Source organism: Somniosus microcephalus, chromosome 34 (assembly GCF_052327205.1).
Source record: "Somniosus microcephalus isolate GS21.2 chromosome 34, FLI_Smic_1.0, whole genome shotgun sequence".
Lineage (NCBI taxonomy): Eukaryota > Metazoa > Chordata > Chondrichthyes > Squaliformes > Somniosidae > Somniosus > Somniosus microcephalus.
Window position 1 is genome coordinate 488,126 of NC_141020.1, and position 144,179 is coordinate 632,304.

At 50.0% G+C, this 144,179-nt stretch overlaps 1 protein-coding gene across 1 annotated transcript; it reads right to left on the minus strand.

The window, feature by feature from the left end:
• Positions 1-2,594: 2,594 nt before the first annotated feature.
• Positions 2,595-105,699, minus strand: LOC147096632 (latent-transforming growth factor beta-binding protein 4-like). The gene is given in 30 exon segments (XM_085973178.1): positions 2,595-4,658; positions 4,661-4,708; positions 4,893-5,042; positions 5,625-6,110; positions 6,739-6,811; positions 6,813-6,892; positions 8,253-8,396; positions 10,103-10,231; positions 10,926-11,003; positions 14,551-14,733; positions 15,590-15,733; positions 17,709-17,834; positions 31,329-31,457; positions 32,286-32,408; positions 36,532-36,657; positions 38,469-38,594; positions 39,682-39,804; positions 43,424-43,523; positions 43,526-43,551; positions 44,335-44,419; positions 44,421-44,461; positions 47,283-47,360; positions 48,048-48,209; positions 49,221-49,385; positions 56,977-57,099; positions 58,913-58,963; positions 74,265-74,367; positions 75,551-75,807; positions 80,709-80,930; positions 105,183-105,699. Coding segments are annotated over 30 exon segments (4,011 nt in total). The 5' UTR covers positions 105,409-105,699; the 3' UTR covers positions 2,595-4,554.
• Positions 105,700-144,179: the final 38,480 nt, after the last annotated feature.

Consider the following 144,179-nt stretch of genomic DNA (forward strand, 5'->3'; position numbering starts at 1 on the left):
AACTCTGTTGGTCGGAGTATAAATCAGGAAATAGTTGGGGCTTGTAATAAGGGAACAGCTATAATCATGGGGGATTTTAACTTTCATATTGACTGGACTAATCAAATTGGGCATGGCAGCATTGAGGAAGAGTTCATAGAGTGTATTAGGGACGGGTTCCTTGAGCAGTATGTAACTGAACCAACCAGGGGGCAGGCAATCTTCGATCTGGTCCTGTGTAATGAGACAGGATTAATAAAAAATGTCCTAGTAAAGGATCGCCTTGGAATGAGTGACCATAATATGGTTGAATTCCAAATTCAGTTTGAGGGTGAGAGAGTTGGATCTCAAACCAGCGTACTGAGCTTACATAAAGGAAACTATGAAGGTATGAGAGTAGAATTGACTAAAGTGGACTGGGAAAACAGATTAAAGTGTAAGACGGTACAAGAGCAGTGGTTTACATTCAAGGAGATATTTCACATCTTTCAAGATAAATATATTCCACTGAGGAAAAAGGGGAGTAAAAGAAAAGACAGCCATCCGTGGCTTAGTAAAGTAATAAAGGATAGTATTCGACTGAAAACAAGGGCATATAAATTAGCCAAATCTAGTGGGAGGATAGAAGATTGGGAAGCATTTAAAAGCCAGCAAACAATAACTAAAAGATTAATTAAGAAAGGGAAGATAGATTATGAAAGTAAACTAGCAAAAAATATAAAAACAGATAGCAAGAGTTTCTACAGCTATATAAAAAGAAAAAGGGTGGCTAAAGTGAACGTTGGTCCCTTAGAGGATGGGACTGGGAAACTAGTGGTGGGGAACATGGAGATGGCAAAGACGCTGAACAAATATTTTGTATCAGTCTTTACAGTAGAGGACACTAAAAATATCCCAACACTGGACAAACAGGGGGCGGGGGGGGAGGAGCTAAACACGATTAAAATCACTAAGGAGATGGAATTCAGTAAAATAATGGGACTTAAGGCGGATAAATCCCCCGGACCTGATGGCCTACATCCTAGGGTCTTGAGAGAAGTGGCGGTAGGGATTGTGGATGCATTGGTGATCATTTTCCAGAACTCCCTGGACTCAGGACAGGTCCCGGCAGATTGGAAAACTGCTAATGTAACACCCTTATTTAAGAAGGGAAGTAGACAAAAAGCTGGAAACTATAGACCAGTTAGCCTAACATCTGTGGTTGCCAAAATGTTGGAGTCCATTATTAAGGATACAGTAACAGAGCATTTGGATAAACATAATTTAATAGGACAGAGTCAGCATGGTTTTATGAAGGGGAAGTCATGTTTGACAAATTTGCTCGAATTCTTTGAGGATGTAACATACAGGGTGGATAAAGGGGAACCAGTGGATGTAGTGTATTTGGACTTCCAAAAGGCATTTGACAAGGTTCCACACAAAAGATTACTGATCAAGATAAGAAATCACGGGATTGGGGGTAATATACTGGCATGGGTGGAAGATTGGCTATCTAACAGAAAACAAAGAGTTGGGATAAATGGTTCGTTCTCGGGCTGGCAATCAGTAACTAGTGGCGTTCCGCAGGGGTCAGTGCTGGGACCCCAACTCTTTACAATCTATATTAACGATTTGGAGGAAGCGACCGAGTGCAACATATCCAAGTTTGCCGACGATACAAAGATGGGAGGGAAAGCAGTGAGTGAGTGAGGAGGACATAAAAAACCTGCAAAAGGACATAGACAGGCTAAGTGAGTGGGCAGAGATTTGGCAGATGCAATATAATGTTGGAAAGTGTGAGGTTATGCACTTTGGCAGAAAAAAATCAAAGAGCAAGTTATTATCTAAATGGAGAGAAACTGCAAAGTGCTACAGTACAAAGGGATCTGGGGGTCCTGGTGCATGAAACACAGAAGGTTAGTATGCAGGTACACCAGGTGATCAGGAAGGCCAATGGAATCTTGGCTTTTATTGCAAGGGGGATGGAGTATAAAAACAGGGAAGTCTTGCTGCAGTTATACAAGGTATTGGTGAGGCCACACCTGGAATACTGCGTGCAGTTTTGGTTTCCATATTTAAGAAAAGATATACTTGCTCTCGAGGCGGTTCAGAGAAGGTTCACTCGGTTGATTCCAGAGATGAGGGGGTTGACGTATGAGGAAAGGTTGAGTAGGTTGGGCCTCTACTCATTGGAGTTAAGAAGAATGAGAGGCGATCTTATCGAAACATACAAGATTGTGAGGGGGCTTGATCGGGTGGATGCGGTGAGGATGTTTCCACTGATGGGTGAGATTAGAACTAGGGGGCATAATCTTAGAATAAGGGGCTGCCCTTTCAAAACTGAGATGAGGAGAAACTTCTTCACTCAGAGGGTGGTAAATCTATGGAATTTGCTACCCCAGAGAGCTGTGGAAGCTGCAACATTAAATACATTTAAAATGGAGATAGACATTTTCCTAGCAGATAAGGGAATTAGGGGTTACAGGGAGAGGGCAGGGAAGTGGACGTGAGTCTAGATTCGGATCAGCCATGATCCTATTGAATGGCAGAGCAGGCCCGAGGGGCCGTATGGCCTACTCCTGCTCCTACTTCTTATGTTCTTGTGTCCTTCTGGTGCCAACACCTCAAAATCAGCCTCATGTAATAATTATTTTATTTCGGTTTTTAATGTGAGTTGATTAACAAAGTAGAGGAACAGTACATCAAACCAAAAGTCTAAAACAGAAAGATGTCCTCATTATCCATAAACAAACATATACAAAATATGTAGCTTTATAGTGAAAGTACAAGGATATACACAGCCCAACTCAAGGAGCAAAGTTTGAGGGATATTTGGCGAGCTCCCCAATACACCTCAGCTCCAGCACTATTCTAAAACTGGGATATTGTGGCAAAACGCGGGAAAGGTACAGTGTGAGACCAAATTCATGGACCTGATTGCGGGCTTGTTTAGCACAGATTGTGTGGAGTGCAAAAGTGGAGAAATAACCCCCTTAATGTTTAAAATTATTGTCTCAATTTTACTCCTGGATTTTGTTGGGAATGTTCCTCCCCGGAAACATTTCTGTTCAGAATCTGGTTGGTTCCCAATGTTTTGATCTCAGCACAAAGACATGGCACAAAAGAATTGTTAATGATCCTTCCTACGGGTGTGACCCTAACACCAAAGGACAGGAACAGCATCCTCAGGGATAGAGCTAGGATTAGGGAATTGGGGGATGGCGAGTGAGAAAGAGAGGAAGGGGTTAGACTCAGCACAGCGTCGCTGATTTGTTTAATGTAGGGATTAGGGATGAGACTGTCTTTCTGGATCCACCCAGCATTCATTGCAGACGGGGAAAAATGGACCACAAATTCTTGGTGGCCACTTAACTGTAGGATTGGTCATGGTGGTGTCACTACATGGTCATCTGAACTCTGAGCCAAAGAAGGAAGGATTAGAAGTGGTGACGGAGGTGGGATTTAAAGGAGCAGAGGGAGGTTTACGCTTTTGAATCAAGTCGCAGAATCCGCACTCACTGTGATTAGGAGCTGGGGTAAGTTCCAGATCAAAGGGTCCTCGGAGATTTTACCAGGATTTGCCTCAAACACCAGTCAGATTACGGCAAACCTTACCATATCTGTGACACATTATCATCTCCAATCCCTCAGTGATTCCTCTGAGAGACTGAAGGACCGATGACAAAGCAGTGGGCAGGTTGTTGCCTGATGTTTAGTGAGTGCCAGTGTGGCTCTGAGTTATACAGCCCAGGTTTGATCCCCTGTCTTTGCTGTGTTAGCTGATTCACTTGTGTCACTGAATACTCCTTGGGCAAGGAGGGGGAAATCGGCCTGGTCTCCCACACCTCATCGCTATCCAGTGTATGCCGGTGGGCATTGGAGCACCAGGCTTGGATTGGCTGCTTCTCTAATCGAATAGCCTGTCAACTTCGCTGTCCAGGATCAGACATGAGGAATGGACACGTTTGGGAGCTTTCTGGTGCTAGAACACAGCAGGAGTTAGTTCGACAGAGAGGAGGGAGCTGTTTTTACAATATATAACCCTGCTAAATAACAGTGACTCTGTATGGTTGCACAGTGAGAAATCCTTACCCTGCTGAACCAGAGTTAAACCAACACCGTGCCCGCGGCCTAGTGGAGCAAAATGTTCATTCAAACCCATCGAGCAATGACATTTTGCAAAATCAATTCACGGCTTGCAAACTAAGTATTTGTAATGACACTGGGTCTTTAGAAACATGTTTCGGTTACTGGGAAAGGGTCTAGTAAGACCGGACCTCCCACTCCAAATAAAAGGAAAGCCCCCTCTACACGTGGGGACACGGAGAGGGTTTGGGAATTAATCCACGGCTATTGGGATAAAGCCCAAGAGAAACCTGGTTAAAGACTGGGTTCGGGAGCCTACAGAGCTCAAGTGCTAGGATCTCTTTATGGAGCTGGGCATTTATTACATTCCTTCCCTGGTGTCGTCCAGTATCAATTAAATAGCAGTAAAATAAATAGCTCCCGCCCTGATTATTCTACAACACTCCCCTTGTCTGATAAACATGGAATTGATTGCTAGTCTGAATCTTTGGTTTCACAGGCCCCCTCTCCTCACGCTCGCCGCTGCACTGGTACGCAGTAGTTGGGTTGCCGTGACAACACAAAACCCCGTAAGCAGATACATCGGTAGGAACCGTCCGTGTTAACGCACTTCCGTTTCTGCAGAGGGTCGAGGGGTCATCAATTTCGTCACACTCGTTAATATCTGCAACCAAAGGAGAGTGTTTAGTACCTGTGTTTAGTGGAAGCAGAGTGATCGCACCCAGCCCCCCGCACACTCTTTCTTCCCCCCCCCCCCCATTCCCCCCCACCCCCTCCCCCCGCACTCTTCCCCACCCCCACCTCCCCTCTTCCCCACCCCCACCTCCCCTCTTCCCCCCCGCCCGTACCGACACACGCCATTCTGGTCATGTCGAGCTGGTAGCCGCTGTAACAGTCGCAGGTGAAGCCCTCGGGGACACGGATACACTTCCCGTTCTCGCAGCCATTCAAGATTCCACATTCTTCTGCCTGGAGGCCCTCGTAACGTTGGAACCGGCCTGAGAGCAAAGCCAGAGAATGTTAGTATGTACATTCCAAGCTAGTCGCCATGGTTTCCTGCTTACTCCGAGCTAATGGAAGCTGGGCCGTATTACAAGCCAAGCCGAGTTTCTCCGTTTAGAGCAGGTGACTGGCCCTGGAGACTGACCGGCCTCCTCCTGGTGCCCAGTGCCAACCGAAGCCTGGCAGCAGCAGCTCTGAAAAGGGTCGGTCTTTTACATAAAACAAGCAACAAATGTTTGAAATGAAAGGAGCCGAGAGCCAGAAATAGAGCAAGAGTCCCAAATGGGCAAGAGACAGACACGAGATACTGCTCTGTGGCGTAGCACGTTTCGACTCCCAGCTCGGGGGAGCAGGAGGTGAAGAGGAGGAGGAGGACGGCAGAAGAGGAGGGCGGAGGAGGAGGAACGGTGTGTCGGCTGCAGGAGAAAGGAAAGCGAGAATATCTAAAGGACGGAGATGAGATGATAGAAGCAATAGCGAGATACTGTGACAGAAAGGTAACTGGAGGTGAGCAGTGAGAGGAGACGGTCCAGAGGAGACGGTCCAGTGGAGACGGTCCCCAGCATCTCTTTACTTACCCTCGTTGCTGCTGATGAGCAGAGGAAGGTTGGCAGGATGGAACTCTGGGACCTCTGGTGCCGGATCCCGGTGCCGATATCGAGGCCAGGGCTGTGCTGACTCTGGCTCTGCAAGACCAGCCTGGGTGCTCCTCGTGCTGTAGCCCTGTCCAGCGTGCCGGGCTCGTGGCTGGTAGCGGGAGCGAGCGGGCGGGCTCTCCCCCCTGTACGCTGGCCCGGAGCGCAGGTCCCGCGGGTCGTACACTGAGCTCCTGGGCAGAGGGTCTCGTGGCCGGAATGGCTCACGGTCTGGCGGTCTGTAGCCTCGGCCATCACCAAGCTGAGGTGGGACTGGATCGTACTCCCGCGAATCGTAGCTGCCGAGAGAATCTGGCGAGAACTCGGCGCCGAATTGCAGCCCATAATTTTCGTATTCCAGCCCATATGGATAGCCGTCCTCTTCACCCACTGACGCACTCAGGTAATTACACAATTCGTTGTGATAATCTGTGGAGACAGGGAGAGAGTTTAGTGCCTTTTATACTCACAAATTTTTCCCATTCTCATAACCACTCGGCCTAAATCATCTCCCCTGTCCTCCCCTGGGCACTGGCCCCTCGCCGGGGGGAAAGGGCCCCACGGGCACTGACCCCTCGCTGGGGGGCAGGTCTCCACGGGCACTGGCCCCTCGCCGGGGGAAAGGGCCCCACGGGCACTGGCCTCTCGCCGGGGGAAAGGGGCCCCACGGGCACTGACCCCTCGCCGGGGGGAAAGGGCCCCACGGGCACTGACCCCTCGCTGGGGGAAAGGGCCCCACGGGCACTGGCCCCTCGCCGGGGGAAAGGGCCCCACGGGCACTGGCCCCTCGCCGGGGGAAAGGGCCCCACGGGCACTGGCCCCTCGCCGGGGGGAAAGGGCCCCACGGGCACTGACCCCTCGCCGGGGGAAAGGGCCCCACGGGCACTGGCCCCTCGCCGGGGGAAAGGGCCCCACGGGCACTGGCCCCTCGCCGGGGGGAAAGGGCCCCACGGGCACTGGCCCCTCGCCGGGGGAAAGGGCCCCACGGGCACTGGCCCCTCGCTGGGGGCTGTGGCAGTGAGTGGGGTCAGAGGCAGGGCGTCAGGGGCGGCGTTACCTGTATTTCTGGTAGGACAAAGGGCACAATCCATTCCCCAGGCCTCGCCGTACTGGCAGCAACATTCCGTGTAGGGTCGTCTGTCTCTCCAGGAAAGGCCGTTTACACAACAGGTTCAGGCCCACTTCCTGCCAGCAGAGAGCCATGTGGACATCTGTGAGAGAGGGGGGGGGGGGGGGGGTGGGGAGGGGAGAGAGCAGGGGGGGGGGGGGGGGAGAGAGCGGGGGGGGGGGGGGAGGAGAGAGCAGAAAATGTCAAATTATAAAAACATGAATCCTCGTCCACTGAATCCAGTTCCGTGACCTTGTTAGTGGATCAGTGACCCCGAGGTCCGTGAGTTTCAAATCCCACCCTTTGGTAATTTGTGTCAGAAAGTCACTGGTCACTAATGTCCTTCAGTCTGGTCTACACGTGACTCCTGTCCACCCTACCCGGTTGACGCCGTCCCCCTGAAGTGATTCCACGAATCCCTCAGTATCTGTCCGGATCGGGGGGGCTCGGTATCTGTCCGGATCGGGGGGCTCGGTATCTGTCCGGATCGAGGGGCTCGGTATCTGTCCGGATCGGGGGGCTCGGTATCTGTCCGGATCGAGGGGCTCGGTATCTGTCCGGATCGGGGGGGCTCGGTATCTGTCCGGATCGAGGGGCTCGGTATCTGTCGCGATCGAGGGGCTCGGTATCTGTCCGGATCGGGGGGCTCGGTATCTGTCCGGATCGAGGGGCTCGGTATCTGTCCGGATCGAGGGGCTCGGTATCTGTCCGGATCGAGGGGCTCGGTATCTGTCCGGATCGGGGGGCTCGGTATCTGTCCGGATCGGGGGGCTCGGTATCTGTCCGGATCGGGGGGCTCGGTATCTGTCCGGATCGGGGGGCTCGGTATCTGTCCGGATCGGGGGGCTCAGGTATCTGTCCGGATCGAGGGGCTCGGTATCTGTCCGGATCGAGGGGGCTCGGTATCTGTCCGGATCGGGGGGCTCGGTATCTGTCCGGATCGGGGGGCTCGGTATCTGTCGGATCGGGGGGCTCGGTATCTGTCCGGATCGGGGGGCTCGTATCTGTCCGGATCGGGGGGCTCGGTATCTGTCCGGATCGGGGGGCTCGGTATCTGTCCGGATCGGGGGGCTCGGTATCTGTCCGGATCGAGGGGCTCGGTATCTGTCCGGATCGGGGGGGCTCGGTATCTGTCCGGATCGGGGGGGCTCGGTATCTGTCCGGATCGAGGGGCTCGGTATCTGTCCGGATCGGGGGGCTCGGTATCTGTCCGGATCGGGGGGGCTCGGTATCTGTCCGGATCGAGGGGCTCGGTATCTGTCCGGATCGGGGGGGGCTCGGTATCTGTCCGGATCGGGGGGCTCGGTATCTGTCCGGATCGGGGGGCTCGGTATCTGTCCGGATCGGGGGGCTCGGTATCTGTCCGGATCGGGGGGCTCGGTATCTGTCCGGATCGGGGGGCTCGGTATCTGTCCGGATCGGGGGGCTCGGTATCTGTCCGGATCGAGGGGGTCAGCACTTACCGAACCGCTCGCTGGTGTTGGAGATGCAGCGGCGAAGTGTCACATCGAGGATCAGGGGAGGGCGACACGAGCAGTAATAAGACCCAACCGTGTTGACACATTCGCCGTTATCACACGCAATCTCATCCTCGCACTCGTCATTATCTGCCAGGGAGAGATGAACTTTGAACCTTGGGCCCACACACTCACCGCTCGCATCCTCACCCTCCCCGCTCGCACCCTCACCGCCCGCACACTCGCCGCTCGCACCCTCACTGCCTGCACACTCACCGCTCGCACCCTCACCCCCCCGCTCGCATCCTCACCGCCTGCACACTCACCGCTCGCACCCTCACCGCCCACACACTCACCGCTCGCATCCTCACCCTCCCCGCTCCCTCGCCCCCCTGCTCGCACCCTCACTGCCCACACACTCACCGCTCGCATCCTCACCCTCCCCGCCCCCCCTGCTCGCACCCTCACTGCCCGCACACTCCCCACTCGCATCCTCACCCTCCCCGCTCCCTCGCCCCCCCGCTCGCACACTCACCCTCCCCGCTCGCAACCTCACCGCCCGCACCCCCACCTGCTGGTCAATTGGCGGCACCCTCTGGCTTCCCGTGGATTCCAGCCGAGGCCACAACACCTCGGCAGCAAAATTACTGCCTCCCGCCATTGCCACTGGCTGCTCGAGTGGCTCCACAGTGCGAATGGGGAAATGTGCAGCGTACGGGGAGCGGGTATTACTGTGGCCCGCACCCACTGGGAGCTACTCCGCACCATCGACAGGGCATCGGGGCAAATGCAAGATGCGGGAGTTGGTATTTAGCAGTGCTGTGCTTGCCTGAGGGACGATTCTGTGTGGTCAGGTCAATTCCCGCACTCCTTGGGCAGTGATCTCGAGGAGAGATTTCATAGATTGGGCCGATACTCTCTGGAGTTTAGAAGAATGAGAGGTGATCTCATTGAAACATAGAATATTCTGAGGGGGATTGACAGGGTAGATGCTGAGAGGTTGTTTCCCCCTGGCTGGAGTGTCTAGAACTAGGGGTCAGTCTCAGGATAAGGGGTCGGCCATTTAAGACTGAGATGAGGAGGAATTTCTTCACTCAGAGGGTTGTGAATCTTTGGAATTCTCTACCCCAGGGCTGTGGATGCTGAGTCTTTGAGTATATTCAAGGCTGAGATCGATAGATTTTTGGACTCGAGGGGAATCAAGGGATATGGAGATCGGGCGGGAAAGTGGAGTTGAGGTCGATGATCAGCCGTGATCTTATTGAATGGTGGAGCAGGCTCGAGGGGCCGAATGGCCGACCCCTGCTCTTATTTCTTATGTTCTTATGACAGAAACGGATTGGTGGGAACTGGGAACTTTGAACAGAGCGGGAAAACGTGATTAGAATGATTTGCTCGTGTGGAGGGTAAACACGGACTGGTGGGGCCGAGACTCACTCCAAGTTATCAGGGACCAAGCTCACTCACCTGTCTCTGACACCCATCTCTCTTCCAACGTCAATCTCTCCCCCCCCACCCCGTGTCCCCCAACCCCTCTCTCCCCCGACCCCTCTCTCCACCTCTCTTCCCCCCCGACACCGCTCTCTCCCCCGACCCCTCTCTCTCCCCCTCCCGACCCCTCTCTCCCCCTCCCGACCCCTCTCTCTCCCTCCCGACCCCTCTCTCCCCCTCCCGACCCCTCTCTCTCCCCCGACCCCTCTCTCCCCCTCCCGACCCCTCTCTCCCCCTCCCGACACCGCTCTCTCTCCCCCGACCCCCCTCTCCCCCTCCCGACACCGCTCTCCCCGTCCCTCACAACCTTCATGCAAACAACATTGTGTTTTCAGCACATGCCCCCCACCCGGCCCCTAACTCACCGATGCACTCGAGTCGGGCGGAGTGATAGTAATAGCCAGTCGGACAGTAACAGGAATACCCGGGAACATTGTTCACGCAGACGCCATTTTTGCAGAGCTCAGACCCGAAGAGCGAACATTCGTCAGCATCTGTGACCAAGAGAACAAAATGTAGACACAGTCCCAGTGATTACTGGAAATCCAGCGTCATTGGATAGTCAGCAGGTTAAGGGTCACTCACTGTAACTGTACAGACTCACTGTTTATTCAGGGTAAGGGTCACTCACTGTGTTACTGTACCCAGCATACATTACCACCATCAGGAGATGGAATAGTGAAGTATCTCTATTCGGGTAAATAATTGCAGCAGTCGAGGTGACCTGTTTGCTGCTGTGTTGCTGCCATCCTGTGGCAACAACCAGGTATTGCAAGAGTGAAGCATTACTGTGTGAGAGATGTTGCTGGGTGCCCCTCTGTTGGAGTGATAGGAACAGGCACCAAGAAGGCTGGGGAACCGAGAAACATTGCCACTGCACTTGAAACTACACAGCAGCCCTGACACCGGCCACCACGGGAAAATAAAGGGGAGGGGAAGTCAGATTACGGCTGAAGCAATTGGCTTTTAAGAGGCCTTGAGGACGAGAGAACATCAATGTAGAGTAGGTCAAGGAGTGGATGATCCAGACAGACCATCGCATGAAGGTCGAGATAGTGATAGTGGGGACAGGACCAGAGTCGCAGCATTTCCATCAGACAGTTTCTGAAAACCTCCCAGAGAAGCAAGGGAAAGATTATGATTTTATCGAGCCCAGGGTTCAAGGGCTGCTAACAACGGCTAACTCACCTTTGTAGTTTCTTCCAAAAGATGGTTGTGGGATGGAGAGGAATCCTCGCCCCTGAGGGCACAGAGTCTGATATTCATCTGTAACAGAGGCAAGGCACAGATGAGGAAAAATATTCAAGTACTATGAACACCAGATACTGCATTTTGTTAATAATTGATTCTGCGGGATCTGGGCGTCGCTGGCAAGGCCGGCATTTATTGCCCATCCCAAGTTGCCCTCGAGAAGGCAATGGTGAGCCTCCTTCTTGAACCGCTGCAGTCCGTGTGGTGAAGGTGCTCCCACAGCGCTGTTAGGGAGGGAGTTCCAGGATTTTGACCCAGCGACGATGAAGGAACGGTCGATATATTTCCAAGTCAGGATGGTGTGTGACTTCAAGGGGAACTTGGAGGTGGTGGTGTTCCCATGCACCTGCTGCCCTTGTCCTTCTAGATGGTGGAGGTTGCGGGCTTGGGAGGTGCTGCTGAAGAAGCCTTGGCATACCGAGGCTGGGTGTAATACGCGTAGTGGGCAGGATGTACTGCGCGTATCAGGCAGGGTGTACTGTGTGAATCGGGCCAGGTGTACACTGGTCTTCTCATCCCTCTGCGCGGATGGGCTGGTCTCCTGAGAGCAGGACAAGCAATAATGATGATAGAGGAGTTGGCACTAAACCGCTAATAAAATGGAGCTCAGCTCCTCTGGAAGCTGCTATCTGTCTGAACAGATTCTGGGCAGAAAGAAAATCACAGAATCTTACAGCACAGAAAGAGGCCTTTCAGTCCACCACGCCTGTTCCCACTCTTTGAAAGAGTGGTCCAATTTAGTCCCACATCCCAGCACCTTCCCCATATTCCTGCAAATTAGTCCTCTTCAAATACATGTCCTATTGCCTTTCGAAATCTGATTCCTCCATTCTTTCAGGTAGTCCATGTAGTAATGCAGTAGATGTATATATGGACTTGCAAAAGACATTTGATAAAGTACCACTTAGAATCATAGAATAATAAACAGAAGGAGATCATTCGGCCCATCTTACCTGTGCCGGCTCCTTGGTAGAATATCCAACTCGTCCCACTCCCCACTCTTTCCCCATAAGCCTGCAAATTTTTCCCTAAAGTATTTAGCCAATTCCCTTTTGAATTTTGTTTTTGAATTATTTGTTTCCTACATTACAACAGTGACTGCACTGCAAAATTACTTAATTGGTTCTAGTCACAGAAGCGTCAGAGACTGGGGCAGTGGGGAGTGCGAACCAGCAGTGGCTTCCCCTGCCTGATGGTGGCGCTGCTGAGAGCAGACTCTGCTGCGCCACCCACAGGCGAACAGAATTACTGCAAGTCCATGGGCCACAGCTCCACTCACAGGCGAACAGAGTTACTGCAGGTCCATGGGCCACAGCGCCACCCACAGGCGAACAGAGTTACTGCAGGTCCATGGACCACAGCTCCACCCACAGGCGAACAGAGTTACTGCAGGTCCATGGACCACAGCTCCACCCACAGGCGAACAGAGTTACTGCAAGTCCATTGGCCACAGCGCCACCCACAGGCGAACAGAGTTACTGCAGGTCCATGGACCACAGCTCCACCCAATTCACAATTCACAATTCAAATCGCTTTATTGGCATGATAAGTTACATCTTATGTTGCCAAAGCATCAAAATACATTTATGGTTTAGCACATAAACGCAGTTCTATTCATACAGTGTATAAACAGGTATATCCCTGAGTGTATAAATATACATTCGCATTGTTTATATATATTCTTTTCTTAGTTTACTGGTTGTCCCTCTGTTCATGGCAAGCTGTAACATAGTGTGTCGCCAGTGTTATACAGCTTCTCTCCTCTCCCAGTAGGAATGGGAGTTTTTGGTTGTCATTCAGATTTCTGAAATCAGGGCATATTTGTGAGAATTTTTGGTAGAAATTCTCCCTGATGCCCTGATATTTTCCACAAGCTGTGAGGAAGTGCATCTCTGTCTCCACCACTCCCTGACTGCAGTGAGAGCATATCCTGTCCTCTCTTGGCAGCCTGGTCTGCCTGTGTCTGCCTTTTTCGATCGCTAGGCTATGTTCGCTAAGTCTGTACCTTGTCAAGGTTCTTCTCAGTTTGTTATCCTTTACCATGGTCAGGTAATCAGCTATGTTGTATTGTCTGTTTAGGGCCAAGTAGCAATTGAGTTTGCTTTGGGTTTTTGTTGTTTCTGCCCAATATGTCAGATATTTTTCCTTTTGCTTAGCGACGATTGTGTTGGGTCGAATTCTTTGTGTTACGCTGTCACTGTCCTGGGGCTGGTTATTGTTAGTATTGTTAGTAGTTACTTCACTGAGTCCCAGGACTAGTTGACTGAGGGTATTCTTCTTTATGGTCAGCTCTTGGCATTTCAGGGCGTCGTAGTGATAGCATTGGGGATTGCTCATTTGTAGGTGATTCCAAAATTTGGTGGCTCTTTTTTGGATAGTGATTATTAATGGATATTGGCCTAGTTCCGCCCTGCATGCATTGTTTACTGTTTTCCTTTGAGTCCGGAGGATACTTTTACAGAATTCTGCATGTAGGATCTCAATTGGGTGTTTGTCCCATTTTGCAAATTCTGGTTGAGTTAGCGGTCCCCATACCTCACTGCCATAGAGTGCAATTGGTTCAATTACTGATTTGAAAATTTTGAGCCAAATGCTAATTGGGATTTCTATTTGGATTGATTTTTTGATGGCCCACAGGCGAACAGAGTTACTGCAGGTCCATGGACCACAGCGCCACCCACAGGCGAACAAAGTTACTGCAGGTCCATGGGCCACAGCGCCACCCACAGGCGAACAGAGTTACTGCAGGTTCATGGACCACAGCGCCACCCACAGGCGAACAGAGTTACTGCAGGTCCATGGACCACAGCTCCACCCACAGGCGAACAGAGTTACTGCAAGTCCATGGGCCGCAGCTCCACCCACAGGCGAACAGAGTTACTGCAGGTCCATGGGCCACAGCGCCACCCACAGGCGAACAGCGTTACTGCAGGTTCATGGACCACAGCTCCACCCAAAGGCGAAGAGTTACTGCAGACAAAAATAAAATCCTGCAGATGCTGAAAATCTGAGATAAAAACAGAATGCTGGAAATACTCAGCAGGTCAGGCAGCTTCTGTGGAGAGAGAAAGAGAGTTAACGTTTCAGACTGACCACCTTTCGTCAGAGGATAATTAGGGATCTTTGTTCATCCATCGAGATAGACCCTCACCTGTTGTGCTCTGATTGTTTCTTAAATGAATCTGTGATTTTCGCCTTCACGAATTCACCTGGGAATCCAGTGTTGATTACCATGTGAAGAACATTTTGATATCAGTCCGAAATTTACCCTTTACTTGTTTGAACCTGTGTTCCCTCGTTCTACTCTTGCAATTTAATTTAAAGTAACATAAAGGATTACCTCTAGCTATCTAACATCTCTCCGTAAGAGCCCCTCACAACCTATTTCTAGGCCAAAAAGCCTAACTTGCTCTGGCCTTTTCTGATACTCTTTACTACTGTTAGGCTTCCTCCCCTGGACATCCTTTAGGACTTATTGCAGATGCTTTGAACTGGGAAACGGAAGTGGCTGCCCTGATCCTGACTGCAAGAGTTAACTCCGGATTCATGTATCTGGTCTTACCCGAGCCAGATACGGGGCACTGGTAGATTTTGCACTCTCTGCCCCAGCCCTCGCCGACCGTACAGCAGCACTCCTGCCTTGTGACGTTCCGTGCCAGAATGTTCTCGCACAGCTGGACATCATTCAGGTTGTAGTAACACTCGTTCTCCTCCCTCGCAGGCTCTCCCAGAAACGTCGGCGGTGCTGAAAGAGACAAGAGTGTCAGAAGGTAAAGAACAGCAACTCACCCATCAAGCTCATGGACATGAAATCAGGCCATTCGGCCCAACCAGTCCATGTTGGTCCTTACCCTCCACACGAGCAAATAACCCTAATCATATTTACCCACTCTGTTCCCTTATCCCCTCATCCATTTTCCCTTCATCCACCTCTCTAATCTAATCCTCAATGTTGACATTCTTTCTGTCTCAACCACTAACCCTGGAAGTGAATTTGACATACGCAAACTGTCAGGAAGTTTCTTTTGCCCCCTGTTCTAAAGCTTACATTAATCTTGTATCTATACATCGAGGGAATGTTCTGTACTGACACTCCCTGATGCCCACAGATCATCCAGCAACACATCAGACTATTGATCCATTCTCAGGTCTCCACAATTTATCCCTGGTGAACTCTCGCCCTCTCCATCAGTTCCATGGAGTATTTGCTTATCTCGTTCTGTACCTCTGCGTAGACACATTGCACCAGGATTCTCTCGCCAATTCTCCCTCTCCCTCCATATGGATCCACCAGGAGCTGCCTGACTGGATGGTGATCTGGAGCAGGAAATCCAGGCGATATCCATTAGCCCAGTGCAGACTGGGGCTTTCCTTGGGGGAGGGAGCATTTATTGTAACAATGTTCCCAATCATTTGTGGACACGCTTTGCACAAAAAACAAGTGGCCTTGAGCGAATCTGACAGAACTTGACACTAATGTATGGGTACGCGTTGGGGCACACAACTCAGTACGGTGTCCCAAAGAGGCCAAACATTGTCCTGGTCTTTAAAAGATAGAGAGTGAAGAGTAAAGCACAGAATCGAGCAGCCAGTAACGATACCATGGATAGCTCGCTGATTGCACCGTCCTGTCCTTGGGTCGAACTCTTCCTTTTCATCTGGGCAGAGACAGAAGAATGAACCTCCCACATTCTCGCAGACGGCGGAGCCACAGACACCCTCCATGGTCTCACACTCATTCACATCTGCAAAGAGAGTGAAAGTTTTACGGTGAAGAGTTGTGTGAATTTGGACTATCTGCATTGACCCACTGTCTCCTGTTCTTCGTTCTCTGGGTCTTTGCACAGGAGACATCTCGGACTCGCTTTAGCTCAAGTTTAACAATCTTCAGACCTTAAATTACAGTGAGGTTCAATGGATAAAAACATTTTAAGTTGCACTAAGGCCTGTGGGCACCTTACCCAGCTGGTCAATCTTCATGTGTGTGTCGGGCACCTCAGCCAATGTCCATACAGGCACCTCCCAGCAGGAGGCGCTGGTCAGTGGCTCGGACTTTGGCTCCTTTACCGTTACTAAATGAAAGTCAGCACAGATTTGTTAAAGGCAAATCGTGTTTGACTAACTTGATTGAGTTCTTCGATGAAGTAACCGAGAGGTTTGATGAGGGTAGTGCAGTTGATTTGTGTAGCTCGACTTTCAAAAGTCGTTTGACAAAGTACCACATAATAAGCTTGTTAGCAAAATTAAAGCCCATGGGATTAGAGGGACAGTGGCAGCGTGAGATACGAAACTGGCTAAGGGACAGAAAGCAGAGAGTAGTGGTGAACGGTTGTTTTCCAGAGAGAAGTATACAGTGGTGTTCCCCAAGGGTCGGTATTAGGACCACGCTCTTTTTGATATATATTAATGACCTGGACTTGGGTATACAGGGCATCATTTCAAAGTTTGCAGATGACATGAAACTCGTCAATGTAGTAAACAGTGAGGCGGACTTCAGGAGGATAGAGACAGACTGGTGAAATGGGCAGAAACATGGCAGATGAATTTTAATGCAGAGAAGTGTGAAATGATTCATTTTGGAAGGAAGAATGAGGAGAGGGAATATAAACTAAATGGTGCAAATTTAAAGGGGGTGCAGGAACAGAGAGACCTGGGGGGGTGCGTACACAAGTCTTTCAAGGTGGCGGGACAAGTTGAGAAGGCTCTTGAAAAGTAAACGGGGTCCTTGGCTTTATAAATAGAGGCAGAGGACAAAAGCAAGGAAGTGATGCTAAACCTTTATAAAACACTGGTTAGACCTCAGCTGGAGGATTGTGGCCAATTCTGGGCACCACACTTTAGGAAGGATGTCAAGGCCTTGGAGAGGGTGCGGAGGAGATTTACTGGAATGGTTCCAGGGATGAGGGACTTCAGTTGTGTGGAGAGACTGGGGAAGCTGGGATTGTTTCCCTTAGAGCAGAGAAGGTTAAGAAGAGATTTAATGGAGGTGTTCAAAATCATGAGGGGTGTAGCCAAATTAGGAACCAGAGGGGAGATGAGGGGAATTTTTTTTATGCAGCGAGTTGTTGTGATCTGGAATGTGCTGCCTGAAAGGGCGGTGGAAGCAGATTCAATAGTAACTTTCAAAAGAGAATTGTATAAATACTTGAAGGGAAAAAAATTACAGGACTATGGGGAAAGAGTGGGGGGGGGTGGGACTAACTGGAGAGCTCTTTCATAGAGCCGGCACAGGCACGATGGGCTGAATGGCCTCCTTCTATGCTCTATGATTCTAACCCGTGGTTGCTTGGGCCCAATTTCTGATCAGCTAAATTAGCACCCGCGTTTCCCATCAGCCCACTACACTCCACAGAACACAACAGAGGGAGCAGCAGGTCTATCAGTCTCACACTGACGGTCACCGTTGGTCACTCTCGCATGCTGTCGGTCACTCTTGGAAGTGTTGGAGACTGTCAGACCCTGACGGTCACTGTCAGATCCTGTCGGTCACTGTCAGATCCTGTCGGTCACTGTCAGATCCTGTCGGTCACTCTTGGAAGTGTTGGAGACTGTCAGATCCTGTCGGTCACTGTCAGACCCTGACGGTCACTGTCAGATCCTGTCGGTCACTGTCAGATCCTGTCGGTCACTGTCAGATCCTGTCGGTCACTGTCACGCACCGTCAGTCACTCGTGGATACTGTCGTTCGCTCTCGGTGTGGCCGCAGACCATGTGACTTACCCACACACCGCGAGCCATCAGACGCCATCTGGTAACCCTGGTCGCAGTGACACTGGAAGGACGATGCCACATTCTGACAGTAGGCGTATGGCCCACAAACTGTGGCATTGACGCACTCATCGATATCTGCGAGGGAGACAGATGGGAAAGAAAAAGCGGATCAGTCTTGCATGCAGGTGTCACTCTCGCGCTGCTGCTCTCGCTCGGTCGCTCTCTCGCTGTCACGCGCTCTCTCCCGCTGTCATCCATTGATCTCGAGCAGTTACATCTGTAGTGTATGTGCCTTTAAGAGCCCCAGGTGTGCTGTAATGCCGGTAATGGCCACTCGGGCTATATAAGCCTGTATATTGTGTTATATCCGTTAGTACCCCTCCAGACTTTGCTTAGTAAACACCTATGAACCAACTCCTGTCTTCAGTGTCTCTATCAACACACAGACACAACAGTGGCGACGAAGTGGAAACGGACTTACCTGCAATTCGGCAGCACCTCAAGGACATCGATTCCTCTGGCGTCCAGAAGAATCAAGAAAGTGAAAAAAGCTTTGGTTTCACCAGCTGGCCAAGCTGGTGGCAGGTACTGCGCTAATCCTTCCTGGGCGTCAGGCTGGGGCTCCAGCGGCTGGTTTTACAGCTGGGCCAAACAGCGAAAGCGGAGGCAAGCAGTAACAGACGGGGAGGGAGCACTCGGGAGACGGCCGGCGCTGCAAAAAGGTCGGCGTTCAGACCTAGAGAGAGAGTCCGGCGGGAATGAGTCTCCAACTGTAAATAAATAAATAAAAAAAGAACGGAAACCGCGGGAAACAGCGTTGTCATCGGCAGCAGCGGCGGGAAAGCGCAGGAAGCGCCATATCTTTTCTAAAATGCCTAAATCTGGCAATATTGATGCTTTTGATAGCGAGATAGAGGATTGGACCACATATGTGGAAAGAGTGGAGGTATATTGCACTGCAAATGGAATAGAATATGAAAAAAAAGCTTCAGTACTGCTGAATCTAATGGGCGCAAAGACATACGGGCTGTTACGAAATTTAATCACTCCAGCCAAACCAAAGGACAAGGATTTTAAAGAAATTGTTGATACCCTATGAAGTGCCTCAATGAATCCGAGACTCGACGTTAACGGAGCAAAGCAAGGCTTTTATTAACTAAGAAAGTAATACACAGTGGAGAAGTGTCTCCCATCCAAAGATCTGCTGCACTGTCTGTGAGACAGTGCAGCCTGCTTAAGTAGTGGCCAGGTATGGGCGGAGCCCTACACACAATACAGTACCGGAGGGGAAATGAAACTGAAACTAAACTAAACTAAACACAGAGAATACAGTGCCTGATGAACGGCATATTTCATCACATTCACCCCTTCTATAGATTTAGTCTGTTCGGGGGTTTGATAGTCCTCTGTGACCGACGTGGTGCCGCGGGTGTCCCCGGTGGCCTCCTGGGTCTCTGCCGGGGGCGCCGCCAGGGTTGTTGAAGGGGTAGTTGGTGGGGGCACCGTTGGTCGATGTTCTTCCGGGGGTGATGAAAGAGTAGTGGGTGGGTAAGAGTTGCTGTGATCGCTGTTGCTGTTGTTGTCGTGGTTGTTGTCGTTACCGGCTGGGGCGACGTCTTTTATGGACATGGTGTCCTCCCTTCCGTCGGCATGCCGGACATACGCGTATTGGGGGTTGGCGTGGAGTAGGTGCACTGACTCCACGAGAGGGTCCGTCTTGTGGCCCCTCACATGCCTTCGTACAAATACCGGACCTGGGGTGGAGAGCCATGACGGCATGGATACGCCTGAGGTGGATTTCCGGGGAAAGACAAACATTCGTTCATGAGGCGTGGCATTAGTGGCAGTACACAATAGCGACCGTATCGAATGGAGCACATCTGGGAGGACTTCCTGCCAGTGGGAGATAGGGAGGCCCTTGGTCCTCAGAGCTAGAGTGACTGCTTTCCATACTGTCCCGTTCTCTCGCTCCACCTGGCCGTTACCCCGGGGGTTGTAGCTGGTGGTACGGCTCGTGGCGATCCCTCTGGACAGCATGTACTGGCGTAGCTCTTCACTCATGAAGGCCGCCCCCCTATCCGTGTGGATGTAGCTCGGCATACCGAACAGGCAGAACAGGCTGTTGAGGCATTTAATGACCGTGGCGCTGGTCATGTCTGGGCAGGGGAAGGCGAATGGGAAACGGGAGTATTCGTCCACAATGTTCAGGAAGTAAACATTGCGGTCGACTGACGGGAGGGGGCCCTTGAAATCTAAGCTGAGCCGCTCAAAGGGCCGTGTAGCTTTGATTAAGTGGGCTCTATCTGGGCGGTAGAACCGAGGCTTGCACTCGGCGCAAGTGCGGCAGTTCCTGGTCAGAGACCAAACTTCCTCAATCGAGTAGAGTAAGTTGCGAGACTTTATGAAGTGGAACAGCCGCGTGACCCCTGGGTGGCAGAGGTCGTTGTGGAGGGTCTGTAGCCGATCCCCGGTGGCGCTGGCACACATCCCTCGTGAGAGGGCGTCGGGGGATTCGTTAAGGGCCCCTGGCCGGTAAATGATGTCATACTCGAAGGTGGAGAGCTCGATCCGCCACCTGAGAATCTTATCATTTTTAATCTTCCCCTTCTGTTTATTATTAAACATAAACGCTACCGACCGCTGGTCGGTAAGTAGGGTGAAGCGTTTGCCGGCTAGGTAGTGGCGCCAGTGGCGCACTGCCTCCACGATGGCTTGGGCCTCCTTTTCCACGGAGGAGTGTCTGATCTCGGGCCCTTGGAGGGTCCTCGAGAAGAAAGCTACGGGCCGCCCCGCCTGGTTGAGGGTGGCCGCCAAGGCAAAGTCAGACGCATCACTTTCCACTTGAAATGGAGTGTTCTCGTCCACTGCCTGTAGCGTGGCCCGCTCAATATCCTGTTTAATGCTTTTGAAGGCGGCGTGGGCCTCAGCAGAGAGCGGAAAAGAGGATGCTTTCAAGAGGGGGCGGGCTTTGTCGGAGTAGTTGGGGACCCATTGGGAATAATAAGAAAATAACCCCAGGCACCTTTTTCAGGGCTTTGGGAGTGTTGGGCAGGGGCAGCTCCCGTAGGGGGCGCAATCGGTCGGGGTCTGGTCCGACTTCCCCATTCTCCACCACGCTGCCTAGTATGCAGAGGCGCGTGGTGTTGAAAACGCACTTGTCCTCGTTGTAAGTGAGGTTGAGTTTTTGTGCGGTTTTCAGGAACCTCTCGAGGTTCGAGTCGTGATCCTGCTGGTTGTGACCGCAGATGGTGACGTTGTCGAGGTAGGGGAAGGTTGCCTGCAAGTGGTGGTCATCGACCATGCGGTCCATCTCCCTCTGGAAGACCGAGACCCCATTCGTCACCCCAAAGGGGACTCTGAGGAATTGGTAGAGGCGTCCGTTCGCCTCGAAGGCGGTGTACGGGCGGTCCTCTGGTCTGATAGGGAGCTGGTGGTACGCTGACTTGAGGTCGATGGTGGAGAACACCCGGTATTGGGCAATTTGGTTCACCATCTCGGATATGCGGGGTAGCGGGTAGGCGTCTAGCTGGGTGTATCGATTAACAGTCTGGCTATAATCTATCACCATCCGCTTCTTCTCGCTACCCCTCACCACCACCACTTGGGCGCGCCACGGGCTGTTGCTGCGTTCGATAATGCGTTCCTTCAGGAGCCTGTCTACCTCGGTCGCGATAAACCGCCTGTCCTCCCAGCTGTACCTCCTGTTTTTGGTCGCTATTGGCCGGCAGTTGGGAGTAAGGTTCGCGAATAGCGAAGGCGGCTTTACCTTCAGGGTAGCCAGACCGCACACTGTGAGGGGCGGCTGGGACCCACCGTAATTGAGCGTGATGCTTTGGTGGTGGCACTGGAAATCCAGGCCCAAGATCACGCTCGCACATAGATTCTTCATGATTAACAATTTAAAATTATCGTATACAGTTCCGTTAACGGACAATTGTACCGCGCAGTAACCCATAACGGTCGATGTCTGGGTTTTATCAGCCATAGAGATGGTGCCCCGAGCAGGGACCACCGTTAGAGAGAGTTGTTGTGCTAGTTCAGGGTGGATAAAACTCTCCGTGCTTCCACTGTCAATTAAACATTTAACCCCGCACCCGTTTACCTCGATGTCCACCATTGATTTGGATAGCGGGTGCGGTCTGGTCTGGTCCACTGTGACCGATGCCACTGTAGGGCCCTGATCGAGACAAGATGGCGTCCACGCTGTCTGCTCACAAGATGGCAGACCCCACGAGGTCGGGCAAGATGGCGTCCAAGATGGCCGCTCCCACGGCGCACACGCGGCGGTGGTGGGTTTTCCAGCGGGGTTCCCTCTGCACACCTTCCCAAAGTGCCCCTTCTTACTGCACTTAAAGCAGGTGGTGCCTTTCGCCGGGCACAGGTTTCTGGTGTGCTTCGGCTGCCCGCAGAAGTAGCAGTTGGGGCCCCGACGCGTCGCGGCTGTCGTAGGGCTTCTGGGGGGAGAGCGGGGCCCCGACGGTGTCGGGCTGCCGGGCGGGGAAGATGCCTTCCAAGATGGCGGCACCCTTGGTGCACACGTGGCGGCGTGGGCTGAAGAGTAGGCGTCCGAGTTTCTCTGGGCCACATTCAGGGATCGCGCTGTGTCCACAGCCTGTTTCAGGTCCAATCCTGTTTTTTCCAGTAGTCTCTGCTGGATGTAAGTGGAGCTGAGGCCTGTGATAAAGGCATTACGAACAAGCTCATCAGTGTACACTGCGGCTTTTACATCTTGGCACTTGCAGTCTTTGCCAAGCGTTTTCAGGGTGACTAGGAACTCATCCAGCGATTCCCCAGGTCGCTGTGCGCGAGTAGCGAGCAGATGCCTAGCGTACACCTCATTCGTAGGCTGCTGGTAATGCGCCTTTAGGATGTCGCAGGCGGCCGGGTACGTGTCGGCATCTTGGATGAGGGGGTAAACTCGGTGGCTTACCCAATTCCGCAGGATTCCGAGTTTCATACTTTTGGCGTCCGTAGCGCCTGTGACGGCTACGGAATTGTCCAGGGAGAATTCCATACACTTAAACCAGTGTCCGAAGCGTGCCGATGCGTCCGAAGCATGCTGGTCCAAATCCAAACGTTCGGGTTTCAAGAGTTGATCCATTGCGTTGAAAATTTAGTTAATAAAATTGAAGTGCCTCAATGAATCCGAGACTCGATGTTAACGGAGCAAAGCAAGGCTTTTATTAACTAAGAAAGTAATACACAGTGGAGAAGTGTCTCCCATCCAAAGATCTGCTGCACTGTCTGTGAGACAGTGCAGCCTGCTTAAGTAGTGGCCAGGTATGGGCGGAGCCCTACACACAATACAGTACCGGAGGGGAAATGAAACTGAAACTAAACTAAACAGAGAATACAGTGCCTGAGAACACAGAGAATACAGTGCCTGATGAACGGCATATTTCATCACACCCTACAGGAGCACTTAAACCCAACACCGCTGCTGATAGCGGAACGATTCAAATTCTTCAAGAGAAATCAACACAAGAATGAAAGTAACGCTGATTACCTCACTGAATTAAGAAAGCTATCAAAACACTGCCAATTCGGGGCAGGACTAGCAGATTATCTTCGAGACAAATTCGTCTGCGGTCTCTTAAGTGAAGGAACACAGAAAAGGCTGCTTTCTGAAAAAGATTTAACACTGGACAAGGCTTTCAGTATGGCTGTATCATACGAAGCAGCCGCAAGAGGAGCTGCAGAAATACAACAAAAAACACAGGACTTCGGCACCCATGAAATGACACAGGGTTTCGAGAGATGTTATCGCTGCGGCAGATCCACCCATGACCAGAGGGACTGCTGGTTCAAGGACAAAGCATGCAGGCAATGCGGAAAGATTGGACACATTGCATGGGTATGCCGATCTGGACAAAATAAATCCACAGACAGGAAAAAAAAATCAATAAAGAAAAGTACAGAAAGGTACAAATGATGACGGACAGTAGCTCCGAAGACCAGAAGAGCGATAGCGACTCCGAAAACAAGAGACTAAGCTGTCTCAAATTACATAATGTAGTTGCCAAAGATGATTACCAGACCATTTGGGTTACCCTCATGATAGCAGGGTCCCCAGTTAAAATGGAGCTAGATACAGGATCAGCTCTGACCGTAATAAATCGACGGGATTACGAGAGGCTATTTCCACATATCCATTATCTTAAAAACATATACGGGGCAGAAAGTATACCCCAAAGGAAAAATAAGGGTGCCTGTTGTATACAACGGCAAGGAAATACAAAATTTGTATTTATACATTCTACAAGATGGTGGCCCACCGCTGTTAGGACGTGAATGGATCAGGAAAATACGTTTAGACTGGCACTCCATTCAGGCACTGACGGTGACCAGTAAGAAAAAAAACGATGATGACGTCATACCTGAACGATTAAAAGACATCTTGGCCAACGCCAAAGAAGTGTTTCAAGAGAAACTAGGAACCTTGAAAGGCATCACCGCCTCAATAAAAGTGGAAGATGCAGCAATTCCCAAGTTTTTTAAAGTAAGACGCAATTCGTCCAGCAGTCGAGGCAGAGCTGGAGAATTTGGAAAATGCAGGCGTATTATCCAAAATAGATTGGAGCGAGTGGGCAACACCCATCGTTCCAGTCATGAAGAAAGCATTGAATAATAATAAATCTGAAGAACAGAGAAAAATTCGCATCTGTGGAGACTTCAAGGTGACGGTAAACCCGGTCCTTCACACGGTACAGTATCCTCTTCCGAGGATAGAAGATATTTTCGCCTCACTATCCGGAGGGAAACGTTTCACCAAAATTGACTTGGCACAGGCATATCTACAGATGGAGGTTGAAGAGGCCTCTAAAAAATCTCACGATAAATACACACAAAGGTCTGTACCAGTACAATCGACTGGTTTTCGGAGTAGCATCCGCTCCAGCTAGCTGGCAAAGAGCTATGGAGCAAGTCCTCCAAGGGATTCCGGGTACTCAATGCTACCTAGACGACATCCTTGTAACAGGAGAAAACGACAACGAGCACCTTGCCAATTTGGAGCAGGTGCTCACTAGGCTGAGAGAACGGGGCCTACGAGCAAATCGCCCCAAGTGCGAATTTTTCCGAAATCAAATATCATATTGTGGCCACATAATAAATAAGGAAGGGTTGCATAAGTCACCTGAAAAAATTGAAGCGGTCATAAAAGCCCCAGCACCTGAAAATGTTTCACAATTAAGGTCGTTCCTGGGATTAATAAGTTACTATCATAAATTTTTACCGAACTTATCAACTCTTCTACACCCTCTTAATGAACTGCTACAAACAGGAGTAATTTGGAAATGGAGCGAAGACTGTAAACGTGCCTTCCATAAATGCAAAGACTTAATCACATCCAAAGTAGTTTTGGCTCATTACAACCCATCACTGCCAATCAGACTGGCGTGCGATGCATCCCCTTACGGCATAGGAGCAGTATTATCGCATAAATTCCCTGATGGCTCGGAACGGCCGATAGCTTTTGCGTCACGCTCACTGAACTCAGCTGAGCGTAACTATGCCCAAATCGACAGGGAAGCACTCAGCCTGGTATGGGGAGTGAAGAAATTCAACCATTACCTACACGGACAAAAATTTACCTTGTTGACTGACCATCAACCCCTCATCTCCATATTCAACCCTAAAAAGGGTGTTCCCATTATGACAGCGCAAAGGCTACAGAGGTGGTCCCTTTTTCTAGGGGCACACCAATACAACATAGAATACAAAGGATCAAAACAGCATGGGAATGCTGACGGTTTATCGCGCCTACCGTTGCCAACGGTAGAAGAGGCACCTACAGTAGACCCAGTGGAGATGTTCCACTCAACCATAGTGGAATGTCTACCAGTAACAAATTCTGCCATTGAAAAGGAAACGAGAAATGACCCGACTCTCTCACGAGTCTACGACTTGAAGGGATGGCCAGCACATGGCGAACCACTGTTGCCAACATTCTCACAAAGAAGAGAACAGCTGTCAGTATGCCGAGGAACCTTGATGTGTGGATCCAGAGTGGTGATTCCACCCAAACTCCAGGATAAAGTGCTAAACGAGCTTCACGAGGAGCATCTGGGTGGAGTGAAAATGAAGAACCTAGCCAGAGCGTTTGTATGGTGGCCAGGTATCGATGGAGACATAGAAGAAATGACCAAGAGCTGCCTAGGATGCCAGAAGGTCCAATACGCTCCACCCCAAGCCCCTCTACACCCATGGGAGTGGCCCTCATCTCCCTGTCAAAGGGTACACATCGACTTTGCTGGTCCATTTACGGACTCAATGTTCTTAATCGCGGTTGATGCACACTCCAAGTGGCCGGAGGTAATAAAGATGTCCTCCACCACCACGGAAAAAACCATCACAGTATTGAGGACCATATTTGCCAGGAATGGGCTGCCAGAACAGATCTGTTCTGATAATGGACCGCAATTTGTGTCCGAAGAATTCAGGAAGTTCTTAAAAAACAATGGGGTTAAGCACTACACGTCTGCCCCATACCATCCCGCCACCAATGGATTGGCTGAAAGGTTTGTCCAGACCTTCAAGAAGGCCATAAAGGCCATGGGTAATGAAGACATAAAACTTCAGCACAAGGTGGATAACTTCTTGTTCGCATACAGGAATGCAACACATATGGTTACCAACCAAACTCCCGCCATGATGTTCTTCAATAGAAGCCTAAGATGCCGGCTGGATTTGATCAAGCCCAACATCAGAAGGGACGTGGAGAACCGGCAATTTCAAGGCATGAATGAAAGGCCAACTAGAACCTTCCAGATAGGTCAACAAGTTTTGGCCTGGGACTACCGTACCGAGAAATGGCAGCCTGGAACTATCTGCACACGACTAGGACCACTGATGTATACCGTGGACATCGGAGAAAGCATAATAAGGCGCCATGCTGACCAAATCATAGAGTCATCCGAAAAGGGACAACCTACACCACAACTCTATACGCCTAACAATGAAGTAGAGATACCCATATCTACCTCCGATCCGGTGATACTGGAACCCGATGAACCCGACACTGGCATTCAAGCCGAATCAGCCTTGCCAAAAGAACCTACTACACCACCGGAAACTACTACACCACCGAGGCGTTATCTGGACCGAGTCAGGAAGCCTCCAGAGAGACTGACTTATAATTAATTAACTGCAGCAATGTGTATATTATTTTTCTTATAACATGTAATTAATAATTACTTAAAATATTATGTACTGGTTAGCTAAAAGGAGAGGAATTGTAGTGTATGTGCCTTTAAGAGCCCCATGTGTGCTGTAATGCCGGTAATGGCCACTCGGGCTATATAAGCCTGTATATTGTGTTATATCCGTTAGTACCCCTCCAGACTTTGCTTAGTAAACACCTATGAACCAACTCCTGTCTTCAGTGTCTCTATCAACACACAGACACAACAACATCTGCCATTTGACTTTCTTGATGGGGCATTGCTCGATTATTGGCCATCTTTAGGTGCCCAAGAGGCTGGTGTTGGGCCCCCACCTTGGCCCGATGCAGTCTGTGCACTGACAGCAGGTTATCAGTGGCTGTAGCTCACTGTATTTGACACTTCAGAGCAGTGGCCTTAAAGGCACACTCCAAATCAGCAGCTAAACATTGAACCGTGCTCCAATGATCAATGCCACAGTTGGGTTGCTATTAAACATTAAGCCATATAGAGATGGTTTAGCTCAAGGATAACGAGTCCGGAGGTGAAGGGTTCGAGCCCCATGCTGAGGCAGGAGACCAGTGACATCCAGTGGGGGGCGTGGTGGCCAGCGGGGGAGGGGGGAATTTGCGTCCACTGGGGGCGGTGGCCCCTTCCCTGCTGTAAAGGGTAGTTGGGGGTTTTTAACCTCGGTGCAGCCCCTCCACGAGAAGGTCGACCACTGAGAGAAACCATGAGGAGGGTAAACAGGAAGCCCAGTCAGTGGCTGGAGAAGTTGGTGCAAGAGACTTGGGTTTGGGACAGCACAGAGCTGGAGTCGCTGCACCCTGATCATGAGCGAGAACTATGGCTGATTTATTTTACCCTCCCTAGTCCAGGGGCTAGGTTTCCCTCCCCTCTCCACCTTCCCCTCCCCTCCCCCCTCAATATCTTTTCAAAACTTCCTATTTAAAATGTTTGCAAACCATGAATGGAATGTTCCTGAAGTGAGACGGAGCCTTTAATCCGCACTCTTGCTGTCGGGATTCAGTTTCTGAAGCTGTGATTTCCCGACAACGGTCTCTCACAGCCAGCCTCCCTTTGAAGTCTTTTCCTCAATCAAATCTCTTGTTTCCTTTTCAAACAGTCCGTCAAATACAGGTCACGTCTGCTGCAGGGTCTGTCCATCGCTTGATGTCCCAGCCTCGCCACCAGTGCTCCTGAGCAGCATTGGAGATCATTCCAGCTCGGATTGACCCCCTCACACCCACACCCATTAAACAGTCAGCAATGTGGACCTCTGACCTGTAAATGTGTTGGGGAGAGAGGAGTGGAGCTGTAGTTAGGGTCTAAAGTTATTAATGTCAATGTTACGGATCGAGCAGTGCGAACTGCAATGATCAGTAACCTGTCATTCTAGACTGGTACACTAGGTGGAGCTGTAGAGCTGTATGTATATAAGAGTAGGCTACCCACAAGGCAGTAATCAAGATGGATACTGTACCAAGTCCACATGTACTGAATAAAGTGACTAGCTAGAAGCTAGCTGTTCATAATGAAAACGACTAGTTATTAATGAACATAACACAAACTGCAGGTCAAACAGGAGGAATCGTTCCTCGAGCTTGTGTTGAGCTTCACTGGAACGTGTAGAAAGTGGAGTTGAGAGAGAGGAGAGTGGGACAGAGAATTGAAGTGACAGGGAGCTGGGATTCGCGCCAGTCTCGAGGACGGAGATGCTCGCTGACGTGCGCGTCTAATCTGTGTTTAGTCTCCCCCATCTACACCATGCTGGGGAGTGCACATCATCCACCGTCTCACCATGAAGGGGTGTTTGGGGTCAGGACAGTGGTGTGGGTAGAGGTAAAAGGGCAGATGTTACATCTCCTGTACTTGTTTGGGAATGTGGTTATTTCTGCAAACTCCACCATGATCCTTTCTTCATTTAAGTCGCTCCTTAAAACCTGCCTCTTTGAGCAAGCTTTTGGTCACCTATCCTAATATAAGAACATAAGAAATAGGAGCAGGAGTCAGCCATTTGGCCCTTTGAGCCTGCTCCACCCTTCAATAAGATCATGGCTGATCTTCTACCTCATCTCCACTTTCCTGCACGATCCCCATATCCCTTGATTCACTTAATATTCAAAAATCTAACGATCTCTGTCTTGAATATACTCAACGACTGAGCCCCCACAGCCCTCTGGGGCAGAGAATTCCAAAAATTCACCACCCTCTGAGTGAAGAAATTTCTCCTCATCTCAGTCCTAAATGGCCAACCTCTTATTCTGAGACTGTGACCCCTGGTTCTAGACTCCCCAGCCAGGGGAAACATCCTCCCTGCATCTACCCTGTCAAGCCCTGTAAGTATGTTTCAATGAGATCACCTCGCATTCTTCTAAACTCTAGAGAATATAGGCCTAGTCTACTCAATCTCTCCTCATTGGACAATCCCCCCCATCCCAGGAACCAGTCTGGTGAACCTTTGTTGCACTCCCTCTATGGCAAGTATACCCTTCCTTAGGTAAGGAGACCAAAACTGTACACAATACTCCAGGTGTGGTCTCACCAGGGCCCTATATAATCGCAGTAAGACGTCTTTACTCTTATACTCAAATCCTCTTGTAATAAAGGCCAACATACCATTTGCTTTCCTAATCACTTGCTGTACCTGCATGTTAACTTTCAGTGATTCGTGTACAAGGACACCCAGGTCCCTCTGAACACCAACATTTCCCAATCTCTCACCATTTAAAAAATACTCTGCTTTTCTATTTTTCCTACCAAAGTGGATAACTTCACATTTCTCCACATTATATTCCATTTGCCATGTTCTTGCCCACTCACTTAGCCTGTCTATATCCCTTTGAAGCCTCCTTGCATCCTCCTCACAACTTACATTCCCACCCAGCTTTGTCTCCTTATGTGGCTCGGCATCAAATTTTGTTTGATAATGCTCCTGTGAAGCATCATGGGAGGTTTTACTGCGGTAAAGACACTATATAACTGCAAGTTGTTGTTGATCCCATCGCCACCCCCTCCCCTTTCTAAAACCGTTCTCTCCATCACCCGCACCATGTGATGATCCTCACTGAGGTCAGAGGCCTCTCTCAGCCTGTAACACATGCCACGGACTGCAAGCAATGCCAAGGGGTGTTCACTAGTTGCTTCAAATTAAGCCTCAGGCACGACAAGCAGCAGAAATTCAAAATGAGTGAAACTGAAATTCAGAAGAGCGATCATCCTTCACAGTGTCAGCTGTGGCTCAGTGGGCAGCACCCTTGCCTCTGAGTCAGAAGGTTGATGGTTCGAGTCCCACTCCAGGGATTTCAGCACATAAAGCTAGGCTGACACTCCAGTGCAGTGCTGAGGGAGTGCTGCACTGTCGGAGGTGTCGTCTTTCGGATGAGACGTTAAACTGAGGCCCCGTCTGCGCTCTCAGGTGGACGTCAAAGATCCCAAGGCACTATTTGGAAGAGATGGGGAGTTCTCCCCGGTGTCCTGGCCTTCGCTACAAGGACAGGTTGGAGAAGCTGGATTTGTTTTCATTAGAGCAAAGGAGGTTGAGGGGTGATTTGATCGAGGTGTACAAGATTATGACGGGTTTGGATAGGCTAGACGGGGAAAGGCTGTTCCCACTAGTTGATGGTACAAGGACTAGGGGACACAGATTTAAGGTTTTGGGCAAGAGATACAGGGGGGATGTGAGGAAAAACCTTTTTACGCAGCAAGTGGTGATGACCTGGAACTCGCTGCCGACGGAAGTGGTGGAGGCGGAGACACTCAGTGTTTCCAAGGGGAGACTGGATAGGCACTTGAGGGAAATAAACTTGCAGGGCTACGGGGGTAGAGCGAGGGGACTGGATTGCTCTACAGAGAGCTGGCACAGACTCGATGGGCCGAATGGCCTCCTTCTGTGCTGTTATGACTCCATGGCAATATTTATCCCTCAATCAACATAACAAAAAAATGATCTGGTCATTATTGCTGTTTGTGGGAGCTTGCTGTGTGCATATTGGCTGCCGTGTTTCCCACATTACAACAGTGACTACACTCCAAAAGTACTTCATTGGCTGTAAAGAGCTTTGAGACGTCCGATGGTTGTGAAAGGCGCTATAGAAATGCAAGTTTTTCTTTCTAGTGTGGAAAATGTTTGGATTAAGCTGCAGTCGTACAAATCCATTGGGCTTCACAAGGCAGCGAGATACCGAGACGGGGTGACTCTGGCACGAGGGGGGTGGGGAGGGATGTCGATGGGCCGTGGTCATCTCGTGCTTCATGATATCCTCGTGTCCTAACCCTCAGCCCTTTTCAGTCCCGAAAATTTGCTTAACATAGTGTTTCATCTTCGCATTAGTGCAATATACAAACTGCAGAGACACAAATCAGGACATTCCCATCCCAGTGGATGGGGAATTGTTCAACAGGCGGAGCCTGGTGACCCGGAGAGGGAGCTGTGTTTAAATGTCCAGATGGATCTGAGGCAACTCACCGATGCAGTCCTGCGCAGGACTCAGCAGATATCCCGCACCGCACTCGGTGATACACTGGAAGGAGCCTGCGTTATTCTCACATCGTTTGGCACCACAGATGGTTGGATATTCCACGCACTCGTCGAGATCTGTTTAACGAGAAAAGGGACAGACACCCACTGAGACACAGAATAAAGGCTGGGCGGAGTCAGTCGCAGCCTTTCACTGCGGCGACTTCTCAATCCAGCCGAGGTGGAATGGAGGAAGGTCCCTCTATCGGGCCTGACTATGTCGGGTTTGGATAGGCTCGATGGGGAAAGGCTGTTCAGACAAAATCCAGCTTCTACTGAGCGCGGGGTCCCCGTGAGCGAGGGGTCCCCGTGGGCGAGCGGTCCCCGTGGGCGAGGGGTCCCCGTCCCCGTGAACGAGGGGTCCCCGTGGGCGAGGGGTCCCCGTGGGCGAGGGGTCCCCGTGGGCGAGGGGTCCCCGTGGGCGAGGGGTCCCCGTGGGCGAGGGGTCCCCGTGGGCGAGGGGTCCCAGTGAGCGCGGGGTCCCCGTGGGCGAGGGGTCCCAGTGGGCGAGGGGTCCCCGTGGGCGAGGGGTCCCCGTGGGCCAGGGGTCCCCGTGGGCCAGGGGTCCCCGGGAGCGAGGGGTCCCCGGGAGCGAGGGGTCCCCGTGAGCGAGGGGTCCCCGTGAGCGAGGGGTCCCCGTGAGCGAGGGGTCCCCGTGAGCGAGGGGACCCCGTGAGCGAGGGGTCCCCGTGAGCGAGGGGTCCCCGTGAGCGAGGGGTCCCCGTGAGCGAGGGGTCCCAGTGAGCGAGGGGTCCCCCTGAGCGAGGGGTCCCAGTGAGCACGGGGTCCCAGTGAGCACGGGGTCCCAGTGAGCACGGGGTCCCAGTGAGCGCGGGTAACAATCACCGTTACAGGGCAGCGAGTAACAGCCGCTGGTAGAACTCGGGGTGAAGATTTCCCTCTTACCGAAACATTGGGATCGATCTTCATCGACTCGGAATCCAGGCTCACACAAGCACTCGAATGACCCAACTGTGTTGGTGCAGCGCCCTCGGTCACAGGTACCTGCCTTGGTGCACTCATCGACATCTGAGAGCGGTGAGAGGGACAGAGAGAGAGATGGGGAGAGAGGAGAGGGGGGGGAAATGGAGTGAGAGAGACGGAGTGAGAAGGAGATGGAGAGAGGGGGAGAGAGACAGGAGATTAGAGAGAGCAGAGAGAGAGAGAGAGAGAGAGAGAGAGACGGAGTGAGAGAGGGGATAGAGAGGGAGGGAGAGAGATAGAAAGTAAGAGAAATAGAGAGGAGAGATAGAGGGCATGAGGGAGAGATAGACAGATTGTTGGAGGGACAGAGAGAGAGAGACAAAGAGAGTGAGAGAGAGAAAGAAAGAACGAGATGGGAAGAGAGAGGAAGGGAGACAAAGAGAATGAGAGAGACAGAGAGAAGGAGAGGGTTAAACGATGATTTCATACGATGAATTTGCTCCACAACCATTCCTTTTTTTAAATTGAGAAATCTAGATGAAGGGCCAAAGGGTCAGAGTGCAGGAACCCGCCAAAGATCAGGTAACCCAGGAAGAGTTTTGAAGTCCTGGGAAAGAATGAGTTAGTGCAGGAGGAGAGAGGGATGGAGGAGAGCACTGGAAGGAGAGAGGGAGGGAGGAGAGCATTGGATGGAGAGAGGGAGGGAGGAGAGCGTTGGATGGAGAGAGGGAGGGAGGAGAGCGTTGGATGGAGAGAGGGAGTGAGGGGAGCGTTGGATGGAGAGAGGGAGTGAGGGGAGCGTTGGATGGAGAGAGGGAGGGAGGGGAGCGTTGGATGGAGAGAGGGAGTGAGGAGAGTGTTGGATGGAGAGAGGGAGTAAGGGGAGCGTTGGATGGAGAGAGGGAGTGAGGGGAGCGAGGAGAGCGTTGGATGGAGAGAGGGAGTGAGGGGAGCGTTGGATGGAGAGAGGGAGTGAGGAGAGCGTTGGATGGAGAGAGGGAGTGAGGGGAGCGTTGGATGGAGAGAGGGAGGGAGGGGAGCGTTGGATGGAGAGAGGGAGGGAGGAGCGCGTTGGATGGAGAGAGGGAGGGCGGAGAGCGTTGGATGGAGAGAGGGAGGGAGGAGAGCGTTGGATGGAGAGAGGGAGTGAGGGGAGCGTTGGATGGAGAGAGGGAGTGAGGGGAGCGTTGGATGGAGAGAGGGAGTGAGTGGAGCGTTGGATGGAGAGAGGGAGTGAGGGGAGCGTTGGATGGAGAGAGGGAGTGAGGGGAGCGTTGGATGGAGAGAGGGAGTGAGGGGAGCGTTGGATGGAGAGAGGGAGGGAGGGGAGCGTTGGATGGAGAGAGGGGAGCGTTGGATGGAGAGAGGGAGTGAGGGGAGCATTGGATGGAGAGAGGGAGGGAGGAGAGCGTTGGGTGGAGAGAGGGAGTGAGGGGAGCGTTGGATGGAGAGAGGGAGTGAGGGGAGCGTTGGATGGAGAGAGGGAGTGAGGGGAGCGTTGGATGGAGAGAGGGAGTGAGGAGAGCGTTGGATGGAGAGAGGGAGGGAGGAGAGCGTTGGATGGAGAGAGGGAGGGGAGCGTTGGATGGAGAGAGGGAGTGAGGGGAGTGTTGGATGGAGAGAGGGAGTGAGGGGAGCGTTGGATGGAGAGAGAGAGGGGAGCGTTGGATGGAGAGAGGGAGTGAGGGGAGCGTTGGATGGAGAGAGGGAGTGAGGGAAGCGTTGGATGGAGAGAGGGAGTGAGGGGAGCGTTGGATGGAGAGAGGGAGTGAGGAGAGCGTTGGATGGAGAGGGAGTGAGGGGAGCGTTGGATGGAGAGAGGGAGTGAGGGAAGTGTTGGATGGAGAGAGGGAGTGAGGAGAGCGTTGGATGGAGAGAGGGAGTGAGGAGAGCGTTGGATGGAGAGAGGGAGGGGAGCGTTGGATGGAGAGAGGGAGTGAGGGGAGCGTTGGATGGAGAGAGGGAGTGAGGGGAGCGTTGGATGGAGAGAGGGAGTGAGGGGAGCGTTGGATGGAGAGAGGGAGTGAGGGGAGCGTTGGATGGAGAGAGGGAGGAGAGCGTTGGATGGAGAGAGGGAGGGGAGCGTTGGATGGAGAGAGGGAGTGAGGGGAGTGTTGGATGGAGAGAGGGAGTGAGGGGAGCGTTGGATGGAGAGAGAGAGGGGAGCGTTGGATGGAGAGAGGGAGTGAGGGGAGCGTTGGATGGAGAGAGGGAGTGAGGGAAGCGTTGGATGGAGAGAGGGAGTGAGGGGAGCATTGGATGGAGAGAGGGAGTGAGGAGAGCGTTGGATGGAGAGGGAGTGAGGGGAGCGTTGGATGGAGAGAGGGAGTGAGGGAAGCGTTGGATGGAGAGAGGGAGTGAGGAGAGCGTTGGATGGAGAGAGGGAGTGAGGAGAGCGTTGGATGGAGAGAGGGAGGGGAGCGTTGGATGGAGAGAGGGAGTGAGGGGAGCGTTGGATGGAGAGAGGGAGTGAGGGAAGCGTTGGATGGAGAGAGGGAGTGAGGGGAGCGTTGGATGGAGAGAGGGAGTGAGGAGAGCGTTGGATGGAGAGAGGGAGTGAGGGGAGCGTTGGATGGAGAGAGGGAGTGAGGGAAGCGTTGGATGTAGAGAGGGAGTGAGGAGAGCGTTGGATGGAGAGAGGGAGTGAGGGGAGCGTTGGATGGAGAGAGGGAGTGAGGAGAGCGTTGGATGGAGAGGGAGTGAGGGGAGCGTTGGATGGAGAGAGGGAGGGAGGGAAGCGTTGGATGGAGAGAGGGAGTGAGGGGAGCGTTGGATGGAGAGAGGGAGTGAGGGGAGCGTTGGTTGGAGAGAGGGAGTGAGGGGAGCGCTGGATGGAGAGAGGGAGTGAGGAGCGCGTTGGATGGAGAGAGGGAGTGAGGAGAGCGTTGGATGGAGAGAGGGAGGGAGGAGAGCGTTGGATGGAGAGAGGGAGGGAGGAGAGCGTTGGTTGGAGAGAGGGAGGGAGGAGAGCGTTGGATGGAGAGAGGGAGTGAGGGGAGCGTTGGATGGAGTGAGGGAGTGAGGGAAGCGTTGGATGGAGAGAGGGAGGGAGGGGAGCGTTGGATGGAGAGAGGGAGTGAGGGGAGCGTTGGATGGAGAGAGGAAGGGAGGAGAGCGTTGGATGGAAAGAGGGAGTGAGGGAGCGTTGGATGGAGAGAGGGAGTGAGGGGAGCGTTGGATGGAGAGAGGGAGGGAGGGGAGCGTTGGATGGAGAGAGGGAGTGAGGGGAGCGTTGGATGGAGAGAGGGAGTGTGGGGAGCGATGGATGGAGAGAGGGAGGGAGGAGAGCGTTGGGTGGAGAGAGGGAGGGAGGGGAGCGATGGATGGAGAGAGGGAGGGAGGGGAGCGATGGATGGAGAGAGGGAGGGAGGAGAGCGTTGGATGGAGAGAGGGAGTGAGGGGAGCGTTGGATGGAGAGAGGGAGTGAGGGGAGCGTTGGATGGAGAGAGGGAGGGAGGGGAGCGTTGGATGGAGAGAGGGAGGGAGGGGAGCGATGGATGGAGAGAGGGAGGGAGGAGAGCGTTGGATGGAGAGAGGGAGGGGAGCGTTGGATGGAGAGAGGGAGTGAGGGGAGCGTTGGATGGAGAGAGAGAGGGGAGCGTTGGATGGAGAGAGGGAGTGAGGAGAGCGTTGGATGGAGAGAGGGAGTGAGGGGAGCGTTGGATGGAGAGAGGGAGTGAGGAGAGCGTTGGATGGAGAGAGGGAGTGAGGAGAGCGTTGGATGGAGAGAGGGAGGGGAGCGTTGGATGGAGAGAGGGAGGGGAGCGTTGGATGGAGAGAGGGAGTGAGGGAAGCGTTGGATGGAGAGAGGGAGTGAGGGGAGCGTTGGATGGAGAGAGGGAGTGAGGGGAGCGTTGGATGGAGAGAGGGAGTGAGGGGAGCGTTGGATGGAGAGAGGGAGTGAGGAGAGCGTTGGATGGAGAGAGGGAGTGAGGGGAGCGTTGGATGGAGAGAGGGAGTGAGGGAAGCGTTGGATGGAGAGAGGGAGTGAGGGGAGCGTTGGATGGAGAGAGGGAGTGAGGGGAGCGTTGGATGGAGAGAGGGAGTGAGGAGAGCGTTGGATGGAGAGAGGGAGTGAGGGGAGCGTTGGATGGAGAGAGGGAGTGAGGGGAGCGTTGGATGGAGAGAGGGAGTGAGGAGAGCGTTGGATGGAGAGAGGGAGGAGAGATAGAGTAAGGGATAAATATAAACCAAATACATGTTAAGATATCAATGCTGGGAATCTCACCGAGACATGTGGACTGATCAGCAGAGGTGGTGAATCCCTCGGCACAGAGACAGGTGTAGGATCCCGCACTGTTCAAACACTCCCCGTACGGTGCACAAAAATCTCCTTCAAAACACTCGTTGATATCTGAAAAATCATAAATAAAATCTTACCATGAATCCTCTGTAAGCTCGTGCTTTTAAAACTGCCCTTCCCCCGGGCCAGAGATTCACGTTTCACTTTTAAACCATTAGGGAACAGGTTTCTACACAAACGTCCAGTCACCCATTACTGAAGCACATCAACCTGACTCCGAAACCGCGCAAACGTTAACTGTGACAAGAGGAAAGAACTTGCATTCCTATAGCGCCTTTCACATCCTCCGGACATCCCAAAGCGCTTTACAGCCAATGTATTACTTTTGAAGTGTAGTCACTGTTGTAATGTAGGACACACGGCAGCCAATTTGTGCACAGCAAGATCCCACAAACAGCCACTGGGATGAATAAAGAGCTCATTTTGTGTGTGTGGAGGGAGGAATGTTGCCCGGGACACCGGAGAACACCCTACTCTTTGAATATTGCCGTGGGATCTTTTACACCTGAGCAGGGCCTCGGTTTAAATTTATCATCAGAAAGATGACAACTCCAACAGTGCAGCACTCCCTCAGTACTGCCCCTCCGACAGTGCAGCACTCCCTCAGTACTGCCCCTCCGACAGTGCAGCACTCCCTCAGTACTGCCCCTCCGACAGTGCAGCACTCCCTCAGTACTGCCCCTCCGACAGTGCAGCACTCCCTCAGTACTGCCCCTCCGACAGTGCGGCGCTCCCTCAGTACTGCCCCTCCGACAGTGCAGCACTCCCTCAGTACTGCCCCTCCGACAGTGCGCTTCCTCAGGACTGCCCCTCCGACAGTGCAGCACTCCCTCAGTACTGCCTCACCGACAGTGCAGCACTCCCTCAGTACTGCCCCTCCGACAGTGCAGCACTCCCTCAGTACTGCCCCTCCGACAGTGCAGCACTCCCTCAGTACTGCCCCTCCGACAGTGCAGCGCTTCCTCAGTACTGCCCCTCCGACAGTGCAGCACTCCCTCAGTACTGCCCCTCCGACAGTGCAGCACTCCCTCAGTACTGCCCCTCCAACAGTGCAGCACTCCCTCAGTACTGCCCCTCCGACAGTGCGGTGCTCCCTCAGTCCTGCCCCTCCGACAGTGCAGCACTCCCTCAGTACTGCCCCTCCGACAGTGCGGTGCTCCCTCAGTACTGCCCCTCCGACAGTGCGGCACTCCCTCAGTACTGCCCCTCTGACAGTGCGGCACTCCCTCAGTACTGCCCCTCCGACAGTGCAGCACTCCCTCAGTACTGCCCTTCCGACAGTGCAGCATTCTCTCAGTACTGCCCCTCCCACAGTGCAGCACTCCCTCAGGACTGCCCCATGACAGTACAGTGCTTCCTCGGTATTGACCCTCCGACAGTGCAGCACTCCCTCAGTACTGCCCCTCCAACAGTGCAGCACTCCCTCAGTACTGCCCCATAACAGTAGTGCTTCCTCAGTATTGACCCTCCGACAATGCAGCACTCCCTCAGTACTGTGCTGAAGGGCTATCCTGGGTTGGTGGAGTAGGGACACTGTTTTGAGCATAGGCTGAGGCACATTGATGGAACCGTGTACGAAGTTTTCCTGAACCTTCGACAATGGGAGCTGTTGGGTCATTCAACCAAGGGGAGCATCACAGCGGAGTCTGATCCTGTTGTCACTCAATGTCCACATACATGCAATTTCCAGTGGGGTGACTCGCTGATATTTGCCCCTCCCAATTCGGAGATGGGGGTTAGTTGCAGCAACCACAACTGCTGCCCGTGTAAGATCGGGGTTCGATGGTGGGTTGCTCATTGCGACTCATCTCTCAGCACCTTTACTACGCGAGCCCATCCTGCAGTGAAAGTGAATGTCGAACCTGCACATCGATTGCCATCAGCGCTCAGCCGGTATCCAGGGTGGCAGTCGCACTGATACGACCCCTCTGTGTTTACACACGCTCCATTGTCACCACATGTTGCACCATTTGCACACTCGTCAATATCTGCAGCAACACAGAAACAAACAGGTCACACTCAGTTACCACCACTTCATAGCCAGTCAAACCAAGCTACTCTGCTCAAGAGGAGAGGAAAGCCTGGCGAGTAGCAGGCTCCCGTGATGGATTATTAACCGTCGATGTCACCGAGAGCATTTCGAATCTGTTTAGACATCATTCCATATTTTATTTTTATTATGGAAATTGTGCGTTTTACTCTGTATCTAACCCGTGCTGTACCTGCCCCGGGAGTGTTTGATGGGACAGTGTAGAGGGAGCTTTTCTCTGTATCTAACCCGTGCTGTACCTGCCCTGGGAGTGTTTGATGGGACAGTGTAGAGGGAGCTTTACTCTGTATCTAACCCCGTGCTGTACCTGCCCTGGGAGTGTTTGATGGGACAGTGTAGAGGGAGCTTTTCTCTGTATCTAACCCCGTGCTGTACCTGCCCTGGGAGTGTTTGATGGGACAGTGTAGAGGGGGCTTTACTCTGTATCTAACCCATGCTGTACCTGCCCTGGGAGTGTTTGATGGGACAGTGTAGAGGGGGCTTTACTCTGTATCTAACCCGAGCTGTACCTGCCCTGGGAGTGTTTGATGGGACAGTGTAGAGGGAGTTTTACTCTGTATCTAACCCAAGCTGTACCTGCCCTGGGAGTGTTTGATGGGACAGTGTAGAGGGAGCTTTGCTCTGTATCTAACCCGTGCTGTACCTGCCCTGGCAGTGTTTGATGGGACAGTGTAGAGGGAGCTTTACTCTGTATCTAACCCGTGCTGTACCTGCCCCTGGGAGTGTTTGATGGGACAATGCAGAGGGAGCTTTACTCTGTATCTAACCCGAGCTGTACCTGCCCTGGGAGTGTTTGATGGGACAGTGTAGAGGGAGCTTTGCCCTGTATCTAACCTGTGCTGCACCTGCCCTGGGGAGTGTTTGATGGGTCAATGTAGAGGGAGCTTTATACTCTGTATCTAACCCGTGCTGTACCTGCCCTGGGAGTGTTTGATGTTGTTTAAAAGCCAATTGCCTCCCATACCCCGGCATTGTAACCGTTTGTTAGTTGGGTGTGCTGCGACTGCAGGCGAGGCTCTGGTTACCTGAACACTTTCGATTCTGGACCTTGTAGCCTGTGGGACAGGGCAGGCAGCGGAACGAGCCTACCGAGTTGATGCACTCGGAGTTTGGACAGGAGTTTGAAACATCCAGACACTCGTCAATATCTGAAAAGGAGCAAAAAGAACAGAGCATGGGCTGGATGTGGAAAATCGCAGTCAGGATTAGCGTCGATATCACTGGCAAGGCTGCATCACCGGGATCTGGCCCGGAGTACAGCCGGTTAATCCTGGGAGTCTGGTGCAGAGATTGCGACACAAGTCTTTGATCTCTGGCTTCAACCTCCACTCCTCTCCATGTTCCCCATAAACTATGGCGAGTGTCTTGTTCCTCCGCAGTGTTCCAATCGACTCATCGCACCGTCTCTATCTCTCATCGTTATCTGCCTCCAACAATCTACAGGCGTTAAAACCCAAGTGTATCAGGTATTCACCGCTTCCTGATTTACAATCTTTTCCTTACTCTGTGGTGGCCTCTGCTGTGAACCTTGACCCTTCACCTGGATTTCTCAATTTAAAATACATCAGGGACTGCTGCAGTATTACCAACTCCCCTCCAGAGCTGGAGGCCAGTGAGTTTCTTAATCCATTCTAAGGAAATAACCCTGCTTCCCCCACTTGCGAAGGGCTAGACGCCGAGCCCAGACTGTTTGGCGGGGTTTCGCCCACGTCGCACTCTCAGTCGCCCACCACAAAGTTCCTTGGCTGCTGTTTTGATGATATTGGATTATTTGGTTGATCAGGTCGAGTAAACTCTCCACGACCTCCCGACAGAGTCTGATTTACAAGGAGGTCAAGTAACTGTTCTTTATCGGAATGCACCCATGCATTCGTAACAAAATAGACGAGTTGACGGTACAAATAACTACACATGGGTATGATCTGGTGGCCATTACAGAAACATGGCTGCGAGGTGACCATGGACTGGGAACTAGACATTCAGGGGTATTTGACTATTAGGAAGGACAGACAGGAAGGAAAGGGATGGTGGGGTGGCTATGTTAATAAAGGATGGAATCACTGCAATAGTGAGAAATGATATTGGGTCAAAGGATCAGGATAGTGAAACAGTTTGGGTGGAGATAAGGAATAATAAGGGGAAAAAGTCACTAGTGGGCATAGTCTACAGGCCTCCTAACAGTTGCAACTCTATTGGTCGGAGTATAAATCAGGAAATAGTTGGGGCTTGTAATAAGGGAACAGCTATAATCATGGGAGATTTTAACTTTCATATTGACTGGACAAATCAAATTGGGCATGGCAGCCTTGAGGAAGAGTTCATTGAGTGTATTAGGACGGGTTCCTTGAGCAGTATGTTACTGAACCAACCAGGGGGCAAGGCAATCTTAGATCTGGTCCTGTGTAATGAGACAGGATTAATAAAAAATGTCCTAGTAAAGGATCCCCTTGGTATGAGTGACCATAACATGGTTGAATTCCAAATTCAGTTGGAGGGTGAGAGAGTTGGATCTCAAACCAGCGTACTAAGCTTAAATAAAGGAGACTATGAAGGTATGAGAGCAGAGTTGACTAAAGTGGACTGGGAAAATAGATTAAGGTGTAAGACGGTACAGGAGCAGTGGTGTACATTCAAGGAGATATTTCACAACTTTCAAGAAAAATATATTCCACTGAGGAATAAGGGGCGTAAAAGAAAAGACAGCCATCCGTGGCTAAGTAAAGTAATAAAGGATAGTATCCGACTGAAAACAAGGGCATATAAAGTAGCCAAATCTAGTGGGAGGATAGAAGATTGGGAAGCATTTAAAAGCCAGCAAAGAATAACTAAAAGATTAATTAAGAAAGGGAAGATAGATTATGAAAGTAAACTAGCAAAAAATATAAAAAACAGATAGCAAGAGTTTCTACAGTTATATAAAAAGAAAAAGGTGGCTAAAGTGAATGTTGGTCCCTTAGAGGACGAGACCGGGAAATTAGTAGTAGGGAACATGGAGATGGCAAATACGCTGAACAAATATTTTGTATCAGTCTTTACAGTAGAGGACACTAAAAATATCCCAACACTGGACAAACAGGGGGCTATAGGGGGGGAGGAGCTAAACACGATTAAAATCACTAAGGAGATGGTACTCGGTAAGATAATGGGACTTAAGGCAGATAAATCCCCATGACCTGATGGCTTACATCCTAGGGTCTTGAGAGAAGTAGCGGTAGGGTTTGCGAATGCATTGGTGGTAATTTTCCAAAACTCCCTGGATTCAGGAAAGGTCCCAGCAGATTGGAAAACTGCTAATGTAACACCCTTATTTAAAAAGGGAGGTAGACAAAAGGCTGGAAACTATAAGACTAGTTAGCATAACATCTGTGGTTGGTAAAATGTTGGAGTCCATTATTAAGGAAGCAGTAACAGGACATTTGGATAAGCATAATTTAATTGGACAGAGTCAGCATGGTTTTATGAAGGGGGAAGTCATGTTTGACAAATTTGCTCGAATTCTTTGAGGACGTAACAAAGAGGGTGGATAAAGGGGAACCAGTGGATGTGGTGTATTTGGACTTCCAAAAGGGCATTTGACATGGTGCCACACAAAAAGATTACTGTACAAGATAAAAAATCACGGGATTGGGGGTAATATACTGGCATGGGTGGAAGATTGGCTATCTATCAGGAAACAGAGAGTTGGGATAAATGGTTCATTCTCTGGTTGGCAATCAGTAACTAGTGGTGTTCCGCAGGGGTCAGTGCTGGGACCCCAAACTCTTTACAATCTATATTAACGATTTGGAGGAGGGAACCAAGTGCAACGTATCCAAGTTTGCCGACGATAACAAAGATGGGAGGGAAAGCAGTGAGTGAGGAGGACATAAAAAACCTGCAAAAGGACATAGACAGGCTAAGTGAGTGGGCAGAAATTTGGCAGATGGAATATAATGTTGGAAAGTGTGAGGTTATGCACTTTGGCAGAAAAAATCAAAGAGCAATTTATTATCTAAATGGAAAGAAACTGCAAAGTGCTAACAGTACAAAGGGATCTGGGGGGTCCTGGTGCATGAAACACAGAAGGTTAGTATGCAGGTACACCAGGTGATCAGGAAGGCCAATGGAATCTTGGCTTTTATTGCAAGGGGGATGGAGTATAAAAGCAGGGAAGTCTTGCTTCAGTTATACAGGGGTACTGGTGAGGCCACACCTGGAATACTGCGTGCAGTTTTGGTTTCCATATTTAAGAAAAGATATACTTGCTCTCGAGGCAGTTTCAGAGAAGGTTCACTCGGTTGATTCCGGAGATGAGGGGGTTGACTTATGAGGAAAGGTTGAGTAGGTTGGGCCTCTACTCATTGGAATTCAGAAGAATGAGAGGCGATCTTATCGAAACATATAAGATTGTGAGGGGGCTTGATCGGGTGGATGCGGGGAGGATGTTTCCACTGATGGGTGAGACTAGAACTAGGGGGCATAATCTTAGAATAAGGGGCTGCCCTTTCAAAACTGAGATGAGGAGAAACTTCTTCACTCAGAGGGTAGTAAATCTATGGAATTTGTTACCTCAGAGAGCTGTGGAAGCTGTGACATTAAATAAATTTAAAAAGGAAATAGACAGTTTCCTAGCTGATAAGGGAATTAAGGGCTATGGGGAGCGGGCAGGGAAGTGGACGTGAGTCTAGCTTTGGATCAGCCATGATCCTATTGAATGGTGGAGCAGGCCCGAGGGGCCGTATGGCCTACTCCTGCTCCTACTTCTTATGTTCTTATGTAACTGATTACCAACACAATCCGACCCGTGTGACTTGACCGCAAATCCCCTGGAACAGGCGCAGCGGAAACTGCCGAGCGTGTTCTCACATCGACCGTTGGGGGCACGGGGGGTGGCCTCTGCCGACACTCATCGGTATCTGCGGGAGAACACACAAAACATCGTGATTCCCCGGGAAATCCCAAACATGTGGTCATTGAATCCAAGTCAAACAGCAGGCTGCACCCCAACATCTTGTATCAAACCCCCAAACTGCAGCCCAGGCTATTCGACTACCTTGTCCTCATCTGATGCCATCCCACAAGCTTGTTTCCCCAATAGGAAGCCCTCCCTGACATCCCCCTCTGCCCCCCCCAGTAACATACCCCCTCCATCCCTGAGTAACGTCCCCCATCCCCAGCCCGCAACATCCCCCATTCCCCCACTCCGCCGCCCCCCCCCCCCCTCCCCCCTCACCTGGGTAACATCCCCCTCCCCCGCCCCCCCGGGCAACATCCCCCCATCCCCCTCCCCCTCCTCCCCCCTCCCCGGGTAACATCCCCCATCCCCCTCCCCGGGTAACATCCCCCCCCATCCCATCTCCCCGGGTAACATCCCCCCATCCCCGGGTAACATCCCCCCGGGTAACATCCCCGCCCCCCCCCCCCCCCAACACCACGCTGGGGCTGGGAGCTCGGCCTTTTGGGTAGTTTGCCCTCAGTACCATTCTGGGCAGTGCATCCACTCACTGAGCCACTCGGCAGTGGATTAAAATCGAATAAATGCGACTCCCACATCGCGCGGAGTATCATTCCAAGAAAATACTGAGCAGAACATCTGCCTCTATGACAACACCATTGCAGCAACTGCCCTCACTCGCTGGGCTGTAGCTTTGCCATCTCCGTTCTATTTTCCCTTCCGCCCCTGGCCACGGTTCACTCACCAACACAACGTGATCGCTGAGGGTTCAGCTGGAAACCGGTGTTGCACGCACACGTGTAACCGTGCTGCCGTGTCACACAGCGCCCCCGGTCCCTGTGGCACTCGGTGGCAGATATGGACGGTCGGAGCTGGGGATTGAGAACAGGACACAGTAACAGTTAGTACAATTGGGTAGAGAAGGCCCAGGCACAAACACAGGCCGAGCTTGACCCAACAAGTGAGACAGAGAGCGAGAAAAGGAGAGAGAAACAGAGATCGACAGAGGGAGGGAGGATGGTTAAAAAGACGTAGAGATAAATAAATGTAAAAGGGAAAGAGAAAAACAGAGAGAGAGAGAAACAAAGAGATGTACACAAAAGGAGAGAGATGAGAGAAAGGGTGGGAAGCAGAGAGAGAGAGAGACAGAGACATATGATAGAGAAAGAGAGAGAGGGAGAGAGGAGGATAGATATTGGGATAGAATGAGATGGAGAACGAGTGGAAGAGAGATAGAGAGCAAGAAAGCAGCAAAGCAGAGAGACAGACAGAGAACATTCAGTCCTTTCAAGCTAGATTTTCTGATATATAAAAAGAAAAAGGGTGGCTAAAATGAACGTTGGTCCCTTAGAGGATGGGACCGGGAAACTAGTGGTGGGGAACATGGAGATGGCAAAGACGCTGAACAAATATTTTGTGTCAGTCTTTACAGTAGAGCACACTAAAAATATCCCAACACTGGACAATCAGGGGGCAATGGGGGGGAGGAGCTAAACATGATTAAAATCACTAAGGAGATGGTACTCAGTAAAATAATGGGACTTAAGGCGGATAAATCCCCCGGACCTGATGGCCTACATCCTAGGGTCTTGAGGAAGTGGCGGTAGGGACTGTGGATGCATTGGTGATCATTTTCCAGAACTCCCTGCACTCAGGAAAGGTCCCGGCAGATTGGAAAACTGCTAATGTAACACCCTTATTTAAGAAGGGAAGTAGACAAAAAGCTGGAAACTATAGACCAGTTAGCCTAACATCTGTGGTTGGCAAAATGTTGGAGTCCATTATTAAGGAAACAGTAACAGAGCATTTGGATAAACATAATTTAATAGGAGTCAGCATGGTTTTCTGAAGGGGAAGTCATGTTTGACAAATTTGCTCGAATTCTTTGAGGATGTAACATACAGGGTGGATAAAGGGGAACCAGTGGATGTAGTGTATTTGGATTTCCAAAAGGCATTTGACAAGGTTCCACACAAAAGATTACTGATCAAGATAAAAAATCACGGGATTGGGGGTAATATACTGGCATGGGTGGAAGATTGGCTATCTAACAGAAAACAAAGAGTTGGGATAAATGGTTCGTTCTCGGGCTGGCAATCAGTAACTAGTGGTGTTCCGCAGGGGTCAGTGCTGGGACCCCAACTCTTTACAATCTATATTAACGATTTGGAGGAAGGGACCGAGTGCAACATATCCAAGTTTGCCGACGATACAAAGATGGGAGGGAAAGCAGTGAGTGAGGAGGACATAAAAAACCTGCAAAAGGACATAGACAGGCTAAGTGAGTGGGCAGAGATTTGGCAGATGCAATATAATGTTGGAAAGTGTGAGGTTATGCACTTTGGCAGAAAAAATCAAAGAGCAAGTTATTATCTAAATGGAGAGAAACTGCAAAGTGCTACAGTACAAAGGGATCTGGGGGTCCTGGTGCATGAAACACAAAAAGTTAGTATGCAGGTGCAGCAGGTGATCAGGAAGGCCAATGGAATCTTGGCTTTTATTGCAAGGGGGATGGAGTATAAAAACAGGGAAGTCTTGCTGCAGTTATACAGGGTATTGGTGAGGCCACACCTGGAATACTGCGTGCAGTTTTGGTTTCCATATTTAAGAAAAGATATACTTGCTCTCGAGGCGGTTCAGAGAAGGTTCACTCGGTTGATTCCAGAGATGAGGGGGTTGACGTATGAGGAAAGGTTGAGTAGGTTGGGCCTCTACTCATTGGAGTTCAGAAGAATGAGAGGCGACCTTATCGAAACATACAAGATTGTGAGGGGGCTTGATCGGGTGGATGCGGTGAGGATGTTTCCACTGATGGGTGAGACTAGAATTAGGGGGCATAATCTTAGAATAAGGGGCTGCCCTTTCAAAACTGAGATGAGGAGAAACTTCTTCACTCAGAGGGTAGTAAATCTATGGAATTTGCTACCCCAGAGAGCTGTGGAAGCTGCAACATTAAATAAATTTAAAATGGAGATAGAGATTTTCCTAGCAGATAAGGGAATTAGGGGTTACGGGGAGAGGGCAGGGAAGTGGACGTGAGTCTAGATTCAGATCAGCCATGATCCTATTGAATGGCGGAGCAGGCCCGAGGGGCCATATGGCCTACTCCTGCTCCTATTTCTTATGTTCTTATGGATTGTGTGTGGCTTTAGAGAAAGCTGTGGTGTGTGGACTCTGGGCATTCCTTGTCCGAGGAGGTGAGGGGTTAAACCGGACCCTGTAACACGGGCAGTGTGCCGAGAGGGAGCAGGGATTCAGTCTGCCGATCAGGAGCTACAGTCTCTCCCATGGTTCCTGCTCTCCCTCGCTACGAGCGTCAGGATCCCTGTTCCAACTGAATCACTATTACAAGCTTCAGTCCTTGGAGACGTTTACACAGCACCAGACACTTACAGACCAACTTAACAAAGAAAAATGATTTAAATCTTACAGCAAAGCAATGGATGCTCAGCTCCGACCGCCTGTTACTGAACCGGTCTAGGGAGGGCAGAGAATGTCGAGGGCGGGCAACACCCCATACAGGGGCAGGCGGGAGGGGTGCTGCTTGTGCTGATCTAGACACTGAGAAACTAAAACTTGAAGCCGGGAACGGCTGCGTCTGGCTGCAAAGAGGTTTTATATTTATTAAAAAACGTTAATTTCCCCGCGATGTTGATCTATCCCCTCGTTTGGGACCCGTGAAGTCACACACACCTGGAGGGGGGGTCCTGGGCATGGCTGGTGTAGTCGGAGGTGTCCGGACCCCACTCGTCGTCTCTCTCAACCTGGGAGCTGCACAGGGAACAGAAAGAAACTCACAACATTACTTTTCCTGTCCTGACCCCACCCCCCACACCCCTCCCTCCCCCGAGAGACCCCGTCCCCTCGCCCAAATTCCCACCCCACCCCCTCCCCCAGCCTCCATCCCCTCCCCCACACCCACCCTCCTTCCGCAACCCCGCCCCCACCTTCCCTCCGCCACACCTCACCCAGCCTCCCTCTGCCACCCCTCCCCCAGCCTCCATCCCCTCCCCAGCCTCCTTCCGCCACCCCTCCCCCACCCCTCCCCCTCACCCACCCTCTTTCCGCCACCCCTCCCCCTCACCCACCCTCTTTCCGCCACCCCTCCCCCCTCACCCACCCTCTTTCCGCCACCCCTCCCCCTCACCCACCTTCTCTCCGCCACCCCTCACCCACCCTCCCCTCCCTCACCCTGAGCGTCCCCTCCCCACCTTTCATTCGCCACCCCTCCACCTCCCCACTCTCCATCCCCTCCCCCTCCCTCTGCCCCTCCCCCACCCTCCATCCCCTCCCCCACCCTCCGCCCCCCTCCCCCACCCTCCATCCCCTCCCCCACCCTCTGTTCCCCACCCTCTGCCCCCTTCTCCACCCCCTCCCCTCCCTCTGTCCCCCTCCCTCCACCAACCCCCCGTCCCCTCCCCCTCCATCCCCTCCCCGCTGTCCCCTCCCCCTGCGTACCCTGGGTGTATTGGCTGCGAGGTGCGGGGGTGGTGGTGCGCAGTGCTCGATCTGCAGTCGCGATGCCGCGGCCCCGCTCTCCCGTTAACCGGTTGCTGTAGCGGAGATCTGATCTGGTGAAATGGTAACCAGGTCCAGCGGGGCAGGTCTCCCGAAATCCGTCTGAACAGAGAGGGTGAAATTTTGAAACTTAGAAGTAATTAACACCCAGAGCACACATCAAACACACGGCTTGTACCTGGGAACCGGTGACGGGTGCGTCTCGGTCTGGGTCCGAGATTTGTAATTTGTGCGTTATTACTAGTAAAGTGAGCATGAACTACTGGATTATAAAAACCCAACTGGCTCACTGATGTCCCTCAGGGACGGGGACTTACTGCCCAGCCCAGCCCACAAGTGACTCCGGACCCACACTGTGAGGTTAACCCCGAATGCTATAGGCAATGCTGCTCAGCTAATCAAACCATCGCTAGAGCTCGGTCCGCAGCATCGCCTCAGGGTCCACATCCCAAAACCAAACCAAACAGAAGGTTGTGATTCAAGGGCTGACTCGAATTGTCTGGAGTGAGGGGGTTTTATCGGCCCCACATCGCAGCAAGCTGACCAGGGGGAACGATAAACAGTTTCCATTCAACCCACTATTTCCATCCCATGTTTTTAAACATGATGGACACGCATGTCCCTGCGGAACATTCAGAGCAAACTCTCTCAAACTGATCTTTTGCCTGCAGTGTCTCTTGGCTATTCAACCGAGCTCGCCGTGGAAACAGAGCAAATTCAGCTCATAGTCCAGAGGGATGGCGAGAAATCTGTTCACTGCACAGATCACTCACTTTAAATAAATTTCCCTACTTTCCATTCACTGCGGTTCCCCTCCCCTACTCCCTCCTCCCCCCCATCTCCCCCGTCCCATCTCCCCCACTTCCCCTCTCCCTCCTTTCCCCCTCTCCCTCCATCCATCCTCTTGATAATACCCTTCCCTACCTTTCCCCCTCTCCTTCCATTCTCTCCCATCTATCTTCCCCTCCCAATCCAGATCTCCCCTTCACTCTCCGCCTCGCTCTCCCCCTCCACCCCAGCTCTTCCCCTCCCTCTTGCCCCCCTCCCACCGATGAAAGCTGTATAAAGCTCGGGCCTGTGTCTGGCATTCTGTGAGATGCCTCCTTCGTTTACCTGTGAGTGGAGACGGGCATTTCTGGCAGTCTGGGCCCCAGGCTTTCCCCACCCGGCTGCAACAGCAGATTTGTTTGGTGATGTTCTGCACGACCGGCAGCGAGCAGGTACCGCTCCTCCAAATCCGGTAACAAGGTCCTCTGGTCAATGATATAACCTGCTGCGCTGAAACATTGAAACCACAGCGAGCTGCTTAGTAAACGCAGTGAACACATCACTGAGGCACTAGCAGCCCTCCCATGCCCCACCCTGTGGGACTCTAACCAGCTCCTCCATCACCCTCACACAGCCTGTCCCACTCTCAGATACCAGCTCCTCCATCACCCACACACACAGCCTGTCCCACTCTCAGATACCAGCTCCTCCATCACACACACACAGCCTGTCCCACTCTCAGATACCAGCTCCTCCATCACCCACACACAGCCTGTCCCACTCTCAGATACCAGCTCCTCCATCACCCACACACAGCCTGTCCCACTCTCAGATACCAGCTCCTCCATCACCCTCACACAGCCTGTCCCACTCTCAGATACCAGCTCCCCCATCACCCACACACAGCCTGTCCCACTCTCAGGTACCAGCTCCCCCATCACCCACACACAGCCTGTCCCACTCTCAGATACCAGCTCCCCCATCACCCTCACACAGCCTGTCCCACTCTCAGGTACCAGCTCCTCCATCACCCACACACAGCCTGTCCAACTCTCAGATACCAGCTCCTCCATCACCCACACACACAGCCTGTCCCACTCAGCTATCAGCTCCTCCATCACCCACACACAGCCTGTCCCACTTTCAGATACCAGCTCCTCCATCACCCAGACACACAGCCTGTTCCACTCTCAGATACCAGCTCCTCCATCACCCAGACACACAGCCTGTCCCACTCTCCGATACCAGCTCCTCCATCACCCACACACAGCCTGTCTCACTCTCAGATACCAGCTCCTCCATCACCCTCACACAGCCTGTCTCACTCTCAGATACCAGCTCCTCCATCACCATGAATTGACCATGGCACGGTTACTTAGGCCTCAGGGTGTCAGTGGCAGTTCTTCACAGATTGTTACCCAGTTTCCTGTCAGTATACGCAGTGTCTCCCAACTCTAAACAGGAGGGCAGTGGCGGGAAAACTGGCAGTGGCTTCTGCAGAGCTCCTTCAATAGGGATTTTCTTCAAGGCAAATATTGGGGATTTGATTGGGTGTTGGACAGGTCAGTTGTGGGAAAAGAACCAAAACCTCCTCAGTCTCCTCACTGAGAGTCAGTCCCACAGGCCTGGGCTAGCATTCGCAAGTGGTAGTCAACCCCCTTTTAAAACTTTCTCTCCCCTTTCCACGAGCTAGTCAGAGTAGAAATAGAGGGATATTTCAGATGAATACGTAGCTAGAGGAATGGTGCAAGGGGGAGGGATTCAAATTCCTGGGACTTTGGAACCGGTTCTGGGGGAGGTGGGACCAGTACAAACTGGACAGTTTGCACCTGGGCAGGACCGGGACCGATGTCCTAGGGGGAGTGTTTGCTAGTGCTAGTGCTAATGCTGTTGGGGAGGGTTTAAACTAAAATGGCAGGGGGTTGGGAACCTGTGCAGGGAGACAGAGGAAAGGGAAGCAAGGATAGAAGCAAAAGACAGGAAGGAGAAAAGCAAAAGTGGAAGGCAGAGAAATCAAGGGTGTAAATCAAACAGGGCCACAGTAAATAATATTCTAAAAGGACTAAGAGTGTTAAAAAAAAAGCCTGAAGGCTTTGTGTCTTAATGCGAGGAGCATTCGTAATAAGGTGGATGAATTAGCTGCGCAAATAGATGTAAACGGATATGATATAATTGGGATTACGGAGACATGGCTCCAGGGTGACCAAGGCTGGGAATTCAACATCCAGGTGTATTCAATATTCAGGAAGGACAGGAAAAAAGGAAAAGGAGGTGGGGTAGCATTGCTGGTTAAAGAGGAGATTAACACTATAGTAAGGAAGGATATTAGCTCTGATGATGTGGAATCTGTATGGGTAGAGCTGAGAAATACCAAGGGGCAGAAAACGTTAGTGGGAGTTGTATACAGACCTCCAAACAGTAATGTGGAGGTTGGGGATGGCATTAAATGGGAAATTAGAGACGCGTGCAATAAGGGCACAGCAGTTATTATGGGTTACTTTAATTTACATATAGATTGGGCTAACCAAATTAGTAACAATAGTGTGGAGGAGGAATGCCTAGAGTGTATAAGGGATGTTTTACTGGAATAATATGTTGACGAACCAACTAGAGATCAGGCCTTCATAGACTTGGGTATTATGTAATGAGAAAGGATTAATTAGCAATCTTGTTGTGCGAGGCCCCTTGGGGAGGAGCGATCATAATATGATAGAATTCTTCATTAAGATGGAGAGTGAAGTAGTTGACTCAGAGACTAGGGTCCTGAATTTAAATAAAGGAAACTGCAATGGTATGAGGCGCAAGTTGGCTAGGATTGATTGGGGAACATTACTTAAAGGGTTGACAGTGGATAGGCAATGGCAAACATTTAAAGATCGCATGGATGAACCACAGAATTTGTTCATCCCAGTTTGGCATAAAAATAAAACAAAAAAGGTGACTCAACCTTGGCTAACAAGGGAAATTAGATATAGCATAAGATCCAAGGAGAGGACATACAAATTGGCCAGAAAAAGCAGTAAACCTGAGGATTGGGAGCAGTTTAGGATTCAACAAAGGAGGACAAAGGGATTAGTTAAGAGGGGGAAAATAGAGTATGAGAGTAAGCTTGCAGGGAACATAAAAACTGACTGTAAAAGCTTTTATAGATATGTGAAGAGAAAAAGATTGGTGAAGTCAAGCGTAGGTCCCTTGCAGTCAGAATCAGGGGAATTTATAATGGGGAACAAAGAAATGGCTTACCAATTAAATACATACTTTGGTTCTGTCTTCACAAAGGAGGACGCAAATAACCTCCCAGAGATGTCAGGGAACATAGGGTCTAATCAGAGGGAGGACCTGAATGAAATCAGTATTTGTAGGGAAATGGAGTTAGGGAAATTGACGGGATTGAAGGCTGACAAATTCCCAGGGCCTGATAATCTACATCCTAGGGTACTTAAGGAAGTGGCCCTAGAAATAGTAGATGCATTGTTGGTCATCTTCCAAAATTCTATAGACTCTGGCACAGTTCCCATGGATTGGAGGGTAGCTAATGTAACCCCACTATTTAAAAAAGGTGGTAGAGAGAAAACGGGGAATTATAGACCGGTAAGCCTGACATTGGTAGTGGGGAAAATGCTAGAGTCCATTATAAAAGATGCAATAGCAGAGCACTTGGAAAACAGTGACAGGATCGGACAAAGTCAACATGGATTTACAAAAGGTAAATCATGCTTGACTAATCTACTGGAATTTTTTGAGGATGTAACTGGTAGAATAGATAAGGGAGAACCAGTGGATGTGGTGTATTTGGACTTTCAGAAGGCTTTCGATAAGGTCCCGCATAAGAGATTAGCGTGCAAAGTTAAAGCACATGGGATTGGGGGTAAGGTACTGACTTGGATAGAGAACTGGTTGGCAGACAGAAAGCAAAGAGTTGGAATAAACGGGTCTTTTTCCGAGTGGCAGGCAGTGACTAGTGGGGTACCGCAGGGATCGGTCCTTGGACCCCAGCTATTCACAATATATATTAATGATCTGGACGAGGGAACTAGATGTAATATCTCCAAGTTTGCAGACGACACAAAGCTGGGTGGGCGTGTGTGCTGTGAGGAGGATGCCGAGAAACTCCAGTATGATTTGGACAGGTTGGGTGATTGGGCAGAAGCATGGCAGATGCAATATAACGTGGATAAATGCGAGGTTATCCACTTTGGTGTCAAAAACAAGGAGGCAGATTATTATCTGAATGGCAATAGATTGGGAGAAGGGGAAGTGCAACGAAACCTGGGCGTCCTTGTGCACCAGTCGCTGAAGGTAAGCATGCAGGTGCAGCAGGCGGTTAAGAAGGCAAATGGTACGCTGGCCTTCGTAGCGAGAGGGTTTGAGTACAGGAGCAAGGATGTCTTGCTGCAGTTGTACAGGGCCTTGGTGAGACCACATCTTGAGTATTGTGTGCAGTTTTGGTCGCCTTATCTAAGGAAGGATGTTCTTGCCATGGAAGGAGTGCAGCGAAGATTCACCAAACTGATACCTGGGATGGCAGAAATGACGTATGAGGAGAGATTGGGTCGATTGGGCTTGTACTCGCTGGAGTTTAGAAGAATGAGAGGGGATCTCATTGAAACTTATAAAATCCTAACAGGACTAGACAGACTAGATGCAGGAAGGATGTTCCCGATGGTCGGGGAGTCCAGAACCAGGGGTCACAGTCTAAGGATAAGGGGTAAGCCATTTAGGACAGAGATGAGGAGGAATTTCTTCACCCAGAGAGTGATGAACCTGTGGAATTCTCTACCACAGAAGGCAGTAGAGGCCAATTCATTAAATATATTCAAGAAGGAGTTGGATATATTTCTTAAGGCTAAAGGGATCAAGGGATATGGGGAGAAAGCAGGGACAGGGTACTGAATTTGGATGATCAGCCATGATCGCATTGAATGGCGGAGCAGGCTCGAGGGGCCGAATGGCCTACTCCTGCTCCTATCTTCTATGTTTCTATGTTTTTCCAAGTGGCAGGCAGTTACTAGTGGGGTGCCGCAGGGATCGGTGCTAGGACCCCAGTTATTCACAATATATATTAATGATCTAGATGAAGGAACTAGATGTAATAACTCCAAGTTTGCAGACAACACAAAGCTGGGTGGGCGTGTGTGCTGTGAGGAGGATGCAGAGAAACCCCAGTATGATTTGGACAGTTTGGGTGATTGGGCAGATGCATGGCAGATGCAGTATAATGTGCATAAATGTGAGGTTATCCACTTTGGTGGCAAAAAACAGGAAAGCAGATTATTATTTGAACGGCAATAGATTGGGAGAAGGGGAAGTGCAACGAGACCTGGGTGTCATTGTGCACCAGTCGCTGAAGGTAAGCATGCAGGTGCAGCAGGTGGTTAAGAAGGCAAATGGTACGTTGGTCTTCATAGCGAGAGGATTCGAGTACAGGAGCAAGGATGTCTTGCTGCAGTTGTACAGGGCCTTGGTGAGACCACACCTTGAGTATTGTGTGCAGTTTTGGTCACCTTATCTGAGGAAGGATGTTCTTGCCATGGAGGGAGTGCAGCGAAGATTCACCAGACTGATACCTGGGATGGCAGGAATGACGTATGAGGAGAGATTGGGTCGATTGGGCTTATACTTGCTGGAATTTAGAAGAATGAGAGGGGATCTCATTGAAACTTATAAAATTCTAACAGGACTAGACAGACTAGATGCAGGAAGGATGTTCCCGATGGTCGGGGAGTCCAGAACCAGGGGTCACAGTCTAAGGATAAAGGGTAAGCCATTTAGGACAGAGATGAGTAGTAATTTCTTCACCCAGAGAGTGGTGAACCTGTGGAATTCTCTACCATAGAAGGCAGTTGAGGCCAATTCATTAAATATATTCAAGAAGGAGTTAGATATATTTCTTAAGGCTAAAGGGATCAAGCGATATGAGGAGAAAGCAGGGACAGGGTACTGAATTTGGATGATCAGCCATGATCTCATTAAATGGCGGAGCAGGCTCGAGGGGCCAAACGGCCTACTCCTGCTCCTATCTTCTATGTTTCTATGCTTCTGCCTTTCTGCAACCAGTAGCAGGGGTGGGAAACGATGGAGTGACTGTGGGACTGGGACTGTTTCCAATGGAGCAGAGAAGGGCAAGAGATTTCATTGAGATTTTTAAAATTATACAGGTTTGGGGAGTCAGTGATGAGGGTCATCAATTTAAACTGTCACAGAGTGAGGAGTGAGCTTTGGAGAAACCTCTTTACACAGGGAGTTGTTGGAGCTTGGAGTGCTTTGCCACAGGGAGAGGCTGAGGCAGAGACCATTGCATCTATTAAGGCAAAATTGAATAAATATTTGAAGCCGAGGGAGATAAAGGGCTGTGGGGAGAGAGCGGGACAGTGGGATTAGTTTGGGATTGATCCAGGGATATGGGGTGAGAGCGGGGCAGTGGGATTAGTTTGGGATTGATACAGGGCTATGGGGAGAGAGCGGGGCAGTGGGATTAGTTTGGGATTGATACAGGGCTATGGGGAGAGAGCGGGGCAGTGGGATTAGTTTGGGATTGATACAGGGCTATGGGGAGAGAGCGGGGCAGTGGGATTAGTTTGGGATTGATACAAGGCTATGGGCTGAGAGCGGGGCTTTGGGATTGATACAGGGCTATGGGGAGAGAGCGGGGCAGTGGGATTAGTTTGGGATTGATACAAGGCTATGGGCTGAGAGCGGGGCAGTGGGATTAGTTTGGGATTGATGCAAGGCTATGGGGAGAGAGCGGGGCAGTGGGATTCATTTGGGATTGATACAGGGCTATGGGGAGAGAGCGGGGCAGTGGAATTAGTTTGGGATTGATACAGGGCTATGGGGTGGGAGTGGGGCCGTGGGATTCGTTTGGGATTGATACAAGGCTATGGGCTGAGAGCGGGGCAGTGGGATTAGTTTGGGATTGATGCAAGGCTATGGGGAGAGAGCGGGGCAGTGGGATTCATTTGGGATTGATACAGGGCTATGGGGAGAGAGCGGGGCAGTGGGATTAGATTGGGATTGATACAGGGCTATGGGGAGAGAGCGGGGCAGTGGGATTCGTTTGGGATTGATACAGGGCTATGGGGTGGGAGTGGGGCCGTGGGATTAGTTTGGGATTGATACAGGACTATGGGGAGAGAGCGGGGCAGTGGAATTAGTTTGGGATTGATACAGGGCTGTGGGGAGCGAGCGGGGCAGTGGGATTAGATTGGGATTGATACAAGGCTATGGGCTGAGAGCGGGGCAGTGGGATTAGTTTGGGATTGATACAGGGCTATGGGATTAGTTTGGGATTGATACAAGGCTATGGGCTGAGAGCGGGGCTTTGGGATTGATACAGGGCTATGGGGAGAGAGCGGGGCAGTGGGATTAGTTTGGGATTGATACAGGGCTATGGGGAGAGAGCGGGGCAGTGGGATTAGTTTGGGATTGATACAGGGCTATGGGCTGAGAGCGGGGCAGTGGGATTAGTTTGGGATTGATACAGGGCTATGGGGAGAGAGCAGGGCAGTGGGATTAGTTTGGGATTGATACAGGGCTATGAGCTGAGAGCGGGGCAGTGGAATTAGTTTGGGATTGATACAGGGCTATGGGGAGAGAGCGGGGCAGTGGGATTAGTTTGGGATTGATACAGGGCTATGGGGAGAGAGCGGGGCAGTGGAATTAGTTTGGGATTGATACAGGGCTATGGGGAGAGAGCGGGGCAGTGGAATTAGTTTGGGATTGATACAGGGCTATGGGGTGGGAGTGGGGCCGTGGGATTAGTTTGGGATTGATACAGGACTATGGGGAGAGAGCGGGGCAGTGGAATTAGTTTGGGATTGATCCAGGACTATGGGGTGGGAGTGGGGCCGTGGGATTGCTCTAGCTATTAGCTGCCATAGACATGATGGGCCGAATGGCCTCCTTCTCTCGTATTATTTTCAGTCTTGATGTACTTCTGCAGGTTGGAGCTGAAACTGTGGCTTGGGAGTGGGTGGGGGGAGGGCGGAGCAGATTTGTGTGTCGGTTTTGCTGATTGTACCCGTAGGTAAGGATGTGATGGAGTCTGCCACGTGTTCTGGGGGATGCTGTGCGATCCCGTCCTGTCGCTTTGATCACTTACAGATGCAGCGGCTCTTGGAGGTGTCCTGGACAAAGCCAGGGCTGCACACACAGCTGTAACTGCCTCTCACGTTCAGGCACTTGCCGTTCTGACAGATTCCTGGCAAGGAGCATTCGTTGATGTCTGGAAGAAGCAGAATGAGAGACTTGGCTAGAATGGTCGTAAAGTTACGCTCTGCAGTGGGGGCAGTGCTGGGTCAAAAGCTTATTTCTAGTTTCATGTTTTACGAGCGCTACAATACTGACGGTCAGGATCTCTCTGGGCAATTATTCTATACTTAGTTTTCACGCCTGGATTATTGTTACAAGAGCAAAAATTCTTTGGGAAAGGCTGAAAGTGAGGTGGCATCTGTTTTACCCATCTACAGATTTAATACTCTAGACCAATAATCCTCACCTGCCAGTTAATATAAACAGAAGTGTCGACGCCAGTAACTGTTATTATATAACATAGAGGCTCTCGTGGGACGGTGATGCTGTTTTAGAATGGCAGCACTGTCACACATGCTCAGTGGGATATGGGCAAGTTGGCATCTATTGCCCAACCCCCTGCCGCCCCCTGGTGGCAGTGGGTCTTCTTGAACCACTCCTACTGATGCCGTTAGGTGGAAAATAGGAGCAGGAGTAGGCCATTCGGCCTGTCGAGCCTGCTCCGCCATTCAATATGATCATGGCTGATCCTCTATCTCAATACCATATTCCCGCTCTCTCCCCATACCCCCATTTGGGCCCAGTGACGATGAAGGAACAGCGATATATGTCCACGTCAGAAGGGCATGTGACTCGGAGGGGGAGCTTCGAAGTGACGTTGCTTGTAGTAGAGGTCTCGGGCTGGGAGGTGTTGCCCAGGTAACGGGCTGACTGACCCTCACTGGCATCACACATGAATGGTCAGTGGCCGTGGAATCGTGTCTCAGCAAGTGTTCGTCCCTCAGGAGAGGAGGGGAGGAAACAAGTCAAATGAGAAAGAAAATGTGAATGTTTTTTGATGAAACAAAGGACGCTACCCCTTTAAGTCCACACTCTGGTTCTCTTGTCTAATACTCCACCTTGGTACCAAACTGTTCTTAAAAATGTGTCAAGGTTGGAATTTGATCTGTTCATGCCAGTGCGTAGATTAGTTGGGAGGAATGTGCAGAATGCTTGGAAGGGGTAGGGAGCGTCATGCATCAATGTAGACAAGCTCAGACCATGAACCTCCTCTCAATGAACCTGCCAGCGGAGGAAGAGGGGAATGAGATTTTCCAAATACCAAGGCATCAATCCCTGCTCCCAGCCCGATCCAGGCTTTATAATACAGCCTAATTACTAAAGCAGCTTTCAGCTTATTCAAGTCCCCCGTCTCTCACCGGGAGGGGGGATATGGCCTGGAATCTGCTTTGCACTAATCCCTTGTTTAAAGAGTTCTGCTCCTTTTACCCTCATCACCTCCACTGCTGTGCAAACTGAATGGTTAATGTGCTCGCACAGAAAAGGTCCTTTTATTTCTCTCTTCCCATATTCAGTCAATTCACGGAAACTCCCAGCGCTGATCGGGAGAGGCCCAGGCAGCTGTGATGGGTCCAGCAAAATCATCCCTGGGAACGCAAACTCTTCTACGAGTAGCCTGTCAAAGAGCTATTCTTCATGTCTGAGCCCAGATAGTGAGTGTTCGCAGTGAGTATTCAAACATGGGGAACATCACAGTAGTTTGATGCAGCCATGGTGCACACACACTGCAGCAGATCATCACTGCGCAGTCCGGCCTGTAGCCCCGAGGCCAACTGTAGTGCCCCGAATGCAGCCCTATCCGAGACCAGTAAAGAGCAGCACAGGCTGGGGATGGGGCCTGCGAGCTTCCCAGCTCGTGTGGCTCAGTACCACCCAGAATCATGCTAATACCCAGTGAGTTGTGGGGGGAGTGGGGCCGAGAATTTCACATGTTCGGGCTCCATTACCTCGACATCGTCCATCCGCGGTTTGCTCGAATCCCTGGGGGCAGTCATTTCCTGTAGAATTAATTATCAGAATGTTAAACACAGAGAGGAATCGGGAAAAGGCTGGGAGGAAATCAAAATGAGCGATTGAGTGGCTGAGCGTGTCAAAGACTGGACCCAGAGCACCCGATGCCTTGCCATGGGCTCTGTGTCCTGTGGCCATGTGTACGAGGACACCAGGAGCTATAATGGACCCTTCCTGTACACAGCAGGTTCTGAATCACAGTGAACAAGGCCCACCTCACACATCCAACACCCCGGCCCCCAGGATCGCACCATCCGTTACACATCATCGTGTTCCTGAACTTGCGAACATGGTGAGCAAGGGTCGATGGGCCTTGCCTTGTGGGGGTTCCATGCAAACATTCCATTTGGGGCCACTACATTTTACTACACAATCATCTCCCTCGATCCACTCAGTGGAGGCGATAGTTTGCTCTGCTCAGAGGGGGAAGGAGCATCGAGGGGATGCAGAGGAGGAGGGGAGAGGAGGGAGTGATGGGGTGAGGGAGGGGAGGAGGAGGGGAGAGGAGGGAGTGAGGGAGGGGGAGGAGGAAGGAAGACTTGCATTTATATAGCGCCTTTCACGACCTCAGGACGTCCCAAAGCGCTTTACAGTCAATGAAGTATTTTGTAGCGTAGTCACTGTTGTAATGTAGGAAACATGGCAGCTAATTTAGGCACAGCAAGCTCCCACAAACAGCAATGTGATAATGACCAGATAATCTGTTTTTGTGATAATGATTGAGCAAGGCCACCAGGGATAACTCCCCTGCTCTTCTTCGAAACAGTGCTGTGGGGACTTTTACATCCACCCAAGAGGGCAAACGGGGCCTCGGTTTAACGTCTCATCTGAAAGACAGCACCTCTGACAGTGCAGCCCTCCCTCAGTACAGCGTTGGAGTGTCAGCCTAGATTTGGTGCTCAAGTTTCTGGAGTGAGGCTTGAACCCACAACCTTCAGAGGCGAGGGTGCTGCCCACTGAGCCACAGCTGACATCCTAAGTAGGGGGAGGGGAGAGGGGGTGGGTGAGGGAGGGGTAGGGCGGAGGAGGTGGGTGAGGGAGAGGGGAAGGGCGGAAGGGGTGAGAGAGGGAGAGGAGGGGAGGGGGGAGAGGGGGTGGTCGTTGCACCTAAGCCGATCCTGCCCTTACCTGCACGTTCAAGAAGGGGTCACTGTCAATGTTCCCTCTAAGCTGCGCAGTAATGGGAAAGGTCCCGCACAGGCCGCTCACTGACTTTTCCATTCTAAATACCGCGCATACACAGAAACTTAAAGGGACCTCACAGTAAAAGAAACAATGCACGCAGAGCAAAGCACCGCTTCCAAGGAATATCGGTCACGGTGTAGCGTTTGGAGCTTACTGGACTGGAATCACGGTCGATATCTGACTGGGCTTTGAACCCGAGCTATTCCCAGTCTCTACATCTCTTTCTCTGTCACAGGAGGAGGAGGAGGCTGTATCGCACTACATGCCAGGAGCCTGGTGCAGGAGTGCAGTGAACACGTTCCATATGAGAAGCAGTCTGTTCACGCACAGCACACCTCACACATGAGAACAATTAGTTCTGGAGATCCGATGATTCGTAGAATTTACAGTCAGCCAGCTGTCAGCCTGTAACTGTACATATTTTAAATTACTCCCTTGTTTAAGAGAGAGCTGCAATGGTGACCAGAAGATCTCAGCATCGATTTCCGGGCCGTGCTCAGTTTACTGACTTGGCTTCGTGGTTCCCAGGTAGCGAGGAGGAGGCCATTCAGCCTCTTGAGCCTGCTGCCACTTCTATCCAAAGATGCCCCCTGGCCAAGGACAGGATCGGCTTCGAGCGTCACACCCACTGTCGACACTCCCTGTGAGGAGGAGTTGGCAGGGAGCACTGCAGGGTCCCCGTCCCACAGTGGGAGTCAGTGCCTCGCACAGGGAAACACTGGCTTAAACTTTGGCTCAGGAGAGGAGGCAACACTTGAAGATTAAGTCTGCCCGTGACCCACTCAATTTTTAGGCAGATTTCAATAGAAAAAATTAATTTGAAATGGGGATATTAGTGTAGATTTTACAGCCCAGACGCCGGGTTTAAGTTTTCACAGAGTCCGATCATTGAATACAAGGTTTGTTGCTCGTTAAATTGTCTTCACACAAATCAGTTTGTTGAGGTGAAACAAACCAGAAAGGAATGTCTGATAGCAGCCAGGCTGGACAAACCCCGAGCTCCTCAAACCCCGAGCTCCTCAAACCCACTGCCTCCCAAACCCCGAGCTCCTCAAACCCACTGCCTCCCAAACCCCGAGCTCCTCAAACCCACTGCCTCCCAAACCCCGAGCTCCTCAAACCCCGACCTCCCCAAACCCACTGCCTCCCAAACCCCGAGCTCCTCAAACCCCGAGCTCCTCAAACCCACTGCCTCCCAAACCCCGAGCTCCTCAAACCCCGACCTCCCCAAACCCACTGCCTCCCAAACCCCGAGCTCCTCAAACCCACTGCCTCCCAAACCCCGAGCTCCTCAAACCCCGACCTCCCCAAACCCACTGCCTCCCAAACCCCGAGCTCCTCAAACCCACTGCCTCCAAAACCCCGAGCTCCTCAAACCCACTGCCTCCCAAACCCCGAGCTCCTCAAACCCCGGCCTCCCCAAACCCCGAGCTCCCCAAACCCACTGCCTCCCAAACCCCGAGCTCCTCAAACCCACTGCCTCCCAAACCCCGAGCTCCCCAAACCCACTGCCTCCCAAACCCCGACCTCCCCAAACCCCGAGCTCCCCAAACCCCGAGCTCCTCAAACCCCGACCACCCCAAACCCACTGCCTCCCAAACCCCGAGCTCCCCAAACCCCGAGCTCCACAAACCCACCGCCTCCCAAACCCCGACCTCCCCAAACCACCGCCTCCCCAAACCCCACCGCCTCCCCAAACCCCGAGCTCCCCAAACCCCGAGCTCCCCAAACCCCGAGCTCCCCAAACCCCGAGCTCCCCAAACCCCGACCTCCCCAAACCACCGCCTCCCAAACCCCGACCTCCCCAAACCCCGACCTCCCCAAACCACCGCCTCCCCAAACCCCACCGCCTCCCCAAACCCCACCGCCTCCCCAAACCCCGAGCTCCCCAAACCCCGAGCTCCCCAAACCCCGAGCTCCCCAAACCCCGAGCTCCCCAAACCCCGACCTCCCCAAACCCCGACCTCCCCAAACCCCGAGCTCCCCAAACCCCGAGCTCCCCAAACCCCGAGCTCCCCAAACCCCGAGCTCCCCAAACCCCGACCTCCCCAAACCCCGAGCTCCCCAAACCCCGACCTCCCCAAACCCCGAGCTCCCCAAACCCCGAGCTCCCCAAACCCCGAGCTCCCCAAACCCCGAGCTCCCCAAACCCCGAGCTCCCCAAACCCCGAGCTCCCCAAACCCCGACCTCCCCAAACCCCGAGCTCCCCAAACCCCGACCTCCCCAAACCCCCCGCCTCCCAAACCCGACCTCCCCAAACCCCGAGCTCCACAAACGTCGAGCTCCCCAAACCCGCCGCCTCCCAAACCCCGAGCTCCCCAAACCCCGACCTCCCCAAACCCCGAGCTCCACAAACCCACCGCCTCCCAAACCCCGAGCTCACCAACCCACTGCTCCCCAAACCCATTGCCTCCCAAACCCAGAGCTCACCAAACCCAGACCTCCCAAACCCACGCCCCCCCCAGAACACTCCGCCTCCTGAACCCACCCCTCCCGAACCCACCCCCCCCGAACCCACGCCCCCCCAGAACCCTCCGCCTCCTGAACCCACCGCTGATCATCAGCAACACTGCTCAGAGTCAGACACGCACCGTGCTAGAGTTTAGAGAAACATGTCGAGAGTGAGGGAGTATTGGCTCTGGGCAGCTTTCTGAGACCTCACCCAGGACCATTCTTCGGCATCACAGGACACTCGACTGTGGGGGTCGCACTATCGCGCCCATCCTGACCTGACTCTGACACTCCAACATTATCCATTATCAGCCAGGGGCACTGGATAGCCTTCTGGGGCAGGGACATAGGAACAGGAGGAGGCCACAGTGCGGACCGGAGCGGAGGCGGAGGCAGCTGAGCGGCGACTTAAATAAAACCAAAAAACAAAGAGGTGCAGGTAGGTGATTGGTTGGTGAGTATTACAGCTCTTTTGTTCTCTAGGTTAGGGAAGTGGATTAAATTCAGAACTGGGAGAGTATTAACTACTATAACTTTATTGAATTAATAACAAATAAATTAACTAATTAAAACTAAAAATTAAAAGTAAAAATAATCGTTTGAAGTATAAATCGAGCGGGAGGCCCAGAGAGAGCGCAGACCGGAGCAGCAGTGGGAGCGAGGAGTCATAGAGTTTTACAGCACAGAAAGAGGCCCTTCGGCCCATCGTGTCTGCGCCGCCCATCCATCCCTGTCCAGTCTAATCCCATTTTCCAGCATTTGGTCCATAGCCTTGTATGCAATGGCATTTCAAGTGCTCATCCAAATGCTTCTTGAATGTTGTGAGGGTTCCTGCCTCTACCACCCTTTTAGGCATTGAGTTCCACATTCCAACCACCCTCTGGGTGAAAAAGTTCCTCCTCAAATCCCCTCTAAATCTCCTGCCCCTTACCCTGAATCTATGCCCCCTTGTTATTGACCCCCCTACTAAGGGGAAAAGTTCCTCTTTATCTACCCTATCTATGCCCCTCATCATTTTGTACACCTCAATCAGGTCCCCCCTCAGCCTTCTTTGCTCCAAGGAAAACAACCCCAGCCTGTTTAGTCTTTCTTCATAGCTGAGGCGCTCCATCCCAGGTAACATCCTGGTGAATCTTCTCTGCACCCTCTCCAAAGCAATCACATCCTTCCTATAGTGAGGCGACCAGAACTGCACACAGTACTCCAGCTGTGGCCTCACCAGCGTTTTGTACGGCTCCATCATAACCTCCCTGCTCTTATATTCTATGCCTCGGCTAATGAAGGCAAGTATCCCATATGCCTTTTTAACCACCTTATCTACCTGTTCCGCTGCCTTCAGGGATCTATGTACATGTACACCAAGGTCTCTGACCCTCTGTACTTCCTAGGGTCCTACCACTCATTGTGTATTCCCTTGCCTTATTTGTCCATCCAAAATGCATCACCTCGCACTTTTCAGGGTTAAATTCCATTTGCCACTTTTCCGCCCATCTGACCAACCCGTTTATATCGTCCTGTAGCCTGAGGCTTTCCTCCTCACAATTTACCACCCCACCAATTTTCGTGTCATCTGCGAACTTACTGATCATACCTTTTACATTCTCATCCAAATCATTTATGTAGATCACAAACAACAAGGGACCCAGCACCGATCCCTGAGGTACCCCACTGGACACAGGCTTCCAGTCACAAAAGCAACCTTCGACCATCACCCTCTGCCTCCTGCCACTCAGCCAGTTTAGGATCCAACGCGCCAAGGCACCCTGGATCCCATGGGCTCTTACCTTCTTGACCAGTCTCCTATGCGGGACTTTGTCAAAAGCTTTACTGAAGTCCATGTAAACCACATCCATAGCATTTCCCTCATCCACCCCCCTAGTCACCCCCTCGAAAAATTCAATCAGATTTGTCAGACATGATTTACCCTTGACAAAGCCATGCTGACTATCCCCGATTAATCCTTGCCTCTCCAAGTGGAGACTAATTTTGTCCCTCAGAATTTTTTCCAATAATTTCCTGACCACAGATGTTAGACTCACTGGCCTGTAATTCCCTGGTTTATCCCTGCTACCCTTCTTGAATAATGGTACTACATTAGCTGTTCTCCAGTCTTCTGGTACATCCCCTGTGGCCAGAGAGGTTCTGAAAATTTGTGTCAGAGCCCCTGCAATCTCCTCCTTTGCCTCCCACAGCAGCCTGGGATACATCTCGTCCGGGCCTGGAGATTTATCCACTTTTTGGCCTGCTAAAACCGCTAGCACCTCCTCCCTCTCGATGCTAATATGTTCAAGTATGTCACAGTCCCCTTGCCCGATTTCTATGTCTGCATCGTCTTTCTCCATAGTGAACACAGATGCAAAAAATTCATTTAAAACCCCGCCTACATCATCTGGCTCTACACACAGATTGCCACTTTGGTCCCTAATGGGCCCTACCCTTTCCCTGGTTATCCTCTTGCCCTTAATATACTTATAAAACATCTTAGGATTTTCCTTTATTTTGCTCGCCAGTGTTATTTCATGGCCCCTCCTCGCCCTCCTAATTTCTTTTTTAAGTATGCCCCTGCACTTTTTATACTCCTCTAGGGCTTCTTCCATCTTTAGTCTTTTGTAACTGCCAAAAGCCCCCCTTTTATTTCTAATGCATTTTTGTATATCCCTTGTCATCCAAGGTTCCCTTTGCTTGTTGGTCCCACCCTTGACCTTTACAGGAACATGTTGGCGTTGTACTCTCTCTATTTCCCTTCTGAAAGTCTCCCACTGTTTTGATGTGGATTTTCCTATAAGTAGCTGCTCCCAGTCCACTTTGGCCAGATCCTGCCTTATCATATTAAAATCGGCCTTCCCCCAATTTAGAACCCTTATTTCCGGGCCGTCTTTGTCTTTTTCCATGACCACCTTAAATCTCACCGAATTATGGTCACTGTCGCCAAAATGCTCTCCTACTGATACTTCCACCACTTGCCCAGCTACATTCCCCAGAATTAGGTCCAGTACCGCCCCCTCTCTTGTAGGACTTTCTACATGTTGGCTCAAAAAGCTCTCCTGGATGCACTTTAAGAATTCTGCACCCTCTAAGCCTTTCACACTCTGTCTATCCCAGTTTATATTGGGGAAGTTGAAATCCCCCACTATTATTACCCTATTATTTTCGCACTTTTCTGAGATTTGCCTACATATCTGTTCCTCTATCTCCCCCTGACTGTTTGGGGGCCTATAGTACACTCCCAGCAAAGTGCTTGCCGCCTTTTTGTTTTTAAGTTCTACCCATATGGCCTCATTAGAGGAACCCGCTAATATATCATCCCTCCTTACAGCAGTAATTGACTCCTTAATTAATATTGCAACACCCCCTCCCCTTTTACACCCCCCTCTGTCTCGCCTGAAGATTCTATACCCCGGAATATTGAGCTGCCAGTCCTGACCCTCCCTCAACCATGTCTCCATGATAGCAACAATATCGTACTCCCATGTGTTCAACAACACTTTCAGTTCATCCACCTTATTTGCAAGACTCCTTGCATTAAAATAAATGCCTTCCAGCCCTGCCATATTCCCTTTTGCCTTCACATATTTGCTCTGCCTTCCCAGCTGACTTGTTTTTTCCTCTGTATTTGGCTGTAAATCACCCCCTACTATAGCTCCACTCTGTACCCCATCCCCCTGCCAAGTTAGTTTAAACCCCCCCTAGCAGTGCTAGCAAACCTCCCCGCAAGGATATTGGTTCCCCTCTGGTTCAGGTGTAAACCGTCCAACTTGTACAAGTCCCACCTTTCCCAGAAGCAGACCCAGTGATCCAGGAAACTAAAGCCCTCCCCCCTGCACCATCCCTTTTAGCCACGCATTCATCTGTTCTATCTTCCTATTCCTATACCCAGGTGGTGGAGTATAAATCGAGCGGGAGGCCCAGAGAGAGGGCAGACCGGAGCAGCGGTGGGAGCGAGGCGGTGGAGTATAAATCGAGCGGGAGGCCCAGAGAGAGCGCAGACCGGAGCAGCAGTGGGAGCGAGGAGGTGGAGTATAAATCGAGCGGGAGGCCCAGAGAGAGCGCAGACCGATGCAGCGGTGGGAGTGTGGAGGTGGAGTATAAATCGAGCGGGAGGCCCAGAGAGAGCGCAGACCGGAGCAGCGGTGGGAGCGAGGCGGTGGAGTATAAATCGAGCGGGAGGCCCAGAGAGAGCGCAGACCGGAGCAGCGGTGGGAGCGAGGCGGTGGAGTATAAATCGAGCGGGAGGCCCAGAGAGAGCGCAGACCGGAGCAGCAGTGGGAGCGAGGAGGTGGAGTATAAATCGAGCGGGAGGCCCAGAGAGAGCGCAGACCGGAGCAGCAGTGGGAGCGAGGAGGTGGAGTATAAATTGAGCGGGAGGCCCAGAGAGAGCGCAGACCGGAGCAGCGGTGGGAGTGTGGAGGTGGAGTATAAATCGAGCGGGAGGCCCAGAGAGAGCGCAGACCGGAGCAGCAGTGGGAGCGAGGCGGTGGAGTATAAATCGAGCGGGAGGCCCAGAGAGAGCGCAGACCGGAGCAGCGGTGGGAGCGAGGAGGTGGAGTATAAATCGAGCGGGAGGCCCAGAGAGAGCGCAGACCGATGCAGCAGTGGGAGTGTGGAGGTGGAGTATAAATTGAGCGGGAGGCCCAGAGAGAGCGCAGACCGGAGCAGCAAGGAGGAGGAGGAGGACCTCCAGCGAAAACAACAACAGCAAAAGCAACAACTACAAAACAGCTAAAGTGACGTCACAACCAGGGAAGGAGCTGATTGGTGAGTAGCTGGTAAGTGTTTCTAGTTAATAGTCTATTAAGTAAAGGCATGACAGGGCAGCTCAGTCCCGTGGAATGCACATCCTCTGCCATGTGGGGACTCCAGGACATGTCCTCTCGTGTCCTGGACAACCACATGTGCAGGAAGTGTCGTCAGCTGGAGAAGCTCGAGCTCTGGGTTTTGGAGCTTGAGCAGCAGCTGGCATCACTGCGGTGCATCTGAGGCTGAGAGCTATGTGGATAGCACATTTCAGGAGGCGGTCACCCCACAGATAAAGAGTGTGCAGGCAGAGAGGGAATGGGTGACCACCAGACAGAAGAGGACCACCAGGCAGGTAGTACAGGAGTCCTCTCAGTGCATCTCACTCTCCAACCAGTATTCGGTTCTGAGTACTGGTGAGGGTGATGGTTCCTCTGGGGAGTGAAGCCAGAGCCAAGTCTGCAGCACCACGGGTGGTGCAGTGCCCAGAACTGAAGGCAGTCACTCTGTAAAGTCCGCGCCTCAATAATACACGGACTTCGGGAGAACAGTTTAACAGGTACTTTACTGAACAAGAGGCAGCTTGAAACTGAAACTACAGAAGCCTGCTAGGGCCTTTTATACAGGGGTGGTCACTGCCGGTACTGCAGTCTAAGACCAGTTATTCCCTTAAAGGTACATACACAACAATTCCTCCCCTTTTAGATAAACAGTACATAACATTCATTTAACAACTAAATAATAACTAATTACAATTACAATTTTCTCAGTAATATATACATCAACTGAAATAGTCATTTATAAGTTCAGTCTTTGAGGAGGCTTCCTGATCCGGACTGGATAGCGCCTTTCTTGAGTATCCTGTTCTGGCGGTGGAGTCAATTCTGGCTCATTGTCATTGGTTGGTTCGTCAGCTTCCAATACCCCTGCTTCTGAGGTAGACGCAATCTGTACTTCGGGCTCATTACCAGGTGCACATGCTTGTGGTACAGGTTTGGCTTGTTCCTGTAACTCTAGAATCTGGTCAGCATGGTGTCTCACGATGCTCTCTCCAACGTCCACTGTGTACATTAGTGGTCCCTGCTGTGTGCATATCGTGCCTGGCTGCCATTTTTCTGTTCGGTAGTCGCGGGCCAAGACTGGTTGCCCTATCTTGAAGCTCCTGGTTGGCTTCTCATTTATGTGCTGCAACTGCTTATCCTCAACATCTCGTCTTATGTTTGGTTTGAGCAAATCCAAGCGACATCTTAGTCTCCGGTTGAAAAACAGTACGGCTGGAGTTTGGTTGGTTACTGCATGTGTCGCATTCCGGTAAGCAAACAGGAAGTTATCCACCTTGTGTTGCAGTGGTATGTCGTCATTATACATTGCCTTTATGGCCTTTTTAAAGGTCTGAACAAACCTCTCGGCCAATCCATTTGTGGCTGGATGATATGGGGCAGATGTGTAATGTTTCACCCCATTATTCTTCAGGAACCTCCGGAAATCCTCAGACACAAACTGTGGGCCATTGTCGGAACAGATCTGTTCTGGCAACCCATTCCTGGCGAAGATGGTCCTTAGGACTGCAATAGTTTTCTCCGTGGTGGTGGTGGACATTTTAATGACCTCTGGCCATTTTGAATGGGCGTCCACAGCGATTAGAAACATTGAGTCCATAAATGGATCAGCGAAATCAATGTGTACCCGTTGCCATGGAGATGAGGGCCACTCCCATGGATGTAGCGGGGCCTGTGGTGGAGCGTTTTGGACCCTCTGGCATCCTGTGCATCTCTTGGTCATATCCTCGATTTCTTTATCGATTCCCGGCCACCACACAAACGCCCTGGCTAGGCTCTTCATTTTTACCCCTCCCAGATGACCCTCGTGAAGCTCATTGAGTACTCTATCTCTCAACTTGGGTGGAATTACCACTCGGGATCCACACATCAAGGTTCCCCGGCACACTGACAGCTGTTCCCTCCTTGGCGAGAATGCTGGCAACAGTGAGTCGCCATATGCTGGCCATCCCTTCACCGTCAAATCATAGACCCGAGAGTGTGTCAGGTCATTTCGGGTTTCCTTCTCAATACTTGCGTTTGTAACAGGCAAACATTCGACTATGGTCGCATGGAATATCTCCACCGGGTCCACTGCAGGTGCTTCTTCCGCCGTAGGCAACGGTAGGCGCGACAGCCCATCAGCGTTTCCATGTTGTTTCGTACCTTTGTACTCTATGGTCATACTGATGTGCCCCTAGAAAAAGTGACCATCTTTGCAGCCGCTGCGCCGTCATCACCGGAACGCCCTTCTTTGGGTTAAAAATTGAGACCAGGGGTTGATGATCAGTCAGTAGGGTGAATTTCTGCCCGTGCAGATAGTGATTGAACTTCTTCACCCCCCACACCAGGCTGAGGGCCTCCCTGTCAATCTGGGCGTAGTTACGCTCGGCTGAGGTTAGCGAGCACGATGCAAAGGCTATTGGCCTCTCTGAACCGTCACGGAATTTGTGTGACAGCACCGCTCCAATGCCGTAAGGTGACGCATCACATGCCAACCGAATCGGTAGTGTTGGGTTGTAGTGGGCCAATACTTCTTTTGAAGTGATTTGGCATTTACATTCCTGAAAGACACGCTTACACTCATCACTCCATTTCCATGTTACACCAGTTTGAAGAAGGAGGGCGTTCAGTGGGTGCAGAATTGTAGATAAATTCGGCAAGAACTTATGGTAGTAGTTCACCAACCCGAGGAACGACCTCAGTTGCGACACATTTTCTGGTGCTGGAGCCTTGACTACAGCCTCAATCTTGTCCGGTGACTTATGCAACCCTTCCTCATCAATCATGTGGCCACAATACGAGATTTGTCTCCTGAAGAACTCGCATTTGGGACGGTTGGCTCGTAGCCCATATTCCTGCAATCTCGTGAGCACCTGTTCCAGGTTGGCAAGGTGTTCGTTGTCATTTTCGCCCATAACCAGGATGTCGTCCAAATAACACTGGGTCCCCGGGATCCCTTGCAGGACTTGTTCCATTGCCCTCTGCCACATAGCCGGGGCCGATGCTACCCCAAATACCAGTCGATTGTACTGGTAAAGGCCTTTGTGAGTGTTTATCGTGAGGTATTTCCTAGATGCTTCTTCCACCTCCATTTGTAGATATGCTTGAGCCAGGTCAATCTTTGTAAAACGTTTCCCTCCAGATAGTGAGGCGAAAATATCTTCTATCCGCGGAAGCGGATACTGTACTGTGTGCAGGACTGGGTTCACAGTCACCTTGAAGTCTCCACAGATGCGAACCTTCCTTGGCTCCCCAGGTGTGCTGCTCAATGCTTTCTTCATTACAGGAATGATGGGTGTGGCCCACTTGCTCCAGTCCACCTTAGACAGCACCCCCGAACGCTCCAGACTCTCCAGTTCAGCTTCCACAGCTGGGTGTATCACGTATGGCACCGGTCTGGCCTTGAAAAATTTTGGGTTTGCGTTATCCTCAATCTTTATGGTTGCCTTTACTCCTTTTAGAGTTCCAAGTCCTTGTTGGAACACCTCTTCCGCGTCAGATAGAATTTGTGACAGACGTCCAGGTGCGACGTCATCATCTTTCTTGTCAGTCACAGTTAGTGCCAGAATGGAATGCCAATCCAATTGTAGTCTTCGGATCCATTCACGTCCCAATAATGGTGGTCCTCCATCTCGTAGTATATACATGTATAGCTTCTGTGTTTCCTTTCCGTTATATTCAACTGGCACCCTTATTTTTCCTCTGGGGTAGACCTTTTGCCCCGTGTATGTCTTCAATACAATGGACGTGTCCTTTAAGGGTATGTGTGAGAATAGCCGCTCATAGTCTCGTCGATTCATGACAGTTAGGGCTGATCCTGTGTCCAATTCCATCTTCACTGGGGACCCTGCTATCATGAGGGTGACCCAAATGGTTCGGTGATCTTCTTTTGCGATCACGTTGTGTAACTTTAAACTTAGTCGCCTGCTCCCGGAGTCCTTATCACTCTCCTGATCTTCTGAACTACTACCTGTCAGTTTCTTTACTTTCCTGTACTGTTCCTTAGTAGTTCTTGTCGTGTTGGTCTTCTTTCCCAACCTGCAGACTCTTGCTATATGTCCCATTTTCCCGCATTGCCTGCATATTTTTTCTTTAAACCAGCAGTCCTTCTGCTCATGGGTTGTTCTGCCGCAGCGATAGCACTTTTCTGCTCCATACGCCATTTCGTTAGCACTGTATTCTTGTGGTTTCTGTTGTATTTCCGCAGCTCCCCGTGCTGCTGCTTCGTAGGATACTGCCACGCTGAAAGCCTGTTCTAGCGTCAGGTCCTTTTTTGAAAGTAGTCGTTTCTGGGTTCCTTCACTCTGGAGCCCACAGACAAACTTATCCCGTAAGGTGTCTGCCAGTCCTGCTCCAAACTGGCAGTGCTTCGATAACTTGCGTAGTTCCGTAAGATAGTCAGCATTGCTCTCATCTTTGTGCTGGTTTCTTTTATGCAACTTGAATCTTTCTGCTATCAGCAGTGGTGTAGGGCTTAGGTGTTCCTGTAAGATATGAACAATCTCCTCAAAACTTTTCTCCATTGGTTTAGCTGGGGTAATTAAATTCCACAATAGGCCGTACGTACTCGCACCCATCAGATTTAATAATACCGACGCCCTCTTTCCATCAGCCACCTCATTTGCCTTGCAGTACACTTCAATTCTTTCCACATACGTGGTCCAGTCTTCTACCTCGTTGTTGAAAGCAGTGATACTGCCACTTTTCGGCATCTTGGGTGATTTAAAATGGCGCCTCCCGCGCTTTTGCTTCTTCCCCTTACTGCCACGCTGCTCCTAGCGTTCTACGGGGTAATGGCGGCGACCCGCAGCTTCGGCGCGTCTCGCTTTCCTTCCCCCCCATTTAGTTTCTCTCCGCTGTCCTGTTCTCGAGCACCGACCGCGCCGTGTGCGCTCCACCCTCTCTCTCTTGTTTTCTTTTCCCGGCGACGCTGCGCGGCCCGATTTGTAGAGCTGCTCGATCGAGCTTGAGCCCGCTGCAGTCCGGAAGGGTCAGCGCGCTACCTGCTACCAGCACGATTCGCTGGAACCACAGTCTCTCCCGCAATTCTCCAAGCACCGATGGATTCTTTGGGCGATTGCCCTCGGTCGACGCCTGTTGCTCAGACTACGACCTTCCAGGACCTTCCTTTCAGGCGAGATCCCCGTGAGATGATGCCACACTGCAGGTGAGTTCGAACTTACTCATCGCCACTGTAAAGTCCGCGCCTCAATAATACACGGACTTCGGGAGAACAGTTTAACAGGTACTTTACTGAACAAGAGGCAGCTTGAAACTGAAACTACAGAAGCCTGCTAGGGCCTTTTATACAGGGGTGGTCACTGCCGGTACTGCAGTCTAAGACCAGTTATTCCCTTAAAGGTACAGACACAACACACTCCAGAACCCTTGCTGATTCCCCACTCCCCACCCCCTCCGCGTACCCCTCCACCCTATTCCCCCTCCCCGTACCCCCACTAGGCACTGAAGTCAATTGTAGCCCTGAGTGAGGTCCCGCTAATCGAGTACAGGGCGCGGTTTGAAGCCGAGGTCAGCCAGCTCTGCAGGGCTCAGCACCACATGGAGCAGTATCTGTATGGATATCTCGATTACAGTCCGATGCTAACTGATAATACGAGCTGCCTCCTTCAGACAACGAGGAGCTAGCAACAGGCAAGTGTGAAATTCTTGAAGACTCTATGTGTCTGAATTGGATTAAAAGACCCCACAACATCACTGAGCGATCAGGGAGGCGAGCGGTCACTCCCTGTGTCTTATAATCTTCTTCATATGTGCCTGTTCACCGCACCGAGCCCTGGAATTTAATTAAATAAATACACACAGAGGGAGGCCCTGCCCATTAAACCAAACACCAAGATCGCTCTTGTTTGAAATAAAACAAAAAAACTTTATTTGCACATTTCAGCTGTTGGGGAAACAAAAGGCCTTTCATCCAAAAAACAGGTCATTAAATCCAGTGTCTAAGGTGCGTTAATAAAATCCCGGCCCCCAGTACTGAAACGATTAATTCCTCTGTCATGTTACGAGGCTGTGCTCAGATTTCAGTGTTTGCGTAAAACTCTTTGGATCGGCACCTGTCAGCAAACTTTACTCTCCAGTTAGCCCATAGCACGATTAACAAAACTTCACAGACCCACAACTTGATAACTCTTACCCTGAATAAACTTTGACTCTGTACAGTTACACAGTGAGTGACCCTTACCCTGAATAAACAGTGATTGTACAGTTACAGTGAGTGACCCTTACCCTGAATAAACAGTGACTGTACAGTTATGCGCTTCCCATTGTAAAACCTTAATGTCATTAACCAACAATATTCGCGGCCTAATTATTATTGATTTCGCTGAACCATGTTCCTGTCCTTTACACAAGAGAGGAAATTAACAGTTTTAGATTTGGATTCTGTAACAGGACATGATTCACATGTGAACCCAGGCAGCAAATGGTGGCAACCTTTCCACCATGATGTTCTTGCCACTCACACACACACTGAGACACACCCAAACCAAACACTCAGACACACCCAAACCAAACACTCAGACACACACTCCACACACATAAACCCAAACACTCAGACACTCCATACACACATACTCACGCTCAGACACACTCACGCTCCACTAGGAGTCACTGGTTAGCATCAGGAGTGAAAATGCTAGCTGATGTTTAATTGTTCCCTAGCCCAGTGATGCCGATGCTAGTCACAGAGCACCGCTATTACCGTAAGCTCACTCCAGGCTGGGGGTTGATTCTGGGACTTTCCCGGACGGTTTGTTCAGTGCCACACTAGGTGATCAGCTCACTAACTGAGCCAAGGTGACAGTTGTGTTAGTTCTGAACGGTTATTTGTATAAAGATTATAGAAGAGCGGCCCACCTGGCGTCACAGGGCACTCGCTGCATTCGGTCACTCCCCAGCCCACAGCTCCTCCTCGGCAGCAGTGCTCAATGGTTCGCAGCCCAGACAGGGGGGACGAGCACTGAAATGAGAAAAGAGCAAGGAATAACTTGGGGACAAGCCAGATCTTCAAGAAATAACTTGGCTTTATTTGGCACCTCACCGACTCTCTCAGAAAGCTCCAACTTGCTTCACGTACAAATCATTACTTTGAAGGGCAGTGGCTGTTGCTACAAAAGCAAACATGGCAGCCATTGTTTGCAAAGCAAGATCCCAAACTAGGAATGAGATGAAGAAACAGTTAATCTGTGCTTGGTGGTGTTGATTGAGGGAGGAATGATGGTCAGGGCACCGGGAAATCTCCCTGCTCTCCTTTGAGTAGTGGTCATAGAACTTTTAACATCCACCTGAACAGGCAAATAGGGCCTCGGTTTAACATCTCATCCGATAGAAAAATTAACTGTTGCCAGTCAGTGCCCTGTCTACTGGGGTAAATTATTTCACATTCACAGGCCTGATACCAGCAATATTGGGGACGAGCACAATCGCTGGACACTGGAGAGTTGGGAACGGATCTGTGCTTGCAAATCCTGTAGGTCCACAGGCTCAACGTTCAACCTGCAGAACTCCCTGTATGGCCAGCCTGGCACTCAGTATGCCCAATACCCATTGTAGGATAGCCCTGGCACTTGGCCCAAAACTTATTGTAGATAGCCCTGGCATCAGTACTCTCCACCAAGCTTGTCCTTACCTGCTGCACACTGCCTGCTTTGCCAGGCCTGTGGGGTAAATCTGAAGCTGCCACAACCTCTATAAGGCCTATTGTGCCTCTCAGAAATATCCCGAAGTGCCTCACCTCCAATGAATTAGATTGAATGGCACTGACTGTTATTATGAAGGTTGCCATGTTGCACACAGCAAGATCCCACAAACAGGGATCCGATTTATAACCAGCTTATCTGTTTTGGGTGATGTTGGTTGGGGGAGGAGTGTTGCCCAGGGAGAGCTCCCTGCTCTTCTTCGAATAGTGCCGTGGGATCTTCTGCATCCACCTGAACTGGTGGAACAATCAAGAATCTCATTCAAAGAATGGCACATCTGACAATGTAGCACTCCCTCGGTACTGTACTGTGGGGTCAGCCTAGATTACATGTTTGAGGAACAGTTTAGGGTTTAACCCACAACCTTCGGACGCAGAGTAAACTGGCCCACACTGACGTGGAAAGTGCATCACACCGTGTGCCAGCTGTAAAGTAGTTACCTACCTGTCCATTTGTGATTTTGGTGAAGCAGTACCCAAACACGGACTCGGCATCAGATCGGGGAGTGGTTGTGAGAGGTCCCAGTCGCTCTTGCGCTGCCCAGTCTTGCGGTGCCCACTGGGAAGTCTGCTGGTTGGCGCTCAGCTGAGCGGAATTGGTGTGCGCTTCTCCATCTACCTGCGTGACTTGGTGAACCTTCACAGAGACTTCGGGGGGGTGGTGGACTCGGAGATTAACGATTGATGGAATCAGACGACCTGCTGGAATCACCACAGTGTTTGCAGTTAGAGATCACCGTCCAATGGTGGGGTGGAGTTAGAGATCACCGTCCAATGGTGGGGTGGAGTTAGAGATCACCGTCCAATGGTGGGGTGGAGTTAGAGATCACCGTCCAATGGTGGGGTGGAATTAGAGATCACTGTCCAATGGGGGAGTGAGTTAAAGATCACCATCCAATGGTGGGGTGGAGTTAGAGATCACCGTCCAATGGCGAGGTGGAGTTAGAGATCACCGTCCAATGGGGGAGTGGAGTTAGAGATCACCGTCCAATGGTGGGGTGGAATTAGAGATCACCGTCCAATGGGGGAGTGAGTTAAAGATCACCGTCCAATGGTGGGGTGGAGTTAGAGATCACCGTCCAATGGGGGAGTGGAGTTAGTGATCACCGTCCAATGGGTGAGTGGAGTTAGTGATCACCGTCCAATGGCGAGGTGGAGTTGGAGATCACCGTCCAATGGCGAGGTGGAGTTGGAGATCACCGTCCAATGGCGAGGTGGAGTTGGAGATCACCGTCCAATGGGGGAGTGGACCCATTATTAGGGGTGTGGTTAGGGGCACGAGACTGGTGTGGAACGGCTTGTCTGAAACCTGCAGGTAGGAGTGTCCAATTTCTGACATACTTGCTCTCACAAGGTGAGTTTCAAGGGTTCAAATGCCAGGAGGCACCAGTTAAAGATCAGGAGGTTTGGTGTAAGCAGGGAGGTGAGGGAGACCAAAGGCAATAGAAGTGTGGAACATAACCAGGAAGGTCACTGAAACGTACCGTATAAATGGAAGTGGGAAGAGATTGAGGGAGATGGTGAGAAGATGGGATTTATCTATGAAGGGAGAGCCTGATTGGACTTTTTCTGTTCAGAATTGTGGGATCTGCCAAATTGAACCAAGATCTTTAAAAGCTAAAACCTCAGTGTACACTAGACCGTACACTGACTGGTGTCTCTCAGTCCCTCTCTCTCAGGGAGATACCTGTACATTGATGAAGTTACATAGATCTGATCCAGTGTCTGCTGCAGTTCTGGTCCCATTGACAAATGCTGTTCCCAGTAACCAATAAAATGTTAAAATCTTACCACAGCCACCAATCCCCCAACAGAAAGAGACAATCTGATTGATGATGTTTTGGGTACAGACCTGATCTATGACATTGCCTCTCCAAATAAAACAGATCAAGCAATGTTGTTAATTTCTCCCGAACACTCAACGTCCTTCTCAACAGATGCCGATCCAGCTCCGTTTTAAAGCTGCCAATAGACCCGAATGAACGACCTTTTCTGGGAGTCTGTTCCGTTTTGCCACTGCTCTGTAGGAATCCTAGTGACTGCCTCACCTGGCCAATGGGTCCCGAGGTCATGTCTAGCACTCCTATTGGGATCAGCGAACAGCGCAGATTATGGAACCATCTGTTCTATTTGGCAGCAATCCACTCTAGACCGGGCGCCCCCCCACCCCCCACACTCTAGACTGGGCATCTTCACTGAACCTTCAGAGAGAACTCCAACCTAGTTGCCTGGAAGTTCAAAACCTCTGCTCAGGGTCTCGGCCTTCCGCCATGCCCAGAGAGAGTTACCCACAATTGGCCCCTTGTGTGGAGACATTGGTGTCTTATCCAATGGCAAGGAGACACAAAACCATTTCCCGAAACTGTCTTCAAACATGGGCGCATCTGCATTCAAACAGACTTTAACATGCAACAGTAACGAAGGAACTACTCAACAACAACAACTTGCATTTAACGTAGAAAAACATCCCAAGGCACTTCACGGGAACGTTATCAGGGAAAAGTGGACACTGAGTCAAAGAAGGAGATATTAGGAACAGTGACCAAAAGCTTGGTCAAAGTGGTGGGTTTTAAGGAGAGTCTTAAAGGAGGAACAGGAGGTGAAGGTTTACGAAGGTGAATTCCAGAGCTTAGGGCCTGGACAGCTGAAGGCACGGCCGCTAATGGTGGGCTGAAGGAAGTGGGGGAAGCACCAGAGGCAAAAGTCGGAGGAATGCAGAGATCTGGGGCTAGGATTTTGTGGAGCTGGAGGAGGTTAGAGAGATAGGGAGGGGCGAGGCCTTGAAGGAATTTACTCTTCAATTATTTATGATGCCTGCTGCTGTATTTAGTGGTGTGTAAACCATTTCAATGTGCTTCCCACAGCGTTTTGTGCCTGGCTACTTGCAAAGCAATCTCAAATCTGTACAACAGCATCACAATTCCCCTGTCAGAGCAGCTGTGAACTCAAACAATGGTTCCCATTGTGTGTTTGTGGAGGTGACAATTAAATACTCCAGGACAAGATTAACGTTCTGACTGTCTGAACACTAAAAACATTAAAATGACGATAAACGGGTTTATTAAATGGTCCTGATTAAGTGTTGTTGTGCCTGGAAGTACGTGGCGCTGTGCGAGGCCCCAGGAGCCTCACTAACTGCCTGGCAATCTGTCCTGGGCTTCTTCTCCACAGTAACCAGACCGTTTAAAGCTGTGAGCTCAGTCCCTTTCTCCGAGTCCCACTTTTTCTAATGAGTGCTCATTACATCAATAAGCTTCTTATATAATATATATATCCTTTTGTTTAGACGGGTTTAATATAATTGAAGCCCTATGTATGAATTAAGTCCAAGCCTGTCCCCTCAGCCTATTGCAGGCCACACCTCCTCCCCCACAGTGTCCACAGAACTAACTCCGACCCCCACTGATAACGGAACAATCTAGACTTGGCTCTTCACCCCAATTCAAAGCTGTCCTGGTCAATTACACAAACTGCGAGCAGATTGAATCGTAAAACTGTCTCTTCCTTCTAAGCTAAACCAAACAGTTTAATTTGATTTTCTTTCTCACCAAAGCCCAAGGATGAAGGAATACCCACTTTTTCAGAGCAACATTTCCCCCCAAGCTTTCCCCCATCTCTCCCGAAGGTGATGACTCTTGCTGTGGTATAGTTCCAAGGGAGTTCCACGGGGAAGCCTTTTGGTATCTGGCTCGCGTGTCCATCCTTGATGTGTGAGCCCAGGCACTGAGTGTTGACAGGCAGCTGAACTGTAGGGGCATCACAGAGTGTCCTGAACACAATCACTCTCCATCAGGACTCACTGGATTATGATCAGGACCTGGAACCCTGGCTGATATTTCCCATCCCTAGGCCAGAGGCCATAAAGTGCTAATCCTGGTTGAGCTGCGCTAACTCAACACCGACAGCTAAGGAATCTGGGAAATGGGTCTATCCTAATCAATTAATAAACCAGTAATTATGAAATCATAGAATCATTGTTTCACTGCAGAAGGAACTCAGTAGGTCATGGTGTCTGTGCTGGTACCAGCTTCATTCTGCAACTAAAAACACTTAATCCTATGTTTTTTATTTCACTGTTCAATTTTTTCCTCTTTAACTATTGTAATTCCCTCTTAAAGGCCGTTTGACTCAGTTTCGGTTGCCATTTGTGGTAATGCACTCCATATTCTGGGTATATTCTCCCCCCGCCCCCCACCAAGTGTATTTATTCCGATAATACTGCAGGTCTGTGCCCCGCCCACTCCCTGCAGTTCCCCACATTTGTGCTCAAGGTGGCCTCTTTAATTGGACATCCCTATACTTTGATACTTCTCTTTGTGCCCGTGTCCAAATCGGCTGGAACAAAAGAAAGTCCCGACACAGATCCCCGACATGCCACCTACCACAGCTCGACAATCCAAGAGACATCTCTTTACTCCCAGTCTCTGTACTCAGCCTTCGATTGGTCTGCACCACCGAGCTCCCTTTAACAACACGACCCTTAATCTTTACAACACGTCTCTTGTGTGGCACTTTATCAAATGTTATTTGAAAGTCCAAATATATCGAATTCACATTAATCCTTTGCTCTGTTTCCTTTGTCAATAATTTAGACAAAGAATTCAATTAAATTAATCAAGCTTGACCTGCCCTTTACAAATCTGGGCTGACTCTCCCTAATTGACACAAACTTTTCCAAATGCTCACTAGTGTTTCCCAGATTATGGCCCTTCACCAGTTTCCCTACTACGGATAGGAAATGAAAAATAAAAACAGAACTATACAGGTCAGTGCCTGGACAAGTAACGGCAGGTTCATGTTCTGGGAGAAACTCCTTTCTCAGAACGGGCAGCTGATGGTTTAATAACGAGTGTTGCCAACTCCGTTGGACGTATAGGTTTCATCACATGACCTCCCATCCCCTGCCCAGTCAAACTCCCATCCCCATCGCCAATACTTTTATAACTATTAAACAAAAGTGTTCAAAGAAAATGTAAAAATAAAATCGCAATTTGTTTTAAAGCCGCTGTGATTTTTCTCCCAGGTTGCAAGCAGCAGTGACCTGAGATTAATCTTTCATTCCAGTTAATAGATTTTATAATTAATTAGCGAGTTGTAAACTGCTGTACGAGCCACAGAAGACAGATCAGTTCTGAAGCTGTTAAAGTCAGCAGGGTAATATTGCAGAACCGCGCGAGTGTAGCTCGGAGAATCAGTTGTGGAGTCCGATCCATGGAGAGCTCACGAATTTCCAGTGATCTATTTCAGTCACCAGGAAGGCAGGAGCTCCATCGATGTGAACCTGATGTGCTCGATCCACAGGGCCTTGTGTTGCAGCATTTACCTTCATCAGGCCAGAAGGCTGCAGATTGCCCAGGAGGAGGGCAGATTACCAGGGTAAGAGATCCCTGGGCACTCGATTAAAACATAACCCTGGCTAACAGCTAAAACAGCAGAGAGGGGAATGTTGGTGCAAGTGCATTCACCATTCGCATCAGAACAGCGCCAAGCTTATTTCCTGCCCTACTTGTTCCTGCATCTAATAGAAGCTGAGATTGAAGGATTGCTGCTCCTTGCCAGCGCACTGTGAAACAATAATTGTTGCCATGAGGAGCTCCTCTTACTTTGGTCTGGAAGCTGTTGGTTGGAGAGGGGGAGGGTGAACACGGTTTGCACCCTTAGTTTGCGTTCTGATGCAGGGTCTCCGGTCGGGAAGCTGACAGTAACCTGGCTGCTGGCAGACGGAGTGGGGATCTGACAGACTCTTCCGGTGAATCCTGGCTTACAGTGGCAGCGGTCCTTTCGCACGCACATTCCTCCATTCTGGCATCGAAGCAAACACAGAACTGGGGGAAAAGAAGTCAAGCAACAGCGTTAGAAGCAAGTTAACTCCCATCAGGAAAATCCAAATCACACTGGAACTGATCCTTTTATTCCCTTGCTTCTCCGGAAGCTGATGACCTTTCCTGGGATACAGTTCCACAGAAACAGACGAACCTCCAATCACTCACTCAGCATCTCCAACATATAGGACCATAGGAACAGGAGGAGGTCATTCAGACCCTCGAGCCTGTTCTGCCATTCAATGAGATCACGGCTGATCCGCGACCTAACTCCATATATCCGCCTTTGGCCCATATCCCTTAATACCTTTGGTTAACAAAAATCTCAATCTCAGATTTAAAATTAACAATTGATCGAGCATCAACTGCCATTTGCAGAAGAGAGTTCCAAACCTCTACAACCCTTTGTGTGTAGAAGTTTTTTCTAATTTCACTCCTGAAAAGTCTGGCTCTGATTTTTAGACTATGTCCCCTGGTCCTAGAATCCCCAACCAGCAGAAATAGTTTCTATCTACCCTATCTGTTCCCCTTAATATCCTGAAAACTTTGATCAAATCACCCCTTAAACCTTCTAAATTCCAGTGAATACAACCCTAATTTGTGTAATTGCCCCTGTAATTGCACATGCCCCTGGGGTATGGAGCCAATAGCCAGGGCTCAGCACACAACCACTGTCCAGTGACTCCTGTTAGAGATTGTGCGTAAATGGAGATCGAGTGAATCAGGATCAAGCTGAGCTGTGATGACTCAGGTCCCACTCTGCCCGAACAGCCTTCAGCACTCGAAGTCTGTGCTCATACATCAAGGAGGGTCGCCACTTAGGAAAGAGACCGGAGGTCACACATGGAACAGCACCATCAGCACAGCCTCAATCAACCTCAGCACTGAGGGACGAAGGGAAGAAAATTGAACTTTACACCGTCCTTTACAATTCACCAATAAAATAGTCAGTTGTTAATTGCAAATTGACTTGGCTGTGTAAAGGGGAAGCACCTTCTCTGTATCCAGGTGAATTACTACCAGTTAAACCTGTTGTGTATGTACCTTTAAGGGAATAACTGGTCTCAGACTGCAGTACCGGCAGTGACCACCCCTGTATAAAAGGCCCTAGCAGGCTTCTGTAGTTTCAGTTTCCAGGTTGTCTCCATTCAGTAAAGACTTGTTATAATCAACTCCTGCAGTCCGTGTCTCAATTATACACGGACATAATACTGGCGACGAGCAGATACGAACTTACCTACAATCTGCACCACCTCATGGGGATCCATCCCTGAAGTGAAGTTATCAGAGGTCGAGGCCAGAAGGAAGAAAGAAGCAGTAGAAACGGGCGTCGACCGTGGGCATCCGCCTCTGAGTCAGTGGAGTTGAAGATTTGCGGGAGAGGCTGTCGAGAGCGGGGCTTGGTTATCCTGTCGATGGTGCTTCAGCTAATCGGGCTGGTGGCAGGTAGTACACTGATCCTTCCTGGGCTGCGGCGGTCTAGAGTTCGAGCGGGTGGCTTGCAACGGGGCCGAGCAGCGTTGTCGGGAAGAGGAGAGAGAGGGTGGAGCACACTGGGCGCGGCCGGTGCTACGAAGCCGGGCAGCGTACAGACCCGAGAAGAGGGAGGCAAGAGTCCCGCAGGGTTGTTCCGACGACGGGGAAATAATTTTTTTTTAAATTAAACGCGCAGAAAGCCGCGAGGAGCTGCAGTTTGCCACGGAAACCGCGGAGAGCGGCGTTAGCAGCAGCGCGGGGGGGAAGTGCGCGAAGACCATAGGGCATCGCCATCAAGGCATAAAACGCCAGCAACAGCGGAGAAGACAAAAGCGCGGGAGGCGCCATTTTGTTAAATTGGGGAAGAAGGCAAAGCGCGGGAGGCGCCATCTTAGATTTTCAAGATGCCAAAGACTGGCGATATCACTGCCTTCGATAATGCAATAGAAGACTGGACCACGTATGTGGAAAGAGTCGAGGTATATTGCGAGGCAAACGAAATAGCCGATGAGAAAAAGGCATCGGTATTGCTAAATTTAATGGGCGCAAGAACGTACGGCCTATTGCGGGACCTGATTACTCCAGCCAAACCGAAGGCGAAGAGTTTTAACGAAATTGTTGCTATCCTACAGGAACACCTAAATCCTACACCGCTGCTGATAGCAGAAAGATTTAAATTCCACAGGAGAAATCAGCATAAAAATGAGAGTAATGCTGATTACCTTACGGAACTACGCAAGCTATCAAAGCACTGCCAGTTCGGAGCAGGACTGGCAGATACCTTACGGGACAAATTTGTCTGTGGAGTCCTGAGTGAAGGAACCCAGAAGAGATTACTCTCAGAGAAAGAGCTGACGCTAGTTAAGGCTTTCAGCGTGGCAGTATCGTATGCAGCAGCAGCAAGGGGAGCTGCGGAAATACAACAAAAGCCACAGGAATACGGCACCCACGAAATGACACGGGGATTTGCAAAATGTTATCGCTGCGGCAGAACAAACCATGATCAGAAGGACTGCTGGTCCAAGGACAAAATATGCAGGCAATGCGGAAAGATGGGACATTGCACGAGTTTGCAGGTCTGGGAAGAAGACCAACGACAACAAAAAGGCTACTAAGGAACCGTACAGGAAAGTACAAAAGATGACGGACAGTAGTTCCGAAGACCAGATGAGCGATAGTGAATCCGGGAACAAGAGACTAAGCTGTCTCAAACTTCACAACGTAATCGCAAAAGAGGATCATCGAACCATTTGGGTCACCCTCACGATAGCAGGGTCCCAAGTCAAAATGGAATTGGATACAGGATCAGCTCTAACCGTCATGAATCGACGAGACTACGAGCGGCTATTCTCACACATACCCTTGAGAGAGACATCCATTGTCTTGAGAACGTATACGGGGCAAAAAGTACACCCCAGAGGAAACATAAGGGTGCCTGTCGAATACAACGGCAAGAAAATACGGAAATTGTATCTCTACATTCTGCAAGATGGTGGACCACCGTTATTGGGACATGAATGGATCAGAAAGATAAGTTTAGACTGGCACTCCATTCAGGCACTGACGGTGGCTGGTAAAAAGGATGACGACGTCACTCCTGGACGATTGTCAACAATCTTAGCTGACGCCAAAGAGGTATTTCAACAAGAACTGGGCACGCTTAAAGGCGTAACCGCCTCGATAAAAATAGAGGAGAATGCAATTCCCAAGTTTTTCAAAGCAAGACCGGTACCATATGCAATTCGCCCAGCCGTCGAGGCAGAGCTGGAGAATCTGGAGAATGCAGGCGTGTTATCTAAGGTAGACTGGAGCGAGTGGGCGACACCCATTGTTCTGGTCATGAAGACAACGTTAAATAATAAGTCTGAGGAGCCAAGGAAGGTTCGCATCTGTGGGGACTTCAAGGTGACTGTGAACCCAATCCTTCACACAATACAATATCCTCTTCCACGGATAGAAGATATCTTCGCCTCACTATCTGAAGGGAAGCGTTTTACAAAAATTGACCTAGCACAAGCATATTTGCAGATGGAGGTTGAAGAATCCTCTAGGAAGTATCTCACTATAAACACTCACAAAGGTCTTTACCAGTATAATCGACTGGTTTTCGGAGTAGCATCAGCTCCGGCGATATGGCAAAGTGCGATGGAACAAGTCCTGCAAGGGATTCCGGGGACTCAGTGTTACTTGGACGACATCCTAGTGACAGGTGAAGATGACAGTGAACACCTTGCCAACCTAGAGCAGGTGCTCACTAGACTACGTGAACATGGGCTACGAGCCAATCGTCCCAAGTGCGAGTTTTTTAAGAAACAGATATCGTATTGTGGCCACGTGATTGATGAAGAGGGGTTGCATAAGTCCCCTGACAAAATTGAAGCAGTAGTTAAGGCTCCAGCGCCTGAAAATGTGTCACAACTGAGGTAATTCCTCGGATTGGTGAATTACTACCATAAGTTTTTGTCCACAATTCTGCACCCACTGAACGCCCTACTACGAACGGGAGTAGCATGGAAATGGAGCGATGAATGTAAGCGGGCCTTTCAGAAGAGTAAGGACCTAATCACTTCAAGAGAAGTATTGGCTCACTACAACCCATCACTACCAATAAGACTGGCGTGTGATGCGTCTCCCTACGGCATTGGGGCGGTACTGTCACATAAATTCCTTGATGGTTCAGAGAGGCCGATAGCTTTTGCGTCACGCTCGTTAACTTCAGCCGAGTGTAACTACGCCCAGATTGACAGAGAGGCCCTCAGCCTGGTGTGAGCGGTGAAGAAGTTCAATCACTACCTGCACGGTCAGAAATTTACTCTACTAACTGATCATCAACCTCTCGTCTCCATTTTCAACCCTCAGAAGGGCGTACCGATAATGACGGCGCAACGGCTACAGAGGTGGTCCCTTTTCCTAGGGGCACACCAATATGACATCGAGTACAAAGGAACTAAACAGCATGGGAATGCTGATGGATTGTCGCGCCTACCGTTGCCGACGGTGGAAGAAGAACTGGCAGTGGATCCAGTGGAGTTATTCCACTCGACTATAGTCGAATGTCTCCCTGTGACGAATGCAAACATAGAAAAGGAAACACGAAATGACCCGACACTCTCCTGGGTCTATGATTTAATGGTGAAGGGATGGCCAGCACATGGCGAACCACTGCTGCCAGCATTCTCGCCGAGAAGAGAACAGCTGTCAGTGTGCAGAGGAACCTTGATGTGTGGATCCAGAGTAGTAATTCCACCCAAATTGAAGGATAGAGTGCTCAATGAGCTTCATGAGGGTCATCTGGGAGGGGTAAAAATGAAGAACTTAGCCAGAGCGTTTCTGTGGTGGCCGGGAATCGATAGAGAAATCGAAGAGATGACCAAGAGCTGTACAGGATGCCAGAAGGTCCAAAACGCCCCACCACAAGCCCCTCTACATCCATGGGAGCGGCCCTCATCTCCATGGCAAAGGGTGCACATTGATTTTGCTGGTCCCTTTATGGACTCAATGTTTTTAATTGCGGTGGATGCACATTCAAAGTGGCCAGAAGTAATAAAAATGTCCTCAACCACCACAGAAAAAACTATCACAGTCTTACGAACCATATTCGCCAGGAATGGGCTGCCTGAACAGATTTGCTCTGACAATGGACCACAGTTTGTGTCTGAAGAGTTCCGGAGGTTCTTAAAGAACAATGGTGTTAAGCATTACACATCCGCCCCATATCATCCAGCCACTAATGGATTGGCCGAGAGGTTTGTTCAAACATTCAAGAAGGCTATCAAGGCAATGTGGAATGAAGATATACCCCTACAACACAAGGTGGATAACTTCTTGTTTGCCGACCGGAATGCGACACATGCGGTTACCAACCAAACTCCAGCCATGATGTTCTTCAATTGAAGACTACGATGACGCTTGGATTTGGTTAAGCCAAACGTCAGAAGAGATGTGGAGAACAGGCAGTTTCAGAATATGAATGAAAGGCCGACCAGGAGTTTTAAGATAGGTCAACCAGTTTTGGCCCGGGACTACCGCACAGAGAAATGGCAGCCAGGAACGATCTGTACACGGCAAGGACCTCTAATGTATACCGTGGACGTTGAAGAGAGCATTGTAAGACGCCATGCTGACCAGATTCTAGTCACTGGAAAACGTCAACTCCACACCATGATCTGATACACCTGGCGATGAAACCGAAGTACCAATTGCATCTACCGCAGAATCGGTGATATTGGAAGCAGACGAACCAAACGACGACATTGATCCCGACTCAACCTTGCCAGAAAAACCTGATACCCCAAAGAGGCGTTATCCAGACAGAATCAGGAAGCCTCCTCAAAGACTGAACTTATAATTGCTTAACTTCAACCAATGTATCTAGCAACTGTAATTGTAATTAGTTATTATTTAGTTGTTAAATGAATGTTATGTACTGTTTATCTAAAAGGGGAGGAATTGTTGTGTATGTACCTTTAAGGGAATAACTGGTCTCAGACTGCAGTACCGGCAGTGACCACCCCTGTATAAAAGGCCCTAGCAGGCTTCTGTAGTTTCAGTTTCCAGGTTGTCTCCATTCAGTAAAGACTTGTTATAATCAACTCCTGCAGTCCGTGTCTCAATTATACACGGACATAATAAAACCTACTTAGATTACAGTTTCTAGCAAGCTACGCAAAAACCTGCACCTGTGTATAGAGCAGTAAGTGAGAGCGCTGTGGAGCAGTAAGCTGGACTTCTCTGAATTACTTTGAGGGACAGACCAGAGATTTTACCTAATCTATGCTGATTTCCCTGCATGGGGCATTAAGGCAAGACCATGATCTGTCCGTTCCAGTGGTTCAGGTGGACGTTAGAGATCCCTTAGCACAATTTGAAGACTACCAGGCAGCTCTCCATGTCTTGGCCAACATCCCATCAACAACCACAATACCCCAACACTCGATACCGATACCCAGCTGCCCAATACCGATACCCCAATACCCAGCTGCCAGATATCCCAATATGGATGCCCCAATACCCGATATCCCAATACCCTATACCGATACCCGATATCCCAATGCACTATACCCCAATAGCCCGACACCCCAGTACCCACTGCCCGATATCCCAATACCCGCTGCCTAATATCCCAATACCGATATCCAGCTGCCCGATATCCCAATACCCTGTACCGATACCCCAGTACCCGCTGCCCGATATCCCAATACCCGCTGCCCGATATCCCAATACCCCAGTCCTACCCGATCTGGCCTAGTCACACTGTGGTTGACTCTGAAAGCTCACAGGGAAGTAGGGACGGGTGGTAAATGTGGCCCTGCCAGCGTTGCCTGCCCACATCCCAAAACAAATAAGAAAAATAGCAAATATTAATACAAATACAAATACTCAGGGAAAACTTTGACCAATAACCACTTTCCTTCCGCTTACTGCCTGAACTGGGTTTGAACTTGGGTCCCACAGGTGAGAGGAGGTGAAGAGACCCAGTGCAGTGCACAGGATGATGCGGGGGCGGGGGGAGCATACAGAATTTCTGCAGTTTGAATCGAGGAGACTCCACAGGGTGGCTGATATTTAACAGATGCTGCAGAGATTACGAGAGGGAAAAGTCACACGGTGATTTTTGAATTCTATATTACACATGGACAGATATATATTTAATATGTAGCGAGGGGCGACTGATACAAAACAGGGCAACAGTGAGAAGGTAATAACTCAGTCAGTCACACGCAAAACAACTTGCATCTCTGTACGTGGCACTCACCTCAAACTGAGACCTGCACCAACACAAAAATCACTCGCATCCAGTTCAGGCAGTCCCAATCCAGCTCTGAGTGGGCTCACAGCTCAAAACTGCCCCCAACTCAACGGCAAAGTGGCACTAAATTTGCAAACTCCTTTAGTAAAGCCGCAAGATGGCAGGTGTGAGAAATGGAAGAATGTGGGACCAGTGAAGTAGGGGTGTGCCATTCTGAGGGTGGGGCTGAGGCAGGAGGATGGGGCAGGGGACAGTGCGCTCCACTATTACAACATGAGGGAATGGCAACAGATATTGGCAGCCCTGGGGACCCCGGTCTCAACAGTGTAGAGGGAGCTTTACTCTGTATCTAACCTGTGATGTACCTGCCCTGGGAGTGTTTGATGGGACAGTGTAGAGGGAGCTTTACTCTGTATCTAACCCATGCTGTACCTGTCCTGGGAGTGTTTGATGGGACAGTGTAGAGGGAGCTTTACTGTGTGTCTAACCCGTGCTGTACCTGTCCTGGGAGTGTTTGATGGCACAGTGTAGAGGGAGCTTTACTGTGTGTCTAACCCGTGCTGTACCTGCCCTGGGAGTGTTTGATGGGACAGTGTAGAGGGAGCTTTACTCTGTATCTAACCCATGCTGTACCTGCCCTGGGAGTGTTTGATGGGACAGTGCAGAGGGAGCTTTACTGTGTGTCTAACCCGTGCTGTACCTGCCCTGGGAGTGTTTGATGGGACAGTGAAGAGGGAGCTTTACTCTGTATCTAACCCGTGCTGTACCTGCCCTGGGAGTGTTTGATGGGACAGTGTAGAGGGAGCTTTACTCTGTATCTAACCCGTGCTGTACCTGCCCTGGGAGTGTTTGATGGGACAGTGTAGAGGGAGCTTTACTCTGTATCTAACCCGTGCTGTACCTGCCCTGGGAGTGTTTGATGGGACAGTGTAGAGGGAGCTTTACTCTATATCTAACCCGTGCTGTACCTGCCCTGGGAGTGTTTGATGGGACAGTGTAGAGGGAGCTTTACTCTGTATCTAACCCATGCTGTACCTGCCCTGGGAGTGTTTGATGGGACAGTGTAGAGGGAGCTTTACTCTATATCTAAACCGTGCTGTACCTGCCTGGATTGTTTGATGGGACAGTGTAGAGGGAGCTTTACTCTGTATCTAACCCCGTGCTGCACCTGCCCTGGGAGTGTTTGATGGGACAGTGCAGAGGGAGCTTTACTCTGTATCTAACCCCTTGCTGCACCTGCCCTGGGAGTGTTTGATGGGACAGTGTAGAGGGAGCTTTACTCTGTATCTAACCCGTGCTGTACCTGCCCTGGGAGTGTTTGATGGGACAGTGCAGAGGGAGCTTTACTCTGTATCTAACCCATGCTGTACCTGCCCTGGGAGTGTTTGATGGGACAGTGTAGAGGGAGCTTTACTCTGTATCTAACCCATGCTGTACCTGTCCTGGGAGTGTTTGATGGGACAGTGTAGAGGGAGCTTTACTGTGTGTCTAACCCGTGCTGTACCTGCCCTGGGAGTGTTTGATGGGACAGTGTAGAGGGAGCTTTACTCTGTATCTAACCCATGCTGTACCTGCCCTGGGAGTGTTTGATGGGACAGTGTAGAGGGAGCTTTACTGTGTGTCTAACCCGTGCTGTACCTGCCCTGGGAGTGTTTGATGGGACAGTGAAGAGGGAGCTTTACTCTGTATCTAACCCGTGCTGTACCTGCCCTGGGAGTGTTTGATGGGACAGTGTAGAGGGAGCTTTACTCTGTATCTAACCCGTGCTGTACCTGCCCTGGGAGTGTTTGATGGGACAGTGTAGAGGGAGCTTTACTCTGTATCTAACGCGTGCTGTACCTGCCCTGTGAGTGTTTGATGGGACAGTGCAGAGGGAGCTTTACTCTGTATCTAACCCGTGCTGTACCTGCCCTGGGAGTGTTTGATGGGACAGTGCAGAGGGAGCTTTACTCTGTATCTAACCCGTGCTGTACCTGCCCTGGGAGTGTTTGACGGGACAGTGTAGAGGGAGCTTTACTCTGTATCTAACCCGTGCTGTACCTGCCCTGGGAGTGTTTGACGGGACAGTGTAAAGGGAGCTTTACTCTGTATCTAGCCCGTGCTGTACCTGCCCTGGGAGTGTTTGATGGGACAGTGTAGAGGGAGCTTTACTCTGTATCTAACGCGTGCTGTACCTGCCCTGGGAGTGTTTGATGGGACAGTGTAGAGGGAGCTTTACTCTGTATCTAACGCGTGCTGTACCTGCCCTGGGAGTGTTTGATGGGACAGTGCAGAGGGAGCTTTACTCTGTATCTAACCCGCGCTGTACCTGCCCTGGGAGTGTTTGATGGGACAGTGTAGAGGGAGCTTTACTCTGTATCTAACCCGCCCTGTACCTGCCCTGGGAGTGTTTGATGGGACAGTGTAGAGGGAGCTTTACTCTGTATCTAACCCGTGCTGTACCTGCCCTGTGAGTGTTTGATGGGACAGTGCAGAGGGAGCTTTACTCTGTATCTAACCCGTGCTGTTCCTCCCCTGGGAGTGTTTGCTGGGACAGTGTAGAGGGAGCTTTACTCTGTATCTAACCCATGCTGTACCTGTCCTGGGAGTGTTTGATGGGACAGTGTAGAGGGAGCTTTACTGTGTGTCTAACCCGTGCTGTACCTGCCCTGGGAGTGTTTGATGGGACAGTGTAGAGGGAGCTTTACTCTGTATCTAACCCATGCTGTACCTGCCCTGGGAGTGTTTGATGGGACAGTGTAGAGGGAGCTTTACTGTGTGTCTAACCCGTGCTGTACCTGCCCTGGGAGTGTTTGATGGGACAGTGAAGAGGGAGCTTTACTCTGTATCTAACCCGTGCTGTACCTGCCCTGGGAGTGTTTGATGGGACAGTGTAGAGGGAGCTTTACTCTGTATCTAACCCGTGCTGTACCTGCCCTGGGAGTGTTTGATGGGACAGTGTAGAGGGAGCTTTACTCTGTATCTAACCCGTGCTATACCTGCCCTGGGAGTGTTTGATGGGACAGTGTAGAGGGAGCTTTACTCTATATCTAACCCGTGCTGTACCTGCCCTGGGAGTGTTTGATGGGACAGTGTAGAGGGAGCTTTACTCTGTATCTAACCCATGCTGTACCTGCCCTGGGAGTGTTTGATGGGACAGTGTAGAGGGAGCTTTACTCTATATCTAAACCGTGCTGTACCTGCCTGGATTGTTTAATGGGACAGTGTAGAGGGAGCTTTACTCTGTATCTAACCCCGTGCTGCACCTGCCCTGGGAGTGTTTGATGGGACAGTGTAGAGGGAGCTTTACTCTGTATCTAACCCCTTGCTGCACCTGCCCTGGGAGTGTTTGATGGGACAGTGTAGAGGGAGCTTTACTCTGTATCTAACCCGTGCTGTACCTGCCCTGGGAGTGTTTGATGGGACAGTGTAGAGGGAGCTTTACTCTGTATCTAACCCATGCTGTACCTGCCCTGGGAGTGTTTGATGGGACAGTGTAGAGGGAGCTTTACTCTGTATCTAACGCGTGCTGTACCTGCCCTGTGAGTGTTTGATGGGACAGTGCAGAGGGAGCTTTACTCTGTATCTAACCCGTGCTGTACCTGCCCTGGGAGTGTTTGATGGGACAGTGTAGAGGGAGCTTTACTCTGTATCTAACCCGCCCTGTACCTGCCCTGGGAGTGTTTGATGGGACAGTGTAGAGGGAGCTTTACTCTGTATCTAACCCGTGCTGTACCTGCCCTGTGAGTGTTTGATGGGACAGTGCAGAGGGAGCTTTACTCTGTATCTAACCCGTGCTGTTCCTCCCCTGGGAGTGTTTGCTGGGACAGTGTAGAGGGAGCTTTACTCTGTATCTAACCCATGCTGTACCTGTCCTGGGAGTGTTTGATGGGACAGTGTAGAGGGAGCTTTACTGTGTGTCTAACCCGTGCTGTACCTGCCCTGGGAGTGTTTGATGGGACAGTGTAGAGGGAGCTTTACTCTGTATCTAACCCATGCTGTACCTGCCCTGGGAGTGTTTGATGGGACAGTGTAGAGGGAGCTTTACTGTGTGTCTAACCCGTGCTGTACCTGCCCTGGGAGTGTTTGATGGGACAGTGAAGAGGGAGCTTTACTCTGTATCTAACCCGTGCTGTACCTGCCCTGGGAGTGTTTGATGGGACAGTGTAGAGGGAGCTTTACTCTGTATCTAACCCGTGCTGTACCTGCCCTGGGAGTGTTTGATGGGACAGTGTAGAGGGAGCTTTACTCTGTATCTAACCCGTGCTATACCTGCCCTGGGAGTGTTTGATGGGACAGTGTAGAGGGAGCTTTACTCTATATCTAACCCGTGCTGTACCTGCCCTGGGAGTGTTTGATGGGACAGTGTAGAGGGAGCTTTACTCTGTATCTAACCCATGCTGTACCTGCCCTGGGAGTGTTTGATGGGACAGTGTAGAGGGAGCTTTACTCTATATCTAAACCGTGCTGTACCTGCCTGGATTGTTTAATGGGACAGTGTAGAGGGAGCTTTACTCTGTATCTAACCCCGTGCTGCACCTGCCCTGGGAGTGTTTGATGGGACAGTGTAGAGGGAGCTTTACTCTGTATCTAACCCCTTGCTGCACCTGCCCTGGGAGTGTTTGATGGGACAGTGTAGAGGGAGCTTTACTCTGTATCTAACCCGTGCTGTACCTGCCCTGGGAGTGTTTGATGGGACAGTGTAGAGGGAGCTTTACTCTGTATCTAACCCATGCTGTACCTGCCCTGGGAGTGTTTGATGGGACAGTGTAGAGGGAGCTTTACTCTGTATCTAACGCGTGCTGTACCTGCCCTGTGAGTGTTTGATGGGACAGTGCAGAGGGAGCTTTACTCTGTATCTAACCCGTGCTGTACCTGCCCTGGGAGTGTTTGATGGGACAGTGTAGAGGGAGCTTTACTCTGTATCTAACCCGTGCTGTACCTGCCCTGGGAGTGTTTGATGGGACAGTGCAGAGGGAGCTTGACTCTGTATCTAACCCGTGCTGTTCCTGCCCTGGGAGTGTTTGCTGGGACAGTGTAGAGGGAGCTTTACTCTGTATCTAACCCATGCTGTACCTGTCCTGGGAGTGTTTGATGGGACAGTGTAGAGGGAGCTTTACTGTGTGTCTAACCCGTGCTGTACCTGCCCTGGGAGTGTTTGATGGGACAGTGTAGAGGGAGCTTTACTCTGTATCTAACCCATGCTGTACCTGCCCTGGGAGTGTTTGATGGGACAGTGTAGAGGGAGCTTTACTGTGTGTCTAACCCATGCTGTATCTGCCCTGGGAGTGTTTGATGGGACAGTGTAGAGTGAGGTTTACTCTGTATCTAACCCGTGCTGTACCTGCCCTGGGAGTGTTTGACGGGACAGTGTAGTGGGAGCTTTACTCTGTATCTAACCCGTGCTGTACCTGCCCTGGGAGTGTTTGATGGGACAGTGTAGAGGGAGCTTTACTCTGTATTTAACCCGTGCTGTACCTGCCCTGGGAGTGTTTGATGGGACAGTGTAGAGGGAGCTTTACTCTGTATCTAACGCGTGCTGCACCTGCACTGGGAGTGTTTGATGGGACAGTGTAGAGGGAGCTTTACTCTGTATCTAACCCATGCTGTACCTGCCCTGGGAGTGTTTGATGGGACAGTGTAGAGGGAGCTTTACTCTATATCTAAACCGTGCTGTACCTGCCTGGATTGTTTGATGGGGCAGTGTAGAGGGAGCTTTACTCTGTATCTAACCCCGTGCTGCACCTGCCCTGGGAGTGTTTGATGGGACAGTGTAGAGGGAGCTTTACTCTGTATCTAACGCGTGCTGTACCTGCCCTGGGAGTGTTTGATGGGACAGTGTAGAGGGAGCTTTACTCTGTATCTAACCCGTGCTGTACCTGCCCTGGGAGTGTTTGATGGGACAGTGTAGAGGGAGCTTTACTCTGTATCTAACCCGTGCTGTACCTGCCCTGGGAGTGTTTGATGGGACAGTGTAGAGGGGAGCTTTACTCTGTATCTAACCCGTGCTGTTCCTGCCCTGGGAGTGTTTCATGGGACAGTGTAGAGGGAGCTTTACTCTGTATCTAACCCGTGCTGTACCTGCCCTGGGAGTGTTTGATGGGACAGTGTAGAGGGAGCTTTACTCTGTATCTAACCCGTGCTGTACCTGCCCTGGGAGTGTTTGACGGGACAATGTAGAGGGAACTTTACTCTGTATCTAACCCGTGCTGTACCTGCCCTGGGAGTGTTTGATGGGACAGTGCAGAGGGAGCTTTACTCTGTATCTAACCCGCGCTGTACCTGCCCTGGGAGTGTTTGATGGGACAGTGTAGAGGGAGCTTTACTCTGTATCTAACCCGCGCTGTACCTGCCCTGGGAGTGTTTGATGGGACAGTGTAGAGGGAGCTTTACTCTGTATCTAACCCGTGCTGTACCTGCCCTGGGAGTGTTTGATGGGACAGTGTAGAGGGAGCTTTACTCTGTATCTAACCCATGCTGTACCTGCCCTGGGAGTGTTTGATGGGACAGTGTTGAGGGAGCTTTACTGTGTGTCTAACCCATGCTGTATCTGCCCTGGGAGTGTTTGATGGGACAGTGTAGAGTGAGGTTTACTCTGTATCTAACCCGTGCTGTACCTGCCCTGGGAGTGTTTGACGGGACAGTGTAGTGGGAGCTTTACTCTGTATCTAACCCGTGCTGTACCTGCCCTGGGAGTGTTTGATGGGACAGTGAAGAGGGAGCTTTACTCTGCATCTAACCCGTGCTGTACCTGCCCTGGGAGTGTTTGATGGGACAGTGTAGAGGGAGCTTTACTCTGTATTTAACCCGTGCTGTACCTGCCCTGGGAGTGTTTGATGGGACAGTGTAGAGGGAGCTTTACTCTGTATCTAACGCGTGCTGCACCTGCCCTGGGAGTGTTTGATGGGACAGTGCAGAGGGAGCTTTACTCTGTATCTAACCCGTGCTGTACCTGCCCTGGGAGTGTTTGATGGGACAGTGTAGAGGGAGCTTTACTCTGTATCTAACCCGTGCTGTACCTGCCCTGGGAGTGTTTGATGGGACAGTGTAGAGGGAGCTTTACTCTGTATCTAACCCATGCTGTACCTGCCCTGGGAGTGTTTGATGGGACAGTGTAGAGGGAGCTTTACTCTATATCTAAACCGTGCTGTACCTGCCTGGATTGTTTGATGGGACAGTGTAGAGGGAGCTTTACTCTGTATCTAACCCCGTGCTGCACCTGCCCTGGGAGTGTTTGACGGGACAATGTAGAGGGAACTTTACTCTGTATCTAACCCGTGCTGTAGCTGCCCTGGGAGTGTTTGACGGGACAGTGCAGAGGGAGCTTTACTCTGTATCTAACCCGCGCTGTACCTGCCCTGGGAGTGTTTGATGGGACAGTGTAGAGGGAGCTTTACTCTGTATCTAACCCGCGCTGTACCTGCCCTGGGAGTGTTTGATGGGACAGTGTAGAGGGAGCTTTACTCTGTATCTAACCCATGCTGTACCTGTCCTGGGAGTGTTTGGTGGGACAGTGTAGAGGGAGCTTTACTGTGTGTCTAACCCGTGCTGTACCTGTCCTGGGAGTGTTTGATGGGACAGTGTAGAGGGAGCTTTACTCTGTATCTAACCCATGCTGTACCTGCCCTGGGAGTGTTTGATGGGACAGTGTAGAGGGAGCTTTACTGTGTGTCTAACCCGTGCTGTACCTGCCCTGGGAGTGTTTGATGGGACAGTGAAGAGGGAGCTTTACTCTGTATCTAACCCGTGCTGTACCTGCCCTGGGAGTGTTTGATGGGACAGTGTAGAGGGAGCTTTACTCTGTATCTAACCCGTGCTGTACCTGCCCTGGGAGTGTTTGATGGGACAGTGTAGAGGGAGCTTTACTCTGTATCTAACCCGTGCTGTACCTGCCCTGGGAGTGTTTGATGGGACAGTGTAGAGGGAGCTTTACTCTGTATCTAACCCATGCTGTACCTGCCCTGGGAGTGTTTGATGGGACAGTGTCGAGGGAGCTTTACTCTATATCTAAACCGTGCTGTACCTGCCTGGATTGTTTGATGGGACAGTGTAGAGGGAGCTTTACTCTGTATCTAACCCATGCTGTACCTGCCCTGGGAGTGTTTGATGGGACAGTGTAGAGGGAGCTTTACTGTGTGTCTAACCCATGCTGTATCTGCCCTGGGAGTGTTTGATGGGACAGTGTAGAGTGAGGTTTACTCTGTATCTAACCCGTGCTGTACCTGCCCTGGGAGTGTTTGACGGGACAGTGTAGTGGGAGCTTTACTCTGTATCTAACCCGTGCTGTACCTGCCCTGGGAGTGTTTGATGGGACAGTGAAGAGGGAGCTTTACTCTGTATCTAACCCGTGCTGTACCTGCCCTGGGAGTGTTTGATGGGACAGTGTAGAGGGAGCTTTACTCTGTATCTAACCCGTGCTGTACCTGCCCTGGGAGTGTTTGATGGGACAGTGTAGAGGGAGCTTTACTCTGTATCTAACCCCGTGCTGCACCTGCCCTGGGAGTGTTTGATGGGACAGTGTAGAGGGAGCTTTACTCTGTATCTAACCCCTTGCTGCACCTGCCCTGGGAGTGTTTGATGGGACAGTGTAGAGGGAGCTTTACTCTGTATCTAACGCGTGCTGTACCTGCCCTGGGAGTGTTTGATGGGACAGTGTAGAGGGAGCTTTACTCTGTATCTAACCCGTGCTGTACCTGCCCTGGGAGTGTTTGATGGGACAGTGTAGAGGGAGCTTTACTCTGTATCTAACCCGTGCTGTACCTGCCCTGGGAGTGTTTGATGGGACAGTGTCGAGGGGAGCTTTACTCTGTATCTAACCCGTGCTGTTCCTGCCCTGGGAGTGTTTGATGGGACAGTGTAGAGGGAGCTTTACTCTGTATCTAACCCGTGCTGTACCTGCCCTGGGAGTGTTTGATGGGACAGTGTAGAGGGAGCTTTACTCTGTATCTAACCCGTGCTGTACCTGCCCTGGGAGTGTTTGACGGGACAATGTAGAGGGAACTTTACTCTGTATCTAACCCGTGCTGTACCTGCCCTGGGAGTGTTTGATGGGACAGTGTAGAGGGAGCTTTACTCTGTATCTAACCCGTGCTGTACCTGCCCTGGGAGTGTTTGATGGGACAGTGTAGAGGGAGCTTTACTCTGTATCTAACCCGTGCTGTACCTGCCCTGGGAGTGTTTGATAGGACAGTGTAGAGGGAGCTTTACTCTGTATCTAACCCGTGCTGTACCTGCCCTGGGAGTGTTTGATAGGACAGTGTAGAGGGAGCTTTACTCTGTATCTAACCCGTGCTGTACCTGCCCTGGGAGTGTTTGATAGGACAGTGTAGAGGGAGCTTTACTCTGTATCTAACCCGTGCTGTACCTGCCCTGGGAGTGTTTGATAGGACAGTGTAGAGGGAGCTTTACTCTGTATCTAACCCGTGCTGTACCTGCCCTGGGAGTGTTTGACGGGACAGTGTAGAGGGAGCTTTACTCTGTATCTAACCTGTGATGTGCCTGTTCTGATAGCTTGGTCCATAATTTATGATCATTTGCATAAAAATGTTTCTGGAGACTTCCATTCTAGTTCCCAACTGCCTCATTTTTAACCTGTCAGGCTATGTTTGAACTCTACACCACAATGAACAAGTGAAAAGCATCTGAAGTCAGTGTTGAAAGCCAAATAATTACTGCAAATAATACCAGGGATGGGAAGTTATAATTATGAAGGCAAGCTTGAAGAACTGAGGGTTAAGGGGTCGTCTAATAGAAGTTTTCAGAATTACGCGAGTTTCTCTGAGGGTTGATTGTGAAAGATGACTTTCACTGATTGGTTAAGAAGGGAAACAGACTGAGGCTTATCACTGCAAGAACAAAGTGGAAGTTAGAATATGTTCACACAGAAAATGCTTTACCACAACGGGTTATCGAGATATAATTTTAAAGGGAATTGGATAAGTGTTTGAAAAGGAAGAATATAAAAGAGCATGGAAATGGAATTGGAAAGAGCTGTAGCGTGGCAGCACGGACCCAGGAACAATGGGCTCTTTCTGTGTTTTAAAGAGGAGGGGGAACTCCTTGATCATCAGCAGGGCGGGGGCCATACTTTGTGAGGTCTGACCACTCTCAATCTACTTGCTGCAGGTTTTAGAACTTGTGCGGTTTGTTAGGTGAGATTCGGGAGGTTTCTTATTTTGTGTACCTGGTGCGGTTTGAATGTGGAGCATTGTAATTTGGGAAGAATGCATTAAATTGTGATTAATTGCAGGAAATTGAATCAGGGCTGTGTGCTGCAAATAGGCCTTTTAAACCCAAGGTATATTTAAATTCTAACCCTTGTCCAACCACAATTTCTTATTTTTCTGGGGAACAGATTAAAGAGGCTGTCCAGGAGCGAGCCCTGGGACCAGCAAGGGGCAGCTGGCCATGACATTCACTTCAGGAAGGCTTTCAATACTTAGGCATTGATGTACTAAAAAGGAATACAACTTGATTGTATGTACACAGACTTTAAATCAGCTGGGTTAATTGATGTTTGCCTGAACACAGCTAGATCAGAGTGTGATGAAGCCTCGGCCATGCAGACCCTTTACCACTGACCACACAATGTCCCTTCTCTGCTGATGAAAGAATGAACGAACTTGCATTTATATAGCGCCTCTCACGACACGGGGGAGAACTCCCCTGCTTTTCTTCGAAAAGTGTCATGGGAGCTATTGCGTCCACCTGAGAGAGCAGACGGGACCTCGGTTTAATGTCTCATCTGAAAGATGGCACCTCCGACAATGCAGCATTCCCTCAGTACTGCACCTCCGACAATGCAGCACTCCCTCAGTACTGCAACTCCGACAGTGCAGCATTCCCTCAGTACTGCACCTCCGACAATGCAGCACTCCCTCAGTACTGCACCTCCGACAATGCAGCACTCCCTCAGTACTGCACCTCTGACAATGCAGCACTCCCTCAGTACTGCACCTCCGACAATGCAGCATTCCCTCAGTACTGCACCTCCGACAATGCAGCACTCCCTCAGTACTGCACCTCCGACAATGCAGCATTCCCTCAGTACTGCACCTCCGACAATGCAGCACTCCCTCAGTACTGCACCTCCGACAATGCAGCACTCCCTCAGTACTGCACCTCCGACAGTGCAGCATTCCCTCAGTACTGCACCTCCGACAATGCAGCACTCCCTCAGTACTGCACCTCCGACAATGCAGCACTCCCTCAGTACTGCACCTCCGACAGTGCAGCACTCCCTCAGTACTGCACCTCCGACAGTGCAGCACTCCCTCAGCACTGCACTGGATGTGTCAGCCTAGACTCTCTGCTCAGGCCTCTGGAGTGGGGCTTGAACCCATGACCTTCTGACTTAGAGGCGAGAGTGCTGCCCACTGAGCCACGGCTGCCAGCTGTTCTAAAGGGCCTGGCTGGTACCTCACTCATGCAGCCATTCTTCCAGCGCTGGCAGAGTATTCAATGGTGGGAGAGGGAACATCACAGGACAACTCAATCCTGCCCTCACCCAACACTCACAGGGTGTGGGCGACAGGGAGTATCTCTGGAAGAGTCAATATACGCCTCGGATTAATCTGCACCACCGGCCTACTCACAATCCAACTGCAAACCAATATTTTCAATTTACTTTTAAACGCAGGCATGCTGGATGATAAAAAGCTTCATTGGGATTGAAGATTTAGAAGGACGCGGGGAGCAATAACTCAGCCATAGAATAGCAGAGCCAGGCTTCCCGACAGACTTAGAGTGGATAGAACAGATGGGGCAGGAGGTGGAAGTGTAGCTCAGGGGGTGCTGGATCTGACCTTACTAAACACTGGGATATAGCCAGGGGTCGTTTCTGTGTCAGCAACAGGCTCTATTGAGGGCAGATTCTTTGACCAACACTAACCTGATTGAATTAAGCGCTGGCTACTTATTGTGAACACAGGGGCAACCTTGACATGAAGTGCTTTGTGTCAGAAAAGTTGAAAATAGCCATGGAATGGTTCCTGGAATCACTGGGGAAGATGCTAAATACCTGCTCCTCTGATTAAGCTGTCACAGACCACATGACCCAGATACCTTTAGACCTCAAGTGCGGTCATCAACCTGAAGTCATTTTCACATTGCAGGTGCACAGCAACATTTCCCTCGTCCCCTCCACCCCAACACAACCTGTAGGAAAGATTCTGAGACTCCCCGCATAGCTCAGAGAGTTTATCATTGAGTGAGGCCCAGGAATGTCTCAGGTCAATCCCAGGCTGTGCCGAGTTCACTGGTTACAGCTCGGAAGTGGAACTCTAACTGGCTTCATTGCCAATGGGCTTGGGAGGGCAAACTGGCTGCTGATTGCTCTTGGACAGAGGCTGGGCAAGGACAGGATCGGACTCAGTTGTAATGTCCTCTCAACAGTCAAATCATCACCTGCTATACTCAACCTCCAGGCTCACAAATGAGATATGGCCATTTGGCTAAGGTGCTGAAAGAGTGCCCAGTGCGCAGCAACCCAGCACTTTCAGGAGTGAAGAAAATTAGCAATGAAAAATAAAGACTTGAAAGACTTGCATTTATACAGCGCCTTTCACAACCACCGGACGTCCCAAAGTGCTTTACAGCCAGTGAAGTACTTTTTGAAATGTAGTCACTGTTGTAATTTAGGAAAGGGAAATAACCTGTTTAAGGAGACAGATTTATCCAAATGGACAATTCCACTGCCAGACGCGTGAGGCAGAGTTAGTATCGAACACAAAGTCCATTATTAAGGAGACAGTAACAGGACATTTGGATAATCATAATTTAATAGGACAAAGTCAGCATGGTTTTATGAAGGGGAAGTCATGTTTGACAAATTTGCTGGACTTCTTTGAGGAAGTAACATATAGGGTGGATAAAGGGGAACCAGTGGACGTAGTGTATTTAGACTTCCAAAAGGCATTTGACAAGGTGCCACACAAAAGATTATTGCTTAAGATAAAAAATCACGGGATTGGGGGTAATATTCTGGCATGGATAGAGGATTGGCTATCTAACAGAAGGCAGAGAGTTGGGATAAATGGTTCATTCTCAGACTGGCAATCAGTAACTAGTGGTGTTCCGCAGGGGTCAGTGCTGGGTCCCCAACTCTTTACAATCTATATTAACGATTTGGAGGAGGGGACCGAGTGTAACATATCAAAGTTTGCAGATGATACTAAGATGGGAGGGAAAGTAGTGAGTGAGGAGGACATAAAAAACCTGCAAGGGGACATCGACAGGCTAAGTAAGTGGGCAGAGATTTGGCAGATGGAATACAATACTGGAAAGTGTGAGGTTATGCACTTTGGCAGGAAAAATCGTAGAGCAAGTTATTATCTTAATGGCAAGAAACTGGAAAGTACTGAAGTACAAAGGGATCTGGGGGTCCTGGTGCACGAAACTCAAAAGGTTAGTATGCAGGTGCAGCAAGTGATTAAGAAGGCCAATGGAATGTTGGCTTTCATTGCTAGGGGAATAGAATATAAAAATAGGGAGGTATTGCTTCAGTTGTACAAGGTATTGGTGAGACCGCACCTGGAATACTGCGTACAGTTTTGGTGTCCATACTTAAGAAAAGACATACTTGCTCTCGAGTCAGTACAAAGAAGGTTCACTCGGTTAATCCCGGGGATGAGGGGATGGACATATGAGGAGAGGTTGAGTAGATTGGGACTCTACTCATTGGAGTTCAGAAGAATGAGAGGCGATCTTATTGAAACATATAAGATTGTGAAGGGGTTGGATCGGGTGGATGCAGGGAAGATGCTCCCGATGATGGGTGAAACTAGAACTAGGGTGCATAGTCTTGGAATAAGGGGCTGCTCTTTCAAAACTGAGATGAGGAGGAACTACTTCACTCAGAGGGTGGTAGGTCCATGGAATATGCTGCCCCAAAAAGCTGTAGAAGCTACATCATTACATAAATTTAAAACAGAAATAGACAGTTTCCTAGAAGTAAAGGGAATTAAGGGTTATGGGGAGCGGGCAGGAATTTGGACATGAGTCTAGGTTCAGATCGGTCATGGCCCTGTGGGTTGCGGAGCGGGCCCAGGGGCCGTGTAGCCTGATCCTGCTCCTATTTCGTGTGTCTAATTCTGTTAGATTCAGGAGATGGTTCTGTGATAGTGGATTGGCGGTTAGAATCAGATCAGCCATGATCTTATTGAATGGTGGAGCAGGCTCGAGGGGCCGATTGGCCTACTCCTGCTCCTATTTCTTATGTTCTTATGTGCCTCTCCCTGTCTGTCAACCCTTCGTCCTGTCTCCTCTTTCCTGCTATGCTTTGTCCTTTATGACCTGGGTTAGTTCCTTTGGGACCACTGCACCTCCTTTTCGTGTTCATATCCTCAGTTTGAGTTCAACTGACAGATTTTGGGGAGTGAAAAACTAATTTGGGGAGTTTTTGACATTCAGCCAGTGACTGAGAGGAGCAAGATAACTCACTCTCACTCCTGAGTGAACTCCAGAAAAATGGCACAGTGAGCAGCACAATGCAACCTAAGATGTGTGAGCACATCAACTTCATCGCCGGCACCAGTGCACGGAAAAACCATCGAACGCCTGGAGTCCTCTTCACAACTCAATCACGGCAGGTACCGACCCCGGGGTCAATGAGCAGGTGAACCCGGGGTCAATGCGCAGGTGGACCCGGGGTCAATGCGCAGGTGGACCCGGGGTCATTGAGCAGGTGGACCCGGGGTCAATGAGCAGGTGGACCCGGGGTCAATGAGCAGGTGGACCCGGGGTCAATGAGCAGGTGGACCCGGGGTCAATGAGCAGGTGGACCCGGGGTCAATGAGCAGGTGGACCCGGGGTCAATGAGCAGGTGGACCCGGGGTCAATGAGCAGGTGGACCCGGGGTCAATGAGCAGGTGGACCCGGGGTCAATGAGCAGGTGGACCCGGGGTCAATGAGCAGGTGGACCCGGGGTCAATGAGCAGGTGGACCCGGGGTCAATGAGCAGGTGGACCCGGGGTCAATGAGCAGGTGGACCCGGGGTCAATGAGCAGGTGGACCCGGGGTCAATGAGCAGGTGGACCCGGGGTCAATGAGCAGGTGGACCCGGGGTCAATGAGCAGGTGGACCCGGGGTCAATGAGCAGGTGGACCCGGGGTCAATGAGGTAAACCCGGGGTCAATGAGGTAAACCCGGGGTCAATGAGCAGGTGAACCCGGGGTCAATGAGGTGAACCCGGGGTCAACGAGCAGGTGAACCCGGGGTCAACGAGCAGGTGAACCCGGAGTCAATGAGCGGGTGAACCCGGGGTCAATGGGGTGAACCCGGGGTCAATGGGGTGAACCCAGGGTCAATGAGCAGGCATGATGCGAATACAATCTGTTTTCCCCCCCAAGACCCTGATGAAAAATTAGATGGAATTACTGGGTTAAATCTTTCGCTTTTCACCTTTACAGGAAAATTTGATTGACAGATTTAAGAAACACCGTCAATCTCCTGCGTCCCTGTCCACGGAGTTAAAATCAAGTTCAGCCTTCAGTGAATCGGGTGGGGTTAGAGTTTGGGGGATAGTTGGAGCAGGGAGTGCTGATGTAATTCAATTCCCATTCTAAAGTCATAGATTGAATCCTTATTTTTGTTTTTCTGTTATAACTTTCTATATCCACACTCATATTGGGAACTCTCCATGTAAACTTGTCACGCTGCAATTACCCCCTCTTGCCACTGGGGGAATGTGCAATTACAGTGTTACACCTTTACACAGGCAATTTCCATCAGCTCCCTCCTCATTGTGGGTCGCTTTCTGCGTGTTAGGCGAGAGCTCTGGGATGTGAAGCAAATAAATGTTTATAGCCGGTGACAGGATTGTGCTCCCAGGTCAGGTCGGACACAGGTTAGACGGAGTGAAACTCGCTCCTCCGCACTGCCCTGCTAATGTGCTGCTAACCACAAGCTCCAGGCACAGCCCTTTTAGCTATTCTCATTCTGTAAACAATCTCTCCCCCCATGGACTCATTGCTCCAGTTTGCTGAACGATTGGCCAAGTGTGCGTCAGAAACATTCCCACTGGGAGAGGCTGGAGCCTGCTCAATCCTTCATCTCAATAATCATTGTTTTTAAAAAGTATAAACTGTTTATACGCTTTTTAAAAGGGCATCACCGCCCAAGGTGCCCACTGTAGCCCGGAATAATATCGGCTACGCACTGTGCAATGCGCCACATTCACAAACATTAAACGGGCTTTAAGCCGCAATATCACCATGACACACAAATGTATCAAGGCAGCACCAACACCGCCATGCCCAGCCACCAAGCAGAGAAGAAACACAACTGCATGCTGTCACTACGGGAGCCGCTGATTAACGTGGAAGCTCAACAGGAGATGTAGAACAAGAGTTAAACTGGTTTCTTAATTGTCGATTGGGGGGAAATTACTTTGCATTAATCGCACTTCCTTCCCTCTCTCGCCACCTTAAAAGAAAGACATTTCCTAAACCGAAAAGAGCGGAGACAATGTCAACAGGAGACCGAACAAATCACTAGTTGAGTCCTAAAGTGCCCGATACACTCTGTGTCCCCGGCAACACCTTAAGTAAGACGTTCAGAATCCTGGGTCTGATCCCAGTGAGTTTCTACTAAATGCGGAGAGTCAGAGAAAATTACATCAGTTGCTTATAGGAACAAATTACTGATTATTTCAACAGGTCTGTAAAAGGCTGGTCTGTAGTCGTCACCCCATGTTTTACTGATCCTTAGTGTTAGTGCTGCAGAGGTGCAGAGAGAAGACTCCCTCCCGCCTGTTCTGAAAAAGGACTTTGCAAAACCTCTAATAAGTTTTAAATTACAGCTCAGCTTAGAAGAAGTGGGAGTGGGGGAGAGAAAGGGACAGGATCTGGAATGAAACACAGAAAAAAATATTCTTCCACACAAGCTACAATGGAAACATTTTTTTTCTCTCATCTGTAAAATAAATCAAATCGCACGGTCCCATCTGCCCAGCCACATGGAGCAAATTACATCGAGAAGCCCACTGAGCTCGGGAAAGCTTCGTAAAACTCCCTTTCCCTCCTCCCGTTTCAAATAGGTTTTCAGTTACTCACACACTCGGAATCCAGTCTTGGCTGTGTCGGAAGGGCTACTGTCGCTGTAAACCGTTGTTATGTTGCCCTTTTTACAGCGGTTCTCGCAGTGTCCAGCCTCACACTTCAGCTTACAGACCGTAGGGGTGAAGAGAACCTTGATCTTCCCAACTTCGGCGATTTGATTAGATGCTGGCGACACGAGCAGCGCGCAACACCAAAGCGCAAGAAGCAGCTCGGAATCCATTGGGGTCCCTGAAGGTTCAGACCCCTGGCCAGTCCAGGGAGGAAACTGAAGCGCAAGCTAACGCAAAGAATATCTTAAAATCTCCACAGGGTTTGTGATCCTTTGTATGGGAGTTTAATTGAATGCAGCATATTGAGTATACACTGGGCAACAATCCAAACATGCACTTTATGAGGGGTAACAGACATCGCAGCCTCTGAGTTAACCCAGTAAAGGTCTTTCCCAGATACACTGCACGGCATAAAAACTCACAACTAGCGACTGGCAGAAGGCAACCGTTCGAAAATTAATATCAGGTTTTATTGTGAAAGTAAATGCTGTTTTGCGAGGTGAGATATAGTCCAGCTTTATCTGAAAGGTGCTGGTTCCAGGCCAAAATACATAACACAGAACTAGACACCACACGGTGGGGAGGGGACGAGAGGAGGAGAGGAGAGGAAGGAGGGGGAGAGGAGGGAGGGGGAGGAGAGGACTGAGGGGGAAGGGAGAGGAGGGGAGGGGGAGAGAAGAGGGGAGGGGGAGAGAGGAGGGGAGGGGGAGAGAGGAGGGGAGGGGGAGAGAGAGAGGGGAGGGGGAGAGAGAGAGGGGAGGGGGAGAGAGAGAGAGGGGAGGGGGAGAGAGAGAGAGGGGAGGGGGAGAGAGAGAGAGGGGAGGGGGAGAGAGAGAGGGGAGGGGGAGAGAGAGGGGAGGGGGAGAGAGAGGGGAGGGGGAGAGAGGGGGGAGGGGGAGAGAGGGGGGGAGAGAGGGGAGGGGGAGGGAGGGGGAGAGGGAGGGAGGGGGAGAGGGAGGGAGGGGGAGAGGGAGGGAGGGAGGGGGAGGGGAGGGAGGGGGAAGGGAGAGAAGGGGAGGGAGGGGGAGGGGAGAGAAGGGGAGGGAGGGGGAGGGGAGAGAAGGGGAGGGAGGGGAGAGAAGGGGAGGGAGGGGGAGGGGAGAGAAGGGGAGGGGAGAGAAGGGGAGAGGAGGGGGAGGGGAGAGGAGGGGGAGGGGAGAGGAGGGGGAGGGGAGAGGAGGGGGAGGGGAGAGGAGGGGGGGGGGAGAGGAGGGGGAGGGGAGAGGAGGGGGAGGGGAGAGGAGGGGAGGAGAGGAGAGGAGGGGAGGGGTGGGGTGGGGTGAAGGGGTGTGGGGTGTGGGGTGAAGGGGTGTGGGGTGAAGGGGTGTGGGGTGAAGGGGTGTGGGGTGAAGGGGTGTGGGGTGAAGGGGTGTGGGGTGAAGGGGTGTGGGGTGAAGGGGTGTGGGGTGAAGGGGTGTGGGGTGAAGGGGTGTGGGGTGAAGGGGTGTGGGGGAGGGGGAGGGGTGTGGGGGAGGGGGGGAGGGGAGGGGGGGAGGGAAGGGAAGAGCGTGGATTAGGGGGAGAGACAGCGTGTGCGGTTGTGGGGATTCCACTGTGCAATACGAGGTGTAGCTCAGTGTGTGGTAAACCAATATCTGAATGGAACAGCTGCTTTGTCCCAACAGTTTCTAATTATTCCAGCACTGGCGGATCTCCCGTGGAGTTGCTCACAGGTTAGTGCGGTTTGATAAGGATGGGAGCATTCTAACACACAATGTATTATTCTGTTGCTGGGGTGCGGCTGTGTTTAATCCAGCCTGCCCCAAGCACAGGGAGTAGAAGCTTGCCTTTGGTGGTCTTGCATTGGCTGCCTGTTATACTTGCTGCCCGATATTCCGTTCTATTGAAGTCAGTGGGACTGAATTTCAAACGTGGTGTATAACAAGCCACCCAAGACAAAGTTGCTACCCCACAAAGTCTGAATGCTATAAATAGGGTAACCCCGAGGTCCATTAGAGCTTCATTACCGCTGATGAGGGATGTTTTGCACATTGCCATGTGTTCAAACTCCCTGGCTCCAAGGTTAGAAGCGACCAGCTTGAAATGACCAGAGAAGAGGGTCACGTCCAAAACTGCTCCCATCCCACGTCCACACAAGTAAAAGGGAACACAAGCTGGATAGCATTGGATGTAATTGAACACTTCACTTGTGCTGTTCACTCAGTGTGTACATGGACATAGCAAACAGATGTAAAACTAGCAGTTCCCAATTTCACACGTTTCCCAGCTGAAGATACCTTGTTACTGGCAGGCTGAAGTCCAGTTACATGCATAAACTTCCGTGTGTGTTTTTTTATTTAAACTGAGAAAGCATGTGGAGGACAGCACTAAGTTTGAACAGGGTCAGAGACGTGCATCAGGAAATAGTGAGAAGGAGACGCCACGCTTGAGATTAAACACCTGCAGATTGTAGGGGAAGGGAGAGCGAGCGAGGCGAGAGATTGAGGTGCTGGGAAAGAATGAATTAGTGTGCGATACATGCCTCACACCGAGGACATGGGGAAAGGGGGGCAGGGTTGGCAGCGTGTGCGGAATTTAGGAGGAGCACGCGAGGAAGGTTCAGAGCACCTCGCTGACCACAATCCAAGCCCGGGATTCTATATGCGAGGGTTTAACTGGTTTCGCTGTTACACTTGAAGTACTAGCATGAGGATGATGATGAGGCGTTCAACACAAGGGAGGAAGTTCATTATCCCACAGGGCAATAAAGTGTATTTTTAAATAAAACTCACCAATTAATCATCCTTCTAATGCAAGGAACACATGTCATGGGTACAGTCTCCGGTGCCTGGACTACTCCCCAGTGCCTGGACTACTCCCTCGCTGCGGAGTTTTTAATCTATATTCTGTTTAACTGAACTCAATTCAACTTCTTGTAATTTTTTTGACTTGGAACCAAACACAACAACAACCACGGCCACTCAAACCGACAAAAGAATAAACCACAAAATGATGGGGTGGAAAAAGGGTTCAACGTTTCGGGTGTAGGTCCTGACACACTTCTTATTTCGCCACTTTCCCCTCTTCCCTTCCCCACCGAGGACACTGACTCTCAGTCAGCAGATTCCAGCCCAGATACTGATCGTAGGCCTGAGAGTTAGATCACAATCCAGCCTGGTCCTGACCCCAGTCAATGTCGACAGACACACACACACTCCACAGACACAAGACACAAGCACAGGCACTCACACACTCCACAGACACACACTGACACACACACGCTCACACACTACACAGGCACAGACAAACACACACACGCTCACACACTACACAGGCACAGACAAACACTCACACGCACTCAGCCTGTCCCACTCTCAGATATCAGCTTCTCCATCACAAACACACTGAGCCTGTTCCACTCTTGAGGAATATCGATGACCCAGGGCAGGTAGAGCACGGGTTAGATACAGAGTAAAGCTCCCTCTACACTGTCCCATCAAACACTCCCAGGGCAGGTACAGCACGGGTTAGATACAGAGTAAAGCCCCCTCTACACTGTCCCATCAAACACTCCCAGGGCAGGTACAGCACGGGTTAGATACAGAGTAAAGCTCCCTCTACACTGTCCCATCAAACACTCCCAGGGCAGGTACAGCACGGGTTAGATACAGAGTAAAGCCCCCTCTACACTGTCCCATCAAACACTCCCAGGGCAGGTACAGCACGGGTTACATACAGAGTAAAGCTCCCTCTACACTGTCCCATCAAACACTCCCAGGGCAGGTACAGCATGGGTTAGATACAGAGTAAAGCTCCCTCTACACTGTCCCATCAAACACTCCCAGGACAGGTACAGCATGGGTTAGATACAGAGTAAAGCTCCCTCTACACTGCCCCATCAAACACTCCCAGGGCAGGTACAGCATGGGTTAGATACAGAGTAAAGCTCCCTCTACACTGTCCCATCAAACACTCCCAGGGCAGGTACAGCATGGGTTAGATACAGAGTAAAGCTCCCTCTACACTGTCCCATCAAACACTCCCAGGGCAGGTACAGCACGGGTTAGATACAGAGTAAAGCTCCCTCTACACTGTCCCATCAAACACTCCCAGGACAGGTACAGCATGGGTTAGATACAGAGTAAAGCTCTCTTTACATTGAGGGGGGTTGAGGTCGGAGCCAGGGGTTGGAAGGGGAGAGGGGTTGGTGGGAGGGGAGGGGGAATTGTGGGAGGGTTGGGGGTTAGTGGGAGGGAGAGTAGAGGAGGGAAGGCAGGGGCGGTGGTGAGGCGGGATTGTGACGGACGGGGTTGGAGAGGGGAGGAGGGGAGGGGAGGGGAGGGTGGGCATTGTTGGGGAGGGGAGGGGATAAGAGGGGACGGGTGGGAGTGGAGGAGGCGGGAGGGGAGGTTGTGGGTGGGAAGTTTGGAGGGCAAGGGGTGAGGAGGGGTGGGGATGGTGGTTTGGAGGATCAGGGGTCATTGCCTAACTCCAGATTGAGCAGAATTGCTGTAATTAGGAATGATGGCGTGTGGCCAACATCTGTGAGGCGGATTACGTATCAGTTGGCAAAGCTCGGAGCAGCTATTAGAGTTGGCCGGGGTCCTAGTAATGTGAAGGCATTGCAGCCCTGAGATGCTTGCTCGAGTTTGTCTGTGCAGCATCAACTCATCTGACAACTCTCGCCCATAACGTACCAAAACTTCGGACTGCACAACCGGCTCCCCACACCCACTCCCACACCCCCACACCCCCACGACCATTTTCTGTCAAACCAGCTTTAAGCTGTGGTTAGTTAGGAATAACAACAGAAAACGCTGGAAAAACTCAGCAGACCAGGCCAGTATCCGTGGAGAGAGAAACAGAGTTAACGTTTCAGGTCAAAGGTCTGAAACGTTAACTCTGTTTCTCTCTCCACGGATGTCGCCGGGCCTGCTGAGTTTTTCCAGCGTTTTCTGTTGTTATTTTGGATTTCCAGCATCCGCAGTATTTTGCTATCGTGTTAGTTAGGAATGTTGCTCTAGTTAAAAGCGCACAAAAAACACAACTACTTAAAGTCGAGTGGGAGTAGATCTAGTTCAAGAATTCCCCAGTGTTCTGTTTATAAAACACTGAGTGACTTTTACATTTTTTTTTACCTCAACAGAGGCCACTCCAGTGACACCACCGGCAGGGAGGAGCCTGGAGTTGCCAACGATCCATGATTGACCTGGAGTCTCCGGGAATTAAAGAGTAACCCGCCCCCAAAAACCGGGGCAAAAATCGCAGGGGCAATAAAAAAATATTGGCGATGGGAAAAAGGCTGTTTGATGGACAGTCAAGAATCAGCCAAACAGATAATGAAGAGTCTGTTCACAATGGGAAGCACAAGGATTGTCACCTTTTATTCTCATCAGTGTGAGAGATGTTAGTGCTCAGGGACTCAGTCCCATCAAACACTCCCAGGGCAGGTACAGCATGGGTTAGATACAGAGTAAAGCTCCCTCTACACTGTCTCATCAAACACCTCCAGGGCAGGTACAGCATGGGTTAGATACAGAGTAAAGCCCCCTCTACACTGTCCCATCAAACACGCCCAGGACAGGTACAGCATGGGTTAGATACAGAGTAAAGCTCCCTCTACACTGTCCCATCAAACACTCCCAGGACAGGTACAGCATGGGTTAGATACAGAGTAAAGCCCCCTCTACACTGTCCCATCAAACACTCCCAGGGCAGGTACAGCACGGGTTAGATACAGAGTAAAGCTCCCTTTACACTGTCCCATCAAACACTCCCAGGGCAGGTACAGCACGGGTTGTCAATGTTCGTACCAATCAATGCCCAAGGTCACTGGGTCAGAACTGCTCAGACTTACTCACGTTGGACCCTTACAGTCACGCTACTGTCTGGATTTGAACCTAAGTCTCTGCAGTGAAAAAGCATCCTGTATTCCCCCCGCCACTGCTGGTCTCGCCAGGTGCTGCATCTAATCCAATGGGATCACCCCAGGAATGTCCTGGTGTCTAGGATGCCTGGATGGTGTGAAGTGCTGGTTCCCACTCCCCTCACCTTTACCTTTAGGTTTGGTTGGTCTGACTGTAGACTGACTGCGGCCAGAGCTCCTCACTGTTGTCTTCGGGCCCTGGCTCCTTGTGGCATCAGACGATGGTGGTAACTGGCTCTTGACCACTGCCGGAAGTTTGACGGAGCGCTGGCTGGACAGCGAGAGTTTCCTCAGTAACACCGACTGTGCCTGCTTCACCCTGCAAAGGAAAAGGAACAGAAATTAAACCACCGATATTACAGACAAATGTGCTCCCGAGTCTTGTCTACACTGTGAGAAACTGCTACAGACGGAGGGGTAGAAGGTTGAGAGAGATAGAGAGAGAGAGAGAGAGAGGGTGAGTGAGGGAAGAGAGGGGCAGAGGGATGAGAAGAGGGAAGAGAGAGGGAAGAGAGAGAGAGGGAAGAGAGAGAGAGGGAAGAGAGAGAGAGGGAAGAGAGAGGGAGGGAAGAGAGAGGGAAGAGAGAGAGAGGGAAGAGAGAGGGAAGAGAGAGAGGGAAGAGAGAGAGGGAAGAGAGAGAGGGAAGAGAGAGAGGGAAGAGAGAGAGGGAAGAGAGAGAGGGAAGAGAGAGAGGGAAGAGAGAGGGAAGAGAGAGGGAAGAGAGAGAGAGGGAAGAAAGAGAGAGAGAGGAGAGAGAGAAGAGAGAGAGGAGAGAGAGAAGAGAGAGAGGAGAGAGAAGAGAGAGGGAAGAGAGAGGGAAGAGAGAGGGAAGAGAGGGAAGAGAGAGGGAAGAGAGAGGGAAGAGAGAGAGAGAAGAGAGAGGGAAGAGAGAGGGAAGAGAGAGGGAAGAGAGGGAAGAGAGAGGGAAGAGAGAGGGAAGAGAGAGGGAAGAGAGAGGGAAGAGAGGGAGAAGAGAGAGGGAAGAGAGAGGGAAGGGAGAGGGAAGGGAGAGGGAAGGAGAGGGAAGGGAGAGGGAAGGGAGAGGGAAGGGAGAGGGAAGGGAGAGGGAAGGGAGAGGGAAGGGAGAGGGAGAGAAGGAGGAGGAGAGAGAAGGAGGAGGAGAGAGAGAAGAGAGGAGGAGAGAGAGAAGAGAGGAGGAGAGAGAGAGGAGAGGAGGAGAGAGAGAGAAGAGAGGAGGAGAGAGAGAGAAGAGAGGAGGAGAGAGAGAGAAGAGAGGAGGAGAGAGAGAGAAGAGAGGAGGAGAGGGAGAGAGGAGGAGAGGGAGAGAGGAGGAGAGGGAGAGAAGGAGGAGGAGAGAAGGGAGGAGGAGAGGGAGAGAAGGAGGAGGAGAGAGAGAAGAGAGGGAGAGAGGGAGGAGTGAGGCAACTAGCCACAAACAAGGAGAGTCAGCAGCTGAAGGCCCAAACCCCATCAGTTCATAAGAACATAAGAAACAGGAGCAGGAGTCAGCCATTCGGCCCTTTGAGCCTGCTCCGCCATTCAATGAGATCATGGCTGATCTTCTATATCAACGCCACTTTCCCGTCAGATCCCCATATCCCTTGATTCGCTTCATATCCAAAAATCTAATTGATCTCTGTCTTGAATATACTCAATGACTGAGCCTCCACACCCTCTGGATTCCAAAGATTCACAACTAGTCCTAAATGGCCGACCCCTGGTTCTAGACTCCCCAGCCAGGGGAAACATCCTCCCTGTCAATCCCCTTAAGAATTTTATATGTTTCAATTAGATCACCTCACATTCTTTTAAATTCTGGGGAATATAGGCCTGGTCTACTCAATCTCTCCTCATAGGACAATCCCCCCATCCCAGGAATCAGTCTGGTGAACCTTTGTTGCACTCCCTCTATGGCAAGTATATCCTTCCTCAAGTAAGAAAACTAAAACTGTACACAGTACTCCAGGTGTGGTCTCACCAGGGCCCTGTATAAAAGAGAAAGACTTGCATTTCTATAGCGCCTTTCACGACCACCAGATGTCTCAAAGCGCTTTACAGCCAATGAAGTACTTTTGGAGTGTAGTCACTGTTGTAATGTGGGAAACGCGGCAGCCAATTTGCGCACAGCAAGCTCCCACAAACAGCAATAATGAGCAGGTAATCTGTTTTTTGTTATGTTGATTGAGGGATAAATATTGGCCAGGACACCGGGGATAATTCCCCTGTTCTTCTTCGAAATTGTGCGATGGGATCTTTTAAAAAAAAAATCGTTTGTGGGATCTGGGCGTCGCTGGCAAGGCCCAGCATTTATTGCCCATCCCTAGTTGACCCTCGAGAAGGTGGTGGTGAGCCACCGCCCTCTGAACCACTGCAGTCCGTGTGGTGAAGGTGCTCCCACAGTGCTGTCAGGGAGGGAGTTCCAGGATTTTGACCCAGCGACGATGAAGGAACGGCCGATATATTTCTAAGTCAGGATGGTGTGTGACTTGGGGGGGAACTTGGAGGTGGTGGTGTTCCCATGCGCCTGCTGCCCTTGTCCTTCTAGGTGGAAGAGGTCGCGGGTTTGGGAGGTGCTGCCGAAGAAGCCTTGGCGAGTTGCTGCAGTGCATCTTGTAGATGGTACACACTGCAGCCACGGTGCGCCGGTGGTGGAGGGAGTGAATGTTTAAGATGGTGGATGGGGTGCCAATCAAGCGGGCTGCTTTGTCCTGGATGGTGTCAAGCTTCTTGAGTGTTGTTGGAGCTGCACTCATCCAGGCAAGTGGAGAGTATTCCATCACACTTCTTACTTGTGCCTTGTAGATGGTGGAAAGGCTTTGGGGAGTCAGGAGGTGAGACACTCACCGCAGAATACCCAGCCCCTGACCCGCTCTTGTTGACACAGTATTTATGTGGCTGGTCCAGTTAAGTTTCTGGTTAATGGTGACCCCCAGGATGTTGATAGTGGGGGATTCGGCGATGGTCATGCCATTGAATATCAAGGGGAGGTGGTTAGACTCTCGCTTGTTGGAGATAGTCATTGCCTGGCACTTCTGTGGCGCGAATGTAACCTGCCACTTATCAGCCCAAGCCTGAACGTCGTCCAGGTCTTGTTGCATGCGGGCATGGAATGCTTCATTATCTGAGGAGTTGTGAATGGCGCTGAACACTGCAGTCATTAACGGACATCCCCATTTCTGACCTTATGTTGGAGGGAAGGTCATTGATGAAGCAGCTGAAGATGGTTGGGCCTAGGACACTGCCCTGAGGAACTCCTGCAGCGATGTCCTGGGGCTGTGATGATTGACCTTCAACCACCACAACCATCTTCCTTTGTGCTAGGTATGAGTCCAGCCAGTGGAGCGTTTTCCCCCCGATTCCCATTGACTTCAGTTTTACTAGGGCTCCTTGATGCCACACTCGGTCAAATGCTGCCTTGATGTCAAGGGCAGTCACTTTCACCTCACCCCTGCAATTCAGCTCCTTTGTCCATGTTTGGACCAAGGCTGTAATGAGGTCGAAAGCGGAACCCAAACTGGGCATCAGTGAGCAGATTATTGGTGAGTAAGTGGCGCTTGATAACACTGTCGATGACAACTTCCATCACTTTGCTGATGATTGAGAGTAGAGAGTTTTAAGAACATAAGAACATAAGAAATAGGAGCAGGAGTAGGCCAATCGGCCCCTTGAGCCTGCTCCGCCATTCAATAAGATCATGGCTGATCTGATCCTAACCGCCAATCCACTATCACAGAACCATCTCCTGAATCTAACAGAATTTGACACACGAAATAGGAGCAGGATCAGGCTACACGGCCCCTGGGCCCGCTCCGCTACCCACACGGCCATGACCGATCCGAACCTAGACTCATGTCCAAATTCCTGCCCGCTCCCCGTAACCCTTAATTCCCTTTACTTCTAGGAAACTGTCTATTTCTGTTTTAAATTTATGTAATGATGTAGCTTCTACAGCTTTTTGGGGCAGCATATTCCATGGACCTACCACCCTCTGAGTGAAGTAGTTCCTCCTCATCTCAGTTTTGAAAGAGCAGCCCCTTATTCTAAGACTATGCCCCCTAGTTCTAGTTTCACCCATCATCGGGAACATCCTCCCCGCATCCACCTAATCCAACCCCTTCACAATCTTATATGTTTCAATAAGATCGCCTCTCATTCTTCTGAACTCCAATGAGTAGAGTCCCAATCTACTCAACCTCTCCTCATATGTCCATCCCCTCATCCCTGGGATTAACCGAGTGAACCTTCTTTGTACTGACTCGAGAGCAAGTATGTCCTTTCTTAAGTATGGACACCAAAATTGTACGCAGTATTCCAGGTGCGGTCTCACCAATACCTTGTACAACTGAAGCAATACCTCCCTATTTTTATATTCTATCCCCCTAGCAATGAAAGCCAACATTCCATTGGCCTTCTTAATCACTTGCTGCACCTGCATACTAACCTTTTGAGTTTCGTGCACCAGGACCCCCAGATCCCTTTGTACTTCAGTACTTTCCAGTTTCTTGCCATTAAGATAATAACTTGCTCTACGATTTTTCCTGCCAAAGTGCATAACCTCACACTTTCCAGTATTGTATTCCCTCTGCCAAATCTCTGCCCACTTACTTAGCCTGTCTATGTCCCCTTGCAGGTTTTTTATGTCCTCCTCACTCACTACTTTCCCTCCCATCTTAGTATCATCTGCAAACTTTGATATGTTACTCTCGGTCCCCTCCTCCAAATTGTTAATATAGATTGTAAAGAGTTGGGGACCCAGCACTGACCCCTGCGGAACACCACTAGTTACTGATTGCCAGTCTGAGAATGAACCATTTATCCCAACTCTCTGCCTTCTGTTAGATAGCCAATCCTCTATCCATGCCAGAATATTACCCCCAATTCCGTGATTTTTTTATCTTAAGCAATAATCTTTTGTGTGGCACCTTGTCAAATGCCTTTTGGAAGTCTAAATACACTACGTCCACTGGTTCCCCTTTATCCACCCTATATGTTACTTCCTCAAAGAACTCCAGCAAATTTGTCAAACATGACTTCCCCTTCATAAAACCATGCTGACTTTGTCCTATTAAATTATGATTATCCAAATGTCCTGTTACTGTCTCCTTAATAATGGACTCCAAAATTTTACCTACCACAGATGTTAGGCTAACTGGTCTATAGTTTCCAGCCTTCTGTCTACTGCCCTTTTTAAATAAGGGTGTTACATTAGCAGTTTTCCAGTCTGCCGGGACCTTTGCCGAGTCCAGGGAGTTTGGGAAAATTATTACCAATGCATCCACAATCCCTACCGCCACTTCCCTCAAGACCCTAGGATGTAAGCCATCAGGTCCAGGTGATTTATCCGCCTTGAGTCCCATTATTTTACCGAGTACCACTTCCTTAGTGATTTTGATCGTGTTTAGCTCCTCCCCCCCTTTAGCCCCCTGTTTGTCCAGTGTTGGGATATTCTTAGTGTCTTCTACTGTAAAGACTGATATAAAATATTTATTCAGTGTTTTTGCCATCTCCATATTTCCCACCATTAATTTCCCGGTCTCATCCTCTAAGGGACCAACATTTACTTTAGCCACCCTTTTTCTTTTTATATAACTGTAAAAACTCTTACTATCTGTTTTTATATTTTTTGCTAATTTACTTTCATAATCTATCTTCCCTTTCTTAATCAAACTTTTTGTTATTTTTTGCTGTCTTTTAAAGTTTTCCAAATCCTCTATCCTCCCACTAGATTTGGCTACCTTATATGCCCTTGTTTTTAGTCGAATACTATCCTTAATTTCTTTACTTAGTCACGGATGGCTGTCTTTTCTTTTACACCCTTTTCTTCTCAGTGGAATATATATTTTTTGGAAGTTGTAAAATAACTCCTTAAATGTACACCACTGATCATGTATCGTCTTACCCTTTAATCTATTTTCCCAATCCACTCTACTCAATTCCGCTCTCATACCTTCATAGTCTCCTTTATTCAAGCTTAGCACGCTTGTTTGAGATACAACCTTCTCACCCTCTAATTGAATATGGAATTCAACCATGTTATGGTCACTCATTCCAAGGGGATCCTTTACTAGGACATTTTTAATTAATCCTGTCTCGTTACACAGGACCAGATCTAAGGTTGCTTGCCCCCTGGTCGGTTCAGTTACATACTGCTCAAGAAACCCATCCCTAATACACTCAATGAACTCATCCTCAAGGCAGCCCTGCCCAATTTGATTTGTCCAATTAATATGATAGTTAAAATCCCCCATAATTATAGATGTTCCCTTATTACAAGCCTCAACTATTTCCTGATTGATACTCCGTCCAACAGAGTTGCCACTGTTCGGAGGCCTATAGACTACGCCCACTAGTGTTTTTTTCCCCTTATTATTCCTTACCTCCACCCAAACTGTTTCATTATCCTGATCTTTTGACCCAATATCATTTCTCTGTATTACAGTGATTCCTTCCTTTATTAACATAGCCACCCCACCTCCCCTTCCTTCCTGCCTGTCCTTCCTGATCGTTAAATAACCTGGTATGTTTAATTCCCAGGCATTGTTACCTTGCAGCCATGTTTCTGTAATGGCCACAAGATCATACCCATATGTAGTTATTTGTGCCATTAACTCGTCTATTTTGTTACGAATGCTACGTGCATTCAGATAGAGAACTTTCAAATATGTTTTGTGACACTTAGTTCCTGCTTTTGCCCTTTTTATTACTTTACCTTTTACTCCATACCTTCTGCCCCTTCCTGACATGCTCTGGTTTTTAATTTCCCCACTGCTACCTAAGTCTATGACCTTCTCTGTTGTCATTTTTATTATTTGCTCTCTAGGAACCTCCCCCCCACTAGTTAGTTTAAAGCCCTCTCTACAGCCCTAGTTATATGATCCGCCAGGAGAGAGCAGACGGGGCCTCGGTTTAACGTCTCATCCGAAAGACGGCACCTCAGACAGTGCAGCACTGGAGTGCTGAGGGAGTGCTAGATTTATGTGCTCAAGTCCCTGGAGTGAGACTTGAACCCACAACCTTCTGACTCAGGGGCGAGAGTGCTACTAACTGAGCCTGTCACTACAATAACTATATAATTGCAGCAAGACTTCTTTACTCTTATACTCCAATCCTTTTGTAATAAAGGCTAACATGCCATTTGCTTTCCTAATTGCTTGCTATACCTGTATGTTATCTGTCTGTGATTTGTGTACAAGAACATCCAGGTCCTTCTGAATACCAACGTTTCACAGTCTCTCACCATTTAAAAAATACTCTGCTTTTCTATTTTTCCTACCAAAGTGGATAACTTCACATTTCTCCACATTATATTCCATGTGCCACATGCTTGCCCATCACTTAACCAGTCTATACCCCTTTACAGCCTCCTCACAACTTACTTTCCCATCTAACTTTATATTGTCAGCAAACTTGAATACATTACACTCAGTCCTCTCAGCAAAGTCATTGATAAAGATTGTAAATAGCTGAGGCCCAAGCACTGATCCTTGCGGTACTCCACTAGTTACAGCCTGCCAACCTGAAAATGACTCGTTTATTCCTACTCTCTGTTTTCTGTCTGTTAACCAATCCTCAATCCATGCTAATATATTACCCCCAATCACATGAGCCCTAATTTGTGTAACAACCTCTTGTGTGGCACCTTATCGAATACTTTTTGAAAATCCAAATATACTACATCCAGTGATTCCCCTTATCTACCCTGCTAGTTACAACCTCAAAAAACGAAGAGATTTGTCAAACACGATTCCCCTTTCATAAATCAGTGTTGACTCTGCCCAATCCTAGTATGACTTTCTAAAGGCCCTGTTATCACGCTCCCAATAATAGATTCTAGCATTTTCCCAATGACTGATGTCAGGCTATTTCAGTTCATTTTTCAACCTGTGAATTAGTCCTAATCATCATCTAAACTCCAGGTCAAAGGGAATGATTCACTCCCATCTGGTACTGCATGACGTGTGTCTCAGTGTCATCTCCTGTACATGTACAGTATGCAGCGGGTAAAAGGGAACAATTCACTCCCGCCTGGTACTGTACAGCCCGTGTGTGTCTCAGTGTCGGCTCCTGTACATGTACAGTATGCAGCGGGTAAGAGAGAACAATTCACTCCCGCCTGGTACTGTACAGCCCGTGTGTGTCTCAGTGTCGGCTCCTGTACATGTACAGTATGCAGCGGGTAAGAGAGAACAATTCACCCCCGCCTGGTACTGTACGGCCTGTGTGTCTCAGTGTCGGCTCCTGTACATGTACAGTATGCAGCGGGTAAAAGGGAACAATTCACTCCCGCCTGGTACTGTACAGCCCGTGTGTGTCTCAGTGTCGGCTCCTGTACATGTACAGTATGCAGCGGGTAAAAGGGAACAATTCACTCCCGCCTGGTACTGTACAGCCCGTGTGTGTCTCAGTGTCGGCTCCTGTACATGTACAGTATGCAGCGGGTAAGAGAGAACAATTCACCCCCGCCTGGTACTGTACGGCCTGTGTGTCTCAGTGTCGGCTCCTGTACATGTACAGTATGCAGCGGGTAAAAGGGAACGATTCACCCCCGCCTGGTACTGTACGGCCTGTGTGTCTCAGTGCCGGCTCCTGTACATGTACAGTATGCAGCGGGTAAAAGGGAACGATTCACTCCCGCCTGGTACTGTACGGCCCGTGTGTGCCTCAGTGTCGGCTCCTGTACATGTACAGTATGCAGCGGGTAAAAGGGAACAATTCACTCCCACCTGGTACTGTACGGCCCGCGTGTGTCTCAGTGTCGGCTCCTGTACATGTACAGTATGCAGCGGGTAAAAGGGAACAATTCACCCCCGCCTGGTACTGTACGGCCTGTGTGTCTCAGTGCCGGCTCCTGTACATGTACAGTATGCAGCGGGTAAAAGGGAACGATTCACCCCCGCCTGGTACTGTACGGCCCGTGTGTGCCTCAGTGTCGGCTCCTGTACATGTACAGTATGCAGTGGGTGAAAGGGAACAATTCACTCCCGCCTGGTACTGTACAGCCCGTGTGTGTCTCAGTGTCGGCTCCTGTACATATGCAGTAAATATTGGGAAAATTACAGTTATGTAAAATCTCTTACATGTCCCAAAGCTGGTTAGTTGGGATTGCCTACAGACAGCAAAGGTCTCACTGTGCATGACTATTCATAGAGTTACAGTCAAGTTTCAGACAGTAATGTTCAGACAGCTCCTGGCTCGGCTTGCTGTCTGGACTTCCTCCCCCCACAATACAGACAGCATGTTTTCATGCCCGAATGGGGAAATGTACAAATCAAGGATGTTTGGCACTGACTCCAGACAGAAACAAACTGATCAGATACACACTTACCATGGAACCCACCCCACACTGACGCACTGACTTAGACCCAGAACCGGCCCACAGACTGGAGTTAAAAACATTTCTTAAGGAAATACATTACATGAATTATGGAAGTGATTTGGATTTCCTCAGGAACAGCATGTTCTGCAGGTGCGATGAAATCATCAGTTTGCCAAACACTGATAGATCAATCAGTCCTCACTTTCAACAACCTGCGTTTAAACAGCTCCTTTAAGGAGGTTAAAGATCAAGTGGTGTTTCCCAGTCACTGACTGTGTTGTTGAGACTGGTGACTCAGTTATGTAATTCTGCATTGCTCATAGTGACCAGGCTGATTGGGTTGAAGAGCTGCATTGTGCCTGGGATCCCTGGCTCGACAACCCTTCCCCTATCCTCTGTCTGTAACATCACCCGGAAACTTTCACTGATCCCCACCAGGACCGAATAAAATCAAGAGAATTAAAACTCGAATATTCAGCAGTATACAGCTTCCACCGATCACTAAACCCGAGACTGGCCGCACAATTACAGCACTCCAACCTGCGACACCAAACAGGAATCAATTCAGGGAGCCAGACAATTCTGCAAATCCGCTTTCTGACTGTCTTTAAACAAGATCTTATTGTTCCAACACTGAGAGCAACCAATGAATATTTGGAAATTATGCTTGTACTTTCAATCTTCCAAATTTAATACTGTTTCACTGTAATCGTACTCAGTCACCTCTTCCTGCAACAAATGTGACTTTGAATTCTGCAGTTCATCAAATTCCTAATGATTCTGGGATAGATCAACTTTGAACCTTATAAAAAGGATGGGCAGTTTAACAGAGTGAACTTTCAACAATCCTCTACACTGTCGCATCAAACACTCCCAGGGCAGGTACAGCACGGGGTTAGATACAGAGTAAAGCTCCCTCTACACTGTCCCCATCAAACACTCCCAGGGCAGGTACAGCACGGGTTAGATAGATACAGAGTAAAGCTCCATCTTTACTGTCCCATCAAACACTCCCAGGGCAGGTACAGCTCGGGTTAGATACAGAGTAAAGCTCCCTCTACGCTGTCCCATCAAACACTCCCAGGGCAGGTACAGGACGGGTTAGATACAGAGTAAATCTCCCTCTACACTGTCCCATCAAACACTCCCAGGGCAGGTACAGCTCGGGTTAGATGCAGAGTTAAGCTCCCTCTACACTGTCCCATCAAACACTCCCAGGGCAGGTACAGCACGGGTTAGATACAGAGTAAAGCTCCCTCTACACTGTCCCATCAAACACTCCCAGGGCAGGTACAGCTCGGGTTAGATACAGAGTAAAGCTCCCTCTACACTGTCCCATCAAACACTCCCAGGGCAGGTACAGCTCGGGTTAGATACAGAGTAAAGCTCCCTCTACACTGTCCCATCAAACACTCCCAGGGCAGGTACAGCACGGGTTAGATACAGAGTAAAGCTCCCTCTACACTGGCCATGATTTACCATCTCATCGGAAGATCATGATTCTACAGGCAAAGCGAAGCCTCTGGGACCTCTCCAATGTGGCAATTCTTCATGCATCAGCCTAGACAGGAACATGTGCTGGGGGGAGGAGGGGAGGGTCGCAGCCAATTCCAGTCCTGTCCCCACCCTTCAATTTTCTAACAAAGGTCATTGGCATCGCCAACAATACAGCACGGAGCTTAAAACCGGCAGCGACCCGAGGCCCGACCAGAGCATCGGACCTGGGTGTGAGCAGTGAGGTGAGGCGAGGCGTACCAATTCGACAGCAGAGAAGAGAGGTAAAGAGTAATCCAAGTGTGACGTCACCAGGAAGCAGGTAAGTGATTGGTTGGATAGGTTGGTGAGTATTTCTTTCTTCTTTTCATTACAAGCTTAAATTCTGCGGTTTTTTTCTAGGGTCTCTGTGCTGTAGTGGGGACAGTTGGTAAACCATTTCACTGGTGTAATTAGATGGATTGATTTAATTTAAATCCAATTAATTAAAGGGGATACTAGCATCTATAATCGGGTAGAGGGTGTCCATAACTAACAATAAAAAATTTAATTAATTACATAGAATGGAGCAGGTGATGTGTTACTGTTGCGAGATGTGGGAGCCGGTTGACCCCATTGAGGCTAACGGTGATTACATCTGTGACAAGTGTCTGTGTCCGTGTTGATGAGCTGGAGTCTGAGCTTCAGACACTGCAACACATCAGGGAGGGGGAGAAGTACCTGGACTCTGTGTATCAGAAGGTGGTCACACCTATGAAGTTAATTAATTCAGATGTAGCCCATGGTCAGGGACAGGACGGTGTGACTACGAGCGAGGCAGTTACGGGGATCCAGGAGGTAGTGTTGGAGGAGCCACAGCCCTTGCTCTTGTCCAACAGGTTCGAGGTTCTTACTCCCTGTGGGGACGGGAGCAGGGGCTGCAGGGAGGATGAGCAACCTGGCCACAGCACCGTGGAACGGGGGGCCATTCAAGAGGGGGGAGTAAATAGAAATGTTGTAGTGGTAGGGGATAGTATTATTAGGGGGATAGATAGAGTTCTCTGCAGCCAAGAGCAAGAGTCCCGTAGGCTGTGTTGCCTACCCGGTGCCAGGGTTAAGGACATCTCCTCTGGGCTGGAAAGAAACTTGCAGTGGGAGGGGGTGGATCCAGTCGTGGTGGTCCATGTTGGTACAAACGACATAGATAGGACTAGGAAGCCGGTTCTGTTAAAGGAGTATGAGCAGCTAGGGGTCAAATTAAAAAGCAGAACCACAAGGGTAATAATCTCTGGATTATTACCTGAGCCACGAGCGAATTTGGCTAGGACAAATAAAATAAGAGAGTTAAATGCGTGGCTCAAAGACTGGTGTGGGAGAAATGGGTTTTGCTTCCTGGGACACTGGCACCAGTACTGGGGCAGGAGAGAGCTGTTCCGTTGGGACGTGCTTCACTTGGCCAGTGCTGGGACTAGAGTCCTGGCGGATCATATAACTAGGGCTGTAGAGAGGGCTTTAAACTAACTAGTGGGGGGGGAGGTTCCTAGAGAGCAAATAATAAAAATGACAACAGAGAAGGTCATAGACTTAGGTAGCAGTGGGGTAATTAAAAACCAGAGCGTGTCAGGAAGGGGCAGAAGGTATGGAGTAAAAGGTAAAGTAATAAAAAGGGCAAAAGCAGGAACTAAGTGTCACAAAACACATTTGAAAGTTCTCTATCTGAATGCACGTAGCATTCGTAACAAAATAGACGAGTTAATGGCACAAATAGCTACATATGGGTATGATCTTGTGGCCATTACAGAAACATGGCTGCAGGGTGACAATGCCTGGGAATTAAACATACCAGGTTATTTAACGATCAGGAAGGACAGGCAGGAAGGAAGGGGAGGTGGGGTGGCTATGTTAATAAAGGAAGGAATCACTGTAATACAGAGAAATGATATTGGGTCAAAAGATCAGGATAATGAAACAGTTTGGGTGGAGATAAGGAATAATAAGGGGAAAAAAACACTAGTGGGCGTAGTCTATAGGCCTCCGAACAGTTGCAACTCGGTTGGACGGAGTATCAATCAGGAAATAGTTGAGGCTTGTAATAAGGGAACATCTATAATTATGGGGGATTTTAACTATCATATTAATTGGACAAATCAAATTGGGCAGGGCTGCCTTGAGGATGAGTTCATTGAGTGTATTAGGGATGGGTTTCTTGAGCAGTATGTAACTGAACCGACCAGGGGGCAAGCAACCTTAGATCTGGTCCTGTGTAACGAGACAGGATTAATTAAAAATGTCTTAGTAAAGGATCCCCTTGGAATGAGTGACCATAACATGGTTGAATTCCATATTCAATTAGAGGGTGAGGAGGTTGGATCTCAAACAAGCGTGCTAAGCTTGAATAAAGGAGACTATGAAGGTATGAGAGCGGAATTGAGTAGAGTGGATTGGGAAAATAGATTAAAGGGTAAGACGATACATGATCAGTGGTGTACATTTAAGGAGTTATTTTACAGCTTCCAAAAAATATATATTCCACTGAGAAGAAAAGGGTGTAAAAGAAAAGACAGCCATCCGTGGCTAAGTAAAGAAATTAAGGATAGTATTCGACTAAAAGCAAGGGCATATAAGGTAGCCAAATCTAGTGGGAGGATAGAGGATTGGGAAAACTTTAAAAGACAGCAAAAAATAACAAAAAGATTGATTAAGAAAGGGAAGATAGATTATGAAAGTAAATTAGCAAAAAATATAAAAACAGATAGTAAGAGTTTTTATAGTTATATAAAAAGAAAAAGGGTGGCTGAAGTAAATGTTGGTCCCTTAGAGGATGAGACTGGGAAATTAATGGTGGGAAATATGGAGATGGCAAAAACACTGAATGAATATTTTGTATCAGTCTTTACAGTAGAAGACACTAAGAATATCCCAACACTGGACAAACAGGGGGCTATAGGGGGGGGGAGGAGCTAAACACGATCAAAATCACTAAGGAAGTGGTACTCGGTAAAATAATGGGACTCAAGGCGGATAAATCACCTGGACCTGATGGCTTACATCCTAGGGTCTTGAGGGAAGTGGCGGTAGGGATTGTGGATGCATTGGTAATAATCTTCCAAAACTCCCTGGACGCAGCAAAGGTCCCGGCAGACTGGAAAACTGCTAATGTAACACCCTTATTTAAAAAGGGCAGTAGACAGAAGGCTGGAAACTATAGACCGGTTAGCCTAACATCTGTGGTAGGTAAAATTTTGGAGTCCATTATTAAGGAGACAGTAACAGGACATTTGGATAATCATAATTTAATAAGACAAAGTCAGCATGGTTTTATGAAGGGGAAGTCATGTTTGACAAATTTGCTGGAGTTCTTTGAGGAAGTAACATATAGGGTGGATAAAGGGGAACCAGTGGACGTAGTGTATTTAGACTTCCAAAAGGCATTTGACAAGGTGCCACACAAAAGATTATTGCTAAAGATAAAAAATCATGGGATTGGGGGTAATATTCTGGCATGGATAGAGGATTGGCTATCTAACAGAAGGCAGAGAGTTGGGATAAATGGTTAATTCTCAGACTGGCAATCAGCAACCAGTGGTGTTCTGCAGGGGTCAGTGCTGGGTCCCCAACTCTTTACAATCTATATTAACGATTTGGAGGAGGGGACCGAGTGTAACATATCAAAGTTTGCAGATGATACTAAGATGGGAGGGAAAGTAGTGAGTGAGGAGGACATAAAAAACCTGCAAAGGGACATAGACAGGCTAAGTAAGTGGGCAGAGGTTTGGCAGATGGAATACAATACTGGAAAGTGTGAGGTTATGCACTTTGGCAGGAAAAATCGTAGAGCAAGTTATTATCTTAATGGCAAGAAACTGGAAAGTACTGAAGTACAAAGGGATCTGGGGGTCCTGGTGCACGAAACTCAAAAGGTTAGTATGCAGGTGCAGCAAGTGATTAAGAAGGCCAATGGAATGTTGGCTTTCATTGCTAGGGGGATAGAATATAAAAATAGGGAGGTATTGCTTCAGTTGTACAAGGTATTGGTGAGACCGCACCTGGAATACTGCATACAGTTTTGGTGTCCATACTTAAGAAAAGACATACTTGCTCTCGAGTCAGTACAAAGAAGGTTCACTCGGTTAATCCCGGAGATGAGGGGATGGACATATGAGGAGAGGTTGAGTAGATTGGGACTCTACTCATTGGAGTTCAGAAGAATGAGAGGTGATCTTATTGAAACATATAAGATTGTGAAGGGGTTGGATCGGGTGGATGCGGGGAGGATGTTCCCGATGATGGGTGAAACTAGAACTAGGGGGCATAGTCTTAGAATAAGGGGCTGCTCTTTCAAAACTGAGATGAGGAGGAACTACTTCACTCAGAGGGTGGTACGTCCATGGAATATGCTGCCCCAAAAAGCTGTCGAAGCTACATCATTACATAAATTTAAAACAGAAATAGACAGTTTCCTAGAAGAAAAGGGAATTAAGGGTTACGGGGAGCGGGCAGGAATTTGGACATGAGTCTAGGTTTGGATCGGTCATGGCCCTGTGGGTAGCGGAGCGAGCCCAGGGGCCGTGTAGCCTGATCCTGCTCCTGTTTCGTGTGTCTAATTCTGTTAGATTCAGGAGATAGTCCTGTGATAGTGGATTGGCAGTTAGGATCAGATCAGCCATGATCTTATTGAATGGCGGAGCAGGCTCAAGGGGCCGATTGGCCTACTCCTGCTCCTATTTCTTATGTTCTTATGTAATGCATTGGAGTGCCAGACTGGTCCAGGGCTCAAACCCACAACCTTCTGACACACAGCTGCAAGTTCAGCCACTGGAACCAGGTGGACACGGCTGCCAATTGCACCACATTGTGGCTGGTTTTGTTCTGTGGCCCAGGCCCACTGGAACTGACCAAACTCACGTTACATCCAGCAAATAATCATCAGTGCCGGCTTTATCCAAACCAAAAATCCAGAGATGGACGGCCAGTGTGAACCCCAACTACAAGAGGTGCTCGCCTTGGATCCCAATTCATACCAGAGCTCAGGCAGATATTCATACTTTGCTCAGAAGCTCTGCTCAGGGATCATTTTCAATAAAAAAACAATTTATTTCAGGCCCATAAAATTATTTTTCCTTACTTAAACTTTAATCAAAGTTCAAAGAATCCTCTATGAATCACATTGTATCTGACAGTTTTACCACAGAAATCACCTTCACTCCCTCCTTATGAGATTGTAAAATTGCTCTTTACTGTTCAAAGGAGAGGAACTACAAAGAGTTTTTCCCAGCGCGCAGAACCAAAGCTTAAATGAAGAATCAACTTTTCCCATATTCTGAAAGATAGTCTCCACAGAACTGAGCGAGTGAGGTAATGATTCCCCAGCCTCTCCGATACTTCAGTGTTAACAGTTTTCAACCGTTCCAAGCCAAAGGGTAAAATAAGCACCTGCTCTGCACTCTCACTGCCTGCATTGACAAATTAGCAAGTGGTGTGGTACTGAGGCCCACAGACTAGGTAGGAGGCAGGTTCCATGTCCAGTCTACATGGAGCTAATTAATCTTTGTCAGGGTGAGGAGAGCAGAGGGTCTCTTGGTGTCCTGGCCATTCAACACCAGAAAAACAGATTAACTGGTACTGCAGCCTTGACAAAGGGTTCACCTGAAACGTTGACTCTATTTTCTCTCCACGGATGTTGCCTGGCCTGCTGAGTTTTTCCAGCATTTTCTGTTGTTAACTGGTACTGCACCTGGTTGATGTTTGTGGGATCTTGCTGCCTATACATTGGCTGCCATGTTGTCTCATATTACAATAACGACTGCAGTTAAAAAGTAATGAATTGGCTGTAAAACACTTTAAGACACCCTGAAAGGTGGTGTATAAATGCAACTGCGTTCCATTCTGTGGCAAGAGTGCCTGTGAGCTTTAAAATTGAAAGAAATATCCTGGCATGTGTTGTATATGTCCCTTTAAGGGAATAACTGGTCTCAGACTGCAGTACCGGCAGTGACCACCCCTGTATCAAAGGCCCTAGCAGGCTTCTGTAGTTTCAGTTTCCAGGTTGTCTCCATTCAGTAAAGACTTGTTATAATCAACTCCTGCAGTCCATGTCTCAATTATACACGGACATAATACTGGCGACGAGTAAGAAACGAACATACCTGCAACTCGGCAGCACCTCAGACGACGTTATTGAAGGTCGAAGCCAGAAGAAAAAAAATAATAAAATAATCCAAAGGAACTCGAGAAACGGGCGTTGACCGTGGGCAACCGCCCTCCAAATCATCGAATTGAAAAGTTGCAGGAGAGACTGTCGAGAGCCAGGCTTGGTTCTCCAGTCTGTGGTTTCCCAGCTAATCGGGCTGGTGGCAGGTAGTGCACTGATCCTTCCTGGGCTGCGGCGGGCTGGAGCTCGATCAGGTGGCTCTGCAACGGGGCCGGGCAGCAAGTCGGGAAGCAAAGAGTGAGAGAGAGGGTGGAGCACATAGGGCGCGGCCGGTGCTTCGAAGCCGGGCAGCGTTTGGACCTAAGAAGAGGGAGGGAAGTGTCCCAGAGGGTCCGCTCCACGACGGGAACAGTTCTTCAATTAACGGAGCAAATATTGAAGCACGATAGAAAAATAAAAATACCGTGGAGAGCAGCGTTGGCAGCGGCGGGAAAGCGCGGGAGGCGCCATCTTAACTCAGCGGGGAAGAAGGAAAAGCGCAGGAGGCGCCATTTTGATCCATCGGGGACGAAGGAAAAGCATGGGAGGCGCCATCTTAGATTTTCAAGTATCACTGCCTTCGATAATGCAATAGAAGACTGGACCACGTATGTGGAGAGAGTCGAGGTATATTGCGAGGCAAATGAAATAACCGATGAGAAAAAGGCATCGGTATTGCTAAATTTAATGGGCGCAAGAACATACGGCCTATTGCGGGACCTGATTACTCCAGCCAAACCGAAGGCGAAGAGTTTTAACGAAATTGTTGCTATCCTACAGGAACACCTAAATCCTACACCGCTGCTGATAGCAGAAAGATTTAAATTCCACAGGAGAAATCGGCATAAAAATGAGAGCAATGCTGATTACCTTACGGAACTACGCAAGCTATCAAAGCACTGCCAGTTCGGAGCAGGACTGGCAGATACCTTACGGGACAAATTTGTCTGTGGACTCCTGAGTGAAGGAACCCAGAAGAGGTTACTCTCAGAGAAAGAGCTGACGCTAGTTAAGGCTTTCAGCGTGGCAGTATCGTACGAAGCAGCAGCAAGGGGAGCTGCAGAAATACAACAAAAGCCACAGGAATACGGCACCCACGAAATGACACGGGGATTTGCAAAATGTTATCGCTGCGGCAGAACCATGACCAGAAGGACTGCTGGTCCAAGGACAAAATATGCAGGGAATGTGGAAAGATGGGACACATTGCACGAATTTGCAGGTCTGGGAAGAAGACCAACGACAACAAAAAGGCTACTAAGGAACCGTACAGGAAAGTACAAAAGATGACGGACAGTAGTTCCGAAGACCAGATGAGCGATAGTGAATCCGGGAACAAGAGACTAAGCTGTCTCAAACTTCACAACATAATCGCAAAAGAGGATCACCGAACCATTTGGGTCACCCTCATGATAGCAGGGTCCCAAGTCAAAATGGAATTGGATACAGGATCAGCTCTAACCGTCATGAATCGACGAGACTACGAGTGGCTATTCTCACACATACCCTTGAGAGAGACATCCATTGTCTTGAGGACGTATACGGGGCAAAAAGTATACCCCAGAGGAAAAATAAGGGTGCCTGTCGAATACAACGGCAAGAAAATACGGAAATTGTATCTCTACATTCTGCAAGATGGTGGACCACCGTTATTGGGACGTGAATGGATCAGAAAGATAAGTTTAGACTGGCACTCCATTCAGGCACTGACGGTGGCTGGTAAAAAGGATGACGACGTCACTCCTGGACGATTGTCAACAATCTTAGCTGACGCCAAAGAGGTATTTCAACAAGAACTGGGCACGCTTAAAGGCGTAACCGCCTCGATAAAAATAGAGGAGAATGCAATTCCCAAGTTTTTCAAAGCAAGACCGGTACCATATGCAATTCGCCCAGCCGTCGAGGCAGAGCTGGAGAATCTGGAGAATGCAGGCGTGTTATCTAATGTAGACTGGAGTGAGTGGGCGACACCCATCGTTCCTGTCAGGAAGAAAACGTTAAACAATAAGTCTGAGGAGCCAAGGAAGGTTCGCATCTGTGGGGACTTCAAGGTGACGGTGAACCCAGTCCTTCACACAGTACAATATCCTCTTCCAAGGATAGAAGATATCTTCGCCTCACTATCTGGAGGGAAGCGTTTTACAAAAATTGACCTAGCACAAGCATATTTGCAGATGGAGGTTGAAGAATCCTCTAGGAAGTATCTCACGATAAACACTCACAAAGGTCTTTACCAGTATAATCGACTGGTATTCGGAGTAGCATCAGCTCCGGCGATATGGCAAAGAGCGATGGAACAAGTCCTGCAAGGGATTCCGGGGACTCAGTGTTACTTGGACGACATCCTAGTGACAGGTGAAGATGACAGTGAACACCTTGCCAACCTAGAGCAGGTGCTCACTAGACTACGTGAACATGGGCTACGAGCCAATTGCCCCAAGTGCGAGTTTTTTAAGAAACGGATATCGTATTGTGGCCACGTAATTGATGAAGAGGGGTTGCATAAGTCCCCTGACAAAATTGAAGCGGTAGTTAAGGCTCCAGCGCCTGAAAATGTGTCGCAACTGAGGTCATTCCTCGGATTGGTGAATTACTACCATAAGTTTTTGCCGAATTTGTCCACAATTCTGCATCCACTGAACACCCTACTACGAACGGAAATGGAGCGATGAATCTAAGCGGGCCTTTCAGAAGAGTAAGGACCTAATCACTTCAAGAGAAGTATTGGCTCACTACAACCCATCACTACCGATAAGACTGGCGTGTGATGCGTCTCCCTACGGCATTGGGGCGGTACTGTCACATAAATTCCTTGATGGTTCAGAGAGGCCGATAGCTTTTGCGTCACGCTCGTTAACTTCAGCCGAGCGTAACTACGCCCAGATTGACAGAGAGGCCCTCAGCCTGGTGTGAGCGGTGAAGAAGTTCAATCACTGCCTGCACGGTCAGAAATTTACTCCACTAACTGATCATCAACCTCTCGTCTCCATTTTCAACCCTCAGAAGGGCGTACCGATAATGACGGCGCAACGGCTACAGAGGTGGTCCTTTTTCCTAGGGGCACACCAATATGACATCGAGTACAAAGGAACTAAACAGCATGGGAATGCTGATGGATTGTTGCGCCTACCGTTGCTGACGGTGGAAGAAGAACTGGCAGTGGATCCAGTGGAGTTATTCCACTCGACTATAGTCGAATGTCTCCCTGTGACGAATGCAAACATAGAAAAGGAAACACGAAATGACCCGACACTCTCCTGGGTCTATGATTTAACGGTGAAGGGATGGCCAGCACATGGCGAACCACTGCTGCCAGCATTCTCGCCGAGAACAGCTGTCAGTGTGCAGAGGAACCTTGATGTGTGGATCCAGAGTAGTAATTCCACCCAAATTGAAGGATAGAGTGCTCAATGAGCTTCATGAGGGTCATCTGGGAGGGGTAAAAATGAAGAACTTAGCCAGAGCGTTTCTGTGGTGGCCGGGAATCGATAGAGAAATCGAAGAGATGACCAAGAGCTGTACAGGATGCCAGAAGGTCCAAAACGCCCCACCACAAGCCCCTCTACATCCATGGGAGTGGCCCTCATCTCCATGGCAAAGGGTGCACATTGATTTTGCTGGTCCCTTTATGGACTCGATGTTTTTAATTGCGGTGGATGCACAAAGTGGCCAGAGGTAATAAAAATGTCCTCAACCACCACAGAAAAAACTATCACAGTCTTACGAACCATATTCGCCAGGAATGGGCTGCCTGAACAGATTTGCTCTGACAATGGACCACAGTTTGTGTCTGAAGAGTTCCGGAGGTTCTTAAAGAACAATGGTGTTAAGCATTACACATCCGCCCCATATCATCCAGCCACTAATGGATTGGCCGAGAGGTTTGTTCAAACATTCAAAAAGGCTATCAAGGCAATGTGTAATGAAGATATACCCCTACAACACAAGGTGGATAACTTCTTGTTTGCCTACCGGAATGCAACACATGCGGTTATCAACCAAACTCCAGCCATGATGTTCTTCAATCGAAGACTACGATGCCGCTTGGATTTGGTTAAGCCAAACGTCAGAAGAGATGTGGAGAACAGGCAGTTTCAGAATATGAATGAAAGGCCGACCAGGAGTTTTAAGATAGGTCAACCAGTTTTGGCCCAGGACTACCGCACAGAGAAATGGCAGTCAGGAACGATCTGTACACGGCAAGGACCTCTAATGTATACCGTGGACGTTGGAGAGAGCATTGTAAGACGCCATGCTGACCAGATTCTAGAGTCACTGGAAAACGTCAACTCCACACCACGATCTGATACACCTGGCAATGAAACCGAAGTACCAATTGCATCTACCGCAGAATCGGTGATATTGGAAGCAGACGAACCAAACGACGACATTGATCCCGACTCAACCTTGCCAGAAGAACCTGATACCCCAAAGAGGCGTTATCCAGACAGAATCAGGAAGCCTCCTCAAAGACTGAACTTATAATTGCTCAACTTCAACCAATGTATCTAGCAACTGTAATTGTAATTGTAATTAGTTATTATTTAGTTGTTAAATGAATGTTATGTACTGTTTATCTAAAAGGGGAGGAATTGTTGTGTATGTCCCTTTAAGGGAATAACTGGTCTCAGTACTGGCAGTGACCACCCCTGTATAAAAGGCCCTAGCAGGCTTCTGTAGTTTCAGTTTCCAGGTTGTCTCCATTCAGTAAAGACTTGTTATAACCAACTCCTGCAGTCCGTGTCTCAGTTATACACGGACATAATAGCATGGGCTCTAATTATTTCAAGGTAAAGTTCACGAAGTTACAAAGCAACACAGCACTGGTCAGAGCAACTGAGAAAGAGGCAGCTCAGACCGACCAGCTCTGGATATCCGGATCCAGCTCCGCTTCCCTCTGTAAATCGGGATCCAACTCTGCTTCCCTCTGTAAATCCGGATCCAACTCCGCTTCCCTCTGTAAATCCGGATCCAGCTCCGCTTCCCTCTGTAAATCCGGATCCAGCTCCGCTTCCCTCTGTAAATCCGGATCCAACTCCGCTTCCCTCTGTAAATCCAGATCCAACTCTGCTTCCCTCTGTAAATCCGGATCCAACTCCGCTTCCCTCTGTAAATCCAGATCCAGCTCCGGTGCCCCCTGTAAATCGGGATCCAGCTCCCCTTCCTCCTGTAAATCCAGATCCAGCTCCGCTTCCCTCTAAATCCAGATCCAGCTCCGGTGCCCTCTGTAAATCCGGATCCAGCTCCGGTGCCCCCTGTAAATCCGGATCCAGCTCCGGTGCCCCCTGTAAATCCGGATCCAGCTCCGGTGCCCCCTGTAAATCGGGATCCAGCTCTGCTTCCCTCTGTAAATCGGGATCCAGCTCCACTTGCCTCTGTAAATCCGGATCCAGCTCCACTTCCTCCTGTAAATCCGGATCCAGCTCCGGTGCCCCCTGTAAATCCAGATCCAGCTCCACTTCCTCCTGTAAATCTGGATCCAGCTCCGGTGCCCCCTGTAAATCCGGATCCAGCTCCGGTGCCCCCTGTAAATCGGGATCCAGCTCCGCTTCCCTCTGTAAATCGGGATCCAGCTCCGGTGCCCCTGTAAATCCGGATCCAGCTCCACTTCCTCCTGTAAATCCGGATCCAGCTCCGGTGCCCCCTGTAAATCCGGATCCAGCTCCACTTCCCTCTGTAAATCCGGATCCAGCTCCACTTGCCTCTGTAAATCCGGATCCAGCTCCACTTCCTCCTGTAAATCTGGATCCAGCTCCGGTGCCCCCTGTAAATCCAGATCCAGCTCCGGTGCCCCCTGTAAATCCAGATCCAGCTCCACTTCCTCCTGTAAATCTGGATCCAGCTCCGGTGCCCCCTGTAAATCCAGATCCAGCTCCACTTCCTCCTGTAAATCCGGATCCAGCTCCACTTCCCTCTGTAAATCCGGATCCAGCTCCACTTGCCCCTGTAAATCCAGATCCAGCTCCACTTCCTCCTGTAAATCCAGATCCAGCTCCGGTGCCCCCTGTAAATCCGGATCCAGCTCCACTTCCCTCTGTAAATCCGGATCCAGCTCCGGTGCCCCCTGTAAATCCGGATCCAGCTCCACTTCCCTCTGTAAATCCGGATCCAGCTCCGGTGCCCCCTGTAAATCCGGATCCAGCTCCACTTCCCTCTGTAAATCCGGATCCAGCTCCGCTTCCCTCTGTAAATCCGGATCCAGCTCCGCTTCCCCCTGTAAATCCGGATCCAGCTCCACTTGACTCTGTAAATCCGGATCCAACTCCCCTTCCTCCTGTAAATCCGGATCCAGCTCCGCTTCCCCTTGTAAATCCGGATCCAGCTCCGGTGCCCCCTGTAAATCCGGATCCAGCTCCGGTGCCCCCTGTAAATCCGGATCCAGCTCCACTTGACTCTGTAAATCCGGATCCAACTCCCCTTCCTCCTGTAAATCCGGATCCAGCTCTGGTGCCCCCTGTAAATCCGGATCCAGCTCCGGTGCCCCCTGTAAATCCGGATCCAGCTCCGGTGCCCCCTGTAAATCGGGATCCAGCTCCGCTTCCCTCTGTAAATCCGGATCCAGCTCCGCTTGACTCTGTAAATCCGGCTCTAGCTCCGGTTCCCTCTGTAAATCCGGATCCAGCTCCAGTTCCCTCTGTAAATCCGGATCCAGCTCCGGTTCCCTCTGTAAATCCGGATCCAACGCCGCTTCACTCTGTAAATCCTGATCCAGCTCTGGTGCCCCCTGTAAATCCGGATCCAGCTCCACTTAACTCTGTAAATCTGGATCCAGCTCCGGTTCCTTCTGTAAATCCGGATCCAGCTCCACTTGACTCTGTAAATCTGGATCCAGCTCCGGTTCCTTCTGTAAATCCGGATCCAGCTCCGCTTGACTCTGTAAATCTGGATCCAGCTCCGGTGCCCCCTGTAATTCCGGATCCAGCTCCGGTTCCCTCTGTAAATCCGGATCCAGCTCCGGTTCCCTCTGTAAATCCGGACCCAGCTCCACTTCCCTCTGTAAATCCGGATTCAGCTCCACTTCCCTCTGTAAATCCGGATCCAGCTCCAGTTCCCTCTGTAAATCCGGATCCAGCTCCGCTTCCCTCTGTAAATCCGGATCCAGCTCCGGTTCACTCTGTAAATCTGGATCCCATTCTGGTTCCACTGCACAGGGTGAAGGGAGCAGCTCAGGGGCACCTGTTGTGCTGATTGTGCACTGCTGTACAATTCACCGTACATACACATCTGTAACAGTTCGCAAACTCCTGGTAAAGTTTAGCCACGCCAGTTCTCCAGTGTCAGCCCCTGTACAACACACACTGGGTAAAAGGTAACAATTCACTCAACATCTGGCCATGTGAAGCTCTTTATGCAGCTGTCAGCATCAAACAATTTGCGGTCTGTTCGCTGTGCAGGAGAGATGGCACATTGTAAACGTTGTATGCCCACAGTGGCACAGGGAAGGCATCCCAAACCAGCCAAAGTACTGGCACAAAGGCTGGGATTCACTTGCTGAGGATATTCAATGACTGGAGAAGCTGTGTGCAGCTCACAGGACATACAGCGGTCATTACTGCTCCTCCACGCTCTCAAATCACAATGTGCCCAATAGATGTTCCAGAACACTTTGATCCGTCTGCCACTTTGTACTTAAAACGAAGAAAGAATTCTCCTCGACTCCTCCGAGCACAGGCCCCTCGGATTGAAGTTATATTACAGAGAAATGTAGGGTAAATGTCAAGATTGATAAACGAGAGATAGAGTAAATCTAGAAACTGTAGTTAGTGATGCCAAGTTTTTGAAATCCTGTTAGTGTGGAGGAACAGAGCCTGGAAGAGGTGAGGAGTCCCACACTCTGCAGGTCTTGGAAAACGTTCCCATTTAATTTCAGCAACCCCCAAAGCTCTGACTCTCATCCTGTACAATATCCAGGTGACAGAGTAAAGAGCAGGTCTGTGTAATCGATCTTGGCTTGTTTGGAAAGATTAAACGGCAGAGGTCATAAACTTAAAAAGATGCTATTTGCAGGTTTGGATGATCTACGATTGCTGCCCATGTGAGCAGCAGGTGACTGCAGACCTGTCGATGCAAACAGCAAGAATCAGCCACGCAGCCAAACATTAACCCTTCCATCAACAGAGTGCATCGTCCCAGCTCCGGCTTTCCCCCTTTGCATCTTGTGTTCATGGCTACATGACATTATCCATAAACAGACCGAGTCTCCTGTGAAGCAAATTTTGTGTCCTTACTTGTCCCGTGTACAAGTGCCCGGGTTTAACAATCAACCGTTACTGGTGGTAAAATGCTCTGCAATCTCTTCCAACAGTAGAAAACGCCACTAGACCAAATCATACAGTTACTTGTTCAGTTTATTTATAGGTTAAGTACACAGAAGCCAAAGGACACAGCAAGATACCAAGCAGCACCATAAAACAATGAAACTAGAATCAGTCTACGAGGGATTCATATGGCATTTTACAACAGTGGTCCTGTCAAATTCTGATAAGCAGTAGGACCTTTGGATGAAACGGTCGTGTCTTCTGTAGACCTTCAATCGGAGGCATTGAGCAGGGACAACACACATTCCAGTTCCTGTTGTGAGAGGTAACACTTAGTGTTTGAGCTGTGATTCACACCAGGAATCTATTCCTGTTAAAACCATTTCTTTTCAAGTAAAGATAGAGTTTAACAGATCTTGGATCTTGTAAGAGAAAATGTTCATTCCAGAATTTTACATACATTTCCCCTACAAGGAACGTCACCCCAATATTGGAATTCATTCTACGGACTCAGTATTCAGAGGGTGTCGAATTGCCCAGCTCCTCTGTCAATCCACATATATCGACATTTAAAATAAGCTGATTTGCCACCAAAACAACTCTTTACTTAACTGGTTTCTAATCAAAGGTGTTCACTGTTCTGTACTGACACAGCACCTGGAATGATCCATTTTGAAGCTTGGTGAATGACAGCTTTTGTTTGAACACTAATCATGTTATAAACTGTATGAAATAAAGACATAAATCTCCCCATTTGTCACAGCATCCATTACAACAAAACTCAGGGCTCAATCACAAGGGACCTTCAACCCCAACTTGAGGTTCAAATGATATCAACGACAGGACCGCTTTGTGAAGGCTGCCAACCCAGAGATTAGATTGCGGACTAATTTATGGTACAGCCAGATTAAACGGATCTCTCCTCATCTCCCTCGCCCCTCTCCACTCGCCCTCAAAAAGCACGAACCTTTCCACGGACTCTGGGATTGGTATCTTGCATCTAGTTACATCACAAATACCGGAAACCTTCACTCACTGAGGGCGCGGCCTGTGGGTTGGACAACGGAGGCATGGTGCTACCCTTCTTGGACACAGTTATGTTTCCCAACGCACTCCCCCGAACCCCTCGTTGTTAAGATTCCCTCAGTACTTACGTTAGCGGTTGCCATCGGACCGTGGACTTCTTGCGGCCAATGTAACGAACGCTGGCTGCTTTCTTTCCCACTGCTCGCTCCCTCTTTCCCTCCCTGTTGATGCGGTCCATGGACAATGCTGGCGCGGGTCGTGTCTGGGGCGGGGAAGTTGCAGGGTTGGTCAGGGCCTGCACGTCAGTCACTGTTTCACACCGTGTGCCCTCGAAGCCAGGCTTGCACGCGCAGGTCTGCGGGCGTTGGCAAAAACCGCCATTCTGACAGCGTGGGAAGCAGATAGCTGCAAAATAACCAGACCCATCCAATCACATCAGGCAACAAACCAAAGCTCCCTGAAGGAGAAAATCTTTGAAATAGTTTCTGTAAATCTCATCTAATCCCCTCCTGTCCTGAAAGGTGCTGATGCTTGCTGGGGTTCCGACTGCCTAGTGCCTCTGCCCATTCTTCATGGCACAGTCCAGGCATTGAGTCTTGGCAAGATACTTAACCATGAGGGTCAGATGAGCCTCGGTAGTCACACACTTTCCAGAAGGTGGCACTGGGCTACTGAGCAACAGGAAACGTGCTGCTACCCACCATCCAAACCAGGGCCCGTAGGACTCAGTCTGGGAACTTAGGGGCCGTCTCTATTTAACACATAGGCAGGACAGAAACAACCTGCTTCCAGTCCTCTGCTAACAGCGCTCCGTAACCAGCCACTAGGAGGCAGCACAGGGCAGGGCAGGAGTGCAGCTCCGACTCTCCCTCCCTGCACTGGGCCCAAATCAGCACCTTTCTCATCAATACTCTCGTCCCATTCCCAATAAATAGCCCAGGATCAGATAATAGTCTGTCTCCTCTGGGCTCTGGGATTAAGCCCAGCCCAGACTGGTGAGTGAAATCTCCACTATCTGCTGGACATAAGGCTTTCACAATGTGAGACAGCCAGTTACAGGTAGGCTTGCGCACAGAGTCACTGGTCATCAGACAGCACCAAGGGATCATTCTTTGTAAAGAGGCCATGAGATTCCTGATGTAGGCACTGAAATGTCACATTGGCCCAGTAGGGAGAGCTACTGAGATTGGGATTCAGCTACATTGCTGGGGTAGTATAAAGAAGGAGCTTTACTCTGTATCTAACCCGTGCTGTACCTGCCCCGGGAGTGTTTGATGGGACAGTGTAGAGGGAGCGTGACTCTGTATCTAACCCCGTGCTGTACCTGCCCTGGGAGTGTTTGATGGGGACAGTGTAGAGGGAGCTTTACTCTGTATCTAACACGAGCTGTACCTGCCCTGGGAGTGTTTGATGGGACAGTGTAGAGGGAGCTTTACTCTGTATCTAACCCGTGCTGTACCTGCCCTGGGAGTGTTTGATGGGGACAGTGTAGAGGGAGCTTTACTCTGTATCTAACTCGTGCTGTACCTGCCCTGGGAGTGTTTGATGGGGACAGTGTAGAGGGAGCTTTACTCTGTATCTAACACGAGCTGTACCTGCCCTGGGAGTGTTTGATGGGACAGTGTAGAGAGAGCTTTACTCTGTATCTAACCCGTGCTGTACCTGCCCTGGGAGTGTTTGATGGGACAGTGTAGAGGGAGCTTTACTCTGTATCTAACTCGTACTGTACCTGCCCTGGGAGTGTTTGATGGGACAGTGTAGAGGGAGCTTTACTCTGTATCTAACCCGTGCTGTACCTGCCCTGGGAGTGTTTGATGGGACAGTGTAGAGGGAGCTTTACTCTGTATCTAACCCGTGCTGTACCTGCCCTGGGAGTGTTTGATGGGACAGTGTAGAGGGAGCTTTACTCTGTATCTAACCCGTGCTGTACCTGCCCTGGGAGTGTTTGATGGGGCAGTGTAGAGGGAGCGTGACTCTGTATCTAACCCGTGCTGTACCTGCCCTGGGAGTGTTTGATGGGACAGTGTAGAGGGAGCTTTACTCTGTATCTAACCCGTGCTGTACCTGCCCTGGGAGTGTTTGATGGGACAGTGTAGAGGGAGCTTTACTCTGTATCTAACCCGTGCTGTACCTGCCCAGGGAGTGTTTGGTGGGACAGTGTAGAGGGAGCGTGACTCTGTATCTAACCCCGTGCTGTACCTGCCCTGGGAGTGTTTGATGGGACAGTGTAGAGGGAGCTTTACACTGTGTCTAACCTGTGCTGTACCTGCCCTGGGAGTGTTTGATGGGGACAGTGTAGAGGGAGCTTTACTCTGTATCTAACACGAGCTGTACCTGCCCTGGGAGTGTTTGATGGGACAGTGTAGAGGGAGCTTTACTCTGTATCTAACCCGTGCTGTACCTGCCCTGGGAGTGTTTGATGGGGACAGTGTAGAGGGAGCTTTACTCTGTATCTAACTCGTGCTGTACCTGCCCTGGGAGTGTTTGATGGGGACAGTGTAGAGGGAGCTTTACTCTGTATCTAACACGAGCTGTACCTGCCCTGGGAGTGTTTGATGGGACAGTGTAGAGGGAGCTTTACTCTGTATCTAACCCGTGCTGTACCTGCCCTGGGAGTGTTTGATGGGACAGTGTAGAGGGAGCTTTACTCTGTATCTAACCCGTGCTGTACCTGCCCTGGGAGTGTTTGATGGGACAGTGTAGAGGGTGATTTACTCTGTATCTAACCCGTGCTGTACTTGCCCTGGGAGTGTTTGATGGGACAGTGTAGAGGGTGATTTACTCTGTATCTAACCCGAGCTGTACCTGCCCTGGGAGTGTTTGATGGGACAGTGTAGAGGGTGATTTACTCTGTATCTAACCCGAGCTGTACCTGCCCTGGGAGTGTTTGATGGGACAGTGTAGAGGGAGCTTTACACTGTGTCTAACCCGTGTGTTGACCAGGTTGGAGGTCCCTGATGTTGAGGTGCATAGGGGCATAATTTACAACGTCAACACTTTTATTTATATAGTGCCTTTAACGCAGTAAAACATCTCAAGACACCTCATAGGAGCGATTATCAGACAAAAATTGACACTCATAGAGTCACAGAGTTTTACAGCACAGAAAGAGGCCCTTCGGCCCATCGTGTCTGCGCCGCCCATCCATCCCTGTCCAGTCTAATCCCATTTTCCAGCATTTGGTCCATAGCCTTGTATGCAATGGCATTTCAAGTGCTCATCCAAATGCTTCTTGAATGTTGAGGGTTCCTGCCTCTACCACCCTTTCAGGCATTGAGTTCCACATTCCAACCACCCTCTGGGTGAAAAAGTTCCTCCTCAAATCCCCTCTAAATCTCCTGCCCCTTACCCTGAATCTATGCCCCCTTGTTATTGACCCCCCCACTAAGGGGAAAAGTTCCTCTTTATCTACCCTATCTATGCCCCTCATTATTTTGTACACCTCAATCAGGTCCCCCCTCAGCCTTCTCTGCTCCAAGGAAAACAACTCCAGCCTGTCCAGCCTCTCTTCATAGCTGAGGCGCTCCATCCCAGGTAACATCCTGGTGAATCTTCTCTGCACCCTCTCCAAAGCAATCACATCCTTCCTATAGTGAGGCGACCAGAACTGCACACAGTACTCCAGCTGTGGCCTCACACTGAGCGACATAGGAACATAAGAATTAGTGGCAGGAGTGGCCACACGGCCCCTCGAGCCTGCTCCGCCATTCAATAAGATCATGGCTGATCTTCGACCTCAACTCCACTTTCCCGCCCGATCCCCAGATCCCTTGATTCCCCTAGAGTCCAAGGAGATATTAGGACACTTTGGTCAAAGAGGTAGGTTTTAAGGAGCGTTTTTAAAGGAGGAGAGAGAGAGAGAGAGAGAGAGAGAGAGAGTGGTGGAGAGGTTTAGGGAGGGAATTCCAGAGCTGAGGCCCTCGGAATGGCCTCCTCCTGTTCCTATGTTTCTACTGCCACCTACAGGGCAAATGTAGGTGGCACTTTAGTAGGTGGTGAATCACAGAAAGTAAATCCTTGTATGTTTCCCCAAGAGCACCAGAAATCCATGGTGTTGGTGGATGGGTGGGAGACACCGATTGGTATTTGGCATCTGTGGATTGAGACTCTGCTACAGATCAGTAGCACCGGGGGGGACAGGAAAGATCACGGGGGGGCGGTTGGGGAGGGAGCAGATCAAATACACCACGTGATACAGTGATACTATTGCACTAACAATTGGGTTAAATCCTGCGAGTTGTTTTCAGACACGGTACTGGGCAGCGATACCCCTTTAAGATAAAAGGAGTTGCAATTTCTCCATTAAACTCACTTGAAAGTTCATCTGATTCCAGTCAGACTCTCTCTGAAGTTTGTCTTTTCCTGTTGGACATCTTGTTGGGCCATAAAATGTACCAGGTGTTGCCGCTCAAAAACCATCAATCATATTTGCAGCCTGCAAACACCCGCTGCCCCTGCTTTATGCTGGGACACAGTAGCTAGGCCCGGTTTATTTAAAAAAAAAAAAAATTTTGGCGAAAGCATCTGATAAAAGGCCAGACGTGTCTTTCGGCAACTGTTAGAGTGTAACTGGGGCTGGGATACGGAAAGTGGACTGCAGCTCAGTTTGTTTAAGCCATATCGAGACGGGACCACAATAAGCTGAGCTACCTCACTCCGCTGCACTACACAATGGGGGAATCTGAAAAGTGAGACAGCTGAACAATTCCAAGATCCTTTCAAGGCCAAAGTGAGGAGGGAGCATCCAAGATGGTGTGGCTGCTGGAACTGGTGACTGGAGCTACTTCCAGCTCCAGGCCCAGCACAGCCCCTGTGGGTCAGGGCACTTGTTCAACAGGTCTCAGTCCGAGCGTCAGCTGGAATCAGGAATTCCGCAGTTTGCAGGAAGGTGGGGACCAGCTGAGCTCGGGGCGGGGGAGAAGGTAAAACAATCCCTCCGCCAGCTGGCCCTTGCCGAGACTCTGTATCTGGGTCAGACACAACGACAGATGTGACATGAAGATGTTGGTCAGTGTGACCCACTGGAAAGGAGCAGGTTGACTGGCTGATGCTGCCAAAGATCCTGCGGTCTCTTACACACTCCAATAAACAGCTCTCTGTGGGGGGGGGGGGGGGTGCACTCTCTACAGGCAACACAACGGAGTGTTTCAACACAAAAAGGGGTGTGTTACAGTGATGTTCCTGTCCTCAACAGCCTGAAAACTACCTCTGGGAGATGGGAAAGAGCACAGTTCAGCTGGGGTTACACAAGCCATTTTTAATTCCCATCTCTCCTGAAGGTGGCAACTCTTGGGGTACAGGCGCCTCACTCAGGTGGGCACTCATCAGGAGCGAATCTAGATCGCAAGTGTAGCATCCCATCCCCACAGATATCCACCTGCACTTTCCACAGGACTTCCTGGATTTGATCAGGAGCTCGAACCCTGGCTGATTTCCCTTTCTAGCTCATGTGCCCTTTGCATGTGGCCAATTGTACTGTCCCTAACCAAAGCCCACGAACTCCAGACTGAGGCTCAAGCCTGGTCAGGAAAAAGCCTTCGATAAGGTACCGCATAGTAGACTCATGATTAGGGTCAGAACATGTGGAGTCAGGGGACAGGTAGCAGAACGGATAGCAAGCTGGCTACAAAACAGCAAACAGAGAGTGGGAGGTAAAAGGTAGTCACTCGGATTGGCAAAAGTTGGGAAGTGGTGCTCCACAAGGATCAGTGCTGGGATCACTATTGTTCACTATTTACATAAATGACTTTGACTCGGAAATCAGAAGTACAATTTCAAAATTTGCGGACAACACCAAATTGGGGGGTGCAGTTAATACAGAGCAGGACTGCGACAAAATACAGGAAGACATTAATAAACTTACAGAATGGGTGTGTAATTGGCAAGTGAACCTCAATATAGAGAAGTGCGAGGTGGTGCATTTTGGTAGGAAGAATAAGGAGGCCACATACTCCTTGGAAAATGTGTCTAAATGGGGCAGAGGAGCAGAGGGATCTAGGGGCGCAGGTACACAAATCACTGAAAGTAGCCACGCAGGTTAATAAGGTCATAAAGAAAGCAAACCAAACACTGGGGTTTATTTCTAGAGGGGTAGAATTGAAAAGCAGAGAAGTTATGTTAAACTTGTGTAGAACCTTGGTTAGACCACACTTGGAGCACTGGGCACAGTTCTGGTCTCCATATTATAAACAGGATAGAGAGGCACTGGAGAAGGTGCAAATTACTGGAGTGATACCAGAACTGAGAGGTTATACCAATCAGGAAAGATTGAACAGGCCGGGGCTCTTTTCTCTAGAAAAGAGAAGGCTGAGGGGCGACCTGATCGAGGTTTTAAAGATTATGAAAGTGTTTGATGGGGCAGATGTAGAGAAGATGTTTCCACTTGTGGGGGAGACCAGATAGCTGAGGCCCCAGCGCAAGGATCAGTGTTGGGGCCTCAGCTATTTACAATCTATATTAGCGACCTAGAGGAAGGGACCGAGTGTAATGTATCCAAGTTTGCTGACAATACAAAGCTAGGTGGGACAGTACGCTGTGAGGAGAACACACAGAGTCTGCAAAGGGATATAGATAGACTGAGTGAGTGGGCAGTAAGGTGGCAGATGGAGTATAATGGAGGGAAATGTGAGGTTATTCACTTTGGTAAGAAGAATAGAAAAACAGATTTTTTTTTTTTTTAAATGGTGAGAAACTTTCAAATGTTGGTGTTCAGAGAGATTTGGGTGTCCTCATGCAGGAAACACAGAAAGTTAGCATGCAGGTACAGTAAGCAATAAGGAAGGCAAATGGCATGTTGGCCTTTATTGCAGGGGGTTGGAGTATAAGAGTGAGGAAGTCTTACTACAATTGT